Source organism: Neomonachus schauinslandi, chromosome 16 (assembly GCF_002201575.2).
Source record: "Neomonachus schauinslandi chromosome 16, ASM220157v2, whole genome shotgun sequence".
NCBI lineage: Eukaryota > Metazoa > Chordata > Mammalia > Carnivora > Phocidae > Neomonachus > Neomonachus schauinslandi.
The window spans coordinates 508,365-644,583 of record NC_058418.1 but is presented as its reverse complement, the minus strand read 5'-3'; the positions used below and the strand labels follow the sequence as shown (position 1 = coordinate 644,583).

General features: G+C 45.1%; 4 protein-coding genes across 7 annotated transcripts in view; all 4 read right to left on the bottom strand.

Moving 5' to 3' along the window:
* Positions 1–4,937, bottom strand: part of ZNF671 (zinc finger protein 671) — a 23,326-nt gene extending 18,389 nt beyond the window's left edge. Inside the window, exon 1 of the mRNA XM_021691821.2 lies at positions 4,880–4,937. Within this exon, the coding sequence (XP_021547496.2) occupies positions 4,880–4,912 (33 nt within the window). The 5' untranslated portion in view covers positions 4,913–4,937. The remainder of the gene's footprint in view (positions 1–4,879) is intronic.
* Positions 4,938–47,894: 42,957 nt separating this feature from the next.
* On the bottom strand, positions 47,895–52,242 carry LOC110581939 (zinc finger protein 154-like). The gene is given in 5 exon segments (XM_021691866.1): positions 47,895–48,119; positions 48,121–48,428; positions 48,658–49,339; positions 51,245–51,376; positions 52,192–52,242. Coding segments are annotated over 5 exon segments (1,398 nt in total).
* An 8,256-nt stretch (positions 52,243–60,498) lies between these two features.
* C16H19orf18 (chromosome 16 C19orf18 homolog) lies at positions 60,499–74,543 on the bottom strand. Its single transcript, XM_044911326.1, has 5 exons — positions 74,462–74,543; positions 69,796–69,888; positions 69,064–69,166; positions 62,052–62,239; positions 60,499–60,617 (listed from the first exon to the last, which is right to left on the bottom strand). The coding sequence occupies exons 1-5, from the start codon at positions 74,541–74,543 to the stop codon at positions 60,499–60,501; spliced, it is 585 nt and encodes a 194-aa protein (XP_044767261.1).
* Positions 74,544–87,140: 12,597 nt separating this feature from the next.
* ZNF606 (zinc finger protein 606) lies at positions 87,141–108,438 on the bottom strand. Of its 4 annotated transcripts, XM_021691822.1 has the most exons (7): positions 107,960–108,438; positions 106,627–106,736; positions 105,394–105,450; positions 104,784–104,872; positions 95,619–95,745; positions 94,857–94,952; positions 87,141–89,159 (listed from the first exon to the last, which is right to left on the bottom strand). In XM_021691822.1, exons 2-7 carry the CDS (start codon positions 106,655–106,657, stop codon positions 87,184–87,186), a joined length of 2,376 nt encoding a protein of 791 aa, XP_021547497.1. In that variant the 5' UTR covers positions 106,658–106,736; positions 107,960–108,438; the 3' UTR covers positions 87,141–87,183. The 4 variants fall into 4 exon arrangements, with proteins under 4 accessions (XP_021547497.1, XP_021547500.1, XP_021547498.1 ...); XM_021691825.1 differs by lacking the exons at positions 105,394–105,450; positions 107,960–108,438 and having other exon boundaries at positions 104,784–104,858; positions 106,627–106,700; XM_021691823.1 differs by lacking the exons at positions 104,784–104,872; positions 105,394–105,450; positions 107,960–108,438 and having other exon boundaries at positions 106,627–106,645.
* Positions 108,439–136,219: the final 27,781 nt, after the last annotated feature.

Genomic DNA, 136,219 nt, shown 5'->3' with positions numbered 1-136,219 from the left:
TGGGTGGCTCAGTCGTTAAGCGTCTGCCTTCGGCTCAGGTCATGATCCCAGAGTCCTGGGATCGAGCCCCACGTCCGGCTCCCTGCTCCGCGGGGAGCCTGCTTCTCCCTCTCCCACTCCTCCTGCTTCTGTTCCCTCTCTCGCTGTGTCTCTCTCTGTCAAATAAATAAATAAAATCTTTAAAAATATATATATATAAAAAATATTTAAAGTAAAAAACTGAAAAGAATTGTGGGTACCAAATGTATAAATTACTTGCTCTTGCCTATTCTCTCAGAAAGAGATAAATCAAACAAAGAATAAGCATATAGATGATATTAAGAATATAATATTAAAAAAAAGAATGTAACATTTACAAGATATTCATCTTGGTTTTATATCACTGAACTTTTAAACACTTACATTCACTAAGGCAAAAATAAAGTCACAATACAAATTAAGTTTTCTGAATTCTCTATGAACATAGATATATTTATTTACTAGGTCAGTGTGATACTGTGATTCACAAGAAATATGTATTTGATCTTTGTCCCTGTTTCTGGCACAGAGCTTCTAAAACCACTGGTATTTCCTAAGTGATGAGAGAAAAGATTTCTTAATGAAGTGACTTTGGGAAGGCATCTAAGGATGAGGGCTGGTTGCCAGGAGAACCAACCATATGATTGGAGGGTTGGAACTTTTAGTCCTACCCCCAGACCTCTGGAGAGAGCTGAATGGTTGGAGACTGAGTTTAATCAATCACTGATGGCTGAGGATTTAATCAATCATGCCCATATAATGAGGCCTCCATAAAAGGACAGGGTTCAGCTAGCTTCTGGGTTGGTGAACACGTGGAGATTCAGGGAGAGCAGTGTATCAGGAGAGGGCACGGAAGCTCTGTGCCCTTTCCCCACACCTTGCCCTATGCATCTTTTCATATGGCTGTTTCTGAATTATATCCTTTTATAATAAATCATTAATCTATTAAGTAAAATGTTTCCCTGAGTTCTGTGAGCCACTCTAGTATATTAATCAAACCCAAGGAGGGGGGGTCATTGGAACCTCCAATCTATAGCCAGTTGGTCAGAAACACAGGTGATAGCATGGATGTGTGACTGGTGTCTGACAGGGGAAAGGCAGACAGTCTTTCAGGACTAAACCCTTAACCTGTGAGATCTGATGGTATTTCCTGGTAAAAAGTGTCAGATTTGGGCGCCTGGGTGGCTCAGTCGTTGGGCGTCTGCCTTCGGCTCGGGTCGTGATCCCGGGGTCCTGGGATCGAGTCCCGCATCGGGCTCCCTGCTCGGCAGGAAGCCTGCTTCTCGCTCTCCCACTCCCCCTGCTTGTGTTCCTGCTCTCGCTATCTCTCTCTCTGTCAAATAAATAAATAAAATCTTTAAAAAAAAAAAAAAAGTGTCAGATTTGAATTGAACTGGAGTATACCCAGGTGGGTCAGAGAATTGCGACTTGGTGTGGTTAAACCCACCCCTTCACACTGGAATTGGTGTGGTCATAATCTTTTTTTTTTTTTTTTAAGATTTTATTTATTGGGGCGCCTGGGTGGCTCAGATGGTTGAGCGTCTGCCTTCAGCTCGGGTCGCGATCCCGGGGTCCTGGGATCAAGTCCCGCATCAGGCTCCCTGCTGGGTGGGGAGCCTGCTTCTCCCTCTGCCTCTGCCTCTCTCTCTCTCTGACTCTCATGAATAAATAAATAAAACATTTAAAAAAAAGATTTTATTTATTTATTTGACACACACACACACACAGAGAGCACATGCACACAAGCAGGGGGAGCAGCAGAGGAAGAGGGAGAAGCAGGCTCTCCACTGAGCAGGGAGTCCCATGTGGGGCTCGATCCCAGGACCCCGGGATCATGACCTGAGCCCAAGGCAGACGCTTAACCAACGAGCCACCCACGCACCCCTGGTGTGGTCGTAATCTTAAACAGACTTTCACAAATAGGGTTCCATAGGAGAACTGGTTCCTACATAAAATAATTTCAGTGAATATTGTCTTAAAACCCTCATGGAAGGGGATGCCTGGATGGCTCAATCAGTTAAGCGTCTGCCTTGGGCTCAGGTCATGATCCCAGGGTCCTGGGATGGAGTCTCACATTGGGCTCCTTGCTCAGCGGGAAGCCTGCTTCTCTCTCTGCCTGCTGCTCCCCCTGCTTATGTGTGCTCTCTCTCTGACAAATAAATAAGTAAATAAATCTTAAAAACAAAACAAAACAAAAACCATGGAAGGTACATGCCTAGGATCAGTCTAAATGCATGGAAGAAAAATCAACTCATTATCTACAATGGATTCTTCAGGACATTAATGCTTAATTATCTTATAAAATCAATCTGATAGAGGATACAACGTAAGAATAATCTAGAAATTTAGATAATGCAAACTTTTTTCCCTGGCTGTTTTGCAGTCCAAGAAGGAAACAAGAATATATTATTTTCAAAATAATTATCAAATTATATTATCAAAAATTATTTTGAGGGCACCTGGGTGGCTCAGTTGGTTAAGCGACTGCCTTCGGCTCAGGTCATGATCCTGGAGTCCCGGGATCGAGTCCCGCATCGGGCTCCCTGCTCGGCGGGGAGTCTGCTTCTCCCTCTGACCCTCCCCCCTCTCATGCTCTCTCTCTCTCTATCTCATTCTCTCTCAAATAAATAAATAAAATCTTAAAAAAAAATTATTTTGAGCTGAAGGCAATTAAGAAACAGCAAACACAGAAAAATCTCCCTTTTCTGCCCAAAAGCAGGATATAAATTCTCCATTTACTGGAGATAGATCCTTACCAGCGCAGACTGGCACCAAAGGAATCTGCAAACAAATCATAGTTAGTTTCCTCCAATGTGTTTACCTTCCCACAAGTCTGCTGCCCTTGGAAGTCTAACACTACTTCTCTTCCTGTCATTTCTCTGAGAATTTATTGTTCTTTGTTGAAATGCCGTATCAACTAGAACCCTGAACCACCATTTTGAGTTACTTTTGATTTAGGTTTTTCCCATCTGTGCTGCACACATCAATAAACTATTTTTCGCTTGTTAATCTGTTTCTTGAGTCCCAGCCAATAATGTATAAACCTGTCTTGTACACCGAGACTAATGTAATTTTGCATGTCAATTATACTTCAATTAAAAAAGAGGGGTGGCTGGGTGGCTCAGTCGGTTAAGCATCTGCCTTCGGCTCAGGTCATGATACCAAGGTCCTGGCATCGAGCCCCGCATTGGGCTCCCTGCCTCACAGGAAGCCTGCTTCTCCCTCTCACACTTCCCCTACTTGTGTTCCCTCTCTCGCTGTGTCTCTGTCAAATAAATAAAATCTTAAAAAAAAAAAAAAAAAGAGTCCGAGCTAAGATGGTTACAGGTGGAGTTTTGCCTCCACTATACTCATAAAAATCACATCTAGGGCATGTGAGCAGAAACATCTCTTGTGTTGGAACAACTTGTATTAGAGGAATGCTTTGGTAGGAACTTCCTGTGAGGCAAGATGTCCCCAATGAGTCTGTCCGTGGAAAATTTTCGTCAAAGACATAGAGAGGCTGAGACTATCTATCATGTGGTACTTGAGGTATTTTAAGTCTTTGGCAAGACTGAGTGAAGTGAAATCACTCCTAGCACTGGAGGAGCTTTTCAACGTGTTTCTTTTAGGACAGGCTGTTCAAAAGTGAGGGTGAGGTCATCAGACTGTAGCGATTTTACAGAACCCCAACCTTGGTGGGTCATCATGCCATGCCAGGATCCTCATGCCCTACAGCCTTCTCTTCATGCAGACCCTGGGCAGAACCCTTTCAAAGGCCAGGACTCCTCCTTTCGGGTGCAAAGTGTCAGGAATGCCCATGCTTTTCCCCCTACTCCCCCTCGCCCTCCAGCGACAGTCCTCCCCTTTCACACCAGGGACCATTTAAAATAACATACTTAAGGGGCACCTAGCTGGCTCAGTCAGTGGCATACACGACTCTTAATCTTGGGGTTGTAAGCTCCAGCCCTATGTTGGGTGTAGAGATTGCTTAAAAATCTTTCAAAATACAAATAAATAAAATAAAACAACATACCTAAGACTGCTACCCCTAAATCTGATCTCCAGGCCCTGACCTTGTCCAGACCACTATTCTCACCCTGGGGATATCTCCAACCCCGCCGGTTCCCCCAGAACCCTACACCTCCCATCCCAGATCCCATATGACACCTCTACCCCCCAGACATCTCAGAATCAACCACGTCCAAAATTCAACTTAGGATCCCTGAAACCTCCCTACGTTGACTTCACGATTTCCATTTTCAAGACATCCATGAAAAACAACAGAACGGCAAAAATTAAAGACTTGGTTTTTCACTCCTTACCTTCAATCACACCCACATCTGATGCAGCAGTAGCTACGGCTGGTTCTATCTGTGCAGAATCTGACCACTTCTTCCCTCTCTTCCGTTACTACCCTGGTTCACCCGTCATCAGAACATCCCTGGGAGTCCGCTGCACCGGCCTACTTACCGGTCCAGACCCAAGAACCCACATTCATATTCCACGCCCCAACCTAACCTGTTCTGCGCTGCGGAAAAACGTGGCTGCTTTTTTAGTCCCCACTCACATTAAGTTCTTCTACTCAAAACCCCTATAGCTCCCAGAGCCCTCACAATGAGTACAGCTTCTCAGGAAAGGCGTCCGCCGCCTCACGCTCTCTGTCCCCTGAGGGCAGAATCCTCCCGCCTCAGGCCCCCTCCAGCCTCCCTCCAGCGCCCCTCCAGCCTCTGCCCCAGCCGCCCTCGGCCCGGAGCCCGCGCCGGCGCTCCCGCACGGGCCCCTGCCCACCGCCGCCTCCCTGTCCGACACCCGGCCGTGGCTCGAGCCTTCGGGTCTGGGTGGGGGGACGGCGGGGAGGGCCCGGGGGACGAGCGTTTACCTGAGCCGGGTGCCTGGGCGCGGCCGCCGCCATCGGACTCGGGGTGCGGAGCGGGGCACGGAGCGGCCCGGGTCTAGGACGGGGACGCATACACGGCCTTCCCAAGTCTCGCCGCGGCTGCGGGGCCACGGTGGGCGTCGCTAACGCCGAGCCTCCGACTAGTCTCTGTGAAACGGGAGCGGCCCCTCCACCTCCGGCCTAACAGAGCAATCGAAAGCCCCGGCTTGGGTAGATGCTAGCAAAAACCGACAAAAAGTCCAAAGCCAAGAAGATACCGGAAGTCCCGCCCAGCCGCCTGTCGCACTCCTGGAAACGCCCCTCTCTCGGGCCTTCGTTGGGCTGCGGCGCTTAGGCTTCTGGGTAATGTAGTTCTCTATGAGCCATAGGTCCAGGTAAGTGGCTCTGGGCGGAGGTTCCTGGGAAAGCAAAGGACCACCGCGAAGGGCGTGGTCAATGGTTCCCTGTACTCCTCGAGGATGGGGTGGGACTTCTCTCCTCATCAGGGGCCCGCATCCAGATTTTATGAAGTGGACTCTGGACCAATCACAGATATGTTTGTAGACATATTATTTCATATGTTCCCCAAAGCCACAAAATCGAATGGACACACACCACCGCTAAGTCTCTCTCCGTCTCCTCACATCTGGGAGCTAATAACTATTACCTCGATGGTTTTTAAATACATATAGAACGAAGCTTTAAGATCAGTTTTGCGAATTTAAGTTCTGGTTAGGGACAAGAGAGAAAAGACTCCAGACAGGACTACGGAGTGGAAGAAAAAAAGGGGATGTTGAGCACCCATGAAGTCAGGGGGTAATTTCCTCAGAAAACTTCTCCAGCTTGTATAATCAGTGATTGTATCAGCCCAGGGAGGGACACTTTTTTTCCAGATAATATTTCTTTCTTTTTTTTTTTTTTTAAAGATTTTATTTATTTATTTGAGACAGAATGAGAGAGAGAGAGAGCACATGAGAGGGGGGAGGGTCAGAGGGAGAAGCAGGCTCCCCGCCGAGCAGGGAGCCCGATGTGGGACTCGATCCCGGGACTCCAGGATCATGACCTGAGCCGAAGGCAGTCGCTTAACCGACTGAGCCACCCAGGCGCCCCTCCAGATAATATTTCTTACTCCATATCCTAAGATATACAGAATTGCTTTTAAGATCTGAGATGGGTCCAAAAAGGATCACAACCATTTGAATGTCATTTCCTTACTGGACAGTGTCTGTAATTATCAGATGTTTGGGACACCATGAGGTCATATCCTCCTTGTGAAGTAATTACCGTTTCACGTGTTATTTTATTTTATCATTAAAGATTTTATTTGGGGTTCCTGGGTGGCTCAGTCGGGTAGGCGTCTGCCTTCTGCTCGGGCCCTGATCCCAGGGTCCTGGGATGTAGCCCTGCATCGGGCTCCCTGCTTACCGGGGAGCCTGCTTCTCCTTCTCCCTCTGCCCCCACTCCTGCTTTCTCTCTAGTGCTCTCTCAAATAAATAAATCTTAAAAAAAAAAATTGCTGTTTGAACACGAAGTGAGTTCCTGACTTACCAAAAAAAAAAAAAAAAATTATATATAGGAGAGAGAGTGAGAGAGTGGGAGGAGGAACAGAGGGAGAGGGACAAGCGACTCCATGCTGAGTGCAGGGCTTGATCCCAGGACCCAGAGATCATGACCTGAGTCTAAGGCAGACACTTTCCCTTCACGTGTTATTTTAGGTAGGTTTCAGCACAGGGAGATTATCACTGAAAAAATTTCTGAGTACTGAAGTATGAGAAATGAAAAAATGAAGCTGAGCACATAGCTGTATTGGAATCTTGACCACAGTCAAAGCTTTGTCTACAGGTTTTTCTTTTTCTTTTTTTTTTTATTCCTGGAACATGGAGCAATTGGAGGGAGAGATAAAGAGGGTATTTAGAAAAGGTCAGAATGGTAAATACCAATAGCAAAATTATGTTGTCAGGGTAACTCATATATATGTTCAGTGAGCAACTACCAGGTTTTAGGCACTGTCTTGATTGCATGAGGCACATCATGAGTGGGGTTTCCAGGAGTTCTCTATAATATAGGACATATTCTGCCTTCAATGATTTTTGTTCTGCATTCTTCATTGACACTGTCAGGATGCCTAAAGTGTTTTATATTCAGCTTTTCTCAATAAACTACCAAAATTCAGCAGTTAGATCTATTTTGCCACCACAGTAAAATTGATACTAAACTCAGTTAAATGACAACACTAGTTGAAAATCATGTCTCTACAAATAAAGATCATGATAATTCCTGGAGCGCATGGCTGGCTCAGTCTGTAGAGCATGTGATTCTTGATCTCAGGATCATGATTTCAAGCCCACATTGGGTGTAGAGCTTATAAAAAACAAGAAACAAAGAGACAATTCATTATGATTTGTCCTGCAAGGTAGGCTAAGGGAAGATCAATAGATGGCACTTAGAATTTGAAATTCTTAATTTTCAAATTCAAGAAAGGAAAAGAGTGGGGCGCCTGGGTGGCTCAGTCAGTGAAGCATCTGCCTTTGGCTCAGGTCATGATCTCATGGGTCCTGGGATTGAGCCTGGTGTTGGGCTCCCTGCTCGGCGGGGAGTCTGTTTCTCCCACTCCCTCTGCCCCTCCCACCGTTTGTGCTTTCTCACACATGTTCTCTCTTTCTCTCTCTCTCTAATAAATAAATAAAATCTTTATTAAAAAAAGAAAGGAAAAGCCTATCCTTTTAACAACTACTAGTTAACAAGCCTAGTTTTAACAACTATTCACAGTTCATTTGAGATACTTGTGCATCAATATAATAGCTCTGAAAATCAGCCCAGTGGAGTCAGCCTTGATCCAGTACTACACTTCTGAAAGCTAGACAATCAGTATCATTACTAAACTTCTGAAAATCAATCAGTTAGAAATCCCAATCCAGAAAGACAGCCAAGCAGGGACAATCCCAGGCTCCTAGCCAACAGCCAATCAGCCAAATGCCTCACTCCAATGGCCATGTTTCTGACAGTGAGCTTCTGAACAGTAAAGGTACTCCAGTGCCTGTGATAACAGAGCCAAAAATCTGTCCAACCCTTAACACTCCCATTTCTGAGGGCGCCTGGGTGGCTCAGTCGGTTAAGCAACTGCCTTCGGCTCAGGTCATGATCCTGGAGTCCCGGGATCGAGTCCCGCATCGGGCTCCCTGCTCGGCAGGGAGTCTGCTTCTCCCTCTGACCCTCCCCCATCTCATGCTCTCTCTCTCTGTCTCATTCTCTCTCTCAAATAAATAAAAAAAATCTTTAAAAAAAAAAAAAAAAAACACTCCCATTTCTGAAAGTCCAGCATTCACTAAATACCGAACTTCCTGGGCGCCTGGGTGGCTCAGTTGGTTAAGCAACTACCTTCGGCTCAGGTCATGATCCTGGAATTCCAGGATCTAGTCCTGCATGGGGCTCCCTGCTCAGCGGGGAGAGTCTACTTCTCCCTCTGACCCTTCCCACCTCGTGCTCTCTCTCTCTCATTCTCTCTATCAAATAATAAAATAAAAATTTTTTTAAATCTAAAAAAATAAATACCAAACTTCCTAATATCCTATATAAGACTAGCTCCAGGAGCGCCTGGGTGGCTCAGTCGTTAAGCGACTGCCTTCGCTCAGGTCATGATCCCAGTGTCCTGGGATCGAGCCCTGCATCAGGCTCCTTGCTCCGTGGGAAGCCTGCTTCTCCCTCTTCCACTCCCCCTGCTTGTGTTCCCTCTCTCGCTGTGTCTCTCTCTGTCAAATAAATAAATAAAAATCTTTTAAAAAAGACTAGCTCCATCATGGGACGCCTGGGTGGCTCAGTCAGTTGAGCTTCTGACTTTAGCTCAGGTCATGATCTCAGGGGTATGGGGTTGAGCCCTTTGTCAGGCTCCCTGCTGAACACAAAGTCGGCTTGTCCATCTCCCTCTGCCAACCCTCCCCCACCCCCACCCCCGCCTCCTGGCTCATGCGCTCTCTGTCTCTCTCAAACAAATAAAGAAAATCTTAAAAAATAAAATAAAAATAGCTCCATCTTTATTTGTGGAGAAGGTGTCTTTTTTTTTTTTTTTTTTTTTTTGGAGACCGTGTCTTATAAATACAGCTTTCTGTTGCAGGCAAATAAGAGGTTTACCCTTTTTTACATTAGATATTTCCCATTGCTGCTGTAACAAATTTACTGGCTTAAAAACAACAGAAATTTATTCTCTTACAGTTCTGGAAGCCAGGAGTCTGAAATGAATCTTATGAGGCTAAAATGAAGGTGTGGGCAGAGTGGTTTTCAGGGGAGATTCTTTTCTTTGCCTTTTCCAGCTTCTGGTGGCTGTCTATATTCCTTGCAGCAGAATAAACTGCCTTCCGTATCACATTGCCTTCTCCTTTTTTATGTTCAAATCTCCCTCTGTCCCCAAATTTGTTTTTTTTTTAAAGGTTTTATTTATTTATTTGACAGAGAGAGACACAGCGAGAAAGGGAACACAAGAAGGGGGAGTGGGAGAGGGAGAAGCAGGCTTCCCAGGGAGCAGAGAGCCCAATATGGGGCTCGATCCCAGGACCCTGGGATCATGACCTGAGCCGAAGACAGACGCTTAACCATTTGAGCCACCCAGGCACCCCTGTCCCCAACTTTGTGATTACATTTAGAACTCACCCAGATTTATCCACCCCAGATAATCATCCCATTGAAAAACTCTCATATTAATCACATATGAAAAAAAAATCACGTCTGCAAAATTTCTATATACTATCCAGGAGCCTTATTCAACTTACCACAGATATCAAGTTAAAGTCACTATTTGTTGAAATTCTGTAAAACTTCCAAAGGTTCAACTTCTGTTTATGCTTATGGCTATAGTTGTCCTAATAGTAGCTGTTAAATATATTGTCTGTGCAATGGGATACCCAATTGGTAAAATAGTAATTTAGACTTCCACTTCAAAACACACAAAAATATTAATTTCACATGGATAGGTTTATGGTACAACAAGAATTACAGCTCTTAAAAGGTCATGGAAGCAAGATGTCTGGGTGGCTCAGAAGTTAAGCATCTGACTCTTGATTTTGGCTCAGGTCATGATCTCTGGGTTGTCAGATAGAGCTCCACATCGGGTGTGGAGTCTGCTTAAGAGTCTCTCTCTGGGGGCGCCTGGGTGGCTCAGTCGTTAAGCGTCTGCTTTCGGCTCAGGTCATGATCCCAGAGTCCTGGGATCGAGCCCCACATCGGGCTCCCTGCTCTGCGGGAAGCCTGCTTCTCCCTCTCCCACTCCCCCTGCTTGTGTTCCCTCTCTCGCTGTGTCTCTCTCTGTCAAATAAATAAATAAAATCTTAAAAAAAAAAAAAAGGAGTCTCTCTCTGGGGGCGCCTGGGTGGCTCAGTTGGTTGAGCGGCTGCCTTCAGCTCGGGTCATGATCCCAGGGTCCTGGGATCGAGCCCCACATCGAGCTCCCTGCTCCATGGGAAGCCTGCTTCTTCCCCTCCCACTCCCCCTGCTTGTGTTCCCCCTCTCGCTGTCTCTCTCTGTCAAATAAATAAATAAAATCTTTTAAAAAAAAAAGTCTCTGTCCTTCTACCTCTTGCACATTCTCTCTCTCTCTCCCTCTCTAAAAGAAAAAAAGAAAAAGAAAAAGAAAAACAAAGGTCATGGAAGAAATTCCCTTTGTTAAATATACAGAGCAGATTCTGTCAAAGCAGATATAAAAAGCATCATCATAAAATACATCAAAATAAATTCAACTACATTAAATTGATGGGCTTCTGTTAATTATAAAATATTATAAAAATTGAAATGAAATGCACAATTCAGGAGATATCTGAATACTCTATAATGATTTATCATGTAGTATTAGGTATCCGGGAACTGGTCAAAACAAGGACGAGTGCTCAGGTGTCCTCCAACAGTCAGTTATACCCTAGAGCCAGGGGTCTTGGTGTCAACATGTGGAGTCAATGGTTTTGGAAAACACGTGATGACCCCAACCAGTCACTCCTTCGATGTTATTTGCGCTGGAAGACTCAAAGGAATCATTAACTTCTTGACCTTGACAAGGAGGACCTACATTATAGGTACTATAAGGCATGTGTAGAGTAGGTGTGCACGTCCTAGCAAGAACAGAAGCAGAAAAAGGAGCAAAAAGCCGTTCTTTATCGGGTCCCTTCAGCTTCCCTATCTCATGATCACATTGCTTCCAATTTATGTATAATTAGAATCACAGGCATCAGTCAAATTCAGATTAACCCTGGCCACAGTGCTCCATAGGCACAGGGTTGAGACTTTTGATTGTATCACAAACAAATGCTCTTAAGTCTGAGTGTCTGTTTCCTGATGTTAACTTTGCACAATGGGTCAACTGTTATTAGGTTTCTTTATCCACTATAAGGTTTGCCGACTGTGATGAGGGAACAAAAGGCAAGTTGAGGACAAAGTGGAAGCTGACACCCCACAATCCCCCGCCCGCCATGGGATTTATATGACATTCCTCAGGCACTCCTGGCTGCCCTAAAGGAAAAACAAATGGTTAACTTATAGAGATCACAATCCTCAGTTCACAAATGTTTTAGCAATCTACAAGAACAAAGCATTTCTATCAATGGCCTAGCTTCCAGAAGGGAATGTAGATACAATTAAATAAATGTCCTTATCATCTGCAGCCCATTGACAGATACTTGAAGCAGGGAGAGTGTAATGTCTCTCCAGAAAGTCCCAACTATTTTAATGTTAATGCCTTACTAGAAGGAAAAACAACCTTAACTTGACAATGGCAAGGCCTCTGGTATCCTGTGAGTCTTCTTTAACATACACAAATCCTTTTGAAACCTCCCTTTTCCTTACCTTCCCCAACCCCATAGTATACAGTCAGCCACCCCTCACAACCCCGGTGCAGCAGCTCTTTCTGTCCACGGGTCCTGGCCCAGTGCTTTAATAAACCACCATTTTGCACCAGAGATGCTTTAAAAAAAAAAGATTTTATTTATTTGACAGAGAGAGACACAGCGAGAGAGGGAACACAAGCAGGGGGAGCGCGAGAGGGAGAAGCAGGCTTCCCGTGGAGCTGGGAGCCCGATGCGGGGCTCGATTCTAGGACCCTGGGATCACGACCTGAGCTGAAGGCAGACGCTTAACGACTGAGCCACCCAGGCGTCCCTTGCACCAGAGATGTCTTAAGAATTCTTTCTTGGTCCTTGGCTCCGAATTTCACCTATACTGTATTTTTTTTTTAAAGATTTAATTTATTTATTTGACAGAGAGAGAGACACAGCGAGAGAGGGAACACAAGCAGGGGGAGTGGGAGAGGGAGAAGCAGGCTTCCCGCCAAGCAGGGAGCCCAATATGGGGCTCGATCCCAGGACCCTGGGATCATGACCTGAGCCGAAGGCAGATGCTCAATGACTGAGCCACCCAGGCGCCCCTAAACCTCACCTATATTCTAAAACCTCATCAACTGGACTATTATCTATTGTGCCAGCTGTTGTTATAAGTTTTTTGGTTAAAGTAATTGCCTGATGAACTTTGGTTAAATCCATTATTTCATAAGCTGTTGAGACATGTCTGCATTCTACGTAATTTTATCAGGACTTGAGCATTTATTACCTACAAATCATATGTAAAGGAAAATTTTCCTAATTTTCTACTTTTTTACCCTGAAATGCCTCTATACACCAAAGGGAGGGAAGTGCTGGATAGCTTTTCTTTCTCTAGCCATTTTCATAATGTCCCTTGGACAGGAGCACGCCATTTCCTAGTGCCCCTCATGACGGATCTAGGTCTTTTCTCCTGGAGTCAGGTGCGGAATTGGCAACCTCGGTGGTGCACGGGGACAACTACATTTCCCGGAAGCCAATGAAGGCTTAGATCGTAGGCGTTTCCTTTTGAGCACAAGGGTCAGGGCGTGACTTCCGGTGTCCTCCGCGTGTTGCTCCTTCTGGTTGCTCCTGGGTCTGTTTCAATGCGGTCTATGCAGGCTAGGGACGCGGTGGTGCGACTCAGAGGGCGCGAGAGGAGGCGCGGTCCATAAGGCAGAGAGGTGGGTCCACGGCTGGGCAATGACGCCGCCGCCCAGGCTGCTCCGCTCGGGGGACAGCAGGGACCCCGGCCTGGGTGTCCGCTCATTTCGGAGAGTCCAATGGCGGCTGCCGCGCCCAGGGACCCGGCTCAGGTAAACCATCGTCCCCCCTACCCAGTGCTCCCCGCCCTGCCCCACTACAGATCCTAAAGACCTGCCCGGGGGGCGCCGGCTTGAGTCCCTGCCGCCCAGGCGACGGTGTCAGGACAGGTGATGTAGGAAAGACACTAGGATTTAAAGCCCAGGGCCAAGAAAGAATTCTTGAGATGTCTTTGGTGCAAAAGGTGGTTTTATTAAAGCGCGGGCACAGGACCTGTGGGCAGAAAGAGCTGCACTGGGGTTATGTATATACTTCCCAGTTGGGAGGGGGTTAGGGGTAGTGTGAGTCTCTAAGGGATTTTGGAATCAAGGTTTCCAGGATCTTGAAGGGGCTAGCTATTGTTGGGAAAGGGTCATTTTACTGTCTAATAAAACTTGAGTCATGAGACCCTTCAGATGTATATCGGTGGGTCATATACTTGGGGGATGATTGCCAAAGTGTATCTTGTGGGGGGTGGGGAGAGATGAAGTTTACAAGGGAATTTTTATGGTAAGGTGGAGTTACAGGATCCTGGGGTTGGGCTGTTACCTGTTGCCCTTAGCAAGGTATTAACATTGAGGCAGTTGAGTCCCTAGAGGAATTGTACTCTGCCCATTTCAAGGACTTGTCAATGGGCTGTAGGTAGTAGGGAAATTATTAATAATTTTACTTCTGCTTTTGTTTCCCACACAACAGGGAGGTGCCAATGGGGGCGGAAGGGGGCCATGTGTGAGCCGGCTGGTGGAAGAGGCTAGAGGGGGAGCCTGAGGCAGGAGGATTCTGCCCTCAGGGAACAGAGAGCATGAGGCAGAGTCATGCCTGGAATAGCCGGCAGAGGTGTGTCCCTTCTTGTGAGGACTCTAGATGCCCAAGGAGAGTTTTGGCCAAAGGAGGGACACCTTCTCCGTTAGGTTTTTAAAACTTCCCCAAGGAGGGGCACCTGGGTTGCGCAGTTAGTTAAGCCTTCAACTCTTGGTTTTGGCTCAGGCCCTGATCTCGGGGTCATGAGATGGAGCCCTGGGTGGGGCTCCCCACTTAGGAGGGAGTCTGCTTGAGATTCTCTCTTCTTTTCCCTCTGCCCCTCCCACCCATTCTCTGTCTCTCTCAAATAAATAAATTTTTTTTTTAAGATTTTATTTATTTGACAGAGAGAGATACAGCGAGAGAGGGAATACAAGCAGGGTGAGTGGGAGAGGGAGAAACAGGCTTCCCGTGGAGCGGGGAGCCCGATGCGGGGCTCGATCCCAGGACCCCGGGACCATGACCTGAGCCGAAGGCAGACGCTTAACGACTGAGCCACCCAGGCGCCCCTCAAATAAATAAATTTTTAAAAGTTAAAACTCCCCCAAGGAGTTCAAAGAAAGAGCAGATTGGAGGAGGGTGATGAGTTCATTGAGGTCACTGCTGTTAAGAGGTGACACTGAGGCCCAGGACTGAGACAGCTACCCTTAGGTCACCTCGCTCCAGGGTTAGGGACGAATACAGGGAAGAATGAACCCATTGAACTCCACCATGAACCTATTTCTCTAATGCCTGTTTCTTTGCACATGCTCCCATGACTGCAGAAGCTCTTATGAAACCCACACAGATCATCAGAGGGCCCAACCTCTACCCCCGTTTCCTCTGGATTGTGGTGTCAGAGGACTTAGTGCTTCTATTCCTCCTCCAGACCTTAAGTCAGTACCTTGTTGAAACCCCAAGCCCTGGGGTATGTCTGTGTCCACTTTATGTAGAGGTATTCCCATTACTGGCACCCGGTATAAACATGTGTGGAGGGTTCTTCCAGGAACTGGTTCCAAGATTTCCAAATGCTTACAGGTAAGAGTTGGTGGTGGTCAGGAAACCACAGGTCTGCTTGCTTGCTTGCTTGCTTCCTCCCTCCCTCCCTCCCTCCCTCCCTCCTCCCCCCCTCCTCCCCCTCCTCTTCCTCCTCCTCTTCTTCTTCCTCCTCCTTTTTCCTCTTCTTCTTCCTCCTCCTCTTCTTCTTCCTCCTCCTCCTCTTCTTCTTCCTCCTCTTCTTCTTCTTTCTCTTTCATTCATTCATTTATTTTAGATTTTATTTATCATTTGACAGAGAGAGAGCACAAGCAGGGGGAGCAGCAGAGGGAGGGAGAAGCAGGCTCCCCGCTGAGCAAGGAGCCTGCCGTGGGGCCTGATGCCAGGACCCTGGGATCGTGACCTGAGCCAAAGGCAGACACTTAACCGACTGAGCCACCCAGGTGCTCCTCCTTTCATGTATTTTTTTAAATTATTTTTTAAGGATTTTATTTATTTATTTGAGAGAGAAGGTTAGTGAGAGAGAGAGAGAATGAGCAGAGGGAGGTAGGAGGAGAAGCAGACTCCCCGCTGAGCAGGGAGCCCGATGTGGGACTCGATTCCAGAACCCTGGGATCATGACCTGAGCTGAAAGCAGACACTCAACTGACTGAACCACCCAGGCACCCCCCCTTTTTTAAGATTTTATTTATTTATTTGAGAGAGAGAGAGAGAGCACAAGCAGGGGGAGGGGCAGAGGGAGAGAGAGAAGCAGGCTCCCCATGAGCAGGGAGCCCTCTCCTTTCTTTTAGATGAGATAAAAAAGCTGAGGACAATAGTCAGGATAAGACTGGTTGCCTGAAAAGATGTTTGTCTATCTTGAGGTGGTGGGAGGTTTGGATCAGAGGAGGGAGAGGCCATCTTACCAAGGTCTTAACAGGTTGTAGAGTAGAGAACAGACTGGGGTTGGGGGACGAGGAAGGGAAGAGTAGAGCGTAGAGGCTATTGCCATAGTCCAAGGGATGCTTAATGGATGAGAGCAGTGGCTTAGGAAAAGTGGTTGGATTCTGGCCGCAAAAGGAGGATGTCTTGGGGACAGGATAGTATGGCAGGTGACCAAGGCTTCCAAGGGAAAAATGGGCATGGGAGGCCTAGGAGTAATTGAAGCAAGGGGACTGTCAGGTTGGAGTTGGTGCTCATTCACTGCTCTGTGGCCTCCTCCAGGATTTTTTGGCCACTTTGTTGTGCTCTGGATGTTTCATTCAACCTAGATGATGATATCAGGGGCAAATGTCATCTGTTACAGTCAATAGGCCTTGGGTGGGCCACCAGTGGCCTGAGCCTTGAATGGAGGTCAAGTGGACAGAGGAAGAGGAAGGTCAACTGGTAAGGGAACAGCAAGTGCAGTACAGAAGTGGGAGAAGGATGGGCGCCTGGGTGGCTCAATCGTTAAGTGTCTGCCTTCAGCTCAGGTCATGATCCCAGGGTCCTGGGATCAAGCCCCGCATCGGGCTTCCTGCTCCGCGGGAAGCCTGCTTCTCCCTCTCCCACTCCCCCTGCTTGTGTTCCCTCTGCCGTTGTGTCTCTGTCAAATAAATAAATAAAATCTTAAAAAAAAAAAAAAAGAAGTGGAAGAGGGCTGTAGGTATCTGAAATCAACACATGATTCTGGTTGCCAACACTGAGGCAAGGAATGGAGCCAAGCAGGGAGGCCTTCAATGAAGACTTTGGCATTAGCACCACTAACGAGAGCCATGGGAAGTCTAGGTTACTATTGATTCCTGTATGAATTTGATAAGCAATCTCTGGATGCCGTTTGCTAAATGTGGTATAAGGCCTGAAATTAAGCCACAATATTATATGCTACCTTAACATATGTTGAAACCAGGACATAACTGGCCTGAGCACCAGTTCCCCACTTTGCTCTGCTCCTGCAGATAAGGTCTTTTTTTTTTTTTTTTTAAGATTTTATTTATTTGAGAGCGAGAATGAGAGACAGCATGAGAGGGAGGAGGGTCAGAGGGAGGAGCAGACTCCCCGCTGAGCAGGGAGCCCGATGACTCCAGGATCATGACCTGAGCCGAAGGCAGTCGCTTAACCAACTGAGCCACCCAGGCGCCCAAAGGTCTTTTTCTTTTTAAGTTTTTTTTTTTTAATTAAAGATTTTATTTATTTACTTGACAGAGAGAGAGAGCGCGCATGAGAGCAGGAACACAAGCAAGGGGAGTGGTAACAGGAGAATCAGGTTTCCCCCTGAGCAGAGAGCTCGATGCGGGGCTCGATCCTAGGACGCTGGGATCACGACCTGAGCCGAAGGCACACGCCCAACGACTGAGCCACCCAGGCGCCCCAATTTAAAATTTCTTTAAAGTAGGCTCCACACCCAGCATGGAGCTCGATGGCGGGGCTTCAATTCATGACCCCGATATCAAGACATGAGCTCAGATCCAGAGTCGGATGCTTAACTGAATCACCCAGGTGCCCCATAGATAAGGTCTTCTAACTGAACCCTTTTTGTAAAGGGGATCAGGAATAGTTCCTGCTTATGTCTTTGTAGTGGGTTTCACTTCCTTGTCTGCTCTTTCTGGTTATCCAGAAAAGAGAATTGTATCCTCTTGTAGGAACCAGGGGGCACCTACCCTCTTGATACTAAATAATTGAATCCCACAGCTGCTGGTTGTTCAGTGTTTTCCAGAGTGTAACCCCGTGTAGCCCTATGTGGTGTGTGGTGACCTCCTATCCCAGGCTGTGAATATGTACGGTTAATAAGATGCTGGTAGTCGCCTCTGTCCAGTATTCTTGTGTGTCTGGCCATTCCCATAACTCTAAGTAGGAATCCCACCCTCAACAGTGAGGTGAAAAGGAGGTGATGAAAATACTTGAACACGTGTGGAGGCCAGGCAGATTCTTAAGTAGAGGAACGGTGAGGTGGTGGTGGGCATGGGCAGAGCTGTGGTACGGGAGATGTGAGGGATGTGCAGTCTAGAGTGATGTAGACATGGAGAGACAGTATGTCTGAGGGTCCCAGGGTCCTGGTACTGGGGCTTACATGACGTTGTCCATACCAGGGAAATTGCCTGGCAAGGGTGTTGAATGCCTCTATGCCAGGTTCACAGTTTAGATATCTGCCTGCCTGCTTCTTATTGCTGATAGCTGGGCCTAGTAATTAATGGCCCCCATAAGGAGACAACAGCACCACTAGCCAAGCCCATCGTTTCTACTCTGAGTTGGGGAATTGGGAGGATGGGCATAGGATAGGCATATGTGAGAATGGACTATAGGTCTTTGGGAAAGTGGCTATTTGTGCTTTCATTTCTCCCAATCATGACAGGTCAGTGTGACCTTAAAGGATGTGGCTGTGTACTGCTTTTCCTGGGAAGAATGGGGTCTCCTTGCTGAGGCTCAGAGACGCCTGTACCATGAGCTAGTCTCTGCTCTTTTCCTTTATCCATTGGCGTGTCAGCCCTTTCCACATCAGGACCCTGGGCACTGCTTCCTTCCCCGTTCCCTGAATAGGTGCTGTGGTTGGTAGGGCTGGGGTGTGAACACTGCCCTCTCCTTCCTTGAGTAGGCCCGACACCTGTTACTCCTAGCCTGGAAGGTATGGATCCGGAATCAGAAGACTTGCAGTCACGGATTCCATCTTGCTTGCCTTCTCCATCACCAGGTGAATTTTCTAGGTCCAAGCTACCCTACATTCTACTTCGTTCCTCTAGCTAACATTTCTTCCTTCTTCCTTGTGCCAGAAATTGCCATCTCTGACTTGGTTCATTATTTATGTTGACCATGGGCTATTCTTCAGGTTCTTTCTGTAATATTTAGTTTCCCTTTTTGTGGTCTGTCATGTGCTGAGTTAATTTTGTTCAGTGAGAGCTGCTTATCTGTCCTGTCTTTACCTTAGTATTTGAATCATCTAGGTTCTGTGTAGTTGCTCATTAAGGAGGTGTGGAGAGGTTCGCAGGATAGAAAGGAATCCAAGTGAAGCAAGGCAAATTCAAACATAGCCTGGTCCTAAGAAGCATCACCTGGTGGAGGGCATGACACCAGGGCTATGTACAAATCATACCAGAGACCTATTTGCTCGTCTTTTGGTGCCAATCCCAGGGGGCACCCACACCTCATTTTTGCCTTTACCCGTTCTTCACACTTACCCACCTTGTCAACTCTACTACTTGTCTCTTCACTCTTTTAGTTCAAGGATAATCCTCACCTCTCTGGACTCCACATCTCAGTGCTTTTTCATACTGGTCCATCTGCAGTGTTGTAGACATTGGCGTATACATTTGTGTCATGAGGTAGGCACATTCTTAATCTCTGAACAACAGCAACTCTGTTGCAGTTGGATTTTCAGGGACGTGGACATAACACTCAACATAGCACTCATGTGTCACCAATTGCTGCTGAAAGTTGTTTGCAGAGGAATGAGGTGTAGATCCTGCCTGTTCTTTTTGTGTCACATCTCATGATTTTGCCCTTCATCTTGTGAGATCTCCCCCATTCTGTCATCTTCAGTCGGCCAATACTGCTAAGCAGCCTCATCCTCAACATGAACCCAACCGCCCTGTCCTACAGATAATCCCATGGACTCATTCTCGGGTTTGTCAGACATACATTTGTAATAGCGCTGTCTCCCCACACAAAGTCAACGTGTACTTCACCAGTATTTCTCTGCTTATAGGTTGTTAGCATGGAGCAGAGGACGAAGAAGCACTTTCTGAGCAGCATATTTCAGTTCAAGGGGGATCACAGATCAGGACTGTCAGTGCAGGTCTATCTTCCCAGAAGGCCAATCCCTGTGAGGTGCGTGGCTTAATCTTGAGTGACATTTTTCATCTGGGCGTACCAGGGGACATATCACAGGCAGAAATTATGCATGTATGGGACATGTAAGAAACTATTTTATTTCAGAGCAAACGTTTATCAGCACCAAAAGCAGGGCACTGGAGAGAAACTATTGAGAAGCAATGTAAGGAGAGCCTTATTTGTGAACAACTGCAAATTCTGTGTGTCCGGGAAGCCCTTTACCCTCGGGGAGGTTGGGAAGGACTTCCTGGACAACTCAGGATTTCATCATCAACAGGCCACACACACCAGGGAGAAGTCAAATAGTGGAACCAAGTGTGGGTATGCTTTTCCAAGGGGAAATACTCATTACAACAGGGGAGACTGCACAGAAACCTTCAGCTGCAAATATCCCTTTGTTCAGTGCCAGACAATCTGCGCTGGAGAAAGATGTTATATGTACAGTGAATGTGGAAATCCTTTAGCCAAAATTCCCACCTCATTAGACATCAGCAAGTTCACACTGAAGAAAGGCCTTATGAGTGCAGTGAATGTGGGAAATCTTTTAGCCAAAACTCTAATCTCATTCAACATCAGAGAATTCACACTGAACTAAGGCCTTATGAGGGCAGTCAATGTAGGAAATCTTTCTGCCAAAGCTCTGCACTCCTTCAACATAGGAGAGTTCACACTGCAGAAAGGCTTTATGAACGTAGTGAATGTGGGAGATCCTTTAGATATAAGTCCAACCTCATTACACATCAGAGAGTTCACACCAGAAAAAGGCCTTATGAATGCAGTCAATGTGGGAAATCCTTTAAGAAAAGCTCTGCACTCCTTCAACATTGGAGAGTTCACACTGGGCAAAGGCCTTACGAATGCAGCGAATGTGGGAAATCATTTCGCCAAAATGTGGTGCTCCGTCAACATCAGAGGGTTCATACTGGAGAAAAACCTTATCAGTGCAATGAATGTGAGAAATCATTTAGACATATATCCAGCCTCATTACACATCAGAAAGTTCACACTGGAGAAAGGCCTTATGAATGCAGTGAATGTGGGAAATCCTTTGAGAAAAGCTCTTCACTCCTTTACCATCGGAGAGTACACACTGGAAAAAGGCCTTATGAATGCAGTGAATTTGGGAAATCATTTCGTCACAATTTGTGCTCCTTCAACATCAGAGGATTCACACTGGAGAAAAGCCTTATCAGTGCAGTGAATGTGAGAAATCATTTAGATATATGTCTAATTTCATTACACATCAGAGAGTTCACACTGGAGAAAAGCCTTAGGAGTGTGGGTAATGTGGGAAATCCTTTAGCCAAAGCTCTACCCTCACCACACATCAGAAAATTCACACTGGAAAATGACCTTATAATTTGAGGAATATGTGCAATCCTAGAACTACAGCTTCAGGCTCTTAAAATACCAAAATGCTTACTCTGAAGGAAAGAGTGCACTGTATGTTGAAATCCCCTACTAAAAACACCAGCCGCATGAAACAGTTCACACTGCATCAAGGTCTCACGAATACAATGAATGTGAGAAAGCCAGAAGCCAAAAGCCTTCACTCTTTGGACACCACAAATTTAACATGGGTAAAAATATCTTTCATGTACAGGGATGTACAATTTCCTTGTTCCATATATCAAAACTTGGGGCGATCCCTAATGAGAGTGCTGTCTGAATTGAACCTCATCCAAACATACACAAAAATTCCAGGTATTTTGGAGCTGCACTGCAACTTTTTAACCTGCCCATGGCCCTTCCAGATTCATACCCCTGGCAGTTTCTGCAGAAGAAGCCATTTCACCTCCACTGCCTGGCAGGTGCCTGTAGTATACATCATTCATCCAACCCAGTGAGTTCAGGGAAGGGCACCTTGGTGTTTTCCATTCACAGCAGAGATTACTGAGAAGTCCTAGTGAGTACTCCTTTATTTTTTCTCTTTGATGTGCTGTGCCTTGTACCTGTCCCATTTTTTGGCCCAGTGGGCTATGCTCTTGACTTCACAACATGGACTTTTTCCAGGGGTATTGGTTTCAAGTGATTCCCGTGATGGAATTTCCCAGCCATCAAGTCACCAATCCAGGAGAAACTTGCCTTCCTATGCTCTGGTTTATATGATGATAGAGGCCTTAGTTGCTATGCCACCTTTAATCTAGGGGTTCTGTTCACTATATGTAATGATCTAAAAACAGTTGAGTTTTACAAAGGGATGGTCCTTTTGTTGGGATACCAAGCTTTGTGTGCCTCAGAGGTGACAGTATGATGGCAGAGAGTAGTTCTCCAGTTTTGCCCTTGTTTGCATTGCTGCCCAAGGCCTCCAGTGAAAGACTGCAGGCATTCTGGTCCTAATTTGTAGTTTGGTGTGGTTTTTTTTTTAAAGATTTTATTTATTTATTTGAGAGAGAGAGAATGAGAGAGAGAGAACACATGAGAGGGGGGAGGGCCAGAGGGAGAAGCAGACTCCCTGCCGAGCAGGGAGCCCGATGCGGGACTCGATCCAGGGACTCCAGGATCATGACCTGAGCCAAAGGCAGTCGCTTAACCAACTGAGCCACCCAGGCGCCCTGTTTTTTTTTTTTTTTTTTTTCTCATTTGTAGTTTAAATGCTATAATATTTTCTGGGTTCCAAGGTCAACCTAAGAAGGGAGGAGTTCTCATGACATTTTAGTGCTTCTGAGAGCACCGTGAAATTCTTACTCACAGGGGATGTTGCCTTGTGGTCAGCACCGGTGAGGAAAACCTCCCAGGTCCTGCAGTAGGGCTATGGGCCCTGATGTCCAAAATTCTGTAGGGTCGCGTCACTGGTTCTAAGACTGTAGGAGAAATTATAATTGCCACAGAAACACTAGGATTAGGGGCACCTAGCTGGCTCAGTCACAAAAGCATGTGACTTTTTTTTTTTAAGATTTTATTTATTTATTTGACACAGAGAGAGAAATAGCAAGAGAGAGAGAAAGAGCACAAGCAGGGGGAGCGGCAGGCAGAGGGAGAAGCAGGCTTCCTGCTTGAGCAGGGAGCCCAGTGCAGGGCTCGATCCCAGGACTCTGGAATCATGATCTGAGCTGAAGGCAGCGGTTTAACCAACTGAGCCACCCAGGCGCCCCAAGCATGTGACTTTTGATCTCAGGGTCTGGAGTTTGAACCCCACCTTGGGTGTAGAGATTACTAAAGAAACAAGAACAACAAAACGCTAGATTAACAGCAGCAGGAGGAGACTAACAAAGTGCTTAGAATGTGCCTCTTGTAAACGACTATCCACAATGTTCCAATAACTGTGGCTGTCAAGTATTACAAAAATTCTTAGACCTGAACTATAATCATACAGCATTAGGCACGAGGTAAAATAACCTAAAAGTTTTGTGGATTCTTGTAGCCTCTCTTGGCTGTCCTCAAGGCCATTTTTGTGCAGAGAAAAAAAATAAGGACATAGAGAAGGGATATCTTCCTTCAAATTATGGGAACTTTTATGACCCAGCCAGTATTCCTGTTGAATGGAACGGTGGAAAGTCTTCATTATTCACTTAATTTTTTTAAAAGATTTTATTTATTTGAGAGAGAGAGAGAGCACAAGCAGGAGAAGCAGCAGGCAGAGGGAGAAGCAGGCTCCTCCCTGAGCAAGAAGCCTGATGTGGGACTCGATCCCAGGACCCCGAGATCATGACCCAAGCCGAAGGCAAGACACCCAACTGACTGAGCCACCCAGGCGCCCCTATTCACTTAATTTTTGACCACTGAGGCAAGGAGCCCTTCCTAGAGCATAAGAAGAGATGGTAAAGTCAATGTGGGGGATTTCCTAAAAACAGGAAATTCAAATCTTTTACTTTAAATTATATTTTTAAAAATTTAATAAGGGGGGGTGCCTGGGTGGCTCAGTTGTTAGGCCTCTGCCTTCGGCTCAGGTCATGATCCCAGGGTCCTGGGATCAAGGCCTGCATCGGGCTCCCTGTTCCCCGGGAAGCCTGCTTCTTCCTCTCCCACCCCCCCTGCTTGTGTTCCCTCTCTCGCTGTGTCCCTGTCAAATAAAATCTTAACAAAAAATTTAATAAGGTATAAATGATAAAGTATATATTTAACATACAATTTGATAGGTTTTAACAGTTATATAAATGCTTGAAACCATCATCATGGTTTTGTTTTGCTTTTTGAGAAAAATAAAGCATCAACAGATGAGGGGGGAGGGAAGGAGAGAATCTTAAGCAGGCTTCACAGTCAGCGTGGAGCCCAATGCAGGGCTCAATCTCAGGACCCTGAGATCACGACCTGAGCCAAAATCCGGAGTCAGACATTTAACTGACTGAGCCAGGTGCCCCCATCATCATGTTTATAATGAACTTATCCATCACCCCCATGTTTACCTCACATTCTTTAATGGTGTCACTGTGCCCTGTAGCCAAATATTGATTTACCTTTCATTACAATACATTAGTTTGCATTGTCTGAAACTTCATATACTTAAGGTCATTAAATGTTTACTTTTTCCCTTTGGGTGCCTTCAGTGACATATTTTTTTGAGATTCAACGATGATGCTTATATGAATAGTTCAATCTTTTTATATTGCTGAGTATTGATGTTCTGTAGATATACCACTTATTTGTTTACTCATTCATCTGTATGAATTGTTTCCAGTTTTTGACTGTTGCAAGTAAAACTGCTATAGAGGTTTAAATCATATGGATATGTTTCATTTTTCTTCTTCTTTTTTTTTTTTTAAGATTTTATTTATTTATCTGAGAGAAAGAATGGGAGACAGAGAGCACGAGAGGGGGGAGGGTCGGAGGGAGAAGCAGACTCCCCGCCGAGCAGGGAGCCCGATGCGGGACTCGATCCCGGGACTCCAGGATCATGACCTGAGCCGAAGGCAGTTGCTTAACCAACTGAGCCACCCAGGCGCCCCATCATTTTTCTTCTTTTAATACTTTAGAGTGAAATGTCTGAGTTACAGGGTTAATGGATATATAACTTTTAAACAAATTCCATACTGCGATCTAAAATGGTTGTTTTCTTGGGCTCCTGGGTGGCTCAGTTGGTTAAGCGACTGCCTTCGGCTCAGGTCATGATCCTGGAGTCCCTGGATGGAGTCCCGCATCGGGCTCCCTGCTCGGCAGGGAGTCTGCTTCTCCCTCTCCCACTCCCCCTGCTTGTGTTCCCTCTCTCGCTGTGTCTTTCTCTGTCAAATAAATAAATAAAATCTTTAAAAAATAATAAAAATTAAAAAAATCATAAAATGGTTGTTTTCTTTTGTATTCCTCACAGCAGTGTTGGGGACCTCCAATTCTGCCATATGCTTGGCAGTAGTGGGTACGGTTAATCTTTTTAAACCTTTAATCCTTCTAACAATTGTATAGCAGTATCTCACTGTGGTTTTAAATTGCATTTTTTTTTACAAAGATTTTATTTGAGAGAGAGCACGACCTGGGGGAGAGGGAGAAGCAGGCTCCCTGCTGAGCAGGGAACCCGACATGGGGCTCAATCCCAGGACCCTGGGATTATGGCCTGGGCTGAAGGCAGATGCTTAACGGACTGAGCCACATAGGTGCCCCCTAAATTGCATTTCTCAGATATTTTTTGATGTTGAGCATTTTTTCATTTGTTTCTTTGCCAACTGTATATCTCTTTTGGTAAAAATGTCTTTTCATACTTTTGCCAAGTTTTTAAGATGCATTTGCCTTTACAAATAAGATAGTGAAACAACAAAGACTTATTCAGAACTTCATTCTTTAGTGATGTGGCTTTTTTGCAGTAAGGAATCATTCTTTTTGAATACCAGAAGACTCTTCCCTCTATCTTCTTGTGCTATACACGATGCAGAGGCCACATACATCATATACTTTAATCTGCATTAACATATTCTCCATCACTTAAGTCTAGATATCCAACAATAAAATAAATCAAGCCATGATTTGTAGTGTTTGCAATTTCCCCAATACAAATATTCCCAGCATGGCCAACTTAAAACTGCCAGTGTGGTATCATTGAACATGGAGTTCAGAGTTGCCAGTAGGAGACCAATATATTTTATTTCCACCATAGCAATCCAGTAGCCACAAATAACCTCAAGAACATAGAAAAAAAGTGTAGCAGAGTGACTAGGAAGGTAGACGTTTTTATATCTCTTTAAGCACTTTCATTTTGGTACAACTGCATAAAAAAGCTGAACATATTTCAAATGTACATTTTAATATTTTGCTACAGGCTTATACCTGAAACCAAAAGTTTCCTATTATCCCTCCTTTTTCCCCTGTTACCCTTTTTAACTTCTTCTCAACATATAAAATTACTGATACAATAACATATCTTTTGTTATGGCTGTTTTTCAGTCTATACAAAAATGGAAAAGACTGAAGCCAGATGTACCCTTCTCCAATCTTCCACCATTATCACTTCATGGCCGCTCTTGTTTCATGTACGCTAGTAGGTGTACTTTTAATTTTTTAAAAGAAAGCTCTATGCCCAACATGGGTCTTGAACTTATGACCCCAAGATTATGAGTCACATGCTTTACCAACTGAGCCTGCCAGGTGCCCCTAATGGGTGTACTTTAATACTCTTAATCTCAGACATACTTTTTAATACATAATCTCTTCAGACTGCATTTTTAAAATTTGAGGGCTCCTTCATAACCCAAATAACTATCACACAAAATAAAAACACTTTAAAGTATGGCAAATACATTACCAATCAGTATTCTCAAAATGTGCTTAAGGCAGATTTACTGCAATCAGGAGCAAAATGTATCCTGACAACTTTCTGTAGTTGTGTCTGTTAGCCCCTATCTATGTCCGACTTACCTTTACTCTTATTATTCATTGAATTTGCTGAGACATTTGCTCATTACAGTTGCCACTTTCTAGATAAGACTTATTGAGTCTCTGACACTGTCCAACTATATAGTATTGAGACAGGTAATGAGGTTTGCCCCTGTAGACATGTGTGATGGTGACTGTTGGGGACATAAAACAGAATCTTCTCCCACCTACAGATACTCTCCAGACATAGGAGAGACAGAAAACATTTCATTGCTGAATAAGCATTAAATAAAAATCATATGCACATCATGGGCAATGTTTTCAGAATTGCAAAGCGGAAAATCCCCTTATTTAGCTAAGCAATTACATCCCATTACATACACATTTTTTTTAAAGATTTTATTTATTTATTTGAAAGAGAAAGAGAGGCAGAGGGAGAAGCAGACTCCCTGCTGAGCCTGACGTGGGGCTCGATCCCAGGACCCTGGGATCAGGACCAGAGCCAAAGGCAGACGCTTAACCGGCTGAGCCACCCAGGCGCCCCTACATACACATTTTGAAGATAAACAATAACTATTTATCCATCTCTAATAGTCACGCCATGCTTGTTCACTGGCTGAGAGCAGCCCACCCAGTGGCTTCTGGAATATTACAGCAGGATCCTGCATGAAGGGAGAGCCCAGCATCACACTTCCATAGCTGCCCAACACTGAAACTATACCGTTAACATCTGAATAATTTTAAATACGGTTTGGACAGAGTAGAGGTAGAATAACCCTTTGACAGGTTTATCTCTTAGTTTCTGAAATTTCCATCTCATTTCTTTTTTTTATATATTTTTTTTAAGATTTTATTTATTTATTTGAGAGAGAGAATGAGATAGAGAGAGAGAGCACGAGAGGGGGGAGGGTCAGAGGGAGAAGCAGACTCCCTGCCGAGCAGGGAGCCTGATGCGGGACTCGATCCCGGGACTCCAGGATCACGACCCGAGCCGAAGGCAGTCGCTTAACCAACTGAGCCACCCAGGCGCCCCTCCATCTCATTTCTTTTTTTCTTTTTTTTTTTTTTAAAGATTTTATTTATTTATTTGACAGAGAGAGAGACAGCTAGAGAGGGAACACAAGCAGGGAGAGTGGGAGAGGGAGAAGCAGGCTTCCCGCCGAGCAGGGAGCCCGATGCGGGGCTCGATCCCAGGACCCTGGAATCATGACCTGAGCCGAAGGCAGGCGCTTAACAACTGAGCCACCCAGGCGCCCCTCCATCTCATTTCTTAAAAGCATCAAAAGTAGGTCTAGTCTAAAAGTAAGGAAATTGGCCCTGAAAAAAACAAAGAACCAAAAATCTGCTAGTCAATAAAGAGAATTGGGCATTACTCTTTGTCATACATGGTTCTTCCCAAATTGGGTTGACTGTTTCATCTAACTGCCTTTACTCACAGGTAAAACAAACATACCCTTATGATGGGATGTAGTTTTGTAAATTGGAACAAGGTGTCCCACCCAAAAGGGGCTCCTAACCCTCCCGTAGGGCCTGTACCATCCCCTTTGATACATGCTTCTCAAAAGGAAAGCTCTCAGTGTGTTTTTATTTTAAAGAGGTGGATCCCAGGTATTTGAGGAAGACATTCCTGTTCATAAAGCTGAAAAAAAGGGAGAGACCTATCTGTCAAAAAGGAGACGCAGAATTGTAAGTTTCCTAAGGTAAATGAGAATAGGGAGGGGAGGAGAAACACCTCATTTTCAACAGAGAATTAAGACTCTTAATTTGTAGTTTCTTTACATGACATACCTGGAAAGACACCAAGTGTAACCGTTTTCCTAGCACACAGCTCCATAGTCTGGAATCAAACATTTCAGGTATCAGACGTGACCAGTATGTGGAGATGATAACTGCAGCATGGCCTGGAGATCCAAGTGAATCTGTAGCGCCCTGTGTGACAGATGTGGCTTTTAGGAAAGGCTCGATCCAGATCTGATCTAGCCGTGTTAACACAAATTGATCAGAAAGAACTGTAATATAGGGGCGCCTGGGTGGCTCAGTCGGTTAAGTGGCTGCCTTTAGCTCAGGTCATGATCCCAGGGTCCTGGGATCGAGCCCCACATCGGGCTCCCTGCTCAGAGGGGAGCCTGCTTCTCCCTCTCACACTCCCCTTGCTTGTGTTCCCTCTCTCGCTGCCTCTCTCTCTGTCAAATAAATAAATAAAATCTTTAAAAAAAAAAAAGAAATTAAAACACCTTTTGTTGTGTCAGAACATATCATGGGGGCGCCTGGATGGCTCAGTCGTTGAGCGTCTGCCTTCAGCTCAGGTCATGATCCCAGGGTCCTGGGATCGAGCCCCGCATCGGGCTCCCTGCTCAGCGGGGAGCCTGTTTCTCCCTCTCCCTCTGCCTGCTGCTCTGTCCACTTGTGCTCTCTCTCTCTCTGTCAAATAAATGAATAAAATATCTTTAAAAAAAACCAAACTGTAATATAAGAAAAGAATTGTTTTGGGTGCCTGGGTGGCTAGCCGGCTAAGCATCCAAATCTTAGCTCAGGACATGATCTCAGGGTTGTGAGATCAAGCACCACGTTAGTCTCTACGCTCAGTGGGGAGTCTGCTTGAGTGTCTCTCTCCCTCGGCCCCTCCCCTCTGCACGGGCATGCATGCTTTCTCCTCATAAATCTTTCAAAAATAAAAATAAAATTGGAATGGTAATTAAATTTTGTTATTATATGTAATGATTTCTCTGGACAATTAGCTTCCATAGATATTACATCTTGTGATGGTTGTTACTCTGATTCTCAAAACATTTGGTCATCAATATCAACATTAGTACATTTTTTGTTAACATTAGGCAATTCTAATTTGAGTTGCAAAGCTAGTATTACAGCATATACCCATAGAGTTAGGATGAAAAGTTCTCTGGTTAAAAAATAAATCGAGCATTAGAGAGTTGTTTTGTGAACCTTCCCAACAAAATCTTACTTTTCCCACTTCCAGATGTCAGTTTTTATAGGTGTAGCCACATAGGCCAAGATGGACCAAATTCAGGATTCCACTATTGTTTGGGGCATAACCATGTATTTTGCCTGAATTCACAGATATCAGTAGATATTGGAATCCATAAGAATCACTGACTCGGGGGCGCCTGGGTGGCTCAGTCAGTTAAGTGTCTGCCTTTGGCTCAGGTCGTGATCCCAGGGTCCTGGGATCGAGCCCCGCATCAGGCTCCCTGCTCACTGGGGAGCCTGCTTCTCTCTCTCTCTGCCTGCTGCTCCCCCTGCTTGTGCTCTTTCTCAAATAAGTAAAATCTCTTTAAAAAATCACTGGCTATTAAGGCTAATCTTCCTCCATCTGGAAGAATCCTGGTGGTATTTATAACAGTTCCTTTTCCTGATGCTGGATACTGGGGGAGTTCTTGGCCCTGAGACGTCAACCACCAGCAGGTGCCAGGTTCTTGACTTCCCCGCATGAAAGAATTCAGGAACCAGTCAGAGTAAAGTATAGCAGAAGCAGCTATTGCAAAGCAAAAGAACACACTTGAAGGGAGGGGGAGTGCAGGCACAGAGGATCTGAGTCGTGCAGGATAGATGTGGGGTTCTGCTTTTTATGAATAAATAATTTGGGCAGGGAATATTCAGGTGGGGTTCTGGGGATTAAGCAGGGATTTTTGAGAACTCTGCATATCATTGTGCATGCTCTATGCTAGTTATTAATTGCAGATGCAGTCTGCTTTTTCTGTTGCGGATACTCCATATATAATCAAGATCTACTAGGAGTCCTCTAGTGCCCCCAATGGAGGGTTCATTCCCAAGTCATTTTGAAGCTAAGTGGGTCTATATGCACATGCAGGCCATGGGCTTGAGCAATGACAAGATGCTTGTGGGCATGAGAAATCTGAGCGGGGCGCCTGGGTGGCTCAGTCGGTTGAGCGACTGCCTTCGGCTCAGGTCATGATCCTGGAGTTCCGGGATCGAGTCCCGCATCGGGCTCCCTGCTCGGCGGGGAGTCTGCTTCTCCCTCTGACCCTCCTCCCTCTCATGCTCTCTGTCTCTCATTCTCTCTCTCTCAAATAAATAAAATCTTTAAAAAAAAAAAAAAGAAATCTGAGCTAGCATGGGGCATACTCAGTGGTCACACTCTTTCTTATCCTTCCTCTTCCAGTTAACCAACGTTTCCCTATTCTACCTGCCTCATTCCTACTAATTGAACAGTGTCATAAGACTGGTTGGCCATAAACTTGGGTACCAAGGCAATAATTAAAGATTTATCTAAGTTACAGGAGCCTTTAATGATTTTCTATTGATTAGAGCTATATAATATCCATAAATGTATATTTTGGGTTTTTGCAGTTAATAAAGGAGGCCAGTAACCCATAGCTACCTCTGAGTCCGTTTGGATTGGCATGTCCAGGAGTCTTTGTAGGGTTAAAGTACATGCTCTTTCCCATTGTTGGATATGAGCATTTTGAGTCACAATATGTGGAGTTTGATTTAGCCATTTTATTAATGCTAGATTATTGGGCCAAGCAGATTTCCATCCTTTACTTTCTTCCTGAAAAAAAAAAAAATCTTAATTTTCCTTTTTGTACAAGTGTTTTTCTCTTTGGCATGTCGTTACTCATTAAAGGCAAACTTGGCCTGACTGAGGGTACCCAGGCCTGATCATATGGTACCCTTATTTCTTTGGGGCCTATGTTGATTTATCCACCAGATGTGTTGTTTCCAGTGTAAATAGCCTTAGTATAATTAGGATAAATATTCTGAATCCAAAACTGTGGGGCTCCCCAGATTAGTGTTAAGTGAGTAGTAGTAACAACTAATGTAAATTAGTCTGAGTATGCCATAAGGCTTCCCATAATCTTCTGGGTTATATGCCAGAGCAAGATTTAGGAGGTGGCTGAATCCAACCATATTACTCCTAATGTACCATCTTTGATAGATACTCAATGTTTTTTCTTATCTTAGACCATGCCATCCACAAGAATATGGTTTGTGAGTATATTGGATATTTTGGCATGTTGGACAAGCTGCTGCTAAGATTCTTCCATTGTACCTGGAAACCTTTCTTAATAAATTGTCATCAATGGGACGCCTGGGTGGCTCAGTCGGTTAAGCAGCTGCCTTCAGCTCAGGTCGTGATCCCAGGGTCCCGGGATCGAGTCCCGCGTCGGGCTCCCCGCTCGGCGGGGAGTCTGCTTCTCCCTCTGCCTGCCATTCCCCCTGCTTGTGCCCTCTCTCTCTCTGACAAATAAATAAAATCTTTAAAAATAAATAAATTTAAAAAATTACCATCAAGGTTTGTAGAGACACAATAGTCAATCTGTTGAGTGTTATATATAACATGGGCTAAATATGAGTTAGGGAATACTTTCTTTTTTTAAGATTTATTTTTAGAGAGAGCGAGAGTGTGCAAAGGTGGGAGGGGCAGAGGGAGAGGGAGAGAGAAACGCAAGCAGGGTCACGACCCTGAGATCATGACCAGAGCCAGAAACAAGAGCCAGATGCTCAACTGACTATGCCATCCAGGTGCCCCGATAGGGAATACTTCTTGAAAAGTCTTCCCTAATAGAGGCCCTTGAAAAGGAAGGGGGAAGGGGAAGGACCTTATGTCCCTTAGCAGCCAATTGCTTTAATAAATAGTGTCCTGGGGCGCCTGGGTGGCTCAGTCGTTGAGCGTCTGCCTTCGGCTCGGGTCAGGATCCCAGGGTCCTGGGATCGAGCCCCGCATCGGGCTCCCTGCTCGGCGGGAAGCCTGCTTCTCCCTCTCCCACTCCCCCTGCTTGTGTTCCCTCTCTCGCTGTGTCTCTCTCTCTGTCAAATAAATAAATAAAATCTTTAAAAAAAAATAAATAAATAAATAAATAAATAAATAAATAGTGTCCTTTTGGGAGTCTAATTTAGCTTTGTAATACAGAAGCAAGTCATCTACACACTGAATTAAGGTAGGACCATTAGGGCATTCAACATCAGCTTGATCAGCCCTGAGATTATGAGAAAGGTAAGTAGGACTCTCAGCAGAAACTTGCGCTATAACTGTCCATGTATGTGGTCAGCCTTCCCATGTAAAAGCAAAAAAGATACCATCTTTATCTACAGGAATAGTGTAGAAGGTGCTACACAAATATATCACTGAAAAGTAATGCATATTGGCTGGAATTGAGGGGGGCAAGATATGTGGATTTGGAACCACTGGATGTTGAGGCACCACATTATTATTTATAGCTGTCAGGTCTTGAGTGGCTCTCCAACCTATTCCATTTGGCTTTTTTACTGGTAAAATAGGTTGTTATAAGGGCTAGTACAAGGAATTATGAGCCCCTTTTCTAGGTATATTGGATAATTCTATTCCATTTAATGCTTCGGATTGGAGTGTATACTGTTGAATATTAGGTAATGGTTGAGTGTTATCAACAGTGACCTTAAAAGGAGTTGATTTAGTTTTCTATCAGAAGGAGAGGACCATAACTCTTTGGGGATTTGTAATAACAAATGGTTATCTTCCTGTTGGCTTGTTTGGTCTACTTGTTTTATAATCATTAAGTTTTCAGAAACCAAATTGTGGTCATGCATGTCTTCTAAATCCAAAAACAGTTTGCGTTTTTAGAGAAAAGGTGATATGAGCATTATATGTTTCTAAAAGATCTTAACCTGTAAGATGAATTGGAGCAAAATTGGTCAGCAAAAAGACACGATTTCCTGTAATATTTCTTAACTGTAAAATCATTGATTCGGATTTAAATACTCAAACTGGCAGATCTGAAACCACCACATTTTTTTTTTTAAAACTCTGCACCCAGCAAGGGCTCGAACTCACAACCCCAAGATCAAGACTTACAAGCTGTACCATCTAAGCCAGCCAGGTGCCACTGAAACCCCTACCATTTGAAATGAATTTTTACTCCAGGGGAGAGGGCAATGGAGAAAGGTAGGCTGGGAACAGATAATATAGCCCCAAGGTCTTTTAGGGCTTTTGAAGTTTTCCCTCCAATAGTGATGTCAACTTCTAAAGTATCAGTGAGGAGGATTTCCCTTGGAGCATCCTTACTCTTTATTATTATTATTATTATCATCATCATCATGTTTGATGTCCCACTTAAATTAGTGACAGTCTCGGGGCGCCTGGGTGGCTCAGTCATTAAGCGTCTGCCTTCGGCTCAGGTCATGATCCCAGGGTCCTGAGATCGAGCCCCGCATCGGGCTCCCTGCTCGGCGGGAAGCCTGCTTCTCCCTCTCCCACTCCCCCTGCTTGTGTTCCCTCTCTCACTGTGTCTCTCTCTGTCAAATAAATAAAATCTTGGGGCGCCTGGGTGGCTCAGTTGGTTAAGCGACTGCCTTCGGCTCAGGTCATGATCCTGGAGTCCCTGGATCGAGTCCCGCATCGGGCTCCCTGCTCCGCGGGAAGCCTGCTTCTCCCTCTCCCACTCCCCTTGCTTGTGTTCTTTCTCTCGCTGTCTCTCTCTGTGTCAAATAAATAAATATTAAAAAAAAAAAATTTGTGACGGTCTCATTTGAAATGTCCAGATTTTTTACAATAATAGACAGTCCTTTTGCTTTTGAGTGGGTTTTTGGAAAGGCAGTTTTTGTGGGACCATTCAGCTGTCTTAACTGTAAATTCATAACTTTAGCTGCTTTTTCTTTTTCTTTTGCAAAGCCTTAGAAAGTTGATCCACGAGGGAAACAAGGGCATTAGTAAGTAATGTTGCCCATCCTAAGTCATACTGCTTTAGTAGTAAAGCCGTTTCTTTTTTTTCTTTTTTTTTTTAAGATTTTATTTATTTGACAGAGAGATGGACAGCGAGAGAGGGAACACAAGCAGGGGGAGTGGGAGAGGGAGAAGCAGGCTTCCCGCCGAGCAGGGAGCCCGATGCGGGACTCGATCCCAGGACCCCGGGATCACGACCTGAGCCGAAGGCAGACGCTTAACGACTGAGCCACCCAGGCGCCCCTAGTAAAGCCATTTCTTAATCTAGACCTTCTAGAAAGGCTGAATGTGAGAGTGGACCACTTTGATGATTTTGAAAACTCTCAGGAGTCATTCCAGTGTATTTAAAGGTTTTTTCAAAGTTGAAAATAGAGCTACCCTATGACCCAGCAATTGCACTACTGGGTATTTACCCCAAAGATACAAATGTAGTGATCGAAAGGGGCACCTGCACCCCAATGTTTATAGCAGTAGGCAAACTATGGAAAGAGCCCAGATGTCCATCGACAGATGAATGGATAAAGAAGATGTGGTATAGATATACAATGGAATATCATGCAGCCATAAAAAAAAATTTGAAATCTTGCCATTCACAACGACGTGGATGGAACTAGAGGGTATTGTGCTAATCTCTTTAAAATGCATGCCTTTCAAAACTAGATAGGCCTTTCTCTCTTTTTTAATTTTATTTATTTATTTATTTATTTATCAGACAGAGGGAGAGCACAAGCAGGGGGAGCAGCAGGCAGAGGGAGAAGCATGTTCCCCGAGGAGCAAGGAGCGCATGTGGGACTCGATCCCAGGACTCTGGGATCATGACCCGAACTGAAAGCAGACTTAACTGACTGAGCCACCCAGGCATCCCTAGATAGGCCTTTCCACCCACTCTTCTCCAGCTTTAGGACCCAGAAATGTCTTAAGAACCCAGAAGCCATCCCTTCAAAATGCAAACATCAAGGGAGACCGCTCCTTAGGGACTATTAGTTCCTGATAGTCTCATACCCTGGGAGGGTGGGAGCCTCCTCTTAGTGGACACTTTGCTCCAACTTACAAAACTACCTCGTGTTATTAGGATGAGGTTTGTTTTCCTCAATTCCTTTTCCAATAAGCTAACACGGATAGTCACCTCAATTGTCAAGTTAGAACAAACTCTACGTGGCAGATACTGCTTTCAAGTTGTCTTTCTTGAGGACTAGTTATTGTTTATCATAAAAACATATATGTAATGGGTTGTGTCTGCTTGACTATATGAGGTGTTTTTTTTTTAGTCTTTGCAGTTTCATAGTGAATGGCCTGTGATGCATGTCTCATTCTGGTTTAATACGCTTATTCACTAATAGTGTTTTCTGTCTCTACTGTTTCTGTGGAGAGGATCTGTGGGTGGGAGAAGGTTCTGTTTTACATCCCCAGTAGTCAGCATCACACATGTCTACAGTGACAAACCTCATCACCCACCTCTCACTATCTAGTGAGCAGATTATGGGCAAGGGGGATCAGTTGGACAGTGTCCAACTGACTCCATAAGCCATAAGCCACACCTAGAACATTACCAAATTGTAATGAACAAATGCCCTAGCAACATCAACAAATAAATAAGAATTTAGAAAAGTAAGCAGACATTGCATGCTAAGAGACTTACACAGCTACTGAAAGCTGTAAGGATGTATTTTGGATTCTGATTGCAACTAATCTGACTTAAAAAGAAACACATTGTAGGGGTGCCTGGGTGGCTCAGATGCTTAAGCTTCTGCCTTCCACGCAGGTCATGATCCCAGGGTCCTGGGATCAAGCCCCGCATTAGGCTCCTGCTTCTCCCTCTCCTCCTACTGCTCCCCCTGCTTGGCTCTCTCGCTCTCTCTGTCAAATAAATAATATCTTTAAAAAACAAAAAACAGGGCGCCTGGTGGCTCAGATGGTTGAGCGTCTGCCTTCGGCTCGGGTCATGATCTCGGGGTCCTGGGATCGAGTCCTGCATCGGGCTCCCTGCTCGGCGGGGGGTCTGCTTCTCCCTCTGACCCTCCCCCTTCTCATGCTCTCTCTCTCTTAAATAAATAAAATCATGGGGCGCCTGGGTGGCTCAGTTGGTTAAGCGACTGCCTTCGGCTCAGGTCATGATCCTGGAGTCCCAGGATCGAGTCCCGCATCGGGCTCCCTGCTCGGCGGGGAGTCTGCTTCTCCCTCTGACCCTCCTCCCTCTCATGAATAAATAAAATCTTTAAAAAAAATAAAAATAAAAAACAAAAAACAAACACATTTTGACACAACTGAACAATGATAAAATATTTATATTTTGGTAACTATTGGGTTATAAAGGAGACCTTACATTTCAAAAAATGCATTCTGAAGAGATTGTGCATTAAATGATAACAACGTCTGGAAATATATGTAAAGTAGCCCACTTGTGTACACAAGAATTGATGGGACAAGAACAGCCCTGAAATGATAAACAATGGTGTTAAACTCGAGAAGGGTTTCATCTGGCTTCATAACATTTTCTTTTCCTTTTTTGTTTGTGTGTATGTAATTATTATTATTATTTTTAATGTAAGCTCTACACCCAACATGCGGCTTGAACTCACAACCCAGACCAAGATGAAGAGTGCTCTGGGTCAGCCAGGTGCCTTTGCATATATTTGAAAGTAGCCGTAACAAAAGATAGACTAATGTCACTGTATCAGCAATTTAATATGTGGAGAAGGATGAATTTTAAAAGGCAGGAGGAAACGTTTGGTTTCAGGGTGTAAGCATGAATCAAAACATCAAAATGTACATTTTAGGGCGCCTGGGTGGCTCAGTTGGTTAAGCGACTGCCTTCGGCTCAGGTCATGATCCTGGAGTCCCGGGATCGAGTCCCGCATCGGGCTCCCTGCTCGGCGGGGAGTCTGCTTCTCCCTCTGACCCTCCCCCCTCTCATGTGCTCTCTCTCATTCTCTCTCTCTCAAATAAATAAATAAAATCTTTAAAAAAAAAATGTACATTTTAAGTATGTGCCATTTAAGTCCATATACCTCCACTGTTTTAAAATCAAATATAAAAACTTCTGACTTCCTAATCATTATACTACCTTTTATTTTTTAAAGATTTTATTTATTTATTTGACAGAGAGAGACACAGTGAGAGAGGGAACACAAGCAGGGGGAGTGGGAGAGGGAGAAGCAGGCTCCCCGCTGAGCAGGGAGCCCGATGCGGGGCTCGATTCCAGGACCCTGGGATCATGACCTGAGCCGAAGGCAGACGCTTAACGACTGAGCCACCCAGGCGCCCCCATTATACTACCTTTTACTATTTTTATGTTCTCGTGTTAATTGCAGCTCTTCTGTCATATGGTAGAAACAGAACACAACTGTGCTACTGCTTCCCAATTCTATTTTCCCAATTGCCCTTCCACTGAAGTTCTAAAATTGGTCATGCTGGTAGTATTTACACCAGGAGGACTGAAAAACAAACACTACAAATCGCAGCTTGATTTATTGTATTGAATATCTATACCTAAGAAAGTGATGGAGAACATATTAGTAATGCAGATAAAACTTAAAAGTATGTGCTATTTGTGGTCACTGAATTGTGTATAGCACAAAGAACATTTTGGAAATATTCTCCCGGTATTCAAAAACAATAATGGCTAACAGCAAACAAGTCACACCACTAAAGAATGAATGAAATTTTTAACATAAATGTTTGTTGTTTCACTCTCTTATTTGCTAACAAAAAGAGAAATAGCCAAAATTCATTTAAAACATAAGCAAGAGATGGAGTGCCTGGCTGGCTCAGTTGATGGAACATGTGACTCTTGATCTTGGGGTTCTGAGTTCAAGCCCCATGTTGGGGATAGAGATTACACAAAACAACAAAACAAAACAAAAGCAGAAGATATGAATAGACATTTTACCAAAGAAGACCTACAGGTGGCAAATAAAGGGAAAAAAATGCTCAACATGGTGAAGTATCAGAGAAATGCAACTAAAACCACAGTGAGATACTGCTACACATTTACTTAAAAGGGTTAAAATTTTAGAAGAATATCCATACCTACTATTGGTTAGGATATGGAAAAACTTCAACTCATACATTGCTGGTAGGAATACAAAAGGGAACAACCATTTTAGATCACAGTTTGAGGTTTCTTAAAAAGTTATATATTCATCTACCCTGTGATTCAGGCATTGGAACCCAAGATATTAACACAAGCTAAATAACATGCATATGAAAAACTGCCTTAAAATCTGTGTAGCAGTATTTCAATAGCCAAAAACTGGAAACAACTCAAATGTCCATAAGCAGATTAACAAATAAACACATAATGGTATATCCACAGAACACCGTATTTTTCAGCAATATAAAAAGCATGGGGGCGCCTGGGTGGCTCAGTCGTTAAGCATCTGCCTTCAGCTCTAGTTGTGATCCTAGGGTCCTGGGACCGAGCCCCGCATCGGGCTCCCTGCTCCGCAGGAAGCCTGCTTCTCCCTCTCCCACTCCCCCTGCTTGTGCTCCCTCTCTCGCTGTCTCTCTCTCTGTCGAATAAATAAATAAAATCTTTCAAAAAAAAAAAGCATGAACTACTCATAGAAACAACCTTAGTGAATCTCAAAATGAATACGCTGCATGAGGGTACTCACGGGAAAAAGAGTAAACACTATGATTTCAATCATAAAATTTTAGGAAAAAACTACTGTAAAGGAAGCTAAATCAATAGCTAACTGGAGAGCAGAAGAAAAGAGATTATAAAAGGGCATGAAGTAGGGGCACCTGGGTGGCTCAGTCGGTTAAGCGACTGCCTTCGGCTCAGCTCATGATCCTGGAGTCCCTGGATCGAGTCCCGCATAGGGCTCTCTGCTCGGCAGGGAGTCTGCTTCTCCCTCTGACCCTCCCCCCTCTCATGTGCTCTCTCTCATTCTCTCTCTCTCAAATAAATAAATAAAATCTTTTAAAAAAAAGGGCATGAAGTAAATATGGGGGTGATGAATAGGTTCATTAATATCGTCATAAAAGTTTCAGGAGTTTATACAAATACCAGAACTTACTGAGTTCCCTTTCCTAGCCCTGGCGCCAGGTGACCCAAGGAGAGCCGTCTCACCCCTGGGCCTCAGTGCTCAGTGTGGCCTCTTACCAGCAGTGACCTCAGAGCACTCATCTCCCTCCTCCAATCTGCTCTTCCTTTGAACTCCCTGGGGGAGTCTTTTTTTTAAGATTTTTTTTATTTATTTGAGAGAGAATGAGAGAGAGCACATGAGAGGGGGGAGGGTCAGAGGGAGAGGCAGACTCCCCGCCGAGCAGGGAGCCCGACGCGGGACTCGATCCCGGGACTCCAGGATCATGACCTGAGCCGAAGGCAGTCGCTTAACTAACCGACTGAGCCACCCAGGCGCCCCTCCCTGGGCGAGTCTTGAAACCTTAATGGAGATCGTGTCCCTCCTTTGGGCAAAACTCTCCTTGGCCTCTGGAGGCCTCTAGACCTGAGGTACGGGACCTCGGCCCGCAGTCCAGGCGTGACCCCGCTCACGCTCTCTGTCTCCCGAGGGCAGAATCCTCCCGCCTCGGCCCCCCTCCAGCCTCGGCCCCGGCCGCCCTCGGCCCGGAGCCCGCTCCCGCACGGGGCCCCGCCCGCCGCCGCCTCCCTGTCCCGGACACCGGGGCCTGGGCCTTCGGGGTCTGGGTGGGGGGACGAGCGCTCACCTGAGCCGGGTCCCTGCGCGCGGCCGCCGCCATCGGACTCGGTGGGCTGAGCGAGGCCGGAGCGGGGCGGACACCCGGACTCGACTGTGTGCGGCGAGGACAGCGCCTCCCCTCGTGCCTTCTCGGTGAGTCACCTCTGTCCCCCGCCGGCGCTCTGCAGGACCCCACCACGAAAGCCCGCTCCCAGAGGGGTCGATATGCGTGGAGAACACAGGAAGTCCCGCCCCTACGAGTCGTGCCTTCCACGGAACCGCCTATTTTCTGAGACTCCACTGGTCACCCACGCTGCCGCTCTGCGCTGAGCATTCTGGGTAATCTAGTTCCCTGGGTCCGCAGGCTCCTAAGCGGGCTGGTTCCTAACTGAATTCTGGTCCAGAGGAGGAAGTTACCAGGAGCTTGGAGAGGCTGACAACTGCTCCAAGAGCAGAGGAGAAGCTTTGCACCTTCCTGAAGGGGCTGTATCAGATTTCTGAGGATTACTGTCTACAACTAATCAAGTGTTTGGAGACATGATTTCCGATTCCCAGAAGCTCAGCATGTGCCTAATGGCTAAAAATATTTCTAGATGCTCTAAAAGGTCACAAATCCAAATGTACGTATTATTCCATAGAGTCATTCAGACACAAAATGCGCTCACTGGAAGCTGAATCTAATGTTAAAGTAAACTAACTGCACACAAGATGATGTCACTCATGCTAAGCCCCATGTCAGCAAACCAAGATAAAACTAAATCTGTGTTTAACTTTCCCAGACACGGAAGGCTTAGATCAACCAGTTAGCACTTGCCTGTCCTGCACAAGTTACCTGACCCCGCTCCAAGACTTTTCTTTGCTCTATTTAAGGAAAGTAACCTTGCCTTAACCAATCAGCATGGAAATGTTGGGATTCCGAGCAAACGGTCAAGAAAGAATTCTTGAACATCTTCAGTGCAAAAAGGCCGTTTTATTAAAGCACAGGGACAAGACCCATGTGCAGAAGGAGCTGCACTGTGATGGTGAGGGGTGGGCGATTATATACTTTCAAGTTGGGAGGGGGTTATGGATAGCACAAACCTCCAAGGTTTTTTGGAAACAAGGTTTCCAGGACCCTGAGGGGGCTAGCTATTGTTAGGAAAAGGTCACTTATTACTGTTTAGCAAAAACTCAGTCATGAGACCCTTCAGATATATATCAGGGGGCCATATGCTTGGAGTATGATTGCTAACATATATCTTGGGGGGTAAAGATAAAGGAAGTTTGCAAAGGAATTTCTATATGTCTAAAGTAGACTCACAGGATCCCAGGGAGTCAGGTTAAGATGGCCTTTTGGTCTTAGCAAAGTGTCAACATCATGGAAGCTGAGCTCCCAGAGGAAGGTACTTTGCCTGTTTCACAGAACTTGTCAATGGGCTATAAGTAGTAAGGAAGTTTTTCTTCTGCCTTTGTTTCCCACATCAATCAGCAAATGCTTAGTATGACTTCTCTGTTCCTGCTCCCTTGTGCATATACAAATCGTTCATTTTGTACAGCTCTCAGGGCGCTTTATCTGCTAGATTGAATGCTGCCTAATTCATGAATTGCCAAGGCAATAAGATCTTTAAAAAATTTACTCAGTTGACGGCGCCTGGTGGCTCAGTCCTTAAGCATCTGCCTTTGGCTCAGGTCATGATCCCGGGATCCTGGGATCGAGCCTCACATCGGGCTCCCTGCTCAGCGGGAAGCCTGCTTCTCCCTCTCCCACTCCCCCTGCTTGTGTTCCCTCTCTCGCTGTGTGTCTGTCAAATAAGTAAAAAAATCTTTAAAAAAAAATTTATTCAGTTGCATTTTGTTTAACAGTAATGATATAGTACAGTATTGTAGCTCAATTGCATCGCTCTGAAGCTTCAGAATCATTTTTGGCAGTCACCTTTGTGTATATTTGGTCAGGAACAAGAGCAAAAATAATCCAGGGCTCCTGGGTGGCTCAGTCGGTTAAGCGACTGCCTTCAGCTCAGGTCATGATCCCAGGGGCCTGGGATCGAGTCCCACATCAGGCTCCCTGCTCTGCGGGGAGCCTGCTTCTCCCTCTCCCACTCCCCCTGCTTGTGTTCCCTCTCTGTCAAATAAATAAATAAAATCTTTTTAAAAAAGTGTCCTGATAGTGCCAGGACAAGGAAGATAGAGGAGGGATGTTGGACCACCCTGAAGGAGGAGTACAAAAATCGATCTCTCTAGTTCCCACAGAAAACGTCTCTCCTGCCTTTAGAGTTAATCGTATACAATTCATTGAGCAACACTTGTATCTGTTGAAAACTCTCATTTTCAACAGATTTTATTTATTATGTCAGAGAGAGAGAGAGAACACAAGCAGAGGGAGCGGCAGGCAGAGGGAGAAGCAGGCTCCCCGCTGAGCAAGGAGCCCGATGTGGGACTCGATCCCAGGACCCCTGGGATCATGACCTGAGCCGAAGGCAGATGCTTAACCAACTGAGCCACCCAGGCGTCCCACTTCATTATTTTTTTTAAAGTAAACTCTACTTCCCCAATATGGGGCTCAAACACATGACCTCAAGATCAAGAGTTGCATACTGTACTGACTGAGCTAGCCCCTCTCTCACTTTATATTCTGACATATATTCAATTCCTTTAGGAATCTGGTATCAATCTCAAAAAGAGAACCAAAAAACTATGCTGTTTGGTACAGAGCAATGGCTACAGTTTTCAAAGGTGAAACACATATGCAAAGGTTGCTCCGAGCACTGAGACATTGAGAATATCTTAAATCCATGATTTCACCTTGGGTGCCTGGGTGGCTCAGTTGGTTAAGCGACTGCCTTCGGCTCAGGTCATGATCCTGGAGTCCCGGGATCGAGTCCCATATCGGGGGGGGGAGTCCTTGCTCAGCAGGGGGTCTGCTTCTCCCTCTGACCCTCCCCCCTCTCATGTGCTCTCTCTCTCTCATTCTCTCTCTCAAATAAATAAATAAAATCTTTAAAAAAAAATCCATGATTTCATCTCTTTGCTGGGAAATTATCGTTTCTCTTGTGATTTCAGGGATTGACATCCATGGGAATTGATATTAACTCAGAAAAAAGTTGTAAAATGCAAATTACAAAGAACTAAATGTCCATGTAGTGATTAAAAACTGGTGACAGAAATAGCTTGGATGAAACATCATGGGTGGTGAAAAAAGGTAAGAGCTCAGAGAAGTTTTAGCAAAAATGTCTGAGAACAGATAGAATTAAACTGAGCACAGGACTAAGATGCTCATTCTGAAGGTTTCATCTCCAAAATGTGAATCTTTTTCATTCTTAAGAACATTAAGCAATACCACCATGTAGGCGTTGCTAAAGAGAACATTTAGAGCAGCCAGAATTATCAAAAAATAAACAGATGCTGAGGTTAGGGCGATAATGATGTGTCAGTATAGGTTCACTAATTGTAACAATGTAGCATTCCTGTGGTGGATACTGATAATTGGGGGAGACTATGCATGTGTAGGTGAAGGGGTGTAGGGAAAAATCTCAGTCCTTTCTGCTCAATTTTGTGTGATCCTAAACTGTTCCAAAGAAATAAACTGTTTAAAAAATGCAGAGGACTGGGGCGCCTGGGTGGCTCAGTCGTTAAGCGTCTGCCTTCGGCTCAGGTCATGATCCCAGCGTCCTGGGATCGAGCCCCGCATCGGGATCCCTGCTTCTCTCTCTCCCACTCCCCCTGCTTGTGTTCCCTCCCTCGCTGTGTCTCTCTCTGTCAAATAAATAAGTAAAATCTTGGGGGAAAAAAAGTTATAAAAAAAAATGCAGAGGACTTTAAACATGTATCTTTTTTTTTATAAACAGGGCAGGAAATAAAGTTACTGACATATTTTCATATAGGAACAGACACTGATCATGGTGAAGCTACATATGTTATTGCTTTGACATTTCAACAAAGGCAAACATTTTACCTAACTATAAAACAGTATTTAATCAAAAACATTAAAACAAAAGCAGTTAGACTCTGAGTACTTGGCAAGTTAGTGACATTTCCACACCAAGAGACACTCATTAGATTTAAAAATATAAACTCTTGACTCTACATCACTAGTGGATTATATCTTAAAGGAAAAAAACCTGAAAATATTCAAACTGTTTTCCATTATCACATTAGTAAACAAATGGCATTGCTATTTTCAATGCTATTGAGAACCAAAGTTTTCATCCCAAGACAAAAAAAATGCAAATATAAGATCAAATAATTAAAACCATGTAATTCTTTTTTTTTTAAAGATTTTATTTATTTGATAGAGAGAGCGACAGCGAGAGAGGGAACACAAGCAGGGGGGAGTGAGAGAGGGAGAAGCAGGCTTCCCGCTGAGCAGGGAGCCCGATGTAGGGCTGGATCCCAGGACCCCGGGATCATGACCTGAGCCGAAGGCAGACGCTTAATGACTGAGCCACCCAGGCACCCCTAAAACCATGTAATTCTAAATCCATTTAGAAAAATCATGATTACTATTCATATGAGATTCATTGAAATGAGAATGCTCTTAGTTCTTTGTAATTTGCATTTTACAACTTTTTTCTGAGTTCTTGGTTGTTTACATCAAATAAATCAATTTTTATTTCCGTTCAGGTTATGATCTCAGGATCATGAGATTGAGCCCCATGTTGGTGTCCATGCTCAGAGAAGAGTCTGCTTGTCCCTGCCCCTCCCCGTCTGCCCCAGTCCACCCTTCCAACCCCACCCCCCAACGCACGCTCTCTCTCTAAAATGAAATCTTTAAAAAAAAAAAGTCTCGGGCGCCTGGGTGGCTCAGTTGGTTAAGCGACTGCCTTCAGCTCGGGTCATGATCCTGGAGTCCCGGGATCGAGTCCCGCATCGGGCTCCCTGCTCGGCAGGGGGTCTGCTTCTCCCTCTCCCACTCCCCGTTTGTGTTCCCTCTCTCGCTGTGTCTTTCTCTGTCAAATAAATAAAATCTTAAAAAAAAAAAAAGTCTCTCCCTCTCCCTCTGTACCACCCCCCGCTCGCACTGTCTCTCTAAAAAATAAAATTTAGGAATATTATTCAGAGGAAGAAAAACACATAAAAATGATTGAAAAAAACTCCAACAAAACTATTTATACACCATATGCACATGCAAGAACCTCAAAATAATTATGCAGTAGGAAAGAAACCACACCACAAAAAATTAAATCGATACAAAATTCTAGAAAAGGCAAATCTATATGGAAATAAATTAAACAAATGGGTTGTCTAGGAAAGGAAAATCATGCAAGACAGCAGGAAAGGTATTATCTAGGGAAGGAGGTAACACTGGGAAGGATAGAGTGGTTCATCACGAGCTCACCATCAGTGGTTCATGATCATGGTTTCACCGGTGTGTGTTCTCACTTTCATCAGCACATCATCAAACCTGCAGGGGTGGTGGGGAAGGTGGTTGTCTCCAAGCCAGGCTGTGTCTGCCTTGTCACATGCAATCCATGGATGGACACCGTGTGACCGTATGTGTGTATCTCAAATACTAGCTTTGGCACATCCCTATCACATGCCTGTCTCACAGGTCTCTATGGAGTACGTGTGTGCGTGTTCCTGCGGCCACACCTGCGGTGGCGTCAGCACCTCTCTTCACCAAGGGACCCTGGTGCTTTACAAATGCAGCTTGTGTCTCGTGTCTGTCACACTTGTTTTCTGTGGACAAGGTGGTATATGTGTCCGTGGGTCCAGGCTGTGTTGAGGAGTGTCCGCATCCCATACCTGTCCTCGGGCTCTCAGTGGGACACCCACAGGTTTGTCAGCACACATCCGTCGTATAGCCAGGGCATATGGTATCTGAAATGCTCGGGTTTCCAGGCTGAGATGAGGTGTTCTAGCAAACACACTGTATGGATTTCCAGGTGTAGCACCCAACACACTTATCTGGGACCACAGCTCTAAGATCCATCTCATTAATACCTAGTTTACAGGAAATATAGGGGAAGGGTAACTAATTAAACTGTATCAGATATGCAAAAGAGACAAATCCAGAAGGTGAGAAACGCTCATGGACAAATGATTCAGGAACTTCAAGGAATGAGTAAGAATTCAAAAGGTGAAAGCATTAGCTATAGTTTAAAAGAGAATTATGAGACAGAACTACTGAAGTCATAGATACATTTTGGAACCTGACTTAGAGAACAAACACATTTTTAGACAACAGAAAAATTGGGCACTGAAAACATTTTATTATGCTTTTAAGTATTTTTGTTTGAGCAAGTTGTTGAGATTACCAAAGAATGAACTTGAAAATGTGTTCCGCAGATTATGTGGTAAGAGACAAGATGTCAAGATTAGAAGCAACACAGCATAGCAATGTGCATAGTAATAAAGAAACAAGAATGACTATGAAATAATAAATGTTTTTTTTTAAAGATTTTATTTATTTATTTGAGAGAGAGAGAATGAGAGACAGAGAGCATGAGAGGGAGAAGGGTCAGAGGGAGAAGCAGACTCCCCGCCGAGCAGGGAGCCCGATGCGGGACTCGATCCTGGGACTCCAGGATCATGACCTGAGCCGAAGGCAGTCGCTTAACCAACTGAGCCACCCAGGCGCCCTGAAATAATAAGTGTTTAAGAACGGATTAAGAAGGGTGCTGGGTGGCTCAGTCAGTTAAGCATCGGCCCTTCAGCTCAGGTCATGATCCCAGGTTCCTGGGATTGAGTCCCACATTGGGCTCTCTGTTCACTGGGGAGTCTGCTTCTCCCTCTGCCCCTCCCCCCAGCTTGTGCTCGCTCACTCACTCTCACTCTCTCTCATATAAATAAAATTAAAGAAAAAAAAAAGAATGGATTAAGAAGGAACTTTTAGTCTCAAGAGTTTATGAATGTATCAAACACAAACATAAATTGTATGCTTTAAATATACATAATTTATTTCAAGAAAACTATATAGTCAATGCTAATTTTTCATGGATTTTGTGTTTATAAATTTACCTACCTGCTAAAAATTGAAACCATAAAATCAACCCACACTTTTACACTCATTCACAGACACATGCAGAGGTACAAAAAATCTGAGTCACCTGATATGCATGAGGTCTACAAGGCCACACTTTGCTTTCTCGTTTCATACTGAAAACAAGTGTTCTCCTCATGATCTATTTATTGCCATGCTTGTGGTTTTTGTTCATGATCTTGTGATCCCAAATGGCCTCCTGCTTAAGTACTGTCTAGTATTCCTAAGCACAAGGAACGTGCCTTAAAGTACATGTTAGGTTAAGTATTGGCCAGGCTAAGTTACAATACTGTTGGCCATGAGTTCAATGTTATTCAATAAAAAATATATACTAAATGAGTTGCATTTAAACAGAAACACATGTAAACCAATGTTATGTATTGACTGATGAAAATGTGACCAGAGGCTCTCAGGAACCTAATTCCTGATTTCCCCAGGAGCAATGGTTCTGTATTCACTAATGCAGTGTTCACAGTGACTTTCTAGAAAATAACTATCATGAATAACACGAATTGATTATACTTCAATAAACCTGTTAAAAAAGCAAAGTAATTCTTGGGCACCTGGGTGGCTCAGACAGTTAAGCGTCTGCCTTTGGCTCAGGTCATGATCTCAGGGTCCTGGGATCGAGTCCCACATCGGGCTCCCTGCTCCTTGGGAGCCTGCTTCTCCCTCTGCCTCTCTCTCTCTCAAGAATAAATAAATAAAATCTTTAAAAAAAAAAAAAAAAGCAAAGTAATTCTAAAATTTGTGACTTCCTAATTATTTTACCTTGTTTTTATATGTTCTTGGGGTTATTCATGGCTACCTATCAATGCAGTGAAAACAGAATGTAATGTGGTACTTTCTTTGTATCTTTGTTCCCCTCTCAGGCTGCCAAAACAAAATACCAGACTAGTTGGCTTAAACAACAGAAATTTATTTTCTCATATTTCTAGAGGTTAGAACTCCAAGACCAAGGTACCATCAGGACTGGTCTGTGGTGAGGCCACTCTTCCAGGCTTACAGACAGCTGTCTTATTACATAGTCTGTCTTCTGTTCATGGGGAGAGAGACAGAGACACAGCATGCGAGAGCATACCTTCTAGTATCTTTTCTTCTAAGGACGCCAGTCACACTGGATTAGGCCCCCATCTTTATTACCTCATTTATCCTCAATTATCTTAGTAAAAGCCACACCTAAATATAGTTACATTGGGGAGCAGGACTTGAACATATGAGTTCTGAGGGGGCACAATGCAGTCTATAATAGACTTACCTGTATTATGGGAAGGGTTTTATTCCTTGTGGACATTCTGATGTTTTAGGAGGTTAGATTTCCCACATTCCCACATTCCCACAATTTCCCACATTCACTACACCCATAAGGTCTTTCTCTAGTGTGCTCTCTCTGATGATTAATGAGGTCAGAGCTCTGGCTAAAGGATTTCCCACATTCACTGCATTCATAAAGCCTTTCTCCAGTATGAACTCTTTGGTGCTTAATGAGGCTAGAGCTGTCACTAAAGGATTTCTGACACTCACTCACTACATTCATAAGGCCTTTCTCCAGTGTGACTTCTCTGGTGTCTAATGAGGCTAGAGCTGTGGCAAAACGATTTCCCACATTCACTGCACTCATAAGGCCTTTCCCTAGTGTGAACTCTCTGGTGTTGAAGGAGCGTGGAGCTATGGCTAAATGATTTCCCACATTCCCCACAATCATAAGGCCTTGCTCCAGTGTGAATTCTCCACTGTGTAATGAGGTAGGATTTGCAGCTAAAGGACTTCCCACATTCGCTACACTCAAATGGCCTCTCTCCAGTGTGAACTCTCTGGTGTTTAATGAGGTTGGACAGGTTGGTAAGTAACTTTCCACAATCATCCCATTTGTGAGATCTTAAACAAGTGTGAACTCTCTGATGCTGAAAGAAACAGTAGCTAGAGATAAAAAACTTACCACATTCACTGCACTCGTAAGCTCTTTCTCCAGCATGAACTCTCCAGTGTTTAATGAGGTGAGAGGTCTGGCTAAAGGATTTCCCACATTTCTCACACTCATAAGGCCTTTCTTATGAGACCAGAGGTGTGGCTGAAGGATTTCCCACATTCACCGCACTCATAAGGCCTTGTTCCAGTATGAATTCTCTGATGAGTAATGAGGTTAGATTTGTAGCTAAAAAATCTCCCACATTCACTGCAGTCATATGGCTTTTCACCAGTGTGAACTTTCCGATGCATAATGAGGTTGTATTTCTTGCTAAATAATTTTCTGCATTCATCAGATTCATGAGGTCTTAGTCCATTGTGAACGCTCTGGTGTTGAATGAGGCCAGAACTTTGCCTAAAGGATTTCCCACATTCCCCACATTTATAAGGCTTTTCTCTAGTGTGACCTCTCAAATGGTCACGGGGGCTACAGCTTTTGCTAAAGGATTTTCCACATTCACCACACCTGTAACATCTTTCCCTCATGAGGAATTGCTGGTGCTGAACAAATGTGTGTTTGGGGTTGAAAGCTTTCATGCAGTCTTCCCTGTTATGACATTTTACACTGTGGAAGGCCACCGCACACTCAGTTCTACTGTTTGACTTCTCCCTGATGTGAGTGACCTGTTGTGGGAGAAAGCCCGGGTTGGCCAGGAAGTCCTTCCTAATTTCTTCATAGGTAAAGGGCTTCTCTGACATATGGAATTTGCATTTCTCCAAAAGCGAGGCTCTGCCCATGTTGCTTCTGAAGTGTTTCTCTTCAATTTGCTGCTTATGGTGCTGATAAAGGTTTGCAGTGACATGAAATCGTTTTCCACATGCCCCACACATGTACAGTTTCTGCTTAGGATGTGTTTCCTGGTGTTCAACCAAAGGTAAAATGTCTCTCAAGATGGTTCCACACATCTCACAGAGGTGTGCCTTCTGGGGAGACATATCTGCTTTGGGAGTCCTGTCCAGTGACAATACTCTTGCAGAAATGCACTGCTCAGAAGATGCAGTCTTATCCTCCACTCCACACCAACAACCTGAAGAAAAGAAACACTGGTAAAGTACATGTTGACTGGTGAGAAGGGGAAACCTCTGGAAAAGTACCTGACAAACCCAGGAATGGGTCAGTAGGACTGTTCTGAAGACCAGAGAGTTGGGTACAGATTGCAGATGGGCTGCTTAGCAGAACTGGGCCTCTAAAGATCACAGGATGTGGAAGGCACCACAAGGTGAAAGATACACCACGGGGTACAATACAGGAGGGAAAGGCACGGTCTGCTACTTGTTCCTCTACAAACAATATTCAGCAGATCTTGTCTTCTGCTGCCGTGGTGGGTTATGTAGAAGAGTGTGTTCGGGCCCATGAAAACATGACTGCAACAGAGCAGCTGGTATTCAATGGCTGTCTAAGAATATGTGCACACATCATCACACATCTGGAAGCCGATGTTGGAGAGCACAGCAGGCAGAGCAATAATGGGTGAGATGTGGAGTTCACCAACATGGGGAATAACCCTGAGTTGGAAGAGTAGAAGTGACAAGCAGCAGAGATGACCAGTTGGCAGTGTCAAGAATGGGAAAGGCACTAATGAGGTTTGGCCACCATTGTCATGACCACCACCAATACCAGGTCATGAAGGTAGAGCCCTCATGAATGAGATCAGTGCCCTTATAAAGGAGGGCTCCCTAGCCCCTTTCACTATGTAAGGACACAGAAAGAACGCAGCAGCTATGAACCAGGAACAGGGCCACCACCAGAACTACACCATGCTGGTGCCTTGATCTGGACTTCCCAGCCTCCAAAAGTGTGAGAAATAAAAATATGTTTAACTAGGGCGCCTGGGTGGCTCAGTTGGTTGAGCGACTGCCTTCGGCTCAGGTCATGATCCTGGAGTCCCGGGATCGAGTCCCGCGTCGGGCTCCCTGCTCGGCGGGGAGTCTGCTTCTCCCTCTGACCCTCCCCCCTCTCATGTGCTCTCTCTCATTCTCTCTCTCTCAAATAAATAAATAAAATCTTTAAAAAAAAATATGTTTAACCATCCAACCATGTTGGTTTGTTACAGCAGCATGAAAAGACAATTCATTTCCATCCTGTGAAGCACCAGGGGTTCTCTACCCCGCCCCCAACATAAGCCAACTACCTGGGACCTGGGCGATACAAGTATTGAGGGGAAGACAAGACAGAAGGGCACCCAGGATTGGCCCGGCACCACTCAGCACATGATATCCTGCAGGAGAGAAAACTACTACAAAGCTTCAGAGGAGGATCTTGAAAGAACAGAGTCTGATCCATGTTAGTGACTACGTCAGTAATGACAATACCCAGCACAGGCTGGCAGGAGGAAATGTCAGCCAGAAAGAGGAAGTCGATCTGGGGCACACAGGGGCCTGGGATCTGGACAAAGTCACCTGGCCAGGGGGAGGGCAAGCAAGCAAGGTAGGAGTCATTAGGATGACTGTGAGATGCCTGACCCTGCATCCTTCCCTGGGAGTCCTGCAGGGAAGCAGGCACTGGGGCTACTCAAGGACAGAAGAGGGCAGTGCAAACACCTCCGCCCAACCAACCACAGCACCTACCCAGGAAACTAAGGAGGCAAGCAAAGCCCATGGTCCTGATGGGAGAAAAACACAGCTGTCCCTCAGGAAAGAAGAAGGACAAAAAGTATCTCAGGACACAGGAGTAGGTTTGAGGGCCTTTCCCAGGGAGGTTATAAGTGCCAAGTTCTCCAGCATCACATCGTGGTACAGACATCTCTGAGCCTCATCAAGGAGACCCCATTCCTCCCAGGAGAAGTACACGGCCACGTCTTCAAAGGTCACAGTGCCCTGCCAGGATGGTGACAGATGAACCACAACAGTCCACTCCTGAGGAGCCCAATACCTTCCCCCACAACATTCCAAGCTCCCCAACTCAGAGGAGAAACTATGCCATGGCACCACTGTGTCTTCATGAGCCCATTAATCATGGGATCCAGACACCAGCAACAAGAGGCAGGTGGACAAATACATATCTGAGCTGCGGGCCTGGCATAGAGGGATCCAGCTGCCCGTGTTACCCTGCTATGGCCAAGGTCTCGATACCAGGTCCTAGAACCATCAGGTATAATCTCTCTCCCAGTGAACATCGTTCTTTAGAGGGCACACCTCTCACATCTCTGGATCCCATAGCCACATGCCCATGGCCACCACCACCTCACTGGCCCAGTCCATGTGACCAGGCATGTCCCTGGACTCTCCACATATTGTTTGTGTTTTATTCAGCATCTCTTCATCCCACTGGTGAGGGTGGAATTCCTACCCTACAGTTATGGAGATGGCCAAACATATGATATCTGACACCGGCCAGATGAGACTACAGCAATTCATTAAGCACATACTCACAGCATGTGAGAGGAGGACATGCCACACCACACAGGGCAACATGAAGCTTGTACTCCAAAAAAAAAAGAATCACCAGGAGCTCTGGGATGTAAGCTTTGTATTATCAAGAAGAAGTTTAACTTGGTTCCCATGAAAAGATGTGACTGGCTTGTTACATAACTCCAAAGATTGATAGGGAACTGAAACCCTCTACAAAGGGATAAACTGCAACTGCTCTGGTCTCCTTGATAAAAAGGAGGTGTTTGGTTGGGAGAGCTTACCTGCAGGAGCAGAGCGGGGAGGGGAATTTGCACCCAAGCCCACCTCGCCATCCCGTTTTCACCACCCATAATGGGCCTTAATTTTAGGCCGACGCTACAACTGGGCAAATGGCATCCAGATTATGCTTGACATATTCAAACAGGATCCAACACTACCTCTTACATCCCATGGTTTCCACTAGTGGTCACAGCACCAAAACCTAAGACGATCTCCCTGCCTGGTTCCATTCCTTGCCTGACTCAGAACAACATGTGGCTCTCAGATACCCAAGGCCCTCTTCCACTTCTGTGCTGCACCTGCTGTCCCCTCAATAGTCACAGCCTTTCTTTGTCCACCTAACCCTCATTCAAAGCTCAGCCCATTGGTCTAGTGACTCTTACAGAGGACCACATATGCTCCTGACCTTACTGTTCAAGATGAATGAACCGCCGCAAGCCCCACCAAAATTCTCATAAAACCCTAGTGTATATATAGAGTGGTGAATAAGCACCTGCTCTAACCTGAGACCTTGCCTCATTTTTTTCTGCCTCTGCATCCAGCTCATGTCCACTCTTCTCCTGGAAGCCTTGGCCACCTGCCAGATAACACTATCTCTGAGGCCCCTCTACCCCTTTCCCCTCCCCCTATCCCCACTGATAACCACTTGCCTCCCTCACCCCTGTTTGTAAAGCTTGATACCATCAGCCAGGTATCCAGGCCAGAGACCCAGGCCTCTACCTCCACCCTCCCCCTCATGGTCCCTTAATAGCTCTACCACCATAACTTGAAGATCACCCCTCCTAAATGTGACCCACATTCATTCACTTGGGCCCACACAGTAGCCACCACATTTTGGATGTTTTCATCCTGAACCACACCCCAGATTTCAGACCTATTTATTTAGCAGCCCGCTTAAACGCCTCCACTTAGTGGTCTCCGAAACATTTCAGACTCTTCGCTGGGTCAAAACACAGCTCCTGGTATCCCCAGTGACTACTACTCCCATAACCAAGTTCCTCGTGAACAATGATGGAGCTTCCATCTCTACTTCTTTTTTTTTTTTTTAAAGATTTTATTTATTTATTTGAGAGAGAGAGAGAGCACATGGGGGGGAGGGTCAGAGGGAGAAGCAGACTCCCCGCCGAGCAGGGAGCCCGATGCGGGACTCCATCCCGGGACTCCAGGATCATGACCTGAGCCGAAGGCAGTCGCTTAACCGACTGAGCCACCCAGGCGCCCCTCCATCCCTACTTCTAAATACCACCTCTGAATCTTGTTTCACACCCTCAGCATTCACATCAGAAAATCTAGTTGCCCCTTTAAAAACACAAGTCCAGAATCCAACCACATCTCAGCTATGATTCTGGTCCACTCACATTCAGCTGGACTTTGGCAACAGCCTCCACCCTGATCTTCCTTCCTCCTCCTCAAGCCCAGTTATTGCCTTCTCTGCACCCAGACAGAGCCTATTAAGACCTTGGTAAGATCGCCTCCCTCTTCTTTTTTTTTTTTTTTTAATATTTTATTTATTTATTTGACAGAGAGAGACACAGCCAGAGAGGGAACACAAGCAGGGGGAGCAGCAGAGGGAGAAGCAGGTTCCCCACCGAGCAGGGAGCCCGATGTGGGGCTCGATCCCAGGACCCCGGGATCATGACCTGAGCCGATGGCAGACGCTTAACGACTGAGCCACCCAGGCACCCCAGATCGCCTCCCTCTTCTGATACAAACTTCCCATTACCTCTAGAGTAGACACCCACGTTTTCAGGCCGCCATTGCAGTCCTGACTCCCATCCCCCTGCTCCTTGCTCCCACCTGAAAGACTTGTGGTTTCCTGAATATTCCGAACATGCTATTATCACCTCTAAGAATTGACACAGCCTGGTATCAATTCTAGGCGTAACCTTTCACACCCATTTACAGTGACTGCCAGAAACAGGCACACTTACCTATAACCCCGGCATGGACCTAGGACCCGACGTTTGGGGTCCCTAGACCCAAGGACTAAGTAAATAGCACTAAGTCCGAAGGCACCACAATGCACAGAACATGTGGTTCAGGGTGAGGGACCGAGCACTTTCCCGTGGTTCCAGGGCCGCTTTTGAAGCCACGGCATGCGGGAAGGCCAGCCTTAGAGGAATGAGTCCACGCAGGGCTTGACGGACTCAGGTCTCCCTGTACCCCTGCCTGGCCCTGATACGGAGGCTGGGGACTTCGTGCTGGCTGCTCAACCTCAGTGCCCAATATCGCCGCTTACCAAACGCCCCTCGGCCCGGAACCCGCTCCCGCACGGGGCCCCCGGCCGCCGCCGCCTCCCTGTCCCGGACACCGGGGCCTGGGCCTTCGGGGTCTGGGTGGGGGGACGAGCGCTCACCTGAGCCGGGTCCCTGCGCGCGGCCGCCGCCGTCGGACCCTGTGGCGGAGCGGGCGCGCGGGCCGGCGATCAAGGCCCCGGCCCCGCCGCGGGACAGCCCGGGCGGCGTCGCCAGCCAAAGCCCGAATCCGTGCGGCGGGGACAGCGTCTCCCCTCGCGCCCTCTCCGTCCCGTCACCTCGGCCCCCACCCGGCGCTCCGAATCCCAGACCCGACTGACAGGACTTCAAGGAAGCCAAAACGATGGACTACTAGAAAGATGCCGGAAGTCCCGCCCGGACGTTTTCTGTCTCAGCCGGAAACGCCGATTTTTTTTTTCCTGCGTCTCGCCCCTCATCGCGCAGCTTTCCGGACAATGTAGTTCTCACAGAGCCACAGGCGCGCGTAAGAGCGCTCACACCTCACCTCCAATCCAAAAGGCCGAACTGCGCCGCGAGGACCTCTGGGAAATGGCGACTCTAGGTGCCAGGACGGAGGAGGGACTTAGCTCCTTCTTAAAGAGGCCGTACTTAGATTTCTGGAGAGTCTGGCTGCAAGGGAGCACCTACGTGGAGATACGTTGTTTTAGAGTCCATGAAGCTCAACATGCTCTCAGAAGCTAAACATATTCTTTCGGATGCTCCCAAAGGCTACAGATTCAAGTGCACAAAATTTTCCAGTTAGTCACAAAATGTGTCTACTGGTAGAGGAAACGAATAAAAATTACCGTATAGTAGGGCGCCTGGGTGGCTCAGTCGGTTAAGCGACTGCCTTCGGCTCAGGTCATGATCCTGGAGTCCTGGGATCGAGTCCCGCATCGGGCTCCCTGCTCGGCAGGGAGTCTGCTTCTCCCTCTGACCCTCCCCCCTCTCATGTGCTCTCTCTCATTCTCTCGCTCTCAAATAAATAAATAAAATCTTTAAAAAATAAAAAAATTTAAAAAAAAGTAAAGAGGCACTGATCCTGGGGGCGGGGGGTCATCAGATATCTCAGAGATTGGTACCACCATCTATCTAGTCAAATAAACTGTAAAGTGAGTCACCCTCCTTGTCATTTTCCTTCCCGTAACCCCACAATATAATCCACTGCCAAGTCCTGTTGATCTTAACTTCCTGTCTCTTGAAAACATCCATTTTTGTCCATTTCCATGGCAACAATCCAGGCTGTCTTCCCTTTGGATTGCTATGCTAACCTCTAGACTGTCACCTTTCTTTGCCCAACTCCAATTCTTTTCCACAGAGCAGCCACACTGCTGTTTTTAAAACACAAATGTGACGTCGCTGCTCTGCTTAAATACTTTAGTGGCTTTCCAGCACTCTCAAAATACAAAATCCCAGGGCGCCTGGGTGGCTCAGTCGGTTAAGCGACTGCCTTCGGCTCAGGTCATGATCCTGGAGTCCCAGGATCGAGTCCCGCATCCCCTGCTCAGCGGGGAGTCTGCTTCTCCCTCTGACCCTCCTCCCTCTCATGCTCTCTGTCTCTCATTCTCTCTCTCTCAAATAAATAAATAAATAAATAAATAAATTACCGTATAGTAACTCAAATGCATGCGCTCTGAAGAATTAGAGCCAGTTTTAGGAACTGAACTGTGTATGTTCAGAGACAAGAAAAATACTCCAGATAGGGGCGTGACAAGAAAGATGGAGGAGGATGTGCTACCCTGAAGCAAGAGTACAAATATGGATCTGTATAACCTGTGATGTGCAATTTGGTGAGCTTTTATCCATTCACATCTCTTTTTTTTTTTTTAGATTTTATTTATTTATTTGACAGAGAGCGAGAACACAAGCAGGGGGGAGTGGGAGAGGGAGAAGCAGGCTTCCCGCCGAGCAGGGAGCCCGATGTGGGACTCGATCCCGGGACTCCAGGATCCATGACCTGAGCCGAAGGCAGACGCTTAACGACTGAGCCACCCAGGCGCCCATAAATAAAATCTTTAAAAAAAAAAAAATGTACATAGAGAATTTCTCAAAACAGACACAAAAATATGACAATAAGTATATATTTAAATATAACCAACTATAAAAAATATATATAACCAATTACATTAAAAGTGTCTATGATTACAAAATACCACAGAAACAGAAATGATGAGCCACAGTTGAGAAGATATGTGAATCACTCATAATTGTTAAAAAGCAGCTATATAAATAATTAATTCATTTAATAAATAAATGAATTCATTTAATAAATGGAGCCCTCATGAATGGGATCAGTGCCCTTATAATCAGAAACAGAGGAGAGAGCTTGCTGCTTCTCTCCCTCCCTCTCCCTACAAATTAGTGAGATAGAAATCATCTCACTCAAAAGTGAAAAACCTTTGTATAGATTGACAAGAATTCCAAAAGGCCAACCATGCCAATAAGAAAAATAATTTTGAAAGTTTAACCTTAAACCAGAGTGACATCAATAAATGGCAGACTCGGAATCTACAGGCCCTTACTATCCTTAAAAACACTGAATAGGGCGCCTGGGTGGCTCAGTTGGTTAAGCGACTGCCTTCGGCTCAGGTCATGATCCTGGAGTCCTAGGATCGAGTCCCGCATCGGGCTCCCTGCTTGGCAGGGAGCCTGCTTCTCCCTCTGACCCTCCCCCCTCTCCTGCTCTCTCTCTCTCTCATTCTCTCTCTCAAATAAATAAATAAATAAAATCTTTAAAAAAAAAAAACCAAACACTGAATAAACAAAACATGCTGATCAAAATAGCTTTACGCATACTTACGCATCAGTTAGAGGTCTATAGAAACCCAGGAAGGAAGGAAAACAGTGGGGCTTGATTGCAGTGTTCTGGCTCGTCTAAAAGCTGACCGGGGGCCCGGTTTCTGCATCGCCTGCTTCGGTGATGATGGGAATGGTGGCAATAGTTTGGAAATCAGGTTGGAGGCAGTAAGGACACTCGCAGATCGCAAACCTTGGGATAGCTGCAGGAAGACAGCAGTCTGGTAGGTGGCTGGGGACAGTTTAGGCAGAGGAATACACCAGAAGAAGCGGGTGTGAGACCATTAGGAAAACTAAGACATGTGTACTGCAGAATTGGGGAACACACACACACAGACACACACCAGGGGAGATGCATGATGCCCGGAAAAGATATGAGAAGGCCTCAAGCTTTCATGCTAGGTTGATTAGTGGAAGTCTTTCCCTGCATGGAGCCAGTCCCTAAAGACTCAGAGAGGTGGCTCTCCAGTTGGCTAAGTCAGAGTCTTATATAATGTAACAATTAAAAGAGCAGCTATTCTATCTCCTCAACCTAATCATGGGAGGGCCATACGTGACATTTCCATATTCACAGAGCCACACTCAAGGGGAAGAAATGATACAGCTATGTACACCAGGGGCAAGAATCTTGGGGGCCATCTGAGTTCCACCTACCACAGTGGTTTCTGCTAAGAGACATCTGCCCACGAAGACTCATGTTCTTCCCTTCCTTGGTTTATTCAAGGTGATAAAAAGCAGTCCAGCCTCTCCATGCTGGTGTCTATATATGGTATATAGTGAGCTGCCCGCAAAACCAACACTGGAATATGTACCAGGCTGGGGGCCAATGACCAGAGAGCCTAGCCACAAACCTTGATGGATTCCAGAGGCACAGAGGTACACTGAACCCTGGCTTCCCCACTTTCTGGGCCCTCACCTAATTTGGAACGCTGGGATATAATTGCTCTGAGAGTTATCAATGATGGAATGGATTTTCACCCTGCTTCCTCTAGTACCAGCTAGCTCCCAGTAAAGTTTTCAGTAGCTGGGCTGGGGCGGGGGCGCCTGGGTGGCGTTTAAGTGTCTGCCTTCAGCTCAGCTCATGATCTCAGGGTCCCAGGATCAAGCCCCGCATCGGGCTCCCTGCTTGGTGGGAAGTCTGCTTCTCCCTCTAGCCCTTCCCTGCTCATGCCTGCATACGCATTCTCTCTCTCTGAAATAAATAAGGTCTTAAAAAAAAAAAAAAGCAATTGCTATAGACTGTGACTCCCTCATCCCCTGCGTTGAAGCCCTAATTCCCAAGGTGATGGCATTTGGAGGTGAGGCCTTGGGGAGGTAATCAGGCCATGAGGGTGGAGCCCTCATGAATGGGATCAGTGCCCTTATAATCAGAAACAGAGGAGAGAGCTTGCTGCTTCTCTCCCTCTCTCCTCCACCATGTGAGGAAACCAGGAATAGGGCTTGCCCGAGAATTCAACCATGCTAGCACCTTGATCTTGGACTTCTAGCCTCTAGGACACTGAGAAATAAATATTGTTTAAACCACCTCATCAGCAGCATTTTTTTTAGGGCAGCCTGAGCCGACTAAGATAGCAGTCTTGCTTCCTAACTTAGGATTTTATCTCATAGGGGCTGGGTGTGTGTCTTGCCCAAGGATATGAGGTTGCACTGAAGGACACTGAAGGCCCATCCAAGGTCTGGGGGCTGTGAATCGGTGCAGGACACTGGCCAGCTCTGCCCTGCTGTCCCCTGGGCCACCCACCCCACACGTAACTCCTTCCTGGCTGCACCACCAAGGCAGGTGCAAACTGTTGGCTGAAAGATTCTCTGGACTGTCCCAATTTCTCATATATACCCCACTATTCCTTTGTCACGTTGTCTATTATAATTTTTGTTGTTGTTATAATTTTTTTATTTTAGGAAGGATGGAAACTGAGAGGAAGAGTCAGGAAGCCTAGGTCTGGCTTCAGTTCACCCTCAAATTAGACAAAACCTTTTTTTTAACAGTTTGTTTGAGATCTCTTTCACATACCACAACATTTGCTCTTCTAAAGAGTACAATCCCGTGGTGTTTTTTTCTTTTTTTAGCATATGCACCAGGTTGTATAACCATCACAACTATCTAGTTTTTAAACATTTTCCTTACCCCAAAAAGAAACCCCACTCCCATCAGCAGTCCTTCCCTTTTCTATCCCCAACCAGTTCCTGGAACCACTTATCTACTTTCTGCCTCTATGGATTTGATTATTTTGAGCATTTTGGATAAATGAAATCAGAAAATGTGTGACCTTTGTGTCTGACTTATTTCATTTAGCAAAACGTTGTCAAGGTTTTTCTATGTTGTAGATGTATCGGTATTTGTCTTTCTTATGGCTGAAGAATATTCCACTGTATAGATAGACCCCCACTTTATCTTTTTGTCAATTCATGGACAGCTGGGTTGTTTCCACCTTTTTGCTCTTATGAGTAATGCTGCTGTGGACATTTGTGTCCAGGTTTTTCTGTGTATGTGTGTTTTCAGTTTCCTTGGACCTAACCTGAACAGTGGAATTGCTAGATCATGTAGTGACTGTCTGTTTAACTTTCTGAGGAACCATCAGACCGTTTTCCAAAGCACTGACCCATTTGGATTCAGTCTTGACTCCTGTATTTCCACAGCTCTCAGCAGCTCCCGGCTTATAGCACCCACCATAACTGGCCATGCTTTACAGCTCCTTGCCTGCAGACCCTTTTTCCTCACCAGGTCCCAGCTCCTTAAAAACAGAGATGTTTGCATCTTAATCCAGTGTCATACCTATTTTGATATTCTCAGCTTCCTTGTGAGGAAAATAGAGGCAAGGTACTGGAATTGATAGATAATATCCTTGGAAAAGTTTTGTATCATGAAAGCGATTCCTTAGCTTGGTCTGAGATACTGCCCAAAGAAATTATTTGTGCTTTTGGTTAGGACCAAGGAAAGAAAATCCTAAAAAAACATAAATAAATAAAAAATTTTTTAAAAAAGAAAAAAATCCTGACAGTCTCTCTTTCATATTCATGAAGTTGGATTTTTCTCTTTCCCAATTAAGTTATAATTATTAATGGGCTATGAGAGCTAAGAATCAAGAATCATTGCACATATGAATTTATTTTCTGTTATATACTTCTAGTTTTCTTCTTTAGAGTGCTCTGAACAGAGCTCTCCAGGAGTAAGTCATGCTCAGGTCCCCAGTCGTGGGCTGTCCTTGCAACTGTTGGCTCCCCGTGTGCTGGCATGTCCTGCATCTCTTTCGTTTGCTCTCATAGATCCTCTGAGAATACACTGTGCATAGAATTCCCTATTTTTGTTTCCATTAATAAATCTTGTTCTTTCTTCAATCTCTTGTTTACCATATGCTTTCTTCTTTTGGATCTAATAACTAAAACATAGACATAATGTTACTGAAATACTAATAAATGAGGAATAGAGATAAAAGAGGTGACAGAAAAGGTACGGAAAAATAAAGGTGTAAACAGTAGAATTTTCAAGATATAATGGATGTTATTTCTCTGAAAAGGATGGTGAAAATTGAATTTTAAAGTTATTTACGCCCCCCCAAAATAAAGCTATTTTCCCACATCTTATATACAGGCTTTATAAATGCTCAGTTAAAAAAAAAAAAAGAATGTCGGCTGATGAATGGATAAAGAAGATGTGGTATATATACATAATGGAATATTACTCAGCCATGAAAAAGAATGAAATCTTGCCATTTGCAATGACATGGATGGAGCTAGAGAATATTATGCTCAGTGAATTAAGTCAGTCAGAGAAAGACAAATACCACATGATTTCACTCATATGTGTAATTTAAGAAACAAATGAGCAAAGGGGTAAAAAAGAGAGTGGCAATCCAAGAAAGACTCTTAACCATAGAGAACAAACTGATGGCGACCAGAAGGGAGGTGGATGGGAGGATGGGGAGAAACAGGTGGTGGGGATTAAGGAGCGCACTTGTGATGAGCACTGGGTGTCATATGGAAGTGCTGAATCACGATATTGTACATTTGAAACTAATATTACACTGTATGTTAACTAACTGGAATTTAAATAAAAACTTAGAAGAATGAAGAAAAGCTATACTTCAAACTAAGGAAAATACACTGAAAAAATATTTCCTAAGGGTAAACAAGGGCATTAACGTCAGTAAACATCACTGATTACTGCACTCCTGGCCTTCCAGCCTGTCTCTGACTATCTGCATCTGGGGTTGTTAGAGAGGAGATCCATATAAGGGAAGACTGACATGGTTGAATCAGACACTGCACTGTACATATTTTTGCTCTAGAATTTTTTTAAGCGGGTATCTCAGAACTTCTACAAAATCAGGTTTATATGAACACATATGCTGCCTTCTCTTCACAAAAATTTGCAGGCATGGTGAGCATCTCTCATACAAGGGTCTGTTCTGTGGGCTGGATCCTGCTCACATCAGATGGAGGCAGACTGTGCAAGAGAGACATCTGTCTATCTGTGTTCTAGACTCAGGAATAATGCCACACTGGTAAGTGTGTTTAAAGGAAGAGTTTAGTCTGGGGAAAGTTTTGTTTGGGCAAAGTTTTTTCTCCTGAACTCTGCTTCTGGTCGTTGGAATTGCCCCACAAAAGGAACCAAGCAACCCATGGCTGTTTGCCCCTCTGTATAATTTGATGAGAACAGTTCATTTCTATCGATGTGGCTGTAAATATTCACCTTTATTACCTCAAACTCCATTAAATCCCTCCTAGCTTTGCCTCTGAAAACCAAACCGTCACGGCCAGCTCAGCTTTCATGTGACTTCGCATCTGACAAGATAAACTGGTCAGTCATTTACCTGAGAGAATGAAGTTTTCGAGCTCCTCCTCATTCTCTGGAAGTAGGTAGGTGGATTCATCCAAGCTCTCATCCTCCGAGTCTTCCTTGTCGTCGTCGACGTCATCGTCATCATCTCCCAGGAACGGTGTCCTGACATTGTTACAAAGCCACACCAGTTGCTGTCTTTCCTCAGCCTGGACCAGCCGACTGGAGAATCATGTAGATAAATTTATGAGCACAATTTTCACGGGAAGTCATTACATCTTCATCCTGTGACTTTTGACTGAAAAGGAGTCACTAGTACATGGTGGTAGGCAGGGGAGGGAGGCAGAAACAGATTGATCTCTAGTGTGTGCTGACAGGCAGAAGAGGAGTAACAATGCCAAATGGGGTTCAGGGCCAGGACTAGGTGAGATGAATAAGGAACTCGTGGGGTACAAGATAATATAATCATATCTTCTTTTTAAGCTAAATAATGTCTTTTTTTAAAAAAGATTTTATTTATTTATTTGAAACAGAGAGACACAGCGAGAGAGGGAACACAAGCAGGGGGAGTGGGAGAGGGAGAAGCAGGCTTCCCGCGGAGCAGGGAGCCCGATGCGGGGCTCGATCCCAGGACCCTGGGATCATGACCTGAGCAGAAGGCAGACGCTTAACGACTGAGCCACCCAGGTGCCCCTAAGCTAAATAATATCTTAATGCAACATTTTACAAAAGAAAAATGAATGCCAAGAAATCCATGATGAACAAAATATCAACATTTTAAATAAAGTCCATATAGGTATTACTGATTCTTCCTTTTGCTCCACTCTCTGATATGGCTTGGCCCAACAATGTTATTGATCCTGTATTTAAAATGTTGGTATTTTGTTCATCATGGATATTTTTTTAAATAAATTTAGATTTTATAAAATATTGCATTAAAATATTACCCATATTGATGACTGAATTTTTTGGCACCCTCTTAAATTTTGCACCTGAGGTGAGTGCCTTGCTCACCCCACCCCAGATCCAGCCCTGGAAGTGGATTTTTAAGCACCTATCTCTGTTTGATGTGAAAAGGGGTAAATAGAATGCTTTCCTTTTTCCTAACGTATATACCTTCCTAATTGTTTGATGTACGTAATTAGGAAGAACTGGCCTGATCCTAAACATTGTTAACAGTAATCACCCAGGGCGCCTGGGTGGCTCAGTCATTAAGTGTCTGCCTTCGACTCAGGTCATGGGATCTGGGATCAAGCCCCACATTGGGCTCCCTGCTCAGTGGGAAGCCTGCTTCTCCCTCTCCCACTGCCCCCTGCTTGTGTTCCCTCTTTCTCTCTGTCAAATAAATAAATAAAATCTTAAAAAAAAAACAGTAACCACCCAAATCCTGGTCTCCAGTGTCTTGATTACAGTTGCAAAATTTAAGGGCATGCCAAAAAAATTCAGTAATGATGATAAATATTTTAGCTCAATATTTTAACAAATTGAAATGAATGGGGAAAAATCCATGATAAACCAAATATCAAAATTTCAAATAAACATAGGATCCAACAGCGCTGTGATGAACCATATGGGAACCTGAGTCAAAAGAAAAAGATGAGTCCCTATATACATGTTTTTAAGTATTTTTTTAAAGATTTATTTATTTAGGGGTGCCAGGGTGGCTCAGTTGGTTACGTGTCTGCCTTCAGCTCAGGTCATGATCTCATGGGTCCTGGGAATTGACCCCTCGTCAGGCTCCCTGCTCAGTGGGGAGTCTGCTTCTTCCTCTCCCTCTGCCCGCCCCCGACCTGCTTGTGCTCTCTCTTGTTATCTCTCTCTCAGATAAATAAATCCAAAAAAAATTTTTTTAGGATTTATTTATTTATTTCAGAGACGGGGTAAAGTGGAGAGGGGCAGTGGGAGACGGAGGGAGAGCCCCAAGCAGACTCCGTGCTGGATGTGGAGCACCAGGCAGGGCTTGATCCCACAACCCCAAGATTATGACCCAACCAAAACCCAGAGTCAAAGGCCCAACCGAATGTGCCATCCAGATGCCCCATGTTTTTATGTATTTTTAAGTGGTTATTCTTTTCCAGAACATTAAAGAAGTTGATAATGTATTACCAATTTGAAAGTAGTATATCAAAACTCACCTTACGTTTAAATATTTTATCTATACCAGAAACAGAGCTTACTGTAATTTTACTTTCCTGGTTTAAATGAAAGCAAACTTACCAATAGTATTTTCAAAATCTACTTTTGGAAAAAGTTAACCACTAAAAATCACATTAAAACATGTACTTTTTTTTTTTTTTTTATAAATAATTTTTTTTTTTTTAAGATTTTTATTTATTTATTTGAGAGAGAGAGAAAGAGAGAGAGCATGAGCGGGGATAGGGTCAGAGGGAGAAGCAGACTCCCTGCTCAGCAGGGAGCCCTATGCGGGACTCGATCCCGGGACTCCAGGATCATGACCTGAGCTGAAGGCAGTCGCTTAACCAACTGAGCCACCCAGGTGCCCTAAAACATGTACTTTGGGGCATGTAATTTTCCTTTTGCCTCATGCTCTGAAATAGCTTGGTGTGGCCCTATGAGTAACACAAATGTAAAAGCTGTAAGAGTTGACATTAGCTCAGCAACTTAATTGGGCACTACAAGTCCCAGAGGATGTTTTAGTGAATTATCTTAGAAAACTCTCTCTCTATATATATATAAACATCTTTATCTATACTAATGAAAATAAACTGAAATTGCAGTTATATAAATTGAGTGCAAGATCACCATGTTAGATATCGCAGAGCTAAACATGCTGATTACACTCTCTCATTAGTAAAATGTCTTCAATTTTTACCTTTAATCTTATTTGCCTTCATTGGACATATGTGAAAGTGGTCCTAAAATGGCTACCTTAAAAAATACCCCATACATGGCAACATATTCCATGTGTTCATACTCAATTCCAACAGAGCAAATAATTTATTACTTCCTCAAGCTGTTTCTGATGAGATACAACAGAATCCTAGCACTGAATCCTGGAGAAGGAATCAGTATATCATTCTGGTCAGAGTAGCATGATGTCACAGTCTGCACTTTTGTCTAATACTAATTCAAAATGATCATATCACTTGAAAGAGCTTGGCCACAAACTTTATTTGTGCAATCAAGATGAAGTATCTTCCCCAAATGCTACTGTTTTCCCAGATAATAACAAGTGTCTAGTGAAAAGAGAGCAGTTACAATTTTCTGCTTTGCACTAAGATTCCTGCCAAAGTATCAAGTTCACTTTTTAAAAAACTTTAAATTCAGGGGCGCCTGGGTGGCTCAGTTGGTTGAGCGACTGCCTTCGGCTCAGGTCATGATCCTGGAGTCCCCGGATCGAGTCCCGCATCCGGCTCCCTGCTCAGCAGGGAGTCTGCTTCTCCTTCTGACCCTCCCCCCTCTCATGCTCTCTCTCTATCTCATTCTCTCTGTCTCAAATAAATAAATAAAATCTTTAAAAAAAATAAATAAATAAAATAAAAAAAATAAAAAAAAAAACAAAGAAGTAGGGGCGCCTGGGTGGCTCAGTTGGTTAAGCGACTGCCTTCGGCTCAGGTCATGATCCTGGAGTCCCTGGATCGAGTCCCGCATCGGGCTCCCTGCTCGGCAGGGAGTCTGCTTCTCCCTCTGACCCTCCCCCCTCTCATGTGCTCTCTCTCTCTCTCTCTCAAATAAATAAATAAATAAAATCTTTAAAAAAAACTTTAAATTCAATTAATTAACATATAATGTATTATTTGTTTCAGGTGTACAGGTCTGTGATTCATCAGTCTTATATAATACCCAGGGCTCATTACAACACATACTCTCCCCAGTGTCCATCACCCAGTTACCCCATCCCCTCACCCCCCTACCCTCCAGCAATCCTCAGTTTGTTTCCTAAGATTAAAGAGTCTCTTATGGTTTGTCTCCCTCTCTGGTTTCGTCTTGTTTCGTTTTTTACTCTCTTCTCCTATGATCCTCTGCCTTGTTTCTTAAATTCCACACATCAGTGAGATCATATGATAATTGTCTTTCTCTGATTGACTTATTTCGCTTAGCATAAAACCCTCTAGTTCCATCCACATCGTTGTGAATGACAAGATTTCCTTTTTTTGATGGCTGCATGATATTCCATTGTGTATATATACCACATCTTCTGCATTCATTCACCTATTGATGGACATCTGGGCTCTTTCCATAGCTTGGCTATTGTGGACATTGCTGTTACAAACAATGGGGTGCACATGCCCCTTCAGATCACTACATTTGTATCTTTGGGGTAAATATCCAGTAGTGCAATTGCTGGATCGTAGGGTAGCTCTATTTTCAACTTTTTGAGGAACCTCCATACTGTTTCCCAGAGCGGCCACACCAGCTTGCATTCCCACCAACGGTGTGGGAGGGTTCCCCTTTCTCCAAATCCTCGCCAACATGTGTCGTTTCCTGACATGTTACTTTTAGCCATTCTGACTGGTGTGAGGTGGTATCTCATTGTGATTTTGATTTGTATTTCCCTGATGCTGAGTGATGTTGAGCACGTTTTCACGTGTCTGTTGGCCATCTGTATGTCTTTGGAGAAATGTCTGTTTGTGTCTTCTGCCCATTTCTTTTTTTTTTTTAAGATTTTATTTATTTATTTGAGAGAGAGAGAATGAGAGAGAGAACACATGAGAGGGGGGAGGGTCAGAGGGAGAAGCAGACTCCCCACCGAGCAGGGAGCCCGATGCGGGACTCGATCCCGGGACTCCAGGATCATGACCTGAGCCGAAGGCAGTCGCTTAACCAACTGAGCCACCCAGACGCCCTCTTCTGCCCATTTCTTGATTGGATTATTTGTTCTTTGGGTGTTGAGTTTTATAAGTTCCTTATAGATTTTGGATACTAGCCCTTTATCTGATATGTCATTTGCAAATATCTTCTCCGATTCAGTCAGTTGTCTTTTGGTTTTGTTGACTGTTTCCTTTGCTGTGTAAGAGCTTTTTATCTTGATGAAGTCCCAATAGTTCATTTTTGCCTTTGTTTCTGATGCCTTTGGAGACGTGTCTTGCAAGAAGTTGCTGCAGCCAAGGTCGAAGAGGTTGCTGTTTGTGTTCTCCTCAAGGATTTTGATGGATTCCTGTCTCACATTTAGGTCTTTCATCCATTTTGAGTCTATTTTTGTGTATGGTGTAAAGAAATGGTCCAGTTTCATTCTTCTGCATGTGGCTGTCCAGTTTTCCCAACACCATTTATTGAAGAGACTGTCTTTTTTCCATTGGATATTTTTTCCTGCTTTGTCGAATATTAGTTGACCATAGAGTTGAGGGTCCATTTCTGGGTTCTCTATTCTGTTCCATTGATCTATGTGTCTGTTTTTGTGCCAGTACCAGGCTGTCTTGATGATGACAGCTTTGTAATAGAGCTTGAAGTCTGGCGTTGTGATGCCCCCCAGTTTGGTTTTCTTTTTCAACATTCCTCTGGCTATTCGGGGTCTCTTCTGGTTCCATACAAATTTTAGGATTATTTGTTCCAGTTCTGTGAAAAAAGTTAATGGTATTTTGATGGGGATTGCATTGAATGTGTAGATTGCTCTAAGTAGGATAGACATTTTAACAATATTTGTTCTTCCAATCCACGAGCATGGGACGTTTTTCCATTTCTTTATGTCTTCCTCAATTTCTTTCATGAGTATTCTATAGTTTCCTGAGTACAGATCCCTTGCCTCTTTGGTTAGGTTTATTCCTAGGTATCTTATGGTTTGGGGTGCAACTGTAAATGGGATTGACTCCTTAATTTCTCTTTCTTCTGTCTCATTGTTGGTGTATAGAAATGCAACTGATTTTTGCGCATTGATTTTATATCCTGCCACTTTACTGAATTCCTGTATGAGTTCTAGCAATTTTGGGGTGGAGTCTTTTGGGTTTTCCAGATACAGTATCATGTCATCTGCAGAGTGAGAGTTTGACTTCTTCTTTGCTTATTCAGATGCCTCAAGTTCACTTTAGAACACCACATTTTGGGAGGATGCCAGCATCTCAGACAGTGGCTTTCAAACATTTTGACCATGGTCCACAATAGGAAATACATTTTACCTCATAACTGTGTATTTGTTTTCTGAAAAGTTAAAAATCAGCATTTACACTATGGAGGTTCCTCAAAAAGCTGAAAATAGAGCTACCTATGGCCCAGCAATTGCACTACTGGGTATTTACCCCAAAGATACAGATGTAGTGAAAAGAAGGGGCACATGCACCCCAATGTTCATAGCAGCAACGTCCACAATAGCCAAACTATGGAAGGAGCCGAGATGCCCTTCAACAGTGAATGGATAAAGAAGATGTGGTTCATATAGACAATGGAATATTACTCATCCATCAGAAAGGATGAATACTCACCATGTGCATCAACATGGATGGAACTGGAGGGGATTATGCTAAGTGAAATCAGTCAAGCAAAGAAAGACAATTATATAGTTTCACTCATATGTGGAACATAAGAAATAGCATGGAGGACTTTAGGAGAAGGAAGGGAAAACTGAAGGGGGGGGATCAGAGGGGGAGACGAACCACGAGAGACTATGGATTCTGGGAAACAACCTGAGGGTCTCAGAGGGGAGGGGGGTAGGGGTGGGGTAGCCTGGTGATGGGTGTTAAGGAGGGCATGTGTTGTAATGAGCACTGGGTGTTATACGAAAACAACGAATCATGGAACACTACATCAAAAACTAATGATGTACTGTATGGTGACTAACATAACATAATAAATAAATAAAATAAAAATTTTAAAAATTAAAAAAATCAGCATTTACATCACAAAATGTAATGCTTTTTAATATTTTTTATCCTACTAAATTGTATTCTGTCCTATTTCTTTTTTTTTTTTCATTTATATTGTGACCCACCGTGAGTACAGTCCTCTGAAAAACACTAGTGTGGAGATTTAGTATGACCATAATAATTTAGTGATTATAAGAATTATCATCATCATCATTAACATTACTAAATAATAACCTAGTTAGTTATGTCTTACTCGAGAGTGGTAAATGTTACTTCGTAGATACTTACTATATCACATAGGAAATAGCGATTCCACATATCAGGGCAATGCTAAAGGCTACACACGCAATTATAACTACTTGAACAAGAGCAGGTCTGTGCGAAATCAGTGCTAAAAATGGAAAGAAAAGTTCTCATAAAATTTCATTTCACTTGTGTCTATCAATTAATATATTTGTTAATCATATTGTTATTTCAAAGGCGGATGGGAGACAAAATCAGAAGTACCATAAAAAATAGCATCCTTGGGACGCCTGGGTGGCTCCATCGGTTAAGCGTCTGCCTTCAGCTCAGGTCATGATCCCAGGGTCCTGGGATCGAGTCCCGCATCGGGCTCCCTGCTCCGCGGGGAGCCTGCTTCTCCCTCTGCCCCTGTCTCTCTCTCTGTCTCTCATGAATAAATAAAAAAAATAAAATCTTTAAAAAAAAAATAGCATCCTTAATTTTTAAAACTATGGAGGCTAGATCGCACAGCCTACGTGAACAAATATACTTTGAACTCCCATGTAAAGTAATCCCTAACTCCATTTGCTTCCTCTGCCTCTTGTCCTTTGTCAAAGCCCTCTTTTACTCTGTAGAAATACAGGATCCCTGACTCAGTCCAGCAGCACCTGCCATCTCTGTAGCTAAAAGGAAAGTGGCTCTAGTTTGATGACTCAGGTGTTGCACCCATGTTCTCAGGGTGTGCAGTGCTGTGCCGAAAGGATGTTACAGAGAAGGTGGGAATGCTATTCTACGAACCTGCATTCCAGGTGTCGGTGTTCGTGGGTGTTGAGTGTGCTATAAAATTCTGGTTGTTCTTTATACGGTTACGTGTATCACCTTTCCTATTACCTGAAATTAAAAAAATTATAACCAGAGAGTTATTGTTCATACAAATCGAACAAAAGAGCAACTGGCAAAGCAAGTACATTATTCAGCCGCTTGTAAAATCTGACAAATTGAGGTGATTACCCTTCATCCTGCACTTGGCCTTCCCTCACTCTCTGTCCCTTCCCTGGCGCAGAAAGAGTTCAGCAACTGAACTAAAAATGGCCTGAGGCTCACCCATCAATGAAAGCTCAGCCAAACATGACGAAAAGAACCTGGACTACGAAAAGGCTAGCGGTGTAAAACGCTGAATTGTAGACAGCAGGCATGGGGAATATGGGTGTTCACTCTACGATTTTCTCTGCCCTTCTATATGCTTTCAGGTTTTCCCACTGAAATACTGGGGCAGGGAGGAAAAGTGGTTTACGGATGGTTTCAGTACAGTGAGTACTAAAAACTGCCGCTGGGTTTGGCCGCGGGAAGGTCACTGGACACATCGATGAAGGCAGTGCTAGTGACTGAAATAGTTTGAGAGAGAACAGGAGGGAAGCAATTGGACACAGGGAGTTTTAGAAACTCCTCTGAGGAACTTTGGTGTTGGAGCGGAGAGAAATGAGGGCAGCTCCCAGCAGGGCTAAGGGGTCAAGAGATGGGTTTTGCTTTCTAAGATGGGAGAACTGGCAGCACATTCACAGGAGAATGGGAGTGATACTTTAAATTGTGATACTACAGGAAAGGAGGAGAGAATTGCCAACTATGCCTACGCCAGTTGGTGGAGATGGACGCTGGTGCCCTGGCTGGGGCCATCCTTGGCCTGGGAAGGAAGGAAGACAGAGAAGGAAGGTGCAATTGCAGGTAGGTGGGGAGGGGGATGCAGATACTCTCTTCTGACTGCTTGTATTTTGCCAGTGATGGAGGAAACAAGATCATCCCCTGAGGATGAGCTGGGGGTTTTGCAGAGCAAGAAAAATAGATGTGAAGGTCACCAAGCAGAACAGGAGAGTAGGTGGGTTAGGGAAATGAGAAACATATATTTTTTTAAAGATTTATTTATTTATTTTAGAAAAAGAAAGAGAGAGCATGAGGGGGAGGGGCAGAGGGAGACAGAGAATCTCCAGCAGATTCCCTGCTGAGTGCAGAGCCCAAAGCAGGGCTCAGATCTCAAGACCCTGCAATCACAACCTGAGCCAAACCAAAAGTCGGATGCTTATCTGACTGCACCACCCAGGTGCCCCGAGAAACATATTTTTAAAAAATATCTTATTTATTGGGCGCCTGGGTGGCTCAGTCGTTAAGCGTCTGCCTTCAGCTCAGGTCATCATCCCAGGGTCCTGGGATCGAGTCCCACATCGGGCTCCCTGCTCGGCAGGAAGCCTGCTTCTCCCTCTCCCACTCCCCCTGCTTGTGTTCCTGCTCTCGCTATCTCTCTGTCAAATAAATAAATAAAATCTTTAAAAATATATATCTTATTTATTTATTTGACAGAGAACAAGCACAAGCAGGGAGAGCAACAGGCAGAGGGAAAGGGAGCAACAGGCAGAGCAGGGAGCCCGAGGCGGGACTCGATCCCAGGACCCCGGGATCACGACCTGAGCCAAACGCAGATGCTTAACCGACTGAGCCACGCAGGCGCTCCTCTGAGAAACATATTTTTTTAATAAAGTTTCCTAGAAATGAAATTTCTGGGTATATTGACTATATTTTATTTTCTGTATTTTTTAAAGGTATTTTAAGTAATCTCTGCACCCAATGTGGGGCTCGAACTCACAACCCCGAGACCAAGAGTTGCATGCTCCACCGACTGAGCCAGCCAGGCTTTCCTATTTTTTGTATTTTTGATGCTCTCCCATTTGAGGTTTTGATCCTGGACAGACAGTCCCTCCCAGGGTTAGCTATTTCCTACAGTTCACGGACAACTCCCCCGCGAGCATGCCTTTGATATAAACCAACCAATCCAGAGTCCACAGCCCCAGCTACCTCTCACACACCAAGCCAATGTTCCCCCTGCCCTAAATTATCCCAGGGCCAGGTGCTGGACAACTAGGAACCATTCCTATAGCCCAGAGGCCACCAAAATCATTCCAACTCTCCACTACTCTGTGTACCTACCCCACCTCACCCATTCCTTCCCATGAAAATACCAATAAAGACAATGGGCCATGCTCTTCCCTCTTTTTCCCCTGCTTCCTGCTTCTAGGAATCTGTGAGTATAAAGTTCTTCCTTCATGAACAATCATTTCTGTGTCTGTATGTCTTACCATACCTGATTGAAATAAATCCCAGGTATATTTCAATATTCTGGGCCAAAAAGTAAATATGTTCCTTTTATATTTATAAGGATTGCCAATTGCCCTCTACAGAAGCTGCACTCATTCCTTGCCTACACACAAGATATGAGATTATATACACTTGAAACTAATAGGATATTATACGTTAACTATACTTCAATTAAAAAAAATGTGAGATTAGCAGCGCCTAGGTGGCTCAGTTGGTTAAGCGTCCGACTCTCGATTTCGGCTCAGGTCTTCATCTCAGGGTTGTGAGTTGAAGCCCCGCATTGGGCTCCACACTGGGCGTGGAGCCTACTTAAAAAAAAAAAAAAAAAAGCAAGAGATTATATTTCCCAACTCCTTTGCAAGTTTTTTTAATGAAACATTTTGTCCACTTTCAACATGATAGCTGAAAACTTGGATGTGTATTTCCCTTATTATGAATTAGGCATCTTTCCATATAACCAAGAGCTAAGGGTTACAGAGAAAATTGGAGTCTTCCAATGATCTAAAACAATTCTGTCCTCTAACTCCACATTGGAACCTGACCTTGGACCCAAAGCTCAGGCACAGCAGAGGTCTCAGCAAAGCTCTAGTGCAAGCTCATAACACAAGTTAGTTTCAAAGTAAAGATTAGAATGCAGGTCTCCTGCTACCTTGGCAAGAATTCAATCTCTGGGCTTTGGCGGTAGGGGGGTAAACAGGAAGTGAGATATTCATAGCTGAGCTTTAGAAAAACTGATAATGTGGGCGCCTGGGTGGCTCAGTTGGTTAAGCGACTGCCTTCGGCTCAGGTCATGATCCTGGAGTCCCAGGATCGAGTCCCGCATCCCCTGCTCGGCGGGGAGTCTGCTTCTCCCTCTGACCCTCCCCCCCCCTCATGCTCTCTCTCTCTCTCAAATAAATAAATAAAATCTTAAAAAAAAAAACTGATAATGTGTTTGGGATGGCTGCATGTATTGTGTTTTTAAGATTTTCCGTATTTCCTGACGCTTTGACATCTGTGCTATTTTCTAACCTGCTCTGAGTGGCCTCGACAAAACCAACCATCCAGAGGGCTCTCCTTTTTCTAATTTGCAGAAAGGGCTGTACAGATTAGTGATGACCACTGTGGGTGGGGCGCCCTCTGGAGCCAGACACCACAACAGCTTTGGGAAATGTCCCTGAATCCCAGCCACCCTCCCAGATCCCTTGACTTACCATTATGCCCTGGGAATTGCCTGGGTATAGTAGGTCTCAGAGCTAGAAGGCCGTTCAAAGGGATCAGAGAGAAGACACAAGTTTAAGACAGATTTAGGAAAATAAATAACTTGGTATCAGACAAGGAGACCTAATAGCTAAGAAGGTAAATGCTGTTAATAAATTTATTACAATGCCTCATAGAAATAGGTGGCTTAATTGGCAATTTGTTCTGTTTGCATCCAGCGTTTCCTTTCATGAATATGGAGAGTTAAGAACATAATGCATTTGGCTTCTGGTCTGTTTTTGCAGTCACATGAGCCGGTTGAGGACTTGACAGATTTGAAGGGGTCTGTGCTGTCATCAGGGGTCAGAGAGCCAGGGCCAGGGAGGGCCCCATGGCAATATCCTCTCCTCCTACAGAAATTAGATGCTGTTATATTGTGCAGATAGCATTTCCCTTGTACGGAATAGAGATTGTTTACAAGTACCACATATCTTCACAAAGTTACTGCCTGACTTCCCCAATTGTCAGGGTCAGTTTCTCTGTTTTGAGATAAACTTTGAGTTTGGGGACTCAAAATGCAAAGCATAGAAGACAGATGATTATAAAGAACATTTTACACTTGCAAAGCATCTGTATCTGGATTCCTACGGTCTACTGCCAAAACATCCCCCAAATTATAGTTAAAGTCATACAGACACATTCAAAAGATCCTGAGGCAGTCAAAGTTTCTGTGTGTGCTAAGTGAAATGAAAGAGAAGCACAGTAATTCCTAAAAAGAAAGCACAGCTCACAGAGAGAGAATAATATCAGACTAATTTCCAAACAATGCTTATCTAATTATATTATTGTATGGAGCATGCTACTAACAAATACACAAGAAAAGACACATTCATATAGTAAATAGGAGGACCCCAGACTATGGTTTTCGTTTCACCGAATGAGTAATACAATGACTTGAGTCCTGAGAAAACACCTTCCTGTTTAGTGACATTTGTGGATGTTTGTGACTATCTGTAGCCTTTGAAAGAAAACTTGTAGCAGTGAAATGTAATTACCCCTTTTTATTTCCCCTGAAACAAGTAAAAACAATGGTTGAAGCTACCCATTAAGTCTGTTGCTAGTTCAACTGGTTGGAACTCACCTCCATAAGGCAAGCATAAAAGAAGTGGGCATTCCATTAAAAACAAAACTAGAAGGGTGAAAGAACTTTGAACCTTGTCCATCACTCCAAAACTGTTAGTCTTTTATCATACGCATGAGAGGATATATTTAGCTATAGTGTAGTATCTGCCCTATATTTACGGGGAACTAAGAAACTCTGCTCCCTACAGAATGTTTGGGTTCTGACTTGGAGCCACCAATGTGAGGTCAGCTTGTGTTGCCACATGGACTTCCTCAACGGAACCAAGTCAACCAATGGGGATACCAACGGGATGGGGCGTGGGAGGAGGCGGCTCATCTGTGGGTACAGATAATAAAACCAGGGCCCTGCCCTCAGGGAGTGTACAGACCAGTGAGGAGGCAGCAAAGATCAATTATAATTCAATGGGACACCTAAGAGGCAAACAGAGAACACAGTAGGGCTCTGCAGTCAGAAGCCTGAATTCTAGTCGTAGTCTCTGGCTTCCTAGACATTTCTGCTTGATCAGGTTACTTAAGCCCTTTGGGTTTCAGTTTCCTCATCTGTAAAAACAGCAGAAAGAAATAGCACTTACCTCACAGGGTTATAGCAATGTCTATAATGTAATCCACACAAAGCTCAAAAATAGTGTTGGCACTGAACGTTAGTTCTTGTTGTAATATGGGAGAGTATTTGCAAAAAAGTAATTCAGTACACCTCCACCCTCCGGGTACTGTTCAGAACCCTAGACCCCTTTGGCTGCCTCCAGAAGTTTCTTTAAAGGAGATTAATGGAATCATCTCAAAATGTGGAAATGGAATTGAAAATAGCATAGAAGGTTGCCCCTTGTACTTGTCCTTTGTCCATCCAGTAGTTCTCAAAATACCCAAGGCAGATTTTGATTCACCTCTACCAATAACAATAGCAGACCAGATCTCCCGATGCTTGTGAAGTCCCCTGGGATTAGAAACTGGTTCCACCTGGGGGCGCCTGGGTGGCTCAGTTGGTTAAGCGACTGCCTTCGGCTCAGGTCATGATCCTGGAGTCCCGGGATCGAGTCCCGGGATCGAGTCCCGCGTCGGGCTCCCTGCTCGGCGGGGAGTCTGCTTCTCCCTCTGACCCTCCCCCATCTCATGCTCTCTCTCTCATTCTCTCTCACAAATAAAGAAACTGGTTCCACCTGCACTGTACCCAAAGGCCAGCTATTCATTCTTCTTTCTTTCCTTCCTTCTTTTTCTTTCTTTTCTTTCTCTTTCTTCTTCCTTCCTTCCTCTTTTCTTTCTTTTTCTTCTTCCTTCCTTCCTTTCTCTTTCTTTCTTTCTTAGATTTATTTACTTATTTTAGAGAGGAGGGGGAGGGGCAGAGGAAAAGGGAGAGAGAGCCTTAAGCAGACACTATGCTGAGCACGTAGCCCGACTTGGGCTCAGTCTCATGACTCTGAAATCATAACCTGAGCGGAAACCAAGTCGGATGCATAACCAACTGTGCCACCCAGGTGCCTCCCCAGCTATCCTTTCTGAATGTTTGTGAGATGACGAGGCTAAGACCCTCTAGATATTGCCAGCTTCTTGCTTTATTCTTACAACACCCTAATTCCCACTCCTGTCTTCCTTCCATCCAGCTTTGCCTGGCGGATGATCCATATAAGAACTTGGTTCCCACTCTCTTTCTATAAGTCTTGCAATCTCACAATTGCCATTCAGACGCATCTGAACAAGTTCATCTGCTGTCTCTTTGGAGTTTTTGTTGTTGTTGTTGTTGTTAAGCAGGTTCCAAGCCCAGCATGTAGCCCAACACGGGGTCTGAACTCATGACCCTGAGATCTAGACCCCAAGCCAAGATCAAGAGTTGGATGCTTAACTGACTGAGCCACCCAGGTGCCCCTTTGGACTTGTTTTTGGACTACCAATTTCCATATGGGCACTGCTACTGTGAGACTTGATTTTGGACTGTCAGAATCCCCATGGACACTGCTTTCTCTGGAGTTAGTTTTAGGATATCAACTTCCCAATGGTTACTACTGCTTTACCCAGTCCTTTCCCTTAGGTCTCTGGACACCTGGCTCTTCAAGACTTGTTCTTGAATTGGCTCATACATTCCACGCACCCAGCCCAGCTGGATGAGTTGTATTAATCCATCAGAATACCACTATGGTTTAACGATACTGACAGATGTGTAGGTCAGGTCAAGTTGTGAAGATTAGGCCAAGAGATAAAAGTCTTTCATGACATTACCGAAATCTTCCAACAGATTCCCTTAAATCCAGAGTGCCCAGCCTGTTCTCTTGGCTTTCTCCCACAAAGTGGGGTACCTGGTTGAGAACTGGGTCCCAACCCTTGTCATATGACTAATAGGACTCTTCCTAGTTTTTCCCTTTATCAAAGTTTGCCCATCCCAATCACCTTCAACCCAGGTGGCAAGCGTTATCATCCCAATTAGTATTGTTAATGATGTTGAGACACCACAAAGTAGATTGTATTGTAATTTTTTAAATTCTAATTGACATAACATTGTATTAGTTTCAGGTGTACAATGATCTGATATTTGTAGATACTGCTAAATGATCACCCCAATAAGTCTAGTAAACATCTATCACCATACAGTTAACAAAACTTTTTTCTTGTGATGGGAACTTTTAAGATCCACTTTCTTAGCAACTACAGCATTAAATATGCAATATAATATTATTAACTTTAGTCACTATGCTGTACGTTACATCCCCATGACTTATTTATTTTGTAACTGGAAGTTTGTACCTTTTTACCCCCTTCACCCATTTCACTGTATTGTAAATTTTAAAACTTCATATTTTTCTGCTGCCTCAACAGCCACACAAATAGGCTGTGAGCACTCCACCAAATGACCAGGTTACCTAAGTGAGAAGACTGGTCCCTGCCACAAGTTTTCCCCTTTGCCCTCCCCTGAATGTGACCTATCAACATTCAAATGTATCAGTGACATCCTCTCCCACCTATTCTTGTGTACTCCATCCCGGCCCCCAGTAAAGGTACTTTCCCATGGATACTCACCTTCTGCTCCCCACCTGCTTGGTTGAGCTCGCTCTCTAGGTGCCCACGCTGAGCAGCTCCTCATGGGGTACAGTTGACTCCTGGTGTTATAATTCTATGGGTTTTGACAAATGTATCACGCATGACATTTATCCATACTTTTAGCATTATACAGCATAGCTGCACTGCTCTAAAAATCCTTTGTACTCCACCTCTTCATTTCTCCCTTCACCCTCTCCCTGGCAATCACCAATCTTTTTACTGTTTCCATAATTTTGCCTTTTCCGAAATGTCGTATAGTTGGGATCATATAGTATGAAGCCTTTTCAGACTGGCTTCTTTCACTTAGTAGTATGTATTTGAGGTTCTTCCATGTCTTTTCATGGCTTGATAGCTCATTTCTTTTTCTTTTTTTTTTTTTTAAGATTTTATTTATTTATTTGAGAGAGAGACTGAGATAGAGAGAGCATGAGAGGGGGGAGAGTCAGAGGGAGAAGCAGACCCCCCCGCTGAGCAGGGAGCCCGATGCGGGACTCGATCCCGGGCCTCCAGGATCATGACCTGAGCCGAAGGCAGTCGCTTAACCGACTGAGCCACCCAGGCGCCCCGCACTTGTATCTCTTAATCATTCACATTTTCTTTCTTTTTTTTTCTTAAGATTTTATTTTTTCTTAAGATTTTTTTTTATTTTTTATTTTTTAGAGAGCGAGCGAGAGAGAAACAGCATGAGAGGGGGGAGGGTCAGAGGGAGAAGCAGGCTCCCCGCAGAGCAGGGAGCCCGATGCGGGGCTCGATCCCAGGACCCCGGGATCATGACCTGAGCCGAAGGCAGACGCTCAACCATCTGAGCCACCCAGGCGCCCCAATCATTCACATTTTCATTTACATCTCGTGAAAATGCATGTAAGTTCATCGCCACCCGTTTCAGTTCTTTTCAATTTCCCCTCAACATTACAACGTCTGTGCGTTTGCAAAGCGGCATTCCCCCTGTATATGCCCCATCCGCGGCCGGCACACGAGCCCACCTGTCGTCCCAGCATTCGCCGACTGCCCCCAGGCTAGTCCCCGCAGGGACGTCGACGGGCCACCGTGATCGCTCCTGCGGCCCTGGGAGCGAACGACCCGCAGAGCGGCCGGGCGAGCCGACGACTAAGGGCAGAAGAGGACCCTCTCCGCGCTCTTCGCCCGCGCGCCGGGCGGGTCCCAGAAGGCCGCGCGGCGCTGCCGCGTCTCCTAGGTAACCGAAGGACGCGGGCCGGGCGCGGCGGCGGCGGCGGCGGCGCCCGAGACGCCTGCGCGCACCCCAGGGGCCGGCGCCCGCATCCCGCATCCCGCATCCCGCTCGCGGCGGGGCGGGGCGGGGCGAGCGAGGGCGACGTGCGGGCGGGAAGGGCAGGGGCGGTTCCGGGAGCCGTGAGGCGGCTGCGGCGGGCTTTGCGGGGGGCCCGCGCGTGACGCGGCGGCCGCAGGTCCGGCCGGGAGGGCCCGCTCCCGCGGCCACGCGAGCCCGCCGCGCTGGGCGCTTTGCGGGCGCCGGGGTGAGGGGAGCGCGCGCGCGCGCGCGCGCACACGGCCGGGCTGTCTCCTGTGGGGCTCCGCCGGCCCTCAGCTCCACCCTCCGCCCGCTTGGTGCCGCGCGCGCAGCTAAACCAGCCGCGGAGAAACACCCAGCACGCGCGAAGCGCACCAGGGCCCTTCGTGCGAGGCGAGCGCCCCTGCGGCGTCTCCCGGCTCCGTAGTCCGCCGGTTGCCGTGGCGGGTTGCGGAAGCTCGGAAGTGCCGAACTATTTTCCAGTAATGCGAATCGGCCCCAAGCTTCTCGGCCATGGCCGCGATCTTTTGCGGCTTGTGCGCTTCTCCTGGCCTTCGGTACTTTCACTACGATGTGGCTGGTTCTGTTTATCTCGCTTCGAGGTCCTTGTCTGAATATGCAGGCGGAAGTATTTCATCGCTTCTCTCCACAACCTCTGCACCACGTCGGTCGGAGCCGCCGGCAGCCCCACGCTCGCCTTCCTCTCATACTGTTGTCTCCGTTAGTGCGTTACCCCCATACAGTAGCAGAGGGGGCTTTGTAAATACAAAATCATTCTGTCCCTACTGGTTACAGCTGCCTGGGGGTTCCCAAAGGCCCTAGAATATCATTCCGATACAGAAACACGGCTTTCACACATGGTTTTGGGCATCAAGGTATTGGAAATGAAGATGTCCAGAGTTAGGGTGTTTGCAACTGGGCTATTGATATCGTGACCTTAAAAGACTTGCTTACATGCATTGACACATAGTGCATGTGAGAGATCTCCTCCCTGCCCTCTGGGGTTTCTGCACCCCCTGTCAGTGTTAAGGCACTGGAAGATCCATTGAGTCATATGGCAGTCCCTGCCCAGTTTATACCAACTTCCAAAGGAATGAGCTCAGAGCCCCCCAACCCAGCTGGTTTACTCCCTGGACAATTGTAACATCCAGTAAATAGACCAGGGCAAGTACAGCGCCCAGGAAGTTCTTAAGCATTAAGGTTTGTTTTTCCAATCATTCAAAATCCAGATCAATCTCACCCATTATTTCCTCTATATGCTGTAATAAATCCATACCCCCAAGTTCTTCCCTTTGGCCTGGGTTGTCTTCCCTGGACTCTGTTAGGACCCTTCTATTGTCATAATAACATGGGAGGGTGTTTAGAGACTGAGTGTGGGAATAATCCTAATGCTGGTTTGGCCTTTCTTTCAACAGACATTTTTTTTTTTTTAAGATTTTATTTATTTGAGAGAGAGAGAATGAGAGAGAGCACATGAGAGGGGGGAGGGCCAGAGGGAGAAGCAGGCTCCCTGCCGAGCAGGGAGCCCGACGCGGGACTCGATCCAGGGACTCCAGGATCATGACCTGAGCCGAAGGCAGTCACTCAACCAACTGAGCCACCCAGGCGCCCTCAACAGACATTTGTTGAGAACTTGCTGTGTGCCAGACACTGTTCCAGGTCCTGGTGACAGAACACTGAACAAGTGAAAAACCATGCCCTACTGGAGCTTGTATCTTGTAAAAGTGATACAGGCAATAAAAAGAAACATAACAAGTTCGCTATATAGCCTGCTTGAAGTTGATAGATGTTACAAATATTTAGACTAGAAGAATAGAGCAGGGTGAGGGAATCAAGAAGGAGGGGGGTGCTCTGCCATTTTAGGTAGAACGTCTTGGCCTTGGACTTGCCTGTGCTGTGCTGTGTGCTGCTCCTACAGAGAAGTTGAGAGAATAAGGGAAGGTATAATGGGACATGGTCTCCAGTATCTTTCCACAGACCTCATGTTGAGACAATCTATTCAAAGATTCACAACTGAGATTCCAATTCTGGTCCTTATATGCCCTACAGGCACCTACCTGAAATAAACCCAGGTATGACTTAAGAAGCAAAAGATGAGGAATATCAGAAATTGCTAGAAAGACCTGGATTGATCCTGATTTGAACTAGTATGCTGGGCTGGGTGGCTAGAACAGGAGACAGCTGAGCTGTGAGAATAAAACAAAAGGAACTTCTGGAGTTTGCTCTTGCTTCTTCCCTGCCTTTGCCTTGGAACAGTGTCTGTGCCCACAGCTGCAGTAACCCAACCTCTGGTCCAGGCTTTCCAAGGAATGGAATCAAGGCAAGGCACTAGCCTGTGCTTATGAGTAGCTGAGAAACAGGCAAAGACCACGTTACCTCATGCAAGTGCTTCTCCACCCTGCCTCCTCAAAGCTTGGGGATGGCGAATCACATTCCAAGGAGTGATTTCATGAGGTGAGGAGTCACTGACTAGCTTTCTGATATTTCGACCTCCCCGCCCAAGATCCATTCTCCCCACCCCTGAACTATTTATAGGGACCAGAATCTGATCCCATCACATGTATGCATAACAACGACCTGATGGAATAACCAATGACCCCAAAGGAAATACACTTACTGGCCAAAGTAATAAGCAATTTTCTAAGCATAAGAATTTCAAGAGAAAACACACACTGCATTACAGATTCCATCAGAAGCAGATATATTAGAACAGATGGGCCAATATTTTAAATTAGTCTATTAAATACATTTAAAGAGATAAGGCATGATATTAGCAACAGGAAATAAAAATATTAACATATAAAAAGAACCAAATATAAATATTAGGCATGTAAAACAATTGTTGAAGACACAGTAGAGGAAATAAATAGCAAAATGGACAGGTGATAAAGAAATTAGCAAACTGGAAGAGCAAATTGAGGAAATGTCCAGAAAAAAGAAAGGAATTAGAGAACATAAAAGAAAGGTTAAGAAATATGGACAACAGACATAAGCGTGCTAACATTTGAATAACAGGAGTCCTAAAAGAGAAACAATTTAAATCAAAAGGATGAAATATTAAAAAATAAAGATATAAATTTCCATAAAGTGTTTAACACATATCCCAGAATATGTCACTCAAAATTCTTTTACTATACTATTACATACTATAAAATTTTATAATATTTGTATATTGGTCTATGCTAATAATAACTATTACAATCATGGTTTACCTTGTTTTTACTACAGGCATAACACCATTTATACTGCAAGGTGACTCAAGATAAAATCAGAAACATAGGAATCTGACTTTGGAAAGAACTAAAACATTTGTCAAATATGATTATCTGTGGGATGATTTATTGCCTCCTCATTCTTTCTTCTTCTTTTAGTCATAAATGAGAAGGGAGGCAGTTACTCCCTGGTAAACAAAATTAAAAAGAGAAAAATAAATGTTAAAAGCTTAGAAAGGAAATACAGAGGCAAAGAATCAGAAGATGGATTTGTCTGGGAATACTTGATTGCTTCCCAAAGAAGTGGGCGAGGGCTGGTGAGCAGAGCACCCTGGTGGATTAGCGACATGAGCGGGTATGAATGACTGTGCCTGTACATAACCATCAAGGATGTATAAAAGACGTACAAAAAGAATAGGGGGAGTTCAGAAAAACAAAGCCCACTATGTGTTATGGGGTATGAATATTTTTTATAAGGTTTTTAAAAAAGATTTTTTATTTGAGAGAGAGAATAGGAGCAGGGTGAGAGGCAGAGGGAGAAGCAGACTGTCGGTTGAGCAGGGAGTCCGATGCGGGGCTCCATCCCAGGACTCCGGGATCATGACCTGAGCTGAAGACAGTTGCTTAACCAACCGAGCCACCCAGGTGCCCCATAAGATTCTTTTTAAATTTTATTTATTTGAGAGAGAGAACAAGAGAGAGAGCACATGTGGGGAGAGGGAGAAGAAGACTCCCCGCTGAGTGGGGAGCCTGACATGGGGCTCAATCCCAGGACCCTGAGATCATGACCTGAGCCAAACGCAGATGCTTAACCAACTGAGCCACCCAGGTGCCCCAGAAGGGTCTTAATCAGGGAGGTTTAACAGAAATCCAGGCAGAAAGAGCCTGAATACTGTAGACTGGCGAGCTCATTCCTTGTTGTTTTCTGTATTTACTAATCCTTGTGCAAGCCTCACTATCATCATTCTGCTTCTTTCATTTCTGTTACCATTTGTCACTGAAACAAAAGTAAGGCTTTATTCATTGGTCTCAGATTTAAGCATATCACAGCCTTTTAAAAACTGACCTCTCATCTCTTGTAATGCTCTTCGAAATCCCTATTTTCTTCTCCCTATGTTTATATCCTCGTGCAAAAATGTTTTGTCATTCTTGTTCTTTAAAAAAAAAAATGGAGGGCGCCTGGGTGGCTCAGTTGGTTAAGCGACTGCCTTCAGCTCAGGTCATGATCCTGGAGTCCCAGGATCGAGTCCCGCATCGGGCTCCCTGCTCAGCAGGGAGTCTGCTTCTCCCTCTCACCCTTCCCCCTCTCCTGCTCTCTCTCTCTCATTCTCTCTCTCAAATAAATAAAATCTTTAAAAAAAATTTAAAAAAAATTTTAAAAAATGGATATCATAAAAAAGACATAAATTTCCCAAAATGTTAAACATTAAAGGCATCAGATTAAAAGTCCCACAGACAGGGGCGCCTGGGTGGCTCAGTTGTTAAGCGTCTGCCTTTGGCTCAGGCCATGATCCCAGGGTCCTGGGATCGAGCCCTACATCAGGCTCTCTGCTCCATGGGAAGCCTGCTTCTCCCTCTCCCACTCCCCCTGCTTGTGTTCCCTCTCTTGCTGTCTCTGTCAAAAAAATTAATAAAATCTTTTTTTTTTAAAGATTTTATTTATTTATTTGAGAGAGAGAGAATGAGAGACAGAGAGCATGAGAGGGAGGAGGGTCAGAGGGAGAAGCAGACTCCCTGCCGAGCAGGGAGCCCGATGCGGGACTCGATCCAGGGACTCCAGGATCATGACCTGAGCCGAAGGCAGTCGCTCAACCAACTGAGCCACCCAGGCGCCCCTAAATTAATAAAATCTTAAAAAAAAAAAAAAAAAAAGACAACTTTTGAAAAACTTGCTTCCTACAACAAAGCAGAGATTATGCAGGAGCTAGAAGGAAATGTGGTACTGAGAGGTTTTCCTTTTTTTTTTTTTTTTTTTTTTAAAGCATCTTTGCATGTTGGTGGGAATAATCCAGTACGCAGGGAAAACTTGATGATACATGAGATAGGGGAAACTTTGCTGGAGCAATGACCTTGAGTAGTATGGAGGAGACAGGCTCTGGAGCCAACCCAGTCAGTTCATATATAGGTACCTGTGGAAGGTAGGTAGATGTTATGGCAGGCTTCTGCTGATTGCTTCTGTTCTCTCAGGGAAATAGGAAGCAAAGTCGTCTGCTGGCAGTGAGCATGAGGGAAGGTTAAGTCAAGGGATTGTTGGAAGCTTGATACTAAATAGTCAACCAGCTTAGGAAACAGAAGGTGGAGGTGTTCCAGTCGCTAGTAATGGAATAGTCCTAGTGGCTGACAAAACCATGAGCAGAGGGGACAAAGAACTGAGGTCAGTACATGGGAAGATCATCTAGATGGATGATGGAACCAGGAAGTATTATGATGGAGGTGGTTCTAGATGCAGTAAGGCAGGTGCTGAAATCTTTGATATGTGGATGAATGACCCATTAGATGACTGCAATGAAGGGAAGCTGGAATGATGGTCTCATATCCCAAGAGTCAGAGGTAAGTTTTAGAGAGAAGGGAACAATCTAGAAGCAGCAAATAAGAAAAGTGGGAGGGAAAGGAGCCACCCCTGGAGCCATCATAAGAAAAACTGTGCGTAGGGGAGACCTAAACTTCAATCACGGCAGGAAGGTGAAAAGGGAGAGCTCATGGCCGAGTAAGAGTTCCAGCTGGGCCCAACAGAAGGTTCCAGAGTTGGTGAGAAGATAGGGTCAAAAGGGCAATGAACTGAGCCATACATGGGTTAGAATAAGGGAAGTGAGGGGGCCTGGGAGTCCTGGACATCCAAGGCACACTGTGCACATGAGGGCTGTGTGACAGGTGGTAGGAATGTGGAGATCCTTCCAGGAGGAAGCAGAAGTCTGGGACTTTCTCTTGACTTGTGATGTCAGCTGGGCCACAAGAGGCACTTTTAGAAAATTTTTTTAAAGGATATTAAGCTGAATAATATAGAATAATTTGTCAGTATGCTTGTATAATATTGTGTATGAATTATGAGATCCTTTGGAGTCCCTAAATCAGAGAAACCGGATTTGCTCAACATGTATTACATCGGGTATTAGAGTACTATACCCACATAGTGACACTATGACTTGATACATACTGCTTTCTCTTACAGAGATGTTGCTAATTCTATGCTCTCTAAAGGTCTTTGCACAAATCACATGAGAAATCCATTCAGTAATTGACTCCTGCAACATTTATTGGGTGACCACTATGCATTAAGCCCTGAAAGGCAGGGAATCAGATGTTACATACCTATGTGAGTTCCAGCTACAGGATGGTGAACACAGCCTCCCCACACCAGTAGGCCACTTTCTCAAACAATGGGAAGTCATGGGCCCTGCAAGAACTAGATGAACCTTTTGTATCCTAGATTTCTAACCCATACCCTTGAAGCCTATCCAAGAATTGCTGGCCTCCAATTATAGCCCTACTTTAGGGAAATACAGGAAATATCTGTGAACTGGAGAGAAGTCACCTAAATCCTCTTATCCATCTTGCCTCCTTTCCGCTAGGAACAGAGAGACTTCTTCACTCTGATGAAGTGGTAAGCTCCCTTCCCTTTGAAGCCCCCCTACTATCAAGCAATCTTCTCCGCTAGAGAAGAAAACATAAACACTGAATTTGAGGGAGACCTTGAGAAATACTGCTCCCATGTGCAGTAGTGTCTCTTGCTGTCTGTCCCATGAGGGCCATTCTAAGCCCATCAAGGGGCATTCCTTAGCACTGCCCAAACCTCTGGTGAGTCTTCCAGCCATTTGTTGTGCTGTAATCCTCAAGGTTGTGGGTAGTGAAATCCTAGGGAACCCAGGTCCCAGAAAATGCAGTGATTCTGATGTCCAGTCCAGATTTCATATTCCAAAGGGAATTTAGCTCTCACGTTACCAGAAATCATTCAGGACAGAGAGCCAGGTAACTTTATTTCTCATTGTTTTGGGATTTCTGGATTTTTATTATTAAATATCTACTACAGAAAACTGAACAAAAGAAAAAAATTAGGGGAAAAAATCACTGGAGAGGCAGCATAACATAGTAGTTAAAAACATGACTCTGGAGCCAAACAATCTCAGTTCCATTTCTTAATAGCTGTGTGTCCTTAGGTTTCTCAACATCTCCGGCCCAGTTTCTCCATTTACAAAACTGGGATAATAAAGGTACCTATCTCATAGAATTAAGGAGACTGAACAAGTTAATATTTGAAAAGCATTTAAAACAAAGTCTAGCACATGATAAGTGCTGTATGTGTTTGTAAAAATTTTTAAAAATCTTAAATTAACCAGGTTAATTTCTCCATGGGTCCTTCCAGTCTTTATCTGTATACATTTTTTAGATGTTATGATATGTATGTACAATTTTGTGTCCTTTTCATTCCTTAACATTATATATATTGATGCGGTGTCCACAATTACAACTTTATAGTGATTGCCTAAAACAAATTACAAATGAATTGTCCAACGATGCAATCAATGAGTAAACCATGGACACTGACACACTGGGTCATAAACTGTCACCTCTTGATCAGTCTCATACTTCTAGGTAATAATCTTTCCACCACTAGTAATCTCATTTACTAATCTTTTCTAAGGTTAATCTTGATCAACAGTAAATATCCCATTCAATACTATTTTTTTCTTAAATTCAGATTTAGTATTTCATATTCTGTTCCTTAAAGAGCACCCACATCCTCCCTTTATAACAGCAAAATCTGTATTTCCACAATTATGAACAAGATGTTACTATAAAGCTTCCCATCTATCATTCCAGCTTGATGCAAAAGTGTATTTTCAGTTGAAAAACTTCCCAGAATAAGGTTTTCCCCTTAACAATGCACTTTGATCCACAAACAGTTGAGATCTCCCTAGAAAAGAAGTCTCATTCCCTCCATTCATGTTCCTTAAGTAGGATTCCTGGTGGACCATTAGAGGAGTTTGGAGTTTTCATCACTGTAATTATCTGATGTTAAATAAAGGCTACATAACTGCTGAAAGCTTTTTCCAGTCTTTTCATTCATAGGTTTCTTCTAAGAAGATATTTTCTATTGAATAATAAGTCTTCCTGAATTCTTACTAAAAAATTTCCCCTCTTGATTTATACTTTTTTTTTTCTTTTTCAATGTGTTACCAAATGTACAATAAAAGAAAAATCTATCAATTCAATTCACAGTTTCTCTTCACTATGATTTCTCTGATGTTGAAGTAGGGCTGAGTGACCACTAAAGGCTTTTCCACAGTCATTGCATATAAAGCGTTTCTCTCCACTATGCATTCTCTGATGAATAATAAGAGAAGAATTCTTACAGAAAGCTTTCTCACAATGATTACATTTATAGGGTTTTTCTCCAGTATGGTTTCTTAGATGTACAATGAGGGAAGAACTCTCATTAAATGCTTTCCCACATTCATTACATCTATATGGTTTCTCTCCAGTATGAGTTCTCCGGTGTGCAATAAGGTGAGAGCTACAGTTAAAGGATCTTTCACATTGATTACATTTATAAGGTTTCTCACCAGTGTGAATTCTCCGATGAGCAACAAGGTGACAGCTCTGGCTGAAGGATTTTCCACATTTATTACACTCATAGGGCTTTTCTCCAGTATGAGTCCTTTGATGTCTAACAAGGTGAGCCATCTGGCTGCAGGATTTTCCACACTTATTACATTCATAAGGCTTGATTCCAGAATGAATTATTTCATGTTTAGTGAGGGCTGAGCGTTCTCTGAATGCTTTGCCACATTCCTGACAGTTATACGGTTTCTCTCCTGTGTGAGTTCTCTGATGGGCAATGAGATGGGAGCTCCAGCTGAAGGATTTTCCACATTCTGTACATTTATATGGTTTTGCTCCAGAGTGAGTTCTTTCATGTTTACTAAGCGCTGAGTAATCCCTGAAAGCTTTTTCACATTCATCACATTTAAAGGGCTTCTCTCCAGTATGCATTCTCATATGGGCAATAAGATGGGAGCTCCAACTGAAAGATTTCCCACATTCAGTACATTCAAAAGGTTTCTCTCCAGTATGAGTTCTCTGATGTCCAATAAGATGTGAGTTCCAGTTGAAAGATTTCCCACATTCATTACATACATAAGGTTTCTCTCCTGTATGAATTCTTTTATGTACAATTAGATGAGAATTCCAGCTGAAGGCTTTTCCACATTTATTACATTCGTAGGGCTTTATTCCAGTGTGAGTCCGCTCATGTTTAGTAAGGGCTGAACGATTCCTAAACACTTTCCTACATTTATCACATTCATAGGGTTTCTCTCCAGTATGAGTTTTCTTATGCTGGATAAGGTAAGAGCTCCAGATGAAAGATGTCCCACATTCATTATATTCATAGGGTTTCTCTGAGGTGTAAGTGCTTGTATGTTGAGTAAGGAATGAGTCATACCCGAAGACTTTCTCCCATTCATTGTATTTATACGCTTTCTCTACAGTACCAATTTTTTGATGCTCCATAAATGATGAGAAATAAAAGATATTCTCATATTCTTTGTAATCATACTGGTTTTCTCCAACATGAAGTCGTGGATGTTCATTAAATGATGGGCTCTGGTTAAAGATTTGATGGCATTCCTTATATTCATAGAGTTTTTCTCCTGTATGCATTCCCTTATGATCACCAAAATGTAGTATATGATTGAAAGATTTAACAGCATCAGTACATTTGAGAAGACTCTCTCCAGTCTGCATCCTTTCATGCTGAATAGGTTGTATGGACTGGTGGAAGGCTTTGTCATAATCATGATTGCCACAGGTAATCTTATCTGCATACATTATGGCTGAGTTACACCGCCAGCTTTCAGCATTTGTATCAGGCTTATAGAAATGTTCTATTTGAGAAACTCTCTGAGATGGAACTAAGTTTAAGTTCTGGCTATACTCTGCTCCAAGTTCACAGAATTCAGAACCTCTTTGAGACAGTACTTGCTTTTGCATGAAGACCATTTGCCTCATAGCTGTACTCTGGTTCATGTGATACATTTCTAATTGGTCTTTACATCCCAAGACTTCTAACCTGGAGAACCAAGGATCATCCCATATGTATCTTTCCAACTTCATGCTATGGGATTGTTCTTCCTCAAAAATGCTTTGTGTTGGGATCAATGCTTTGCTTTCAAGATTTCTCATCCACTCTGAAATAATCGGAAAAAAAGCCATGAGAGCACAGAGAAAAAACTTCTAAGAACAGAGTGGGAAAAGTGAGATTTACTCTCCATATTATTGAAAAGGCAAATGTGGACTTACTTTCAAATAAAACTGCAACACAGAGAAAGACTGTAGTAGGAAAGAGGAGAATAGTGAAAAGTGAACAAAAAAAAGAATGTTAACCAGAGTGTGTACTGAATACCAGCAAAGACCATTTAGGTGTATTTTCCCATGGAAAGAAGACCAGAATAAGTGTGTGTGGTAAAGAGTTAACTGCATGGGGCGCCTGGGTGACTAGGTTGGTTAAGCGTCTGCCTTCAGCTCAGGTCATGATCTCAGGGTCCTGGGATCGAGTCCCACATCAGGCTGCCTGGTCAGTGGGGAGCCTGCTTCTCCCTCTCAACCCCGCTCCTGCTCTCTCTCGCTATCTCTGTCTCTCTCTCTCAAATAAATAAATAAAACCTTAAAAAAAAAAAAGTTAACTGCATGTCTGAGTTGTTCAAACTTTGCACATTCCCACAAAGGCCTGTTTCATGACTAGCCTTTGGCCAGCTACTAGGAATTGAGGTCTTAGAATGGTATAAGATTGTTTTGCATGCTTGAGGTCTTGAAGCACACTGTCTCAATATCTATAAATAGTTCGTACAAATGTCATTTGTGGTGAACACCTGCTTTCCTTCTGGGGATCTGGAGCTTCAGTGATTGCAGTCAGTTATTCAGGCACTGTGTACCCAAATGTCCAATCCCCAATAAACACGTTGGGACTCCTAGGCTCAGGCAAGCTTCCCTAGTAGATGACACTACATACATGTTGTCACAACTCACTGCTGAAGGAATTAAATGTGTCTTTTGCAACTCCACTGGAAAATGACTACTGAAAGCTTGCACTTGGGTTTCCTCCGGACTTCCTTCACGTGCCTTTTCCCTTTGCTGACATTGCTTTGTATCTTTTCACTTAATAAACCACTACTCTGAATATAATGACTTTTGAGTCCTCTGAGTCCTTCTAGGGAATCACTGAACCTAAGGGTGGTCTGGGAGATCCCTGACAAAGGACACAGTGAATACGATTAAGGTAAAAAAGTAAGAAATAACGTTGCTTAAAAAAATAAATAAGTAACCAGGCCTTTAACTAATGTTTAAATGATTAAAGTGTTCTAAATCATTTCTGTGTTATAATATCCTGACTCCTCCCCTATTTGACACCTGCCCCCCCAAAAGGAGGGGGTGGGGTTAAGAGAAAGCATCACAAACAAAAGTTTTAAGCAAGGATGTTACCTATGATAATAAACTATCACCTCGTTTCCTATTCAGTTCAGTGACAAAATTCATCAGCTCAAAAATCACCACGCTTTAAGGATACTCTTACAGTTACAATTCTTCTAATAACTACGGCATCATTTGTAGGGTAATGACACAAGAGACAGACTTGAAAGGCAACATATTATGATGAAGACAAGGGAGGTATAGCCTGATATAATCTGTATTTAGAGGCTGACTCTGCACTATCCTTAGAGGATGTTTCCAGTACTTCCATAAGATCGTGAATCCAGTGAAATGTCTGGCAAATTCAATATAAGAAAGCCACCCATCATCATTGCTGAGGTGTGAGTCCTCCAACAACTGAAGAGGTCTGTATTAGTTTCCTATTTCTAAAGTAACAAATTACCACACATGTTGCAGCCTAAGATAACAAACCTTATTACTTTACAGCTTTGGAAGTCAGAAGTCCCAAACGGCTTTTACTAGGCTAAAATCAGGGTAGCTTCCCTCTAGAAGCTCTAGGGGAGAATCCACATCCTTCCTTTTCCTGCTTTTAGAAGCTGCCTGCATTCTTTGGCTTACAGCTCCTTCTTCCATCTTCAAAGCCTATCGTTCCATCCCGTCTCCATCATCCCATCTCCTTTCTCTGTCTCTGACACTACTGCCTCACTCTTATAAGGACCTTACGACTGCCCACTCAGATAACGCGAGATAATCTCTCCAGCTCCAAATGTACTCACATCTGAGAAGCCCCTTTGCCATATGAAGTACCATACTCAGAAGTTTAAGATGTGGACATCTTTTGGGGGGTAGGGGTGGGGGGTTGTCATTATTCGCCCTACCACAGGGTCTAAAGCCACAGACACCTGCCAGGGCCTAGACCCTTGTCCCTTTCTCTAGGTTTTTCTTCTCTATTCCCTCTACACCCTTTCCTTCCTTTTACTATCCAAGTCCATTACAAAAGGGGCTCTACTCTGCTCAAGAACTGGCATTTATTACCAACTTCAAGCTTAGCTCCTAGAAGTTAGGGAATGATGACCATATAGCTTTGAATCCTTCCAAAAGAAACTTTAAGAAATAGTAGCTGACCAAATGAACAATTCTTTTTTTTTTCTTTTTTTTTAAAGATTTTTTTATTTATTCATTTGAGACACAGAGGTACAGAGAGAGAGAGAGAGAGAGAGAGCATGAGCAGGGAGAGAGGCAGAGGGAGAGGGAGAAGCAGGCTCCCCGCTGAGCAGGAAGCCCGATGCGGGGCTCCATCCCAGGCCGCTGGGATCATGACCTGAGCCGAAGGCAGACGCCCAACCATCTGAGCCACCCAGGCGCCCCCAAATGAACAATTCTTGTCCAACTTTATATTCGATACTTGTGGCCTGAGTATCCAGAACCAGAGACAAGACGACAAAGTATAGTCTAACCAGGAGGTTAGAATCTATGTGATGAGAGGACATACTAAACAGTTATGGACAATACACACAGTGTATCACTGAGAGACTGCAGAGATGTAGATGCTGGGTGGGTGGGAGGCCGGAAAAGGAGATCAGCACGGATAGAAACAACCCAGGAAGGTTTCACACAGAGAAATGACGTGAGCTCGGCCTTCAAGCCTTGCTTGAATACAGACAGACTGCTCTTTACAGCATGACCTAGTCAGAAAATGAGAAAAATAACAGAAAAAAATTGGAAGGTCTTGAAATCTAGTCAGAGTTATTTAACAGGGTATTCTAATCACTATAGACTTACTGACAGAGACCTCATAATGGAAGACTTCAGGAAGATAAATCTAGAAATAACACCTGAGGTAACTAATAATAAGAATTTACGCATTAACTTGAGCTAGAATTTTGTAAGGAAACTGAGAATGATGTTGGTGGAAGCTGAAGGACACAGCTGACGCTTCAGAGGCAGAAAAATCTCAGGAGGTAGAAGACAGATTACTTCTTGGAAAGAGTGGGAGGTCAGGATGACTTCTCAATTTCCAGCTTAGGGGACTCACAGAAGGCTGGTGCCAGGGATACGCATCAAGAAGAGGGGGAGGGCGCCTGGGTGGCTCAGTTGGTTAAGCAACTGCCTTCGGCTCGGGTCATGATCCTGGAGTCCCGGGATCGAGTCCCGCATCGGGCTCCCTGCTCGGCAGGGAGTCTGCTTCTCCCTCTGACCCTCCCCCTCTCATGCTCTCTCTCTCATTCTCGCTCTCAAATAAATAAATAAAATCTTTAAAAAAAAAAAAAAGAAGAGGGGGAAACATCATCTAGAAGGAAGAGATGAGATTCCTGATTTATCGAGATCAAGGAGATATTTGAGGTGGTTTGCAAGATGGTAGAAACGGGAGGATGGAGGTGGTGGAACCATCAAGCTCAGGATGGTGGCCCAGGATGGTCAGCACCAAGAGTAGCAGAGTGAAAGTTACCGGAATTCATGAGCCCTTGATGGAAGGTTTCAGATCTGAAGGGGGCAACTGATGAGACTCCCAAAAACACCAGTTCATTAGAATGGATGAGAAGACGTCCACCTTCAGGACTTAAGAGCAGACTATGGCACACTGTTAAATTGAAAACAGCAAGATACAGAACAGTGTGCATCATAATCTACTTTAAGAAAGATGGAAATAATCTATGTTTGTAGTTGTATAAAGAAACTGGGAAAATACAATAGAAATTATTAAAACTGATTATCTGGGGCAAGATGTCAGTAAAAAGGGCAAAATAAGGGCCTCTGAAATTTCACCATTCCCTAGAGCAACCACAACACTGGCAAAAACTGTCAGAATCAATTTCCTCAGAATTTTATAAATTAACCAAAGTCTTGAAGCAGCCAAGGGAAGAGTTTATTCAAGTAAAACAGCTGAATTTTTGTAACAGTGAGCTTTATGGCATTGTAAATTACCCTAGTCCCATCTCTGGCTCCCCAGCTCCGCAGCAGCCTTGGAAAATTACAGCCCATATTTCTGGTACTAGAGGTACTAGAGCTGGAGGCTTCCCAAAGCCTCATTCCCAAAGAACAGTCATTATTTGACCTATTTGGTGGTTCCCTGGAAGACCTCCCTTGAAAGGTTGTCAGGGGCTAGAAGCCTCTAGGGAGCAGGTATTTGTTAAACATTTGCAGGCAATGTATTAAAAAAGTTGTACTGCCTGAGATGATGGAAAATAGCTGAGGCAAACGATACACAAAACCAAAAAGATTTTTAAAAAGCTGAGGGATGAGATGTTCACAGGGCTTTGAAAACTTCTAATATATTCCTGGGAATCTAGAACACCCATCATAATTAAACTATTACAAGCCAAAGAGAGGATCCTGAAAGCAGCAAGAGAGAAGAAATTCATCACATACAAGGGATCCTCATATGATTAACAGTTTATTCCTCTTCAGAAACCATGGAGGCTAGAAAGAAAAATACTGTCAACCAAGAATTCTGTATCTGACAAAACCTTCCTTCCAAAATGAAGAGGAAAGGAAAGCACTCCCAGATAAGCATCACCTGAGAGAGTCTGCTAGCAAACCTGCCCTAAAAGAAATGGAGTCCTTTACGTTAAAATGAAAGGACGCTAGGCAGTAAGTCAAAATATAGGGCACCAATAAAGGTAACTACATAGGTAAATATAACAAGACGTTACAAATGCATTTTTTGTTTGTAACTTTTTTCCCTATCTTATTTAAAAGACAAAAACAAAGCAATAATTGTAAGTCTATGTTGATGGACATACGATATATACATGTAATTTGTGACAATAACAGCATAAATGGGGGAGAATAGAGATATACAGAAGGAAAATTTCTGTACACTATAAAGTTAATGGTATTAATCCAAACTAGAGAGTTATAAATTCAGATGTTAATTATAATCCCCAGGGCAACCACTAAGAAAATAGCTCAAAAATTTATAGTAAAAAAGTGGTTACCTTTGTGTGTGCCCTGTGTGTGTAGGGGTATGGGAAGAATAACGTAGACAACAGCAGCAAAAGTAAATGAGATTTTTCAGCTTACTCCTTTTACGTAGCTCTGGGTTTTTTGAGCCATATATTACCTATATAAAAACCTTTAAAAAAAAAAAAAGAAGAAGAAGAGGGGTCTGTGGCCCCTCACTACAAGTTTGGCAATAAAGGAAATAAGAACAAATTAAAAGCAGGTAAGTGAACGAGAAATCATCGAGAGAGGGGCAGCAGAGAATATGAGAGGTGGTATCAGGAGAGTGGATGGCAAGGAAGGGAAACTGCAGCTTACAAAAACTGTTACCTTGTTAACAAGGTGGCCATCTTTGCTCTGTATCAACAGCTGCAAAAAAGTCAATACATGGGATAAATCTCCTTGGAGGGAATTGTGAATGTCTGAGGAAGGTAACTCCTCACGTCTCAGCCCAGTTCTCAAACAAGGAGGGCTTAGAGGAAAGTTCCTTGCTCCCACCTGGGGCCTGCCCTCACCTGGACAAGTGCTTTGAGGATATGCTTGTTCCACTGACCATGGCTCCTCTCCTTGCTCCAACAGAGAGATGACCTCCGGCTTGGCAATCTGATTCCCTGTGCATGGAGGAAAAACACAGCTTTGTAAACTGCCCTTGCCTCTTCTTCCCTGGGTTCTCACTCGGGCAGAATAAGCAGTCTCTCCCACTTCATGCTTTATAAGCATTAGGAATTAGTCCTTAAACATCAGGGCTCAAGATCATCTCAATCCTTCTGAGATGCCCATGAGGTCTTTTTTTTTTTTTTTTGTAGATTTACCAAAGAGTGTTACTGGTTGGCGGTGGTGGTGTTAAGGATTGATAACTTTTTTTAATTGAGATAGAACTGACATATTACATAATATCGGTTTCAGGTATACATGATTCAATATGTGTATACATTGTGAAATGATAATAATAAATCTAGTTAATATTCATTACCACAGTTACAGCCTGTGAGATTTTTTTTTTTTTTTAAAGATTTTATTTATTTATTTGACAGAGAGAGAGAGAGCACAAGCAGGCAGAGAGGCAGGCAGAGGGAGAGGGAGAAGCAGGCTCCCCCCGGAGCAGGGAGCCCAATGCGGGGCTCAATCCCAGGACCCTGGGATCATGACCTGAGCCGAAGGCAGACGCTTAACGACTGAGCCACCCAGGCGCCCCCAGCCTGTGAGCTTTTAAACACAGAGTAGCAGAAAGTATTGCAATGGAAATCGCTTCATTTACTCAGGCAGCTCCGCCTTACCCACAGAGAGCAGATGCCCATAGGTCTCCAGCATCACATCGCGGTACAGGGTCCTCTGAACAGGGTCCAGCTGCCCCCACTCCTCTTGGGTGAAGTCCACCGCCACATCCTTGAAGGTCACTGGTTCCTAAAAGAGCACAGATGTTCCTCCTCAGCCTGCTGCCACACCCTCCCATGTTCTCTGGGGATAGAGTGAGGCTGACTGCGCTGGGGAAGAGACAGGATATGGAGGAACTGTCCTGGATACGTTCAGTACTCTAACTGATTTGGGTCAGGTCCCACTGGGAGCAACCCAAGGGCCCTGTATTTGGGATGTACTCTTAGGGAATTAGGTATGTGGCCCCATAATAACCACAATGAAGATGAGCAGGTCTCTCCTAAGGCTCTTACCCAATTCTAGTAATACTGGCTAGTAAGAATGGGATTCCCACCAGGGCAATGCCCGCCTTCTTCTCTGGAGATGAACATACTGAAGGCCAGGACCAGGAAGAAAGCAGACAAGCACTGGGTTGGAGTCTGCTCAACATGTGGATCTAGGACCTGGATGGATGATCTAAATATTCACAGGCTGTCTTCCTGGCCACTATAGGGAGGTTTCCATTTCCAGATCTTTTCTGTCCCAAGGACTGGAGCTCAGAGTGAGACAGGTTTGAGGAGAGCAGCCCAGGCCAAAGAGAATCAGCTACAGTTGTTGTCAAAAAGCACTTGAGTTTTGGGGCGCCTGGGTGGCTCAGTGGGCTAAGGCTCTGCCTTCGGCTCTGGTCATGATCCCAGGGTCCTAGGATCCAGCCCCACATCAGGCTCCCCGCTCAGCAGGGAGTCTGCTTTTCCCTCTTCCTCTGCCCCTCCCCCTGGTTGTGTTCTCTCTCTAATAAAAAAAAAAAACTTAAAAAAAAAGCACTTGAGTTTTAAAATGTTCCAACTGAGCTTTTTAGGAAATATAGAAGCAGGAATGCTCACTAGAAAACTAGAGGGGAAGATGAATTATAACCTAAGTCTGACTTTGGCAACAAATGCATCCCTCACAGTGCTCTCTCTTTTGAAGATTTTGTTTAATTTGAGAGAGAGCGCGCGCACACGTGCAAGTGAGGGAGCACAAAGGGGGGCAGGAGGGGGAAAGGGAGAAGCAGACTCCCCACTGAGTGGGGAGCCCGACACAGGACTCGATCCCAGGACCCCAGGATCATGACCTGAGCTGAAGGCGGATGCTTACCGACTGAGCCACCCAGGCGCCCCTCTCACAGTGCTCTTAAGCACTCAGTTATCTCAGCAAGTCCAGGGTGGAGTGGAGTATGCCCTCCCTTGTGGTGGGAGTGGGAGTGAGCTGTCACATGGGTAGTATGTTAGAATCCCCACAGGCCCCGACAGCTTCTAGGTCCTCCCCTCCATTTGGAAACTGGCTTTCTGGTCTACCTCTGTGTCAGTGAATTTCCCCTCTGAGAGTCCTGTGAACCTCTACCCACGCCTTCACAGCCTGCTACGTCACTGCCTTTCCCACGGCCTTCCTTTCTGCCCCTGCTAGTCAAGGCAAACTGAGCTTCTCTCTGATCAGGGTCAGCTGTCATGACTGGGTCTTCAGTGTGCCAACTTGTACTCTGTCAGTCTCAACTGCTCCCCTTCCACCTTCACACAACGCTTGGCTTAAAACACAGAACCGATTCTGCTGCAGTGATTCCATTACTCCGAAACACACTTAAAACTGCGCAGCCCAACCTCTCTTAGTGAAACTATGCCTAACCTTGGACTCATCAAGGCCAATACCTTGGTTTGCTTTTACAGACCTGCCTAGGCCTCAGTTTCCTTGATGGGTGATGCTTCTATGTTTTACGTAACATAAGCTTCTTAATTTAAATGAACATTTGGACAGAGAAGTGCACAAAGCCTAAATGAGCTGAAATCATAAGCTCAGTGTCCTTTCACGGAGCCATCACACCAGGGGGAACAGGTGGGAGGCCATATTTTCTAACCAGGATTCTCCTGCTGTGCTCACTTCATACCACCTAATTTCCCCAGAAGGTGGCATCTACTTGATGGCTTCCAAGTTCACCTATACTTAACAAGGTTCAAACCCACATCCTGGCAGCTATCAACCTGGTGAACTGAGCCACAAGTCAACCACCAGGCTAACCACCCCTCCCAAGACCATAATGGAATCCCCGTGCACAAACTTAAAAAGGAATAGAACTACATCTAATAGACACTGAAGGACTGAAAGTGATTCTGCAACCTTTAATCAAATAGTGGACATTGGCAATGATCATCAACAACTGCTGCATCACACATGAAAGGCAGACAGGGAACGAACATGTCTAAATAACATGAAGACTAATGGAGGAGCAGCTATTGTTAGCCTAATACATCACATCATCCGAAAATGGGATCACCAGACATCCTGTGCCCACTAACGCAACACAGTAGGAAGGACTCAGCACCACCAATGATGTAATCTTGCCCAAAATATGGGACCTGAATCTACTCAGCCCTCCAGTCCAATGATCAGTTACAGGAGACAAAGGGAAGAGGAACTCACCCAATGACATCAAGAGAGCAAAATCAGGCAAATCAACAAGACAAGTGACCTAATTTCTTCAGTATATGAAGCACACATAATGTGGGGTCCTTTTTTGGATCCTCATTTGAACAAACCAACCATAAAAGGTATTTTGGGGACAAGTGGAAAAAAATCGAACATTGCTTGGGTATTAGCTAATAAGGAATTACTGTTAATTTTATTGGGTGTGATGAAGGTAGTGATAAAGATATTATTTTCTAAAAATTATGTATCTTTTAGAAATATACATGTAAGTGTTTATAAGCAAAATGACAGAATAGCTGAGATTTGCTTTAAGATATTCCAGTTTTCAGAAAGTGCCAGGATAGATGAAAAGAAAGGCAGAAAGCTGATAGCTGATGGTTGTTGTTACTGAACACGGGTGTTTGTAATAATGCCCCCCACCGAGAGATGTTCACATCCTAAACCCCAGAACCTATGACTGTTATCTTAATATGACAAAGGGACTTTGCAGAGATGTGATTACATTAAGGATGTTGATTTGGGAAGATTATCTTGTATCATCCAGGTGGGCTCAGTGTAATCACAAAGGTCGCTTTAAGTGGAGGAGGAGGGTCTGAGTCAAAGCAGGAGATGGGACATTGGAAGCAGAGGTTGGAGTGATGCACGTTGAAGATGGAGGTGGGGACCCTGAGCCAAGAAATGCAGGTAACCTCCAGAAGCTGGAAAAAGCAAAGAAACAGATTCTCCCTTGGAGCTTCCAAAGGGAACACAGCCCTACAGAGCCCCCCCCCCCTTTCTTTTGTCTTCGAAAAATGTTACCATTTATTGACTTCTGAGGGGGAGAAGACATAACAATATATGCCAAAGAAGAGGCTTCGAGGGGAAGACAGAGCTGGCTGATTGCCAAGAGCCTACAGACCCATCTTAGACTTCTGAACTCTAGAACAAGAGAGTAAATGTATATTGTTCTAAGCCATTAAGTTTGCAGTGATTTGTTACAATGGTAACAGGAATTAACACAAGGTTCAGATTCCACCTTATGGTTTAAAAATCCCCCAAAGTTTTCTAAGAATGGGAAATACCCAGAAGAGGCCATTGGCAGGTGGTGTCCCACACATTGTTGCAAGACAGGGAACAGATGAAAGTGTGCCAGACCAAGGAAACAGCAGAGGAGATCCCAGCCCCACAGGTTCGAAGGGGCTACAGTGGAAGAGGTTCCCAGGAGAGGCTCTGGGCCCTGAGCTTAAATGATAGTGAAGGCAGGAGTGAGAACCAGGCTGAAAACAGGGGAGTCTGTATTCAGGAGAGCTTTGCCAATGGTCCCACCTCCCAACTGGCCACTCCACCTTGGGGGCAACATGACCACCAACTGCCCTGCACTTACACTTGGGCAACACTGCCCAGACCCTTCTCACACACAAGAATGTGTGAGGTTCTAAGGCTGCTCAGGTGACCAGCAACCCTGGAGCTGAAATCTCTTCCACAGGACACGGGGTTGGGAGGTCTGTGGCCTGACAGCCAACTGCATACCCGAGAAACCAGAAGCACAACCAACTTGATGGTCCTGGCCCAACCAGGTCCACGGAGCTTAGAGTGAGACTTGCTGGGAGGCAGATACACAGATACACAGACACACAGACACATAAATACAAAGGGAGGCCAATCAGGAACCAGACTGGTTCAGCCACAGCAAAGCAGGATGCTCAAAGACAGCCTTACTGCTCTTTCCCGGCAAACACAGACCGGAGGAGCCCTGGATACATGAGGAACATGTGCAGCACAGGCAGAGAGACCAAATTCAGGGGCCAAAAGGAAAACAGAATATAGGCAGCAGATACAGCCAACTTTCAGTGAACTGCAATTCCATTTCCCCGACTGGAGGCTTCAGTATAAAACAGGACAGGGCGATACCAGAGGGGCTCTGAAAGAACAAGAATTCATTGAACATGAAGACACAGCACTTGCTTCAGGAGGCCCACCACGTAAACAGAAGGCCTCAGAAACAGAACAAATATAAAGGAATAGGACAGATTTTTTTTTTTTTTTAAATACAAGAGTTCTTAAAACAAGACACAAAAACACTAGCCATAAACAAAGCCAGATATGTTTGACAAAAATATCCTGGAAAACATTTGACTGATAAGACACCACAAAATTAAGACAAGCTACAGACTGGGAAAAGACAATTCATGTAAGGCAAAGAATCAGGATCCAGAATGCCTACATATCAACAGGTCAGAGAGTACACAAATCTAAGAATGAGAGAGAAATACAGATGATTAGTAATGATAGGAAAACATACTCAATCTCACTAGCAATCAAGGAAATGCAAAGTAATACAATAAACCTTTTTCGTCTTGAGATAAGCAAAAATTAAAAGCCCTGACACTGCCAAGTGGCAGCAAAGATGCAGGGAAACAGGCACTATTCCAGAGTGGTGACAAGAGGCTTTGTACCTTCAAAGGGCCACATGGCAGCACTGGTCATATTGAAAACACACATGCACCCTAAAACTAAGCATAATTCTGCTTCTAGGTGTATGTCTACATTAACATATATATGTGTGCACAAAGTGAAATTACAAGAATGTTCACACACAGCAAAAATGGTGGGGGCAGGGAACTTCTAAGCCCATCCATGAAAAGGATGAACAGAGGGCAAAAGGAATGAACTTATCACATGGATGGACCTTAAAGTCGACCTTGAATAAGCAAAGAAAGGCGTAGAAAAGCTAGATAGGAAAAGCACTGCTTTAAAAAAAAATAGAATAGGGGCGCCTGGCTGACTCAAGTCAATAGAGCATGAGATTCCTGATCTCAGGGTTGTGAGTTCGAGCCCCACTTTGGGTATAGAGATGACTTAAAAATCTTAAAAAAATAGAATATTACTATCTAAGTGATACATATAGAAATAGATGATCTATGTATGAGTATGAAAATAAATTAGCCGTGTACGCACCATAAGCAGTCATTCTGCGTAAGCATGGGAAAAGAATGTGACTGGACACTGTGTAAAAGGAAAACTAAGCAAATATGACAAAACATTAACTGTTCATTCAGAGTAATGGAGACCATGTTTGATTACTTTTCAGACTTTTCTGTAATTATGGAATTTGTCCAAACAAAACTTTAAACAAGTAAGTATTTCTAGGGGCACCCAGGTGGCTCAGTTGTTAGTGTCTGCCTTTGGCTCAGGTCATGATCCCAGGGTCCTGGGATCGAGCCCCGCATGGGGCTCCCTGCTCAGCGGGAAGCCTGCTTCTCCCTCTCCCAATCCTCCTGCTTGTGTTCTGTCAAATACATAAATAAAATCTTAAAAAAAAAAAAAAGTATTTCCAGATTTCCAGTAGATGTTATCAAAGTGGAAGGAATCGTGGACTGCCAAACAGGAAGAAAAAAAACACCCCCAGCTGAATAGCTCTATGTTGGGGCCCACAGTTCATCGGAGGCCTTGAAGATGCAGAAAATGCAAAACCAAGACTGGACGTTAAACAGAAAGAAGAGATGGGGCAAGTCAGGGACCAGTATTACCAGCTGTGGGGACAAGAGAGACCCTAGAAGCTAGGACAGGAAGGAGTGAGCCGTTCCATTCCCAGGTAACCCTTAAACTTGAACTTCACAAACATCTGCTAGGATGACTGGAAAATGTCTCACCCAAATTTCCTGCAATCATTCCTGCACGTTTCACCTTGTACGTATGTATGAGCACTTACCGGGGCTCTCTACAGCACTTTATGGAATCTGCTAACCAGCCGCCATGGGAAGGTTTGAGGGAAGATGCAGAGGGTGCTGAGATGGGTTTCAGCTCCTGCATTATCTGAAATCATGGACAGTTGGCCCATTCATGGAATCTGGGGAAATTCAGATGTACTTCTTTGGCATCTTCACAATTTCATTCGTATTTTAGTGCAAGTTCTTTGCAGGGAAGGAGAACAACTATGTGCACATCCTCAAGGCAACAAGAGATGAGTGCAGAGTATTACTGTTGTTTATGTGCATGTTTATCATGCAGGAAGCACTGGTGGATTGTTATACAGGGGTTTGAGAGTTTCCACATTTGAGGAAGCTGGCTGGAGTTTTTTTTAGATGGGATATTATTATTTTCCCTATTCTTCAAAATAATTGGATCTGGGCTCCCACTAGTTGAAACTTCACTATCCAACATGAACCCCAAAATGGACTATTCAGATAACAAGGGATGACAGCACTTGACGTTTTCACCAGGTGAATGCTTTATTTCAGTATTTAATTTGGAGGGAACAATAGAGGGACATACGGAGCTCTTGTTAGTGTTCCTGAAGACCTCGCTTAATATAAAACTCATATGATTCAAGTCTTGAGTTTTCCACAGGGAAAAATCCGAAGTGAGTGTGGGGAGGGGGCGAGGAGCATGTACTCAGAAATCACAACTCTTCAGACATTGGAGGGTGTTGTCATTTTAATTCTCCATTTTATTTTCTCAGCATTAACCCTAGTAATTCTCAGAAACCCTCACATAAATTAACAGCAGAGTGCAGCCCAGCGGTTATTAAGGCTTCTTCACAGCATTTTATTACAGCTAACTTCTGTTCCCAGGCGACTGATTCGGGGCCCATCTTTCAGCCTAGCCTCACTGCTGAATCCGTTACAGAATCTAAAAAGGACTATATATCATAGCAGCAGTGAACACCACAGTCACCCAAGTTCTGATGCCAAACCACCACCACTCTGCACCCCGTGGTTCGGGCCCGGCTGCCTTCCTAGGACAGCAGTGCTGCCATGTGGGAGCAGCGTGCTTGCGATGCACTTCGCCAGTCAGCTTTGAAACTGGGAGATTCCATTACATTTTTTTTTTTTTTAATTTGGGGGAGGCATAAAGTTGAAATTTTATTAACATTTATATATCTCAGTATCTCATATTTGTTTAATCCGTTATTTTAACTTAGAAAAGAAAAACTTAAATATAGTAATGAAACTATTTTTCTTCATCTTTCAGAGTAGGGAGTCAAAGGGTAAATGTAAATTTCATGAATCAGGATGAAAATCTCTCACTTAGAAATATGGAGATAACCCTAAGGAACCAAAAACAGTAAGTTAAAAATGGCTGCCTCTGAATCACAAGAAGAAATAAAATGTTGATATGCGCTACAACATAAATGATCCTTAAAAACAGAAACCAGACACGAAAGGCCATATATTGTATGATTCCCTTTATGTGAAATGTCCAGAATAGACAAATAAATAAAGTAAATTAGTAGCTGCCAGGGGTTGAGGGCGGTGGGAACAGGGAGTGACTACTCATGGGCTCAGGATTTCTTTTTGGGGTGATGAAAATGATCTAGAAGTAGGTATTGGTTGGTAATAGTTGTCCAATTCTGTGAATATATGAAAAATCACAGAACTATACATTTTAAAAGGGTGAACCTATGGTATTCGAATAATATTTTAATACAGTTGTTATAAAAAAGCTTTGTTTGTAAGTGGCTGCTTCTAATGAAGAGGCTGGGCCGGAGAAAAGGGAGAGGACTCCTTTCCAGTATCATCTACCCTGCTATCCTATTTCCTGCCACCTTTCCCGCATCAACTCTGCTGTCCTATTTCTCTCAGGAGCCGTCCTTATGCCCTTCCAGGCACAAAGCTCCCCTGCTTTGACTCCCTTACAGCTCTAAGGTCTTCTCCTAGGCCCTGGTCACACTGACACCTGAAATGCAAGCCTGCTTCCCACAGCCCCCTTCTCCCCACACTCCTGCCAGGGACATCCTTCCAGCCACATTTTAGACACTGGTGCCTCCTGCTCCCAACACTTATAAGGGTCTTTATTACCACCAGGATGGAGCCCTGGCTCTGCAGCAGGTGTTCAGGGCCTGGCAGCGTTCATCCTGGCCTCTCCATCCTAGATTCTAATTGGGGTCAGCCCTCACCCAGACGCTGGTCACGCAGTGCCCCCGCGCCCCACACACACCAGCGGCGCTGTAAAAGGCCAGACCTCTGCTTCCCGGGCTGCCGAACCCCGCTCACCTCTTGGTGCAAGCGTGTCACGTCTCCAGGCAGTCTCTCTCCCCACAGCGGAAGGATTCCAGCTGCTCTGTGCCCCAGTGACTCTGTGCAGACTGACCCACTTCCCAAGGCATTAGTTGGGCTCGGCTCCTCCAAGGTTTGGGGCCTCCCTAAGCATCTCAGGCTTATGCCCTGAACCACATATACACCACCAGCAGGCCATGAGGTCTCGGCAGCTGAGTGAACCATCTTGGAAAAGGGACTGAGAATTCCTCAGAACCAGGGCTTGAACTCGTCCATGTTCCCCTCCCAGCAAGCACAGAGCTCACAGGACAGCATCAAACTGAATCAGGCACTGAATACATGAGGTAAGGTGTGAGGAGGAAAGGGGGGCTGCCAGCTAAAAGGGTTGCCCCTGATCCCCCAAAACAACACACAGCACAGCTAGGGCTTAGGAATGTGAATAGGCTGGTTGATAATGTGGCTCCAAGTTATAGAAAACTGTTTAAATTCTTCCTGAATGCTCAGAAAGCAATAAACTTCCAGCCAATTCCTTCTCCACCCAAACTCTAGCTGTTATAAAGTGAGGAACATATAGCCTAGGATGGCAGGGGACAACCTGGACACCTGAGGGAACAGGACAACCCTTCAGGAAAAAGTAGAAGCCCACCTCACCTGGATCTGGGCTGTTGGAAGCCCAGGGGCCCTCCTCTCCTCCTTGGGGTTCTCTTCCACATGCCAGGTGGAGTCCTGAGGACATAGAGCTGGGGAGGAAAACAAAGTCACGGAGGCAGCTCTCCCTGCCAGAAGTATGCCCACGTAAGTCCTTTATCCTGGGGGGAGGGCTCAGGGAGAGCCAGTTCCTGGCCCTCTCTGCGGGGCAAAGGAAAAGACTCATCTCCTCATTTTATAGATGAAGGAAACGGGGCTCAGAGAAGGTAAGGGATGTGCCTAAACACGAACCCTGCACTGCCCCCCTTTGCTCTGAGGCACCGTCTTTGAGCAGTAGTGCCCTTCACACCCTTTCTGGGCCTGAGCCACACAGGGCCACACGTTTATTCTCACGCACCCTGTCCTGGAAGCGTCACCATCACCGTATCTCCCAGTGCCATGTTCTGATCCTTTCCTGTTCCAGCTCTGCCCAGAGACAGATCTGGACCAGAGTCCCCCACTCTCCCAAGCCCTAAATCCCCCAGCTCGGATTCCTGGCCAGGGCAGGTCAGTTCTGGGAGAAGCCAGGACCAGCAGCCAACATGGCCAACGGGGACACAGGCTCTTGACTCACCCCAGGAGGCCCATGGGTCAACAGCCGCCATTCCCCAGGACTGGTCTGTAAGGACACCTGCACCAGATCAGGTTAGGACAAGTAAAGGAAAGGCACTGTGACAACAATCCTAGCGACTAAAGGCAACAAAATGGAAAAGGAGATCTGCCTCACTAATGGGTGTAACAAAGTTCCATAGACAGAGCCCAAGAGCACGTGACAAAATCCAACATCATAAGCTAGATTTATACCAGAAATGCATAGGTAAGTCACTATTAGAAAATGTGATGTGATGTAGCCACAGAACAATTAAGAACAGAATCCCTTAAACGGCTAATGAGATATCTGATAAAATGTTTAACATTACCTAATTTTTTAAAAAAATCTAAGTAGTAAGACACTCCCTCGATGTCTTTACTGACAGATATATGAAGCCTAATTTAAAGATAGAATACCACTGACATCGCACTATTTAGCACTGTTCTTAAACTACATGCCAATGCTGTAAGAACGAAAAACAAAAATAAAGGTAAAATATAGCAGTGATAGAGAAATTCTGACTGGATGTATGACTGTCTAAGAAATCCCACAAATCACTAGAAAATCTCTTAGAACTAAGAGACATCTTAGGACTATAAAATATACAAAAATTGCATGGTGTCTTACACCAAAAAGTTTTCCTTTTCACCAACAAACAAGTTGTTTTTCTTTTTAATCTTTTTTTTTTTTTTAAAGATTTTATTTATTTATTTGACACAGCGAGAGAGGGAACACAAGCAGGGGGAGTGGGAGAGGGAGAAGCAGGCTCTCCGCTGAGCACGGAGCCCGATGCGGGGCCTGACCTCAGGACCCTGGGATCATGACCCGAGCCGAAGGCAGACGCTTAACGACTGAGCCACCCATGTGCCCGTTTTTTCTTTTTAAATGTCACTCAGTTCTAATTCTTTTTTTTAATTCTATTTTTTTTATTCTAATGTTAATCCCCATACATTACATCATTGGTTTTAGATGAAGTGTTCCATGATGCATTGTTTGTGCATAACACCCAGTGCTCCATGCAGAACGTGCCCTCCTCAATACCCACCACCAGGCTAACCCGTCCTCCCACCCCCCTCCCCACTCAGTTCTAATTCTATACCAAGACCAAGAGACCCCCTCCAATCCCCCAAAACCCTCAGCCCCTGCCCAGCTTTGACCCCTGGCTGCAGCAGGTTGCTGCTGAGGCGGCCCAGAAGAAACAGAATTTGGACTCACCCCACGAGGCCCACGGGTTGATGGCTGCCATCTCACAAGATCAACTGACCAGGTGCCTGCCCAGGTGCACGGGATTCGGGTGATTCACGGAATGCAATTGCAGTACCAACCTAATGACAGATGGAAAACACAAAAGCGGTCCTTTCTCTGGAGAAGATCGAGGGAACAAAGACAGCCCATCCACAGAAGCAACAGAAGACTTCTGGGGAGCACTGTAAGAAAACAGAATTTAGGGCTGCCTGGGCGGCTCAGCCGTTAAGCGTCTGCCTTCGGCTCAGGTCACGATCCCAGCGTCCTGGGATTGAGTCCCACGTGGGGCTCCTCGCTCAGTGGGGAGCCTGCTTCTCCTGCCTGCTGTTCCCCCCGCTTATGTGCTCCCTCTCTCTCTCTGACAAATAAAATCTTAAAAAAAAAACACCAAAAAACAATTTACATGTCAAAAACAAGAGAATGAAGAGTGAGTTGAATAAGCTAAAAAAGAGCACAATCCAGGATGAGAGGGTGGATATTTGTCAATGGCTCCCAAGAGACAGCCAGTGACAACTTCCAGGTAACTTTTCGGCGATTTACAAAAATTACTGTAAAATCTACCTGCACCACCCAAAAAATCAGTGGCTGCCTAGAGCTGGCGGGGAGGGAGGAATGCGGCCTGACCGCTTAATGGGTGCAGGGGTTTCTTTTGGAAGGTGATGAAAATGTTCTGGAGTTAGTTTTTTATTTCACAACTCTCTAAATACACAACAAAACCCCCCGAATTGTAGTCTAAAATGGTTAATTTTATGTTACGCAAATTTTATCTAGAAGGAAGGAGGGGAGAGAAGCAAGAAATCAACCTGCAACACCTAGCAGGCCCAAGCCTGTCTGTCTCCTGGTGTGGAGCCCAGACCACCAACCGCCTAGGTTCCAAGTCTTTGTGCAGGTCCCGAGACCTCTCTGAGGGTTCCCAGGCCAACTGGCAGAGCTCTGCGGATTCCTGGGAGCGTGTTTAAAGCACCAGGACGCCTACTGGGCCCCAGGAACCCGGGATCTGTGCCAAAACTCAAAGCAGGCAAACTATTCTGCACGGCCGTTTGCAACTCAACAAAGTCCGCGGTCACCGCAAGCTGAAAGGAACCGAGGCCTGTTCCCCTCCCGCGTTCGACGTCGTCCTCCAGCGCCTCCGGCGAACCCGCGGGGACGAGAGACACCCGCTGGGGAAGAAAGGTGTTCATTCCCATAAGGGCCTCAGAGGCGTCCTCGTCACCTGCTGCCGGGCCTCCCGCCCGACTTCCCCCACTACCCCCGGGGCGGATGGGATGCTCAGGTGCCCGTACCAGCGAGGGGCCCGCCTTACCTGGCCCGCGGCTCCCGGCCTCCCACCCCTGCGAGCCGGTCCCCGCCGCTCTCGGCAAGCGACTTAGCAAACTCGGGATCGCTCGGCCGGGGGCGTCCGGCTTTTGTTCCGCTCCAAGGTTCGGCCCGGCGGTGCCCTTGGGATCCTGGCGCGCGGCGGGGGAGACAAAGGCGTGCCGGGCCAGCGGCCGCGACCCGGCGCCAGGCCCGACGTGCAGGGTTTCCCCCGGGCCCGCCCAGCCGGCCCAGCGCGGCCGCGAGCCCGGAGGCGGGAGGCGGGAGAACCAAGGGAAACGGGGGCGCGAAGCCAGCGCGGAAAGGGCAGGTGCGGGACCCGCCCTGGCGCCGCGCCGGCCCCGATGGCAGGCGACGCGTCTTCCCGCTCGTTCTCCCGACCCGCCCAGTCCTCGGCGTCGGCGGCAGCAACGAGCCCACCGCCTCGGCAACCGCCTCACCTCGGCGGCGGACAATGGCGGCCGCTCCCCCGGCGTCGACCAGGACGCGCCGCGCGGGCTCCTGGGAGTTGTAGTTCCGGGCGGTATGCTTCCGGTTGGTCCGGAAGCGTCGTCATGGCAGGTACAGGGAGCAGCTCCGCCTCGAGTCCCACCCAGGCGCTTACCTGGGTGACTAGTGTTCTAGCCCCCGGCGAACGGGACGCTGCTGTCCCGGGCCTGGACCACCCTCCCTGCCGCCGCTGCCGAACTCCGGAAGGCCTGGGTAGGCCGCGACCCCGTGAGCCTCAGTTTGCCCGTCTGTGAAATGGGGGCTCACGGTAGCTGCCCTTAGCAATGCGACCTTGACGAAATCTGATCGTTTTCTGCGTCCCATACGCAGGTCTGAACGCTTTCAAGGGGTCCTTTCATTTAACATTTACAGTACTGTGAGGAAGGGGCTGTTCTGAGCTCCCTTTCCAGATGAGGAGGCTGGTTTGAAGCTTCTCCTCGCATATGAAGCCCTTGTGTTTAGAACATGAGGGATTGTTCCCAGATCTCTTTCTAGATGGCGAAGCTTAATGGGAGCCTGAATTACCATGGACCTACGTTGTGATGTTTCCTTATTGCGAGGCGCTGAAGACCAGAGCAGGGAACATGGTTCACGAAATCTCTGCCCGGCGGCTGTTACCCAAACCACTACTCAAGGGCATGGACCAGGATGACGAAAGGGCTCCTCACCCAGCACAGAGAGGATTCCTGGGCCACCACCCCCAGCCTACAGCGCTGGCTGAACCTGGACTCTCAAGCCCACTGACAGCTCTTTGGGGCCCTGTTGGAACCTCCTTCCCACCTGAGTTTGAAGTGACCCTCACCCCGAGCTTCCCTGGCCCCCCACCTTTTCCTCCTTGTTCCTGATTCATCTTGCCTGTGCATTTGTCCACCCCAGTTCAGACTGCTCAGTTGGGGGAACAGCACGGTGATCAGAGAGGGGCAATGAGGGGCCTGACTGCAGACAGCCTTAGGGGCATCGTGATGGCTCTGACTCTGGCTTTGAGCGACATGGGAAGCCATCTCATGGTTGGGGGCAGAGCACCGATGAGCTCTGACCTCACCAAAAGGTCACTTCTGTTTCTGTGTGGAGAACAGACTAAGAGGGTGAGGGAAGGAGCAGGATGATCCCTGAAACCAATGCAGTAATCAGGTGGGAAATGATGGCAGCTTAGATCAGAGTGATCAGCGTCCAGTTGCGGACGTTAGTATTTTAAAGGTAGAGACAACAGGTAGTAGGCTCAAGGTTTTGCTTCGTGAGCTGCAGTCCAGCCTGTAATACCCAGAGCAAGGCAGGCTTCTCACGGAACGGCTATTCACCAAGGGCCTTTTTGGGTGGAGAATGGGTTACAGGGGTGTGAGGATTCTGCTTCCCTGACGCAAGCCCTCCCCCACTCCATTTACCCAGTGTGCTGCGTAGCACTCTGTTCTCTCCATGCTATGAGGGCGCAAAGGCTGGGCTGCGCAGCCATCCTGGATGCCCCTACTGTGGGGTTCTGAGCTATTTCTGAGCTGCCACAGTTTTCTGAATGGGACAAGATCAGAGCAGTGGGAGAATCTAGGTTCTCCTGGGGCATGCCTTTCCTCTGAGAGGTGCCTAAAGCGTGGTCACCCCATACCACCTGAAGGGCTCTGGCTGGTTCCATTTCTTCACAGCCAGATGATGAGAATGAAAGGTAAAGGAAGGGGAGTCCAGGGCACATTCTTGGAACAAATAAGACCTTTCATGAGAGTATAACCGTAGGGTCACCAATAGTAAAATAACTAGTACAAGTAAGTTAGACTTGAAGTTATCTGTGCTCTCAGATCCTAGGATTAACTCATCTTCACCAGCTAGCCCAGGAGTCATTAAGTTCAACATTCTGTGGGATTGTGAGTCCTCCACATGGAAGTCAGCATGCCTCTCTGCTGTCAGTGGCCATGCAGAAGCTTCCCCTTGCACAGCTCTTCCTTGCTGCCTTTGCCACCAGCTCAGCACTCAGCCTCCAGCTTTTCTCGTCCCAGGGATTTAATGGTAGAAGTCTGCTCATTTTTCTTTTAAGAAAAACATGTAAAATATAATAAAGTTGTGAGGAATTCAGTGAAACCCTATGAAAACACTCCTAAGCTGAAAAAAAAAATTATCCATGTAGCTGAAACCCCCATGTTCCCCTCTTCCATAGAAACTGCCTTTCAGAGACAGCCACTATCCTGAATGAAATATGGATTGCTCTGTTTTTGGAAATTTTACAACATATATGTATCCCAGAGCAATACAAAACATTTACTTTGCATTGCATTCATATAAATGTATCAATATAAGATTTTATCTGCAACTTGCATTTTTTGCTCCATGTATTTATCATTGCAAGATTTATCCTTTTTGATATGTGAAGCTTCATTTATTTTCACGGCTGTCTAGTTTCCTGTTCAATGAGTATACCAGAACTTGTTTATACTGTCTACTTTTGATGGCCACTTAGGTTCCTTCAGTAAATATTCATTAAAGAACCTACTATGCAGGGTGCCTGGGTGGCTCAGTCGGTTAAGCATCCAACTCTTGATTTCAGTTCAGGTCATGATTTCAGGGTCCTGAGACTGAGCCCCCGCATCAGGCTCCGGGCTCAGCAGGGTGTCTGCTGGAGATTCTGTCTGTCCCTCCCCCCAACTCTCTCATATGCTCTCTGTGTCTCTGTCTCTCTCTCAAATAAGTAAACAAATCCTTAAAAAAATAAGAACCTATAATGCAGGAGCTGGGAATAAAGTAGTGAGTAAAAATCACAAAACCACTAACCTCAAGGAGCTCACAGTCTGGAGGAGAGTGCACAATAGAAAAATAAGTAAAGGGACGCCTGGGTGGCTCAGTCGGTTAAGCGTCTGCCTTCAGCTCAGGTCATGATCCCGGGGTCCTGGAATCGAGCCCTGCAGGGGATCCTTGCTTGGCAGGGAGCCTGCTTCTCCCTCTGCCTGCTCTGCCTGCTGCTCCCTCTGCTTGTGCTCTCTCTCTCTCTGACAAATAAATAAAACCTTAAAAAAGAGAGAGAGAGAAATAAGTAAAATATATAACACATCGGATGGGGATAATTGCTAAAGGCCAAGTAAGGAGGGGGGCAAAGAATGGGGGAGGAGGTGGTTGTGATTTTAAGTTGGTGGCTCAGGGAAGGGCCCACTAAGAAGGTAATATGCAAGCAAAGACCTAAAGGCAGGGAGAAAGCCAGCCATGCAGGTATCTGGGGAAAAGCATTGCAAGCAAAAGGCTTCCAGCTCCTATAAATGATGTTGCTATGAAAATTCATATACAGGTCTCCTTATGGACAGACGCAGGGGCTCTCTGGGGTAAGCCCTCAGAGTGGTCCTGATGGGCCATAGCAAATGAATATTTATGTCCAATGTTGGTAGATGTTTCCAAAAGGATTGCACCTTTTCTTTTCTTTTCTTTTTTTAAGGATTTTATTTATTTATTTGACAGAGAGAGACACAGCGAGAGAGGGAACACAAGCAGGGGGAGTGGGAGAGGGAGAAGCAGGCTCCCACTGAGCAGGAAGCCCAACCCGGGGCTCAATCCCAGGACTCTGGGATCATGACCTGAGCCAAAGGCAGACGCTTAACGACTGAGCCACCCAGGCGCCCCAGGATTGCACCTTTTCATACACCTCTTAGCAACGGTTAGGAGTTCCACTTGCTCCACATGCTCACCAATGCTTGGTAGTGTCAGCTTTTTAAATTAAAAAGTATGGGTAGAAAATGGTATTTCATTTTGAGATGTTTGCTCTTCTCTTATTGGTGAGATTCAGCATCTTTTCACAGTGTTAGCCATTTGTGTGTTCTCTCCTTGAATTAACATCTCACTTCATGCGTTTTTCTCTCAGGTTGTCTTTTTCTTCCTGGCTTATAGAAGTTCTTCACAGAAATTTAACATTAATCCTTTATTAGGAATGTTATCCTTTCCAAGTTTTGACTTACCTTTTACTTTGTTTATGGTATCTTTTGAAGCAAAGACGGATTTTTTTAAAATGTCTTTTCCAGGACAACTGGATGGCTCAGTCAGTTGAGCTTCTGGCTCTTGATTTCCGCTCAGGTCGTGATCTCGGGGTCCTGGGATGGAGCTCCCCGCTGGGCTTCGTGCTCAGTGGGGGGTTGGCTTGAGATTTTCCCTCTCCCCCAAATTGTTCTCTCTCACTCTCAGATGAATAATTCTTTTTTTTTTTTTTTTAAGATTTTATTTATTTGACAGACAGAGACACAGCGAGAGAAGGAACACAAGCAGGGGGAGTGGGAGAGGGAGAAGCAGGCTTCCAGCCGAGCAGGGGCCCGATGCGGAGCTTGATCCCAGGACCCTGGGATCATGACCCGAGCTGAAGGCAGATGCTTAATGACTGAGCCACCCAGGCGCCCCTCAAATGAATAATTTTTTTTTTTTAAGATTTTATTTATTTGTGTGACAGAGAGAAAGAGAGGCAGCGAGAGAGGGAACACTAGCAGGGGGAGTGGGAGAGGGAGAAGCAGGCCTCCTGCCAAGCAGGGGCCCGATGCGGAGCTTGATCCCAGGACCCTGGGATCATGACTAGAGCCGAAGCCGGACGCTTAAGGACTGAGCCACTCAGGCGCCACTCAAATGAATAATTCTTAAAAAATAAAAGTAAAATAATGTCCTTCCCAATCTAAGATTCCTTTTATTCCATTTTCTTGCTAATTGCCTTGGCCAGAACCTCCATTACAATGTTGAATAGAAGTGGTGCAATCAGACATCCTCACCTTGTTCTAATCTTCGGGGGTAAGCATTCAGTTTTTTACCGGTATGATATTACCTGTGGATGTAGATGTCCTTTGTCAGGTTGAGGACATTGCCTTCTATTCCAAGTTTGGTGAGAGTTGTTTGTTTGTTTGTTTTTTAAATCAGGAATGACTGTTGGATTTTGTCAATTTTTTCCTGCATGTATTGAGATAATCATATACTTTTTTTTTTAGCTTGTTAATACAGTGAAATACATTTATTGATTTTGGTTAAACCGACCCTGCATTTTTTAGATAATCCCACTTGGTCATGACTTTTTAAATTTCTATTATTTTATTGGGGCGCCTGGGTGGCTCAGTTGGTTAAGCGACTGCCTTCGGCTCAGGTCATGATCCTGGAGTCTCCGGATCGAGTCCCGGCTCGGCAGGGAGTCTGCTTCTCTCTCTGACCCTCCCCCGTCTCATATGCTCTCTCTCTCTCAAATAAATAAATAAAATCTTTAAAAATAAATAAATAAATAAATTTCTATTATTTTATTATTATTGGATTCAATTTGCTAAAATTTTGTTTATAAAATATTTGCAGGGGCACCTGGGTGGCTCAGATGGTTGAGCGTCTGCCTTCGGCTCAGGTCATGATCCCAGGGTTCTGGGATCGAGCCCCGCATCGGGCTCCCTGCTCGGCAGGGGGCCTGCTTCTCCCCCTCCCTCTGCTTCTCCCCCTACTCATGTTCTGTCTCTCTCTCTGTATCTCTGTGTCTGGAATGAATAAATAAAAAAATCTTAAAAAAAAAAATATTTGCAGCATATACATTTAACAAAGGACTTGTATCCAGAATATATACACAACTCCTACAACTCAATAATAAAGACAAACAACCTAACAAAAAATGGGCGAGAGGCTTGAATAAACAATGCCAAGCAGCCAATAAGCACATGAAAAAGTATTAACTACCATTAGTCATCACACCAGAATGAGGTATCACTAAACACTCACTAGAGGGGCACCTGGGTGGCTCAGTCAGTTGAGTGACTCTTGGTTTCGGCTCAGGTCATGATCTCAGGGTTGTGGGATTGAGCCCCGAGACTGCCTCTGCACTCCGTGGGGAATCTGCTTCTCTCTCTCTCTCCCCCCGCTCCCCCTCCCCCCCCCCCCCCCCCCACCGCTGGTGTGCTCCCTCTAAAGTAAATAAATCTTTAAAAAAATGCTCATTCACTAGAATGGCCAAAATGAAAAAGACAGTGCCAAAATTTGGTGAGGTTGTGGAGCAGCAGGAATTCTAATACATGGCCAGTACTTGCAGAAAGTATTACAACCACTTTGTAGAACTGACAGTTTCTTAAAAAGCTGAGCATACATCCACCCAGCCATGTCACCTCTAGGAGTTTCCACAAGAGAAATGAAAGCATATGCCCATAAAAACAAAACAACCTTGATAAGTATGTTCATAGCACCTTTACTCATAGTAAGCAAAAACTGGGAACATCCCAGGTTTCCATCAATCTGAGAATGGATAAATTGTGCTATATTTATACAATGGAATAAATACTACACAGCAACAAAAAAGAATTACTGATCTTTGTAATGACATAGATAAGTCTCAAAAATTTTTTGCTGAGGGAAAGCAGCAGACACAAAAACGCACAAAATATATGACTACAATCTCACCGTAGTAAATTCTAGAATTGGCAAAAATAACCCATGCTGATAGAAATCACTGCTTTGGGATATATAGGGAAGAAGTGTCTGGGGACAAGAAAGGGACAAGAAAGAACTTTCTGGGGTAATGGGAATGTTCTGTGTCTTAATAGGTGTTTGCCAAAAATGATTTAGTGGTGTACCTAGAAGAGCATTTCACTGTTCTGGGTACTCAGCAGAATTCTAGGCTAAGGGGATTTTTTTCTTACAGATTTTATTTATTTTAGAGACAGAGAGGAATGGGGGGGAGGGGGGGAGGGAGGAGAGACTCTCAAGTAGACTCCCACCGAGCACGAAGCCCAACGTGGGACTTGACCGCACAATCCCGAGATCACGACCTGAGCCAAAATCAAGAGTCCGATGCTCAACCGACTGAGCCACCCAGACACCCCTAGGCTTAAGGGGATTCTCAAGAAAAGTAATTCTCAGGAAATTATTCTTGCACTTAGGGTTTTTCCCGCCCTGAATCTGGGGCTCTGTTCCACCAGCCCACTGTCATCAAAGGCCAGAGCCTTTGTGCAGTTGCTCCACCAGTGACCAGCCACTTTGATGCCCACCTGCACCCAGTCCAGGTATTTGTCTCCAGCATGGCACTGGGCTCACCTGTAAAAGGTTTTCCTCTCTTTGGAACTCATCGAGTTTTCCCTGCTTCCACCTCTCCTCAGTAGCGTATCATAGAGGAATATCCAGGTAGATATTCATGAACATCATATACAGGGATCGAGGATCAGTATCTTACTGGAATGGAAATTTTACTCAGAGTTGGTGAAATTCCGTTGTAGATTTGGAGGGTTCTTTAAAGGCTATACTTTTTCCTTTTTTTTTTTAATTCACATTAGCTGCATCCTGGTTTTGTCCGTTGTGTTTACGTCCTGAACATCTATAGGTGAAGACATTTTTACTTCTCACAAATGAGGGACACATCAACCCATCATGCTCACATCTCTGGCTTGGAGAGCCAGTCTTGCTCCACCAGAGTCCCCAGATGAGGCATTTGTCTTCTGACACAGCTGCTGAGGCCCATACAGCTGGCTTTTAAGAAGCAAGTGTGTTTCCTTATGGACTCATTTTTTAAGCTTTTAATCTTTCTGTATCTCTCATATACACACATGCTGGCTCCTGTATATTAGGTCAACCTCCCAGTATAACAGCACTGATAATATCTCTGGCTACACACACATGAATGATCTGTGTTCTATTTCCCACCCAGTAACATGGGATAATGAAAATTTTGGATTTCATGATTTTATTATTATTCCTGGATGAAAATAATGTTCTTTTAAATTCCAATTATATACATTTATTTTAAACAAAATCACTTGAAGTTAAAGGGAAAGAACAAATATTGCTTACAATCCCACCATCAACAGGGAACAAATTATTAACATGTGGGTGACATTTCTCCACAGAGCTCCCCTGGGAAAGACTTATAATTTCATAGAATTGGGATCATCCGTGTTGTTATGAACCTAATTTTGTCTCCCAATAATATGCCATTTAATTTTTGCACCATAATAACGTAAACTTTCTCCTATTGGGGAGCATTTAGTATTTTGCTGTTATAAACCATGCTATAACAAAGGTCCTGCCCACATTTTCATAGCTGAGCAGTTATTTCCATGGATAAATTGCAAAGGTGAGATTGCTGAATCAACTCATGAACGTACTTTGCATTGGACACTTCCAACTTAACTACCCTACAAAGAGGGTATACCTATCCATGGGTGCTGAATAATAGAATCCATTTCCTACACTTTCTTAGTTTTCTTTTTTTTTTTCTTAAGTAAACTCTACCCCCAACATGGGGCTTGAACCCATGACCCCAAGATCAAGAGTCCCATGCTGTACTGACTGAGCCAGGCAGGCACCCCCATTTCATAATATTTTTAAAAGATTTTATTTATTTATTTGAGAGAGAAAGACAGAGATAGTGAGAGAGAGCAGGATTGGGGAGGAGAGGGAGAAGCAGACTCCCCGCTAATGTGGGATTTAATCCCAGGACCTGAGATCATTACCTGAGCCGAAGGCAGACGCTCAACCAACTGAGCCACCCAGGCGCCCTCAAATATTTATTTTCATCATTTTAATTTGCATCTCTTTGATGACTGATGAACTCATGTACTTTTTAATGTATTTGTTGTCCATTTGTATTCCTTTTGTGAATTTCCTGTTCAAACAAAGGACTAGTGAGGAACCTTTTGTCTTGGTCCTCCCTGACTGGAATGGAGATGGCTCTGCATCTGGGATTGGCAAGGCTTTTCTAATAAATATTTTACCTTTTCAGGCTATGCAATCTCTTTCACAACTACTCAAGTCCACCCTAGTGTGTTAAAGCAGCCATAGACAATATGGAAATGACTGGGCGTGGCCATGTTCCAATAAGACTATTTACAAAAACACTTGGGCCAGATCTGGCCTGTGGGCCCTAGTTTGCCAACCTCAGTGCTACTGTCACCATTTAAGCCTGGTATCATATGATAAAAATATTTTATTTTTTTCCTGGGGCGCCTGGGTGGCTCAGTTGTTAAGCGTCTGCCTTCGGCTCAGGTCATGATCCCAGGGTCCTGGGTTTGAGTCCCGCATCGGGCTCCCTGCTCCGCGGGGAGCCTGCTTCTCCCTCTGGCCCTCCTTCCTCTCATGCTCTCTGTCTCTCATTCTCTCTCTCTCAAATAAATAAATAAAATCTTTTTTTAAAAAATATTTTTTTCCTGTTACCAGGGCTTTTTTTTCCTTAAATAATCTTTAAATATTAAATTTTATCAACTTCTTTCTCATTAATCATTGAGATGACTAGGTTTCCCCATTGATTGATTAAAATGGGGTATTATGGTTATATATTTCCTAATACTCAGTACCCTGATTCCTGGAGTGGATGTTCCTGAATTCAAATGTACTAGCTATACCATCTTTACTGGCAGGATCTGATCTGGAAATTTTCCATTAATAGTCCTGAGAGATATTGGCCTTTAATTGTTCTTTGAGTTTTGACAAACTGGTATCACAAGAGAGGTAAATATTCAGCTTTCTACATGTTCTGGAACAGTTGCGTATCAGCATAGAGCCCGTCCCAGGACTCAATCTCACAACCCTGAGATCACGACCCGAGCCAAAACCAAGAATCGGATACTTTGCGCCACCCAAGTGCCCCTCTCCTCTTTGTCTTTTCATTTACTGTAAAATTGTAGCAGTTAAAAAAAAAAAAAGATTTATTTATTTGAGAAAGAAAGAGAGAGAACGTGTGAGCGGGGGAGGGGGCAGAGGGAGAGGGAGAGAAACTTGTGGGGCCCGACACAGGGCTCGATCTCGTAACCTGAGCCGAAACCAAGAATCAGGATGCTCAACCGAGCCACGAGCCACGCAGGTGCCGCATAAAATTGTAGCAGTTTTGAACATAAAAAGAAAAGGAAAGCCACACAATATCCAAAGACTTATTGATTAGCTACGTTCATTTCTGTTTTCTTCTAAGCCCTTCTCCAAATGCACATATAGGGCAACGCAATCACAACAGTTCACACATTTCACTACAGTTGACCCTTGAACAACGTGGGGGTTGGGAGTGCTGACCCCTGCACAGCTGAAAATCCGCATATAACTGACTCTCCAAAAACTTGACTAATAGCCTCCTATTGACTGGCAATCTTACTGATAATACAAAGTCAGTTGATTAATTTGATTAACACATATCTTACATATTATATACCATATTCTTATAATAAAGTAAGCTAGAAGAAAGAAAATCATAAGGAAGAAAAAGTTACAATACTCTACTGTATTTATTGAAAAAAATCCACATATAAGTAGACCTGCACAGTTCAAAACTGTGTTGTTCAAGGGTCAACTGTATTATAGGCATTTTCCATGTTTCTACACAGCGTTCATAATTATAGTTTATAATGAATTCCTGAAACAAATTAGAAGCAGCCCAATTTTCTAGCATTGGGGGAACAATGAAGCAAATAATGGCACTCTAGCTCTTTGGAATGGTACATCAATCATTCAGTCAAATATTATCAACCTATTTTGACTTCTGAGCAATAGCCCTTCCCACATTGGGTAATCACATTAATTAATATTACTGAAGAGAGTTTTGATCTCACTAATTAAAAAATTTTTCCTAGGTATCAAATGCCACGCAGGTTCAGCCCTTCTCTGGGAATGCATCAAAAAACCACAAAATTTAAATGTGTGTGTACAGTTTTTATGTATTAAAATAAAATATGTAGTTTTTTCTCTCTGGTATGAGTTCTTTGGTGCCCAATAAAATTAGAACCTTGATTGAAAGCTTTCCCACATTGATGACATTTATACAGTTTCTCTCTAGTGTGCGTTCTCTTATGTTGAGTGAAGGATAAATGAAAACTGAATGTTTTCCCACATTTGTTACATTTATATTGCTTCTCAACAGTATGGATTCTCTTGTGAACTGTAAGGTGAGAGATGTGACCAAAGGCTTTTCCACATTCATCACATTTGTATGGTTTCTCTCCAGTGTGCGTCCTTTCATGTTACATGTAGGAGGAGCGGTCACTAAAGGCTTTCCCACATTCATTACATTTATAGGGTTTTTCTCCAGTATGTGTTCTCTTACGTACATTAAGATTGGACCTTCCAGGGGCGCCTGGGTGGCTCAGTTGTTAAGCGTCTGCCTTCGGCTCAGGTCATGATCCCAGGGTCCTGGGATCGAGCCCCGCATCAGGCTCCCTGCTCGGCCAGGAGCCTGCTTCTCCCTCTCCCGCTCCCCCTGCTTGTGTTCCCTCTCTAGCTGTCTCTCTCTCTCTGTCAAAAAAAAAAAAAAAAAGATTGGACCTTCCACTGAAAGATTTTCCACATTCATCACATTTATAGGGTTTCTCTCCAGTATGAATTCTCCAGTGTACGTTAAGATGAGAATTTTGGCTAAAAGACTTTCCACATTCATTACATTCATAAGGTTTCTCACCAGTGTGAGTTCTCTGCTGTAAAATGAGGTGAAGGCTCTGCCAGAAAGACTTCCCACATTCATTACATTCATAGGCTTTCTCTCTATCGTGATTTCTCAGATGTTAAGAAAGAGATGAAAGTTTCTTAAAGGCTTTCCCACATTTGTTACATGCATAGGGTTTCTCCTTAGTATGAGTTCTCATGACCTGAGAGAGGGGTGAGCTATAGGTAAAAAAATCTCCACTTTCTTTACATCCGTAGAATTTTTCTCCTACATTAATTATCTCATGTGTAGAAAGGTATACGCTCTGGTTGGTATATTTACCATGCTCAGTCAACTTAGACAGTTTTCCCAAGGCTTTTCCACATGGACTGCCTTTACAAGGTTTCTTCCCTGCCAAGATTTCCTGATGATTTTTTAAAATGAAATTATGATGTAAGCTTTGAATTGAGTCAATTTGATGGAAATATTCTTTGACAAGAAATCTCCGTGAAGAAACAAACTCTGAATTGAAGCTGCATTTTCCCACAACTTCAGCATTTCCCCAATCCCCATCCCGGGTCACTACTTGCCCTTGTTTATGTTCCATTGGCCCCGAACTGCCACCGTGCATCTTCTGCTTCTCTGACTCATCCCCAGATTCCCAGTCATCTGCTGTGGTAGAACATCAGCCATCATCCACTGCGGATCTTGTCAGGTTCATGCTGCTGGGTAACTCCTTCCCAGAAAAGACCTCTGTTGGTGACAACTCCTGGCTTTTAGCTTTCTTCTTCCATTCTAGAAGGAAATTAAAAATAATTTAGATCTAGTCTTACAAAGCACCCAGAAGCAGGGTCAGAGTACCTCAGTTATCCTCGATCCTTCTCATTCTCAGTTTCTTTAGTTCTCCTTGAGCACAACCATTTCCACCATTAACACATAGTTCCTCTCTGCTTGAGGACCTTCCTTTGGTCTCCAAAGTCTTAGGTGTCAGCAACCCTTTCCCTTTTCATCATTCAGCTCTTGAGTCTCAGGTCACCTCCTCGGAGAGACCCTTCCAAACCTCCCAGCCTGCATGGGTTCCTTATCACTTTCCACCTCATTGTCCTATTTCATTTCCCTCATACCACTGTTTCGCATTAGTCAACATCATCTTGTTCTTTTTGTTCTTTATTGTCTGCACCTCCCCAGACACCATAGACTGGAGGCTTTAGGCTCCACAGTGGTAGGAACCTTGCCCATCCTGTTCACACTGTGTCTCCAGTGCCCAAAATGCACAGAGAACAAAAGGACTCCACAGGCAGATGGATAAACAAAAAGAGTGATCAGCACACCAGGCAGAGGGGATGCACCTGGAGCACCAGGGATGCTTGGGACATGTCTGCAAGGTGGACAGAGAGGGTACCTGATCATGCTCCCTAGCAGTCTGACTCCCATCAGGGGGGTAGGTCTTATGTTTCTGACATGGGAAGAGGCTATGGAATTGAATTTGAGGAGGGCTTTGCAAGGTCACGCAGAGCAAAGAGGGATCTGGAAACCTGCAGAGGGTTTCTCCTTGAGTCCTTGACTGGACTCCAACTGCAAATGCATAGAAGGCTAAGACCTGACAGAACAGCTGCTACAGGGCTGAGCAGAGGTTTCAGAAGTTACCCAGTGTGGGGAGACTTAGCTGTGACCCAGTAAGCACCCGAGGCACTCAGGTGAGACTCTAGAAAGTTGTACCTTAGGAGGAAGCACCATACCCTAAGGATAAGGACTACCCAAGGACTAAAGCAAAACCAAAGTAACATTACCTTAATAAATCCTAAAACCAAGCCTCATCAGGATTAGGGTGATTTGTAGTAATTTAACTGCCTACCAGAAAAAGAACTCATACTCTTGGTAGAAGACAAGAATCCATAGTCTCTCCAATGCATCGTCTGCAGAATCCAGTATATAAAAATTGACTAGACAGGTAAAGAATCAGGAAAATGTGACTCATAATCAAGAAAAAAAAGTCAATAGAAGCAGATATACCAAACATTAGAAGTAGAAGGAAAAGATTTAAAAAATAACTATTATAGCTCTTTCTCTTCAACTTGGTGGCCGAGCGGCAAACACAGAGAAGCCGATCTTCATGGAGACCCTAACAAGCAAGAACATTACCCTCAAGGTCGAGCCCAGTGACACCATTGAGAATGTCAAAGCCAAGACAATGAGGGCATCCCACTTGACCAGCAGTGTCTGTTTTGAGGGCCAAACAGCTGGAGGATGGCTGCACTCTCTCAGACTACAGTATCCAGGAAGAGCACCCTGCACTTGGCGCTTGGCCTGGAGGTGGCATCCCAGCCCTCCCTCTGCCAGCTCGCCCAGAAATACAACATTGTGCTCCCGCCAGACATGTGGCCACACCAACCATCTGCACCTTCAGATGAAGGTCAATAAAGCTCCTCCATCAGTTCTTCCTTTCCCCACAGGGTGGCCTCCTGCCCGAGCCTCGTGGCCCTGGGGCCTCAATAAAATTTCACTTACACTGACTGGGGGAAAAAGCCCAACCTCTTATAAACATAACACAGAATTTCATGGAAAATTTGAAAAAAGAACCAATTGAAAATTCCATTCTGGAATTAAATAAAAATACAGTATGTGAAGCAAACCATGAATAGACTTAACAGCAGACTGGACACAGAAGAAGAAAGAATCTGTGAATTCAAAGAGAAGTAAGTGGAAATTTTATGATGATACAAAGGGAGAGAAAAGAATTTAAAAACAGAACACCTGACAAAAGGACTAATGTGTAGCTGGAGTTACAAGAGAGATCGAAGCAGAGGAAACATTTGAAAAGAGCAGAGATTTTTTTCCAGACTGATCAAAGGTACCATTCTAGGTGTTCAGTGTTCAAGGGCAACAATCTGTAGAGAAAATCTTGTGATTTTGACATCTGATATCAAACTTTTTAGCACTTCATTACATACTTCAATGTTATAAATAAAGCTAGTAAAACCATTCTAAATGACAGTCTCTGGGGGAAAGATACACATGAGACTAAATTCCCACTTTTAAAATGTAACTTTCTACTGGGTACATATTAAAGACACCCCAAAAAAGGTGAAAGTTCACAGGCAGTGTGGGTTTAAAGCACCATACCCAGAGATTTAAGAACTAAACCATCAGTTCTCTCTGATTTCATTCATTTGTTCCCTGTAAACCCTCTCTGCTCTCTAAAAAACAGTTGATAGGGATGCCTGGGTGGCTCAGTTGGTTAAGTGTCTGCCTTCGGCTCAAGTCATGATCCCAGGGTCCTGGGATCGAGTCCCACATCAGGCTCCCTGCTCAGCGGGGAGCCTGCTTCTCCCTCTGCCTGCTGCTCCCCCTGCTTGTGCTCTCTCTTTCTCTCTTGCTCTCTCGCTGAAAAATAAATACAATATTTTAAAAAGAAAGAAAGAAAGAACAGTTGATAAATTGCGCCTGCCTTTCAGAGAGAACTGAAACACAAGTGGGAGCCTCATCCAGGCCAGAATGACAGAAAGAAGTAAAAAGAAGCCAAGACTTTAAAGTGATGACAGGTCTTTATCAAACACTGCACCCAACAGTAGCAGAATATACATTCATCAAAATAGACCATATGCTGTGTCATAAAAACATTTCTCAATAAATTTAAAAGGAGGGCGCCTGGGTGGCTCAGTTGGTTAAGTGGCTGCCTTCAGCGCAGGTCATGATCCCAGGGTCCTGGGATCGAGTCCCGCATCAGGCTCCCTGCTCGGCGGGGAGCCTGCTTCTCCCTCTCCCTCTGCCTGCCTCTCTGCCTACTTACGCTATCTCTCTGTCAAATAAATAAATAAAATCTTTAAAAAAATAAATCAATCGATAAATAAATAAATTTAAAAGGACTGAACTCATACAGAATATTTTCTTCAACCACAATGGAAATAATCTAGACATCAATAACAGAAATCCCCTCATATTTGGAAATTGAACAATGTCCTTCACAAATCAAAGAAAAAATCACTTTCATATGTTGTATTTTCATTACGATTCCGTTCAAGGCATTTGGAAAACAAAAACAATAATGAACTGAACAATAATGAAAATACAACATGTGAAAATGTGCAGGATGCAGTTGAAAAAAGACTCAAAGGAAAATACATAGCTATAAATGCGAACATTAGAAAGGAAGAAAGCATTAAAATTAATAAACTAAGCTTCTACCCCAAAAAGCCAGAGAAAAGGAAAGCAAATTAAGCCAAAACAATGGAAGGAAATAATAGAAAGCAGAAATCAATGGAACGGAGGAAAAAAACCTCAATCATGTCAATAGATGCATATAGAGCATTTGACAACACCCATTCATAATAAAACAAAACAAAACAAAAAACCAAACTCAGCAATCCAGGAATAGAACTTTCTCAATTTGTTAAAGGGCAACAGATCATATTTAATGGTGAAATATTGAATGCTATCCCCTAATATCAGGAGCAAGGCAAATATTCATTCTTATCACTTTTATTTAATACTGTACTGGATATCTATGGTGACAGATATCAGAAGAATGGTTGCCACACTGGGGGAGTCCTAAGTGGAAAAAGACATAAGGAAATGTATGGGGATGGAAATATTCTATGTGTGGATTGGAGTATGGGTCACACAAATATACATTTGCAAAACTTTTTTGGGCTGTACTCTTAGAAGCAGCATGTCTCACTGTATGTTAATTTCATATCAATTTTTTAAAAAAAGTACTAGAGGTCCTAGCTGGTATAATAACATGAAAAACGAAAAAGCATAAAGTCTGAAAAAGAAAAAATAAAGCAATCTTTATTTGAAGATGACATGATTGTATAAAATATCTAAAGACATTGAAAATTAATTACTAAAACAAGTGATTTTAGCAAGCTCACACAGGATAGAATGTCAAAGAAAAAATTATATACACTAGCAACAAACAATCAGAAAATGAAATTAAAAATAAGATTTACAATAGCATCAAAAATGCCAAATTTCTAGGAATAAAATTAGTAAAAGATGTGCATGACCCATATGCTTAAAAACTGCAAAATACTGCTGAGAGAATTACCTAAATAAATATACCATGATCCCAAAGTTAGAAGACTCAACATGTTAAGACATAAAGTCTTCCCCAACTGATCTAAGGCACTACCAATCAAAACTTTTAATCTATCACTCAACAAGTCCACTCCTAGATATTTACTCAAGAGAAATAAAAACACAAGTCCACTAAAAACATTGCACAAGAATATCCATAGCAGCATTATTCATAATAGCCCCAAACTAGAAACAATCCAAATGTTCATTATCAAGAGAATGGATAAATTGTAAATCATCAAAAAGTAAAATGTCCCTCAACAGTAAAGAGTAAATAGGAATGAAATAATAATGCATATAATACCATGGATGGGTAAACCTTATACAAAAGAAATAATACATGGGGGCACCTGGGTGGCTCAGTCGGTTGAGCAGCTGCCTTTGGCTCAGGTCGTGATCCTAGGGTCCTGGGATTGAGCCCCATGTCGGGCTCTGTGCTCAGCGGGGAGCCTGCTTCTCCCTCTCCCTCTGCCTGCCTGTCTGCCTACTTGTGATCTCTCTCTCTCTCTGTCAAATAAATAAATAAAATCTTTAAAAAAAAAAAAAGAATGTATGATTCTCTTTATATGAAGTTCTAGAAAAGGCAAAAATAACCTATGGTGGAAAAAAAAAATCTCAACAGTGGTTGCCTTTCTTAAATGGAAAGAGGTAACAAAGGAACTTTGTGAAATAATGAAAATGTCAACTTTATTTGGGTAAGAATTACATATGTGCATACATTTATCAAAAATTTTCTTTTTTTTTTTTTTTAAAGATTTAAAGCGAGAATGAGAGACAGCATGAGAGGGAGGAGGATCAGAGGGAGAAGCAGACTCCCTGCTGAGCACGGAGCCCGATGCGGGACTCGATCCCGGGACTCCAGGATCATGACCTGAGCCGAAGGCAGTCGCTTAACCAACTGAGCCACCCAGGCGCCCTATCAAAAATTTTCAATTGAATATTTAAATTTTGTGCACTTTAAAAGTATTGTTGGCAAAAAAATAAAAAATACCCATTGTCTTCAAAGTAACAATAGTAAGATGAAGGTTGACTTCTCAACAGAAACCTTGGAGTCCAGAAGACAATGGCATGATGTCTTTAAAGTGCTGAGAAAAAGAAAAAACAACAATAACAACCAAAAAAACCTGACAACCTAAAATTCTGTTTACGGTACCTTTCCAAAATGAAGATGAAATAAAGGCATTTTCAGGCAAACACAAAATGAGGGCATTTCGTCACTCTAAAAGAACTCTGAGCAATAGGAAAATGATCCCAGATGTAGTTATGGAAATGCCAAAGGTAATGAGAAGCACTAGAAAAGGAAGATATGAAGGAACATATAAACAAACACTGACTGTAAAGATCTTTTCCCCATCTCACCTAGGCAGGAATCTTGGGAGAGTCCTCTGTCCATCATCTGTTGCTCTACTCCGAGTTCTAGGTGGGCAACAATATCTGGCTTGAGGTTCCAAGGTCCTGTGCAAATGAATGATCAAGCTGTGAGGTTTTGGTTTTTTTCATATACATTTTGTGACAACATTTTTAAAAATTATTTTTAAGTAAACTCTATGTCCAACATGGGGCTTGAACTCACAACCCCAAGATCAAGAGTCACATGCTCTACAAAATGAACCAGGCCGTCGTCTCAGGCTGTGAGGTTTGATGAGGAGAAATCCCCGTGACTCCACACTCCCAGCTAAATCAAACCCACTCTGCCAAGACCCCAGGCAAATCGAAGTTGACATGGGGAAGAGCCTCACCCACAGGGACCAGGTGTCTTAAGGTCTCCAGCATCACATCATGGTACAGGGTCCGCTGGGCAGGGCCCAGCAGGCCCCACTCCTCCTGGGTGAAGTCCACTGCTACATCATCGAAGGTTACCTGCCCCTGAAATGTCACCCACATGTCTGCTGAGCCAGGACCCTTACCCCTGCAAAGTTCCCAGAAGAGCAGGGAGGGGCTATGTGGGAATGTGAAGATTGCACCCATGCGTACAGGGAGGTGTCCTGAAAGCGTTCTGGCTTCTGAGGGATACACCTGGGCCTTCCTGGGGGGCATCAGGGGTCTGCATCAGGCATTTCAGAGGTAAGCCGCCATTACACTAAAATGTTCACACCCATTCTTGATCAACTTGTTATCTTCAAGACCAAATGAACAGTTCCCTTTAGGATTCCCCTTCCTTTTTTACACCACCAGGTACATAAAAATGATAACGTTAATATTTGCTGATAATAATGTTAACATTTGGGGGCGCCTGGGTGGCTCAGTCGTTAAGCATCTGCCTTCGGCTCAGGTCATGATCCCAGAGTCCTCGGATCGAGCCCCGCATCGGGCTCCCTGTTCGGCGGGAAGCCTGCTTCTCCGTCTCCCACTCCCCCTGCTTGTGTTCCCTCTCTCGCTGTATCTCTCTCTGTCAAATAAATAAATAAAATCTTTAAAAAAAAAAATAATAATGTTAACATTTGCCAAGGGTTCCCTTTCCACACTGGGCGCTGTATTTAAGTAAGCACTTTACCTAATGGAAATTTTTTTTTTTTTAAGATTTTATTTATTCAGTTGAGACAAAGAGATAGAGAGAGAGCATGAACGGGGAGAGGCAGAGGCAGAGGGAGAGGGAGAAGCAGACTCTCCACTGAGCTGGGAGCCCAACGTGGGACTCGATCCCAGGACTCTGGGATCACGACCTGACCGAAGGCAGATGCTCAACCATCTGAGCCACCCAGGCGCCCCTTTAATGGAAATTTTCTTAATCCTCGGAACAGTCTTAGGACGCAGTTCCCACTTCCTGGGGTGGTTTTTGTTTTTTTGTTTTTAAGATTTTATTTATTTATTTTTTTGTCAGAGAGAAAGCACAAGCAGGGGTAGCCTACGGCAGGCAGAGCAGGGAGAGGGAGAAGCAGGCTCTCTGCCAAGCAAGGAGCCCGATGCGGGGCTCGATCCCAGGACCCCGGGATCATGACCTGACCGAAGGCAGACGCTTAACCGACTGAGCCACCCAGGCGCCCCTGGCTCAAAAGGAGCCTGAGCTCAGAGTTTACACGTCTTGGAATCATGGTTATGGCGGCTGCATAAAAGCGAACTGAGAGATGTTCCCTTTTTTAGACAACCATTCCAGCGGACGGGAATGTGCGGTAGCTGACGCCATCTGGAAGCTGGGTGTGTAACTTTCTTGCTGGGAGGTTTTGTTTCGGTCTCTCCTGGTTACGGGACTTCGCAGATGCAAGGACTGCAGGATTACGGAGGTTTTCCGCCTCGCTGCGCCACAACGACGGGCTGCGGCACCGACTCCCACCCGAGCCCGGGAGCAGGGTCCAGACCCAGCCCGGGAAGGGAGGGCGCGCGGCCCCTCACCGGGGGGCGGGCTGCCAGGGGCCCCGCGGCCACGGCCTCTTCCGACTCCGAGGTCCTCAAGGAGACACCTGCAGCCCCAGCCGCTCCCTCCAGCGCCCACCGTCTCGGGGCTCCGGATAGACCGCCCGGGGCGGCCCCACACAGCGGAAAAAACCAGGGCCGCGCGGCCGGCGGCGCCGAGAACGAAGCGGAACTACCACGACCCGAAAACCCCGCGCGGCCGCCCCTGACCAATGGGAGAGCGCGGCCGGGGACTCCGGAGCGACGGACCCCGCCGCATGGGCATTCCGGGAGTTGTAGTCCTGCGGCCGGAGCCCAGCCCTAGTCCAGCAGTCGGCACAGCCGAGAGCCCGGAGAGTCAGACTACGTTTCCCAGAAGGCGCGGAGGCGGGGCTGTCCGCCCAATGGGCATGCACGACCGGGCCAGGGCTGGGAACGGGGCCTTCCGTGCCTGGGAGCCTAGGCTCCCTGGCCGGGCCTAGGGGGCAGTGAGACAGGTTTCTCTCACTGTAATTCCCCGAAGTTACCGTTGGTCAGGTTCCCGAACCCCAGAAGCGCGCAATCGGCGGCTCCGGAGACGCCAAGAAGCCTGAGAAGTATTCTAAAAGTTATAGGGAATTATAGTTACACTAGCTTTGTCCTCCAGGTGGCGGGCGTAGACACCTATGGCCTCGTACTACATTTCCCAGAGGCTCCGCGGGGCGGGCCCTCCCGAGGAAGGAAAATAGTGGGCGGTGCCGGAAAGTAGGTGTCACCCAGGAGCGTGGCCTCCTGGGAGTTGCAGTCCACTCTAGCACATTCCCGGCCTGGGCCTGCGCTGGAGGCTCGGACTACAGCTCCCACAAGGCTCTCTGGCAGCGCGGGGTTGGGAGTGTCTGGGGGCCGCCGGCCCTCAGCTCCGGCTGTCAAAGACGCTGGCTTCACAAATACACCTTCCTGGGGACGAAGTAAGAATAAGTGTCTTGATGTTCTTTTTTTTTTTTTTTAGATTTTATTTATTTGACAGAGAGAGACACAGCGAGAGAGGGACCACAAGCAGGGGGGGTGGGAGAGGGAGAAGCAGGCTTCCCGCGGAGCAGGGAGCCCGATGCGGGGCTCGACCCCAGGACCCTGGGATCATGACCTGAGCCAAGGCAGACGCTTAACCACTGAGCCACCCAGGCGCCCCTTGATGTCCTTTTTATGTAAGACAAAGACACGTACTCAAATGTTATGTCCGTGCCCCGGTGTTTCTGTTCATCGGGTCGGTAATGAAGGCAGGCATCCCTCATAAATCATCAGATACCTCTTCCATAAATCGGAATGTTTGGTCCTGGCTAAACACGATGTTGTCCTAACCGAGATTTTCACCACGTTTATGTTTCCTTGACAATAACGGAAAATGAGAAATCCGGGGGGTGAAAATCCCAGCTCCTAAAATGTGGAGAAACTTTCCTGTCCGGACGATTGGAGTCGTCAGACTTCTGAGGGCGAAACCTAGGTTTGGAGAGGGAGGTGCAGACAGGGCCTTGGGTCACCTTTCTTGTAGACACACCTGCACTCGGCTCTCCTGGCCGGCATGTGTGAGGTTGGGGTGCGCATTTCTTCCACGCCAATCTGAGCCCTGGCCCATCTCGTGGAAGACGTTTTCCACGCACTTTCCACGTCACGGCCATTTTCTGCACAGGGCTCTTCGTGGTGGTTCTTTAAGGAATTTTCAAAACCTCTTTTTTTTTTTAAAGACTTACTTATTTTAGAGAGGGGAAGGGCAAATGGAGAGGGAGAGAGAGAATCCCAAGCAACTCTGCACAGAGCGGGAGCCCGCCTGGGGGGCCTACCCCAAAACCCTGAGATCAGGATCGGAGCTGAAACCACGAGTGCCACGCTTAACCAGGCACCCCAAACCCAGGGCTAGTCCCTAACCCACTCCCCAGCCACTCTGGCATTTTGTATCATTTGAAAGCAAATCCCAAACAGTGTTTTGGTGTCCTATTTTAACTACAATAGGTAATGTAAAGATAAGGACCATTTTCTAACATAACTAAAATTCCATTATCAAAATTTTAGAAAAAATAACTTTTGCACTATTGAATATTCAGTATTACAACTTAAAATTATATCCACGGTTTTAAGTAGTTTGAGAGACGCCTGAGTGGCTCAGTCTGTTAGGCAACCGACTCTTGCTCAGGTCGGAGATGGGAGTCTGACTGGAGCTAAAGGCTCAGCGGGGAGTCTGCTTGAGTTTCTCTTTCCCTCTCCCTCTGCCCCTACCCCTACTCGCACTCTCTCACTCTCTTCCTCTCTCTCTCTCAGATAAATAAATAAAATCTTTAAAAACTTGTTTGAGAGAGAGAGAGACAGAGAGAGTGACAGAGAGCATGAGTGGGGAGGAGAGGGAGAAAGGCTCCCCAGTGAGCAGGGAGCTGGATGTGAGGCTTGATCCCAGAACCCTGAGATCATAACCTGAGCTGAAGGCAAATGCTTAGCTGGCTGAGCCACCCAGGTGCCCCAATAAATAAATATTTTTTTAAAAAAAAAAAAGCTTTTTTTTAAAGGAGGATATAACAAAGGGCTACGCTTTGTAACATATTAATTCCCTTTTTTGTTTTTTGCTAACAGCTTTATCAAAGTATCATTCACATACCATGAAATTTGCCCCTTTACAGTGTAGAATTCAGTCATTTTTAGCATATTCACATATTTGTGCAACCATCACGAAAATCAATGTTAGAATATTTCTTCCCCCCAAAAATCCTGCACTTCTTAGCCTTCACCTACCAATTCATCCTCCCCCACCCTAGGTAACCACTAACTGACTGTCTCTATGCATTTGCCTATTTGGGACATTGCATATAAATGAAGGCATATAATATATGGTCTTTTGTAACAGGCTTCCTGCACTCAGCATAATATTTCAAGGTTCATCCATGTCGTAGTTTCAGTAGCTTATTTCTGTATTGCCAAATCACATTCCATTGCATGGATATGGCATATTCTGTCCACTCATCAGCTGAAGGACATTTGAGTTGTTTCCACTTTTTGGCTGCTCTTAACATTTGTGCACAAGTTCTTGCGTGGACATAACATTTCATTGTCCTTGTGTATCTATCTAAGAGTGGAATTACCAGGTCATATGGTCATTCTATTTTTAATCTTCTGGAGAACTGCCAAACTGTTTTCCATTTTACATTCCCACCAACAGTGGACGAGGGCTTCAACTTCCTCACCAACACTTGTTATCGTTAATATTGTTGTTGTTGTTATTATTATTATTATTATTGCATCGTGGGCCTTTTCCAAACTTTTTTATTTTTATTTTTTGGGGGTTATTTATTTAAGTTTATTTCTTTAAGTAATCTCTACACACAACATGGGGTGTGAACTCATGTCCCTGAGATCAAGAGTCTCGTGCTCTTCCAACTGAGTCAGCTGGGTGCCCCCTAAACCCTTTTATTTGTGAGGATCTTCAACAGTGCCTACAAAGAGAATAGTCAATGACCATCCATATGCCCATCATCTTGATCTAACAGTCATTAATATTTTGCTCGATGTACTTCATCTCTCGATCATTTAAGTTGCTTTCCAGCCACAGAAAAACAATGAGTCCAAATCCTGTGGCACCAGCGTCTTCAGTGAGGACTGACTCGTGAGGCTCATGAGGCTCTGTGGCCTGGATCTGGGAGATGCTTGCTCCGGGGTTCCTCACCGTGTCTTTCCCAGTGAGCCCAGCATCCATGCCTTAACCAGGCTAGAACATTCTGCTCAGGTTTCAGCAGGATGATGCAGCACTTGGAAATGAGGATGCCATCCAGCAGCCCTGCAGTTGGGGCCAGGATGGAGAAGATCTCCACAGCCACAGTGGCCTTCCCCGGGTGCTGCGGTACACGGGCAAGAAGGCCTTCCAGATGCTGCAGAAAAGCAGCATGCTGACGGCGAGGAACTTGGCCTCGTCAAGGCATCAGGCAAACGCCTGGCCAGCAAGGCCAAAGAGAAGCCAGCTACACGGAGGGAGCATTCCACGTATTCCATTTATTGATTCATTCGCTTATTCTTCTTTCTTTTAACTTTACTGAAGTATAATTGACAAATAAAATTGTAAGATATTTGAAGTGTACATCGTGATGATTTGATACACTTGTACACCTGTGAAAGCATTCCTCCTATCGAGTTAATTAACACATTCATCCCTTACATATTTTTTTCTTTTCTTTTTTTTTAAGATTTATTTATTTGTTTGAGAGAGCGAGAATGAGAGAGAGAGAGAGAGTACATGAGGGGGGGAGGGTCAGAGGGAGAAGCAGGCTCCCCGCCGAGCAGGGAGCCCGATGCGGGACTCGATCCCGGGACTCCAGGATCATGACCTGAGCCGAAGGCAGTCGCTTAACCAACTGAGCCACCCAGGCGCACTCTTTTCTTTTTTTCTAAGAACATTTAAGTTCTGACAATGCCACGCCTGACAGAAATGCACTTGCTTGTCCCCAAGGGACAAGGACAGCGACAGTCACAGCAGCACTGCTCGTTATTGCCCCTGAACAGAAGTCGTGATCTGTCCGCACATGGGATCCTACCAGGCGTGAGACCCAGAGAGCCACAACCACACACAACTGTCAGGATGAATCTCATAAATGTCACGTGTAGGGAAATGTAAGACAAAAAAGAACATTCTGTGCGATTCCACTTATAGGAGTTAAAAAAATAGACAAAACCCATCAACATCGACTGAAGTCCAGATGGCAGTCCTGGGAGGGACAATAATGAGGAGGAGTACCACAGGCTTTGGGGGGCAGGCCACACTCTGTTTCTCCATCTGGGGCCCAGGCACCCAGCCTCACCTAGCACCAGGTGTTTGCTAGGTGAGGATTCAATGGACCAAACACAGGAGACATGCATCTGTCCATCCTTAATAGCCCAATAGTTCCACAGAAGGCTGCAGGTCAGGAATCTGGAGGCTGGAGGTGCATTGCTGGCCTCTCTGAATTCAGCCTCTGCAATTCCTCCCCTGCCTCTTTGGTCTGCAAACTGTCTGTTGGCGCAGGGGCTGCACTCAAAACAGCAGTGGGGGGCTCCCTGTCGGGGGATCTGGCTAGATCCTGGAAGTCGTGCTGCAAGCAGAGGATGGGTGAGCCAGAGGGTGTTTGTCAGTGACTGGTCCGTGTCCAGAAGCAGTCCAGGGAGGCAGTCCCAGTGTACTTCCCACACACAAGAAGACAAGGCTCCTTTTACCAGAAAAACACCTTAGTTACAGTGAAATCACACTGGAGAGGCACCCACAGATTCAGCAAATGAAAGAAGCCCTCCGGTGGGTCTGATGGTGGCAGGCCTGGTGACCCCGTGGCCAGTGGTGCATCAGTCTGTCTGAGACACCCACATAAAGAACGCAGGTGCTCACCTCCCCCTCCACAACCTCCCCTCGGACAGCCAGTGGGTCTACTCAGGACTCGCAAAGGGATCGTCTGACTCCCTGAGCCCACCTCCCACCTCCGGGCAAGAGTCATGGGGAGGGGGGCGCCTGGGTGGCTCAGTCAGTTAAGCGGCTGCCTTCGGCTCAGGTCATGATCCCAGGGTCCCGGGATCGAGCCCCGCATCGGGCTCCCTGCTCAGCGGGGAGTCTGCTTCTCCCTCTCCCTTTGCCCCTCGCCCTGCTCATGCTCGCATTCTCTCTCTTTCTCAAAAAAATAAATAAAAATTTTAAAAATAAATAATTTTTTTTTTTTAAAAAGGAGGAAAGGACCCACAGAAGTCATAGTGCAGCTGATGCCAGGAACTGGGGCCATTCACTCCCTTCCTCAGCCTCCTCATTAGCCCCCAGTAGAGTCCAAACCGCTCTGGACGTACTCAGACCGGCCTCCGCCGGCTTGCGACCCTGCGTCTCCCACGCCGCCTCTGCCCTAGCCATGTGGCTACTCTTGCCCATCCTCTCTGAAGAGCCCCGTCTCTGTCCTGCCTTCCAGGCTTGGGCAGAGTGAGCGGCCTGCTCCCAGCCCTTCCCTAAATCATCCACAATGGACTCTGTCACCTGCCACAGCTGTAAGTGCCGCAACCCATCCCTGTGCCCTGCAGGGCGTGGGCCATGTCCCCAGTACTCACTTCCTAGAAGGGGTGCTCCCGGCCCCTCAGACTCCCGTTTCCGGAGCAGAACCCCACTAGCCCGCCACCCTGCTGTTCCCCACTGGCCCTGGCTCCTGCAGGGCCACATGTGCCCTAAGGTGGCCTCCCAGACCACTCCAAGAACAGATGGCCGGGGTGCAGATGGGGTGCAGGTGAGCAGAGAACTCAGGGACACCGTGGCCTGGCTGCTGTGCCGTGGAAGGAGGATCCTGCAGGGCCAGCAGGAGGCGCAGTGATTGCAGCTGACAGGATCTGCTCCAGACCACCAGGCCTGGCAAGCCCTGCAGGATCTGGGAGGCGCCCCGAGACCTTGGGCATGGCTAGGGCCAGCATGGGGTACGGTGCGTGGGGCCTGACCTGGACCTGCGCTGAGGCCATCGGGCCCTGCAAGCCCCGCAGATTCCGGGAGACGCCAGGCTGGCTAGGGCCTGCAGGTGTGGGCCATCTGGGTCCTTATCCAGACCAGCCCCGAGCCTCCAGACCCAGCCAGTGCTGAAGGTTCCAGGAGATGTCGGAGGACCAGGGTGGGCGTGATGCTGGGTTTGTGGGGCCTGACCCAGAATGACCTCGGTCCATAAGCTCCAGCAAGCCCTGCAGGGTCCAGGAGAAGCTAGAGGGCCAGGATGCTGTGCTGTGGGGCCTGACTTGGAACTACCCCCACTTTCCAGGCCCAGCCAGCCCTGCAGGTCCCAGAAGACACTGGGGTGGTGAGGGCTGGCACCGTGTTAGTGTATGGGGCCTCACCTGGACCAGTCCCCAGCCTGTCCTGGCTCATGTAAACCCGAGAAGTTAGTGTACTGAGCCCACCTGGTCCTGCACGATCTGCGGGTGACCGAGGCCGGCATGTGCTGGGCCATGGTGCCTGACCCTGACCTGCCCCAGCCACTCAGCCCAGCAATTCCTGTAGGGCCCGGGAGATGTGGGGGCTGACCTAGGCCTGCAGGATCAGGGTCTCTGGGTCCTGACCCAGACCTGCCCTGGACCTGGCCCAGACCACCTGGCCCAGAAAGCCTGGTGAGGTTCTGGATACTCCCGGGGTCACCCGGTCTGGCAAGGTGTGGGGTGTGCGGTGCCTGACTCAGACCAGCCCTGGCTCTGCCCCGGGCCACCAGCTCCAGCAAGCCCTGCAGGGTCCGGGAATCACTAGGGGTGGCCAATGATGTGGGAAACAAAGGCAGAAGGAAAATTATTAAATTTCCTTACTATCTATAGCCCATTGACAAGTCCTTGAAACAGGCAGAGTGACATTCCTCTAGGGACTCAACTGCCTCGAAGTTAATACTTTGCTAAGGGCAAAGACAATCCTAGCCTGACCGCCCCCAACCCGCCCTACCCAGGACCCCATAAGTCTACTTTAACGTACAAAATTTCCTTTGGAAACTTCCTTTACCTCTACCCCGCAAGATACACATTGGCAATCATCCCCCAAGCATATGGCCCACCGATATACATCTGAAGGGTCTCATGACTCAGGTTTTATTAGACGGTAATAAATGATCCTTTCCCAACAATAGCTAGCCCCCTCAAGATCCTGGAAATCTTGCTTCCAAATTCCTTAGAGACTCACACTATCCCTAACCCCCTTTCAACTTCAAAGTATATAATCAGCCACTCCTCACGACCCCAGTACGGCTCTTTCTGCCCACGGGTCCTGTCCCCGTGCTTTAATAAAACCACCTTTTTGCACCAAAGACGTCTCAAGAATTCTTTTTTTTTTTTAAGATTTTTATTTATTTATTTATTTGCGAGAGAGAGAGTGAGAGACAGAGAGCATGAGAGGGAGGAGGGTCAGAGGGAGAAGCAGACTCCCTGCCGAGCAGGGAGCCCGATGTGGGACTCGATCCCGGGACTCCAGGATCATGACCTGAGCCGAAGGCAGTCGCTCAACCAACTGAGCCACCCAGGCGCCCCTCAAGAATTCTTTCTTGGCCGTCAGCTTCGAACCTTAACGTCTTTCCTATATCAGCC

Bases quoted from the DNA above. Each gene is read 5' to 3' on its own strand.
- C16H19orf18 (XM_044911326.1), bottom strand. From the start codon at position 74,543: ATGGACAAGGTTCAAAGTTCTTTCACCCTTCTAGTTTTGTTTTTAATG. The intron at 69,889-74,461 runs GTGAGTTCCAAC...TTTTAATTTCAG, and splicing joins TTTATGCTTGCCTTATGGAG to GTAATAGGAAAGGTGATACA. The intron at 62,240-69,063 runs GTAAGTATCTAC...ATGATTCTCCAG, and splicing joins GCTATTTCCTATGTGATATA to TCGGCTGGTCCAGGCTGAGG.
- ZNF606 (XM_021691822.1), bottom strand. From the start codon at position 106,657: ATGGCAGCCATCAACCCGTGGGCCTCGTGGG. The intron at 105,451-106,626 runs GTGAGTCCAAAT...GATCTGGTGCAG, and splicing joins CAACCCGTGGGCCTCGTGGG to GTGTCCTTACAGACCAGTCC. The intron at 104,873-105,393 runs GTGAGTCAAGAG...TTTCCTCCCCAG, and splicing joins TGACCCATGGGCCTCCTGGG to CTCTATGTCCTCAGGACTCC.